Source organism: Ceratotherium simum, chromosome 9 (assembly GCF_057802395.1).
Source record: "Ceratotherium simum simum isolate JZ-2026a chromosome 9, ASM5780239v1, whole genome shotgun sequence".
Taxonomy (NCBI): Eukaryota; Metazoa; Chordata; class Mammalia; order Perissodactyla; family Rhinocerotidae; genus Ceratotherium; species Ceratotherium simum.
In genome coordinates, this window is record NC_141908.1 from 40,925,976 (window position 1) to 41,035,741 (window position 109,766).

Genomic DNA, 109,766 nt, shown 5'->3' on the forward strand with positions numbered 1-109,766 from the left:
CAGCTGACCTATTAAAAGAGACTGTGATGGCCGGCTCCGTGGCTTAGCGGTTAAGTGCGCGCACTCTGATGCTGGCGGCCCGGGTTCGGATCCCGGGAGCGCTCCGAGGCACCACTTCTCTCTGTCCAACGCGAGGCCGAGTCCCACGTACAGCAACTAGAAGGATGTGAACCTATGACATACAACTATCTACTGGGGCTTTGGGGGGAAAAACTGAATAAATAATAAAAAAAATCTTTAAAAAAAAAAAAAAAAAAAAGAGACTGTGAAGCCCTGACCACTTAAGTTTCCTTGCATTTTCGCTGTGTCGACTTGAGTCTGTTACAGTATAATAAAATTTAACAAAAAAAGAAAATTTCTATTTATCACATTTCATTCAATCCCTGTTTCTCATTCTTTCTGAATAAGGAATTTTTTTCCGTTTAGATTCTCATAAAATGAGGATGATATAAAATCATTATGAATCAACAATATTTAAATAACTTTACTCTTTCGAGAGGTCAACTTTCTCCTGTAGTTAAAGAATAGTATTGGGGCCGGCGCCGTGGCTTAGCGGTTACTTGCGTGCGCTCTGCTACTGGCGGCCTGGTTCGGATCCCGGGCGTGCCCCGACGCACCACTTCTCCGGCCATGCTGAGGCCGCGTCCCACATCCAGCAACTAGAAGGATGTGCAACTATGACATACAACTATCTACTGGGGCTTTGGGGAGAAAAAGGGGGGAAAAAAAGGAGGAGGATTGGCAATAGATGTTAGCTCAGGGCTGATCTTCCTCACAAAAAAAAAAAAAAAAAAGAATATTATGAAGGAATTGATTCTCTAGTCCCTTCAAAAAATACCGGAAGGAATGGGTGTGGAGAGGTGAAGGAGAGAGCAAATCAGAGGACTCTGGGTTGCTTTGGGAGGATTGGGGTGCTGCCATTTGGGTGATTCACAGGAGTATTTCAGGGCATGACTGTTTCTGGTGTTGAGGCATCTTAAAGGGAAACTTGAACTAGATAAAATACACCATGTGGTCTCTCAGCTGAAACCACCATGGAGCTGGGCCTTCTCGCTCTCGCCTTGAACACCAGAGGCTGCCTTAGTCAGGGGAACAGCAGGCTCAAAAGGATGAGTGCGTTTAAAATGAACAGCCTACCACCCTCACCCCCATATATCTCATTCTCAATATCGCCCCTACGTAGTTGCTGCCCCCAAGACTTTTTCTTCCCTCTTCCCAAACCCTTTCCTGGCTCTCCCCTAAGACCAGCCGGGTGAGCTCTGTGTTTCTTTTCCCTTCCCTCATTGGCTTAGTGCCATACTGTTCAGATCAACTTAGCCTTGCCTTCTTATTTGAAAATTTCTGTTTTCTTTATTATTCAGATCCAGCTGCCACTCTGGACTTGGGCACAAGACTTGCTGTGGTCTCCAACCCCTGGGGGATTAGGTGGAAGCTGGGACTTTACTACCAAGGGGACCATGTGAATTCGTGTTGGGGTGACTCCTAGCTTAGATCTGGGGGACAGATGGGGCCCAGTGGACCTGGGTTGTGCATAAATGGATCCATTACCCTGATACTATATATTTATTTGTTTATGATCTTCTCCCCTACTTGTAAGCACAGGAACTTCTTATTTTGCTCATTGCCATATCCATAATCATAAGAACAGTGTCTAGCATATACTGGATACTCCAAAATACTGATTGAATGAATTTACTTAGCCCTTACTGTGTGTCAGGGATTGTAATAGGTGCTAGAAGAGAAACCATCGTCTTACAGGTGGAAAAATTAAGGAGAAAAGTGACTTTCTCAGTGCTATTCAAAATGGGAGCAGTTTCTGGATTTCCAGATATCTGGCTTTTAGTCTACGAGAAACAGTTTGTTTTAGAACATAAGTGCTCTTGACTTGATTTTTCCTGTCCTTTTGTAAGGAAAGAGCCTTTCTAAGAAAAGGACTTTTTCTAAGCTGACTCCTTTTGTGAGCCTTTAGTCTCTCTCTGCTTAATTTTCCTGATTTGGAAAATGAGCATAGCACCATGGAATCTACCAAATGGACGCTCAGAAAACGAGCACCACCTGACTGTATTAATTTGCTAAGTCTGCCATAATAAAGTGCCATGGACTGGGGCTTAAACAACAGAAATTTATTTTCTCACAGTTCTGTAGGCTAGGAGTCCCACATGAAGGTATTGCAGGGTTGGTTTCTTCGGAGGCCTCTCTCTTTGGTTTGTCTTCTCCAAAGACAAAGACAGTTTGGCTGTCTTGTCCCTGTGTCTTCACATGGTCTTCCCTTTGTGCATGTCTGCGTCCTAATCTCCTCTTCTTATAAGGATATTAGTCATATTGGATTAGAGCTCAACCTAATGACCTCATTTTAACTTAATTACCCCTTTAAATTCCTTATCTCCAAATGCAGTCACGTACTGAGGTACTGGGGATTACGACTTCAGAACATGAATTTTAGGATGGGGACCACTATTCAGCCCATAAAAGTAACCCTGAAGAACTTAATTTTACAAAATATGGAGGAATGCCCAGGCCTATTTTAAAACGCCTTGTGATATGGGTATCTTAACCATGCAGCAAATTTGAGCCCATTCTCTGCTGTCTCCTGCCTGCTGGGGCTGCCTCTTTCTGCTCTTCTCCGTGGCCCCAGACTGAGATCAGTAAGGTGGTCAGAGTAGATCACACAGAGATCCAGAAATCCAAGAAGAGGGTTTTGTACTAAGGGAATAAAAGGAATTATCATCCATCTAAGGTTCATTGTTTAAATTACCATGTTTATTTATGTCAGCACAAAATACAATAAAACAACTTACAAAAACCCATTTTATCTTCATGTAACATAACTCTTCAGTGAACAGAAGTACTACTGTTAATGTTTTGGCCTTTTCAAGGTCCAGCCTTGGGTCAAAACAGTATTCAGAGAAATAGCAGATTCTTCTCTACCTTCCCCAATATACACACAAAGGAAACTTATATTTTCTAAAATCCCGTTCCAGTAATAATACAAAAATATCACACATAGAGGTGAACACCACTGTTGTGTCATCAGTATTGCAACTTGCTTGTTGCTCCAGATTTTCCCCAGACCCTGGGCTTCAGGAACAGAGGGTACATCAGCCCTTCAGGATTCCAAGGTGATGGTTCAGTAATTCTTTTAGTATAGTGTGTACCCCCCAGGTGTCTGATTTACCTGAGTTACTTAGAAACCAGAAAAAAACTGTCTCCAGGTGATCAAATGTGTATAGACCTAACTGGTAGAATTGAAGGAACTTGATAAGTAGATGACTCTGTGCCAATTCAATGGATAAACATGAAGCCTCCATTACATAATGAATTATTCACCTAGTAAAAGGTTTCCCACTACAATTTACTCAAAAGTGATAAACATTGCACAAAAGTACAAGACTTCACCTGTATTCCAGTAGTTTAAGTGCTATTTGTTTAGTCTTAGTACATTTTCAAACAAATGATAGTTATCGCTTAACTAACAAAATTCTTTCTATCGTTTCACTGACAAAAGAGTCAGTCTTGTACCGTAGAAAGAGGAAATGGCTTGGAGCTAGAAGATCTATTCTGAACCTGTTCTTCGACTCCCTCTCCGAGGCTTAGTTTCCTTATGAGGATCAAATGAGATGAAAGTGCTTTGTAAAGCAGTATTAACTATAAGAAATAATGTTCCACAGATTCCATCTCTACAATCAACCTGTGGATCCCTAATTATCCACATGTATTTTGCAAATAAAATCTTACTTTTTGAAGTAAATATGTGATGCATATTCACCATATGCAACTGAAATGTATAAGTTTGGAAAAGAATATAAAGAAGCCTATTACTCACGAGAGACTTGTGTACTCTCAATGTGTTTGATTTAAAACCATTTAAAAGTTTATTCAATTTAACCCATGTTTCTTTTGTACTATCGGAGCTCTTTTTGAATAAACTATCTAACCATTTAAAGTAATTTTTAACATGAAATCAAAAATTTCATATGACATTTACAGGGTTTAGATGACTGAAACTGAATAAAATGGATTGAGAAATATGGGAGAAGTAATAGTTTGAAAACTCAGGGTCAAGAGGGAAATTGAGTGTAGAAGTTTATTTTTCAGATAATTAAAAATAATCTAAATGATAGGCTTATTATTTTTGTTTATTACTGGTGACTTCCTAATTTATAAATTACTTCATCTGTAAAACAAACAAAATACTTATGTACTTGATTTTTAGGTACATACAAATCCACAGAAATTATTAACACTTAATTTTCATTCTTACATTTGGGATATCTTTAGAAGAATTGCATCCTCTTAGCTGAAATAAAAGTCAGCATCTCATTTTTCATATTTAAAAAAAAATCCTCCTTTAGGAAAGGGCAGATTTACTGCAAGGTTAGAATTAATTGTCAAGTGTGAGTATATAATGTGAGCATATGGACTTTGTGACTTTGCTGAGACAAAGACTTCAGGTAGCTGTAATCCTGTAACAAATGAGATTCTAATTTCAAACATTTTTCAAACACAAATCAGGCCCCCGTGAATCATTTTGATGATTTTTTGAGGCATTAATGCAACAGAGTTAGTATTCCTCAAATGATCCCCAAAGTCACCCCTTCGCTAAGGATATTTCTCTTCTTGATTATTTTGAACCTGCCAACATAGTCTCTAACCTTCAAGCGGAGAATGACTGATCTCCAAATGACCCATTATTATTTTAAACCAACCTCATTTTGAAGCAACAAAGAAAGAAAAATTAAATAGTGCATTAACATTTCATATCAGTGAAACAGACTTTTTCCGTGCATAAAGTAGTTCTATCCATCAGTAGAAATGTCCACCTTTTGTTTCTCCCTGTGTTTATAGGTTACATTTTTAAAGGTACTGGTAGAGCCTCTGTACAGTGGATTGGTTCCCTAAAAAAAAAAAAAAAAAACAAGGTTCAAATGAAAGTATGTACATTTTGTTATTACACAGTTTTAATATATCTATATAATTTCATTGTACATTGCAAATTGAAAGAAGAGATTCAGGCTCAATCTTGGAAGCCATTTGAATAATTTTGATTAATTTGATATGTCATACTTTTTAGCATTTTAAAATTTATGCTTCTTCATTTTACTTTTTTAATATGCAGAACCAGTCCCATATGTCTATTCTAAAAATCTTACCCTTTTTGGAAATGTGCTAATTCATGGATAGAAAACAAGACTTTGGCTGCTTTGTTCACTGCTGTTTTACCAGAGCTGAAAATGGTGCCTAGTCCATAGTAGGCACTCAGTATTTGTTGAACGAGTAGAATGAACCAATAGGTGACCCAAAAGTGAAATATAAAGTAAAAAAGCAAAAAAAGGGAAAAGTGAAATGATAGAAGCATACAAAAAGATGAATGACACAGTATCTGCCTTCAAGAAATGTGTTGCTGGGGAGAGGCAATGTCTTCACTGTGAGGAAGAATCACATCTGCAGCTGTTCTGTTGCCCAGAGCCAGTGGCCTGACCTCTGACTGAGTAACATGTTACCTTTGTTCATGTGCCTTTGGAGAGAGATGCTATCTCAGTAATAGGGCAAATAGAAAAGAGGTTCCTTGGTGGTGGATGATGAGTGAAGGCCAAGTCACCATATTGCTTCTACTCCCCAGGTCAGCCTGGATAATTCTGAGGGCCTTATTTAGTCTTGCTGCCATAAGAACTTTGGATTTGGAGGGTGAAGGGCAGACTGATGTGGTCTTAGAGGCAGGTAGAATCTCATTTGCAAACAAAAATCATGTATGGAATTCTATTAAGTTTAAGAGACTATAAGCTATTAAGTTTAAGTTGGTTACAGAAGAATAAGGGACTCATTTGAAGAGGAAAAATGGAAAAAATAAGAAGTGCGGGCTGAGGATGCAGGTGGGGCACTGTTCTGGAGGAAGAGGGAGCAGAAGGGAAGAGAAAGGTACCCCGAAAGAGTAAATGGGCTGTGAGTAGGGCCAGCTAAGATTTTCATAGGACTAGGAACTCTTTTGTGGGCCCCACCCCGTATCATGTGAAACATATTAAAATGTACCCACACCCCACACTAAATAAAATTTATATGCACTATAAAGAAGGTGACTTGAGTTGCAGTTGACTGAATACATAATATTATTTTGTAGACATTTAGTTGAATGTTTAATTTTGATTCTGCCATTTTCCTTCTGTATTTTGAAGCAACTTTATTCAGGTCTACAATATTCTGAGAGTCTCTTGCAAAGCTAGTTATAGGGCTGGGCATGCTAATGGGGGGTGATGGATGAAGCAGACCTCCTGTAGTAAGAGGTTTAGAGGTGGAGAAAGAGCAGGTACATATCGGTGGGGGGCAGTCATGTTTCCTGCCCTTGGCTGATGATCAGAGCTCAGGAGAATGAGCTCAAACAGGTTTCATTGGCAGGAGAAAGTGTGAAAATGTCCAGTCCTGTCTCCCCTAGGGCCAGCTGTGACACAGGCTTCGGTCTAGCTCCATTTTGAGTGGATCCGCACTCCTTCACCGTTTAAACAAGGCCAGTTTCCCCCAACCATCTGGGGTGACTAGGCTGATTCCCCCAGGAGTCTGGGGTGCTCATTAGGCTGTGGATTCTGCAAATGCAATGGCACATTTTTAGAGCTTGAACAAGTCGTAATAAGAAAGCTCTCTGTCATGACCCACAGTTCTCTCAATGATTACCTAGCTGCCAAACGCAGACCTGATTTGCTTCACACGGTACAAAATCAATCCATGACTGCACGAAATGTCAGACTGAACATTTTTTGCCTCTAGTTAATGACTTGTCATCCTAGAAAAAATGTCTAATCAAAGATGAATTTAAATATCTTCCCCTTGTGTTTTCATAAAGAATATGGGGGGGGGTATTTTTAAAAGTGTAATAAAAGGTAACCTTTCTTTATGGCTATGATGAAATGTTTCAGGAGGCAAGAAGGAAGCTCTTTCTCGTCCTGATCTCTGTCACCATTAGAGTCCAATGGGGACCAATGGGTCAAGAGACTCAACTACCTCTACGGTCCCTAGAGGTCCTCTGGCTTTTGAAGACCAGTCAAATTCAGTTATTCAAGAAAAAATAGGTTTCAGATAAAAACAGAATCAAATTGAGGATTCCAAAATGGATGCATTGAGCAATAGTTTTTTTTCCAATAGGATATATTAGTGAAATTTGAATTGAATTATTTGAATTAAACCTCTTGCATCCAAGTGCATAATTATTACCCAGTCATTATCTAGTCAGGAACATCAAACATTTGTTATTCAAAGAAACTCAATTTAACAAGGGAATAATATTTTCCATTTATGCTTCTATCTGTTTAATGCATATTTTTGTTTCATTTTAGATGAAGAAATAGCAAAAATTCAGCATTTGAATTTCAGTCATGTTCTACATCCTGAGGGAAAACAATTCATGTTTTGGGGAAATTAACTGTTAATTAAAATGCTATTTTAAAGATTTAATCATTTGTCAGTATGCATGCCTTTGTAGGAGAACATTAAAATGTGCTGGTTAGTAAATATACATCGCATAATTGCCCAAGTGATTGTTTGCAGAACACCTGCTTATTATTTCTAGGAGGGTCAAGGCTGTGCTTGAAAGAAGAGGCTGCAATTAGGATTTCAGCTCCACCATGGCCCAACAGTTTGGAAAGTCTCTTAACCTCTCTGAGCCTTGGTTTCCTTACATTCAAAATGGGGATATCAAGACTACTTCACAGGGCTGGTGGTTGTGCAACTAACTGCTGCTATTGTTTTCTGTGCCAACTTAACCACATTCTTTTGCCTGGCTGCCCTTCTGATCATTGCCAGGCATTTCCTTGACAGTTGGTGAGAGTTAAAAACAACATCTATTGGCCAGGGGATCAGGTGAAGTTAACTGCCTTGACGTTTTGGCCTCATAGTACTATGTTCTAATTCACCAAACTCACCTGTCAGGTTACATGTTACTTTGTTAGGAGTGGATACATTATATCCTCATTGCAAATCTACAATTTACTTTCCTAAAGAGTTTTGTTTAATTATGAAAAATCCATAAAACACAAAAGAAGAGGAAACGTGTATAACAAACCTCTGTAGACTCACCTATCCCTCTATCTCTTCTGCCTGAATTATTTCAAAGCAAATCCAGCCCTCATTTCCTTTCACTTCAAAATAGGGATATTTTCTAGCAAAGCCATCATACCATCATTATCAAATTAACCATAATTCCTTGCCATCATTCTAACACTTGGTCTATATTAACATTTTTCTAGTTGTCCACAATATGTATTTTTCCAGTTGGACTGTTCAAATCAGGATCAAAACAAGACCCACATGTTGCATTTGGTTGTTGTGTCTAAAGCCATTTTTTTTTTTTTTTTTTTTTGAGGGAGATCAGCCCTGAGCTAACATCCATGCTAATCCTCCTCTTTTTGCTGAGGAAGACAAGCTCTGAGCTAACATCTATGGCCAATCCTCCTCCTTTTTTCTTTTCTTCCCCCAAAGCCCCAGTAGATAGTTGTATGTCATAGCGGCACATCCTTCTAGTTGCTGCATGTGGGACTCAGCCTCAGCATGGCCGCAGAAGCGGTGCACTGGTGCGCGCCCAGGATCCGAACCCGGGGCTGCCAGCAGTGGAGGGTGTGCACTTAACTGCTAAGCCACGGGGCCGGCCCCTAAAGCCATTTTTTTTTTTAATAATTTTATTTATTTATTTATTTTTTCCCCCAAAGCCCCAGTAGATAGTTGTATGTCATAGCTGCACATCCTTCTAATTGCTGTATGTGGGAGACGGCCTCAGCAAGGCCGGAGAAGCCGTGCGTCGGTGTGCGCCTGGGATCCGAACCCGGGCCACCAGCAGCGAAGCGCGTGCACTTAACAGCTAAGCCACGGGGCCGGCCCTCTAAAGCCATTTTTAATGGGAAGATAAAGTAGATGAAAATTTTCATTGTCCATTGTCCTGCACCATATATTTTGGCTATTTCAAAATAACTGCATGAAATATAAGCATCTCTTATCAAGATAAATTTATCCAAAACAGAAAATTCTATTTGCTTTAGGAATTGAAGCTATCAATATAAATTTGGAGAAAAAGTGTTAACATCAATTTATTTGGGCAGATGAGCCCAAAGGAGCATTGTGTCTGCCTGTATTTTCTCCAGTGACATCACTGTTTTTAGAATCAGCAATGTAAGATAATTGCTATTAGATAGCTGGACACATCATTAGAGATAGAGAGATGAAATTAAAACCATGAAATTGTTTCTATGGGACTCTAGAAATGTAATTATCTCTCCTGTGGAAAAGAAACATAGAAAATTGGAATCCTGCTTTGTGTTTGCCTACTGTGAAGAGGAGACACATAAATTACATCTACTGAGTCCATATATTTAAAGGTTGATACTTTTGGGGTTTTTTCTCAGGTAGCTGCTTAAAATTTATGTTATTCATAAAAAATAACTGGATGGTATTTAAAAAGTATTCTCAACTTTGCTTTGTAACCTATTGTGAGTAACGAGTATTTCCATGGAAATTGGCATGAACTGTCAAACTACCCATGAATATCATTCCATTAGCTATCACATAACTGACTTATGGAAATGTTTAGATACAGCACCTATGCTTTATCAAATGGGGCCTGAGGGATCCTCCTGGTGGTAAGGAATAAAATGTATTTCCTTGATGTTCCTAAGCGGCTGTGGAAGGAGTTTCATGAGCCTCTTCAGAGTAGGGGAATTCCCCGCTGCACTGAGAGACAAATGTATGGAATGAAGGGTATCTGGGGCCCAGATAATGGACAGAGGTTCCTTTGCCCCCAAAGCAGAATAGAAATCAAAGCTGTTGGGGACACGGTGAGAAGAGTAGAGAAATAACATGACATTCTAATTCTCTTTTAGAGCCGAAGAAAGCTGACACCCCATCTCTTCCACAAGACACTTTCTCCTCTAGACAAGGAGGAGCCCCTAGGTGTTCGCATACCGTTTGCCACTTGGCCTTTGACCGTTCTGCTTCAAATTTGGCAACTTCTTTACGATCATGAAATGACACCAGCAGCTTCCAAATGCACAGTAGGACAACCCCAATGAGAAGAATAGCCAGCGAAACCCCCAACATGATCATGGGAATGTTCGGAGGTTTTGGACAGTCTGTGGAAACAAAGAAAATTATATTAAGAAGATGGTACAATTAATGTTTTGACAAAGAGAAAACATTTCTCGTTAAATTTTCCAACTGCACTTTCTCTCCAGTAGAGGGAAAATAGTAACACTTTTTGTTTTGCTGAATTAAAAAAAATGAGTTATTTGTTGAAGGATAGCTCTATTCATTTGAAGTAGAACAAAACATAAAGCAAGAGTTTCGTTATTCAAAGCAAATGGATATATACTTGAATGGCTGACTCAAGAAGAATTAGAATCCAAAAGAGTGACAATTAATGCATGTAGAATATTTAAAGGACCGTGAAAAAGACTATAGTTCAATCACTCAAGATGGTCTCTTCTGGGTATATGATAAAGTAGAAATGGAATGTGTGGAAACACACACCACAGATAGTTACTTTTTCGTGGATTTTCTTGAAACATAAACCGTCTAGGAGATTATAGTCAAAGTTATATAAAACCCACCCCCTGAAAAGTTTACTCTTTGCTGCTTCTTATTTTTTTTTTTAAATAGACAGAAGACAATCATGGCTTTCAGTTGTATTTTAATTCTAATGCAGTGCCCTGATGTCCTGGAAAGTCCCTGCACTGGGATAGGGAGAGGTGAGTTCAATTCCCATCTGATGTACTGTCTGAAATCTGTCAGTCCCTCCATCTCTCTGAGCCCCAGGACCCTCATCTGTAAAACAAAGGTGAGGGACTTCATTGCTACCTTAACATCCCTGATGATAAGATTAAGCCCAGGTGCTCATGCTTATTAAACCCACAGCTTCCTAGACCCTCACCCCCAGATTCTGATTCAGTGGGTCTTGGATGGAGCAATAGATTTTTTTATCATTAAAAGTATCCCAAATGATTCTTATCTTCAGGGAAGTTTGGGAAATTAGATGTTCTGTATAGTCCTTTCAACTCGAATATTCTATGAAATGTTATTTTGACTCTATTGATGATATTAATATAATTCTGCAATTATACAGTACCTTCCTTCATTGACAGCAGAATGACTAATAATCCTTGCAATATGCCTGGGAGATGATACATTTCTTAATGAAACATTATAATTAAGCTCTCCCCTTGCTTTCATGGGAAAAAAATCCCACATAAAAATTATCATTAAACATCTGCCTCCCTCTGCAAGAAGTGAGGCAAATCTGTGGTATCTGGGGAAGAAATGAATCATGCTTAGTTTATCCTAACTCTTACTGCTTTTAGATATTTAATAAGGAGAGTTATACACATAGGACTAGTCATGCTGCTTTCAAGGTAAGGATCTATAGCTGATGTGAATTTGAGCAGGACTAATGACTCCCTAACAGCACGATGCCTGGCCTCACACACTTTTGTTCTTTAGCCAAAAAACCATGTAAGGAGATTATGCAGAAATAAGTAAAGGAGCTAATGAAATAGCTACTACAGTATGAAGATCTAAAGACAGTTTCTAGCATAGCAAATGAACCATGGCTGCTTCTAATAGGTTAGCAACACTCCTGCAAAGAAAGCAGCAGGTGCATGTCAATGAGAATATATACTGGTTACATCTTTGACTACGAAATGGCTGGGGTAGGGCATAGCATGTTCTTGCTCAAAGCGAGAGGAAACTTGTTAATACCCTGCAGCCAGACCATGAATTAGGAGGGCTTTCCTGTAGGGAATAAATAAAGGAGGAGGAGGCATAGCCTGGCAGAGATAATTATTTTAAGAACTTAGAGTCATTGGGAATTACACATTTCTCAAGAAAAGATTTTGGCCCAAGTACCAGAGCAGGTATTACACAATAGAAATTTCCCCTTTTCTCTTTAGTATTTCTTGAGATGCTCAGACTGATTTCTAGAAAAGGACCACCTTCATCACTGAGTGCAGTCCTATCGAGTCCAGGTCAGTGCTGCACCTCCTTGTAAGGCCCTGAATTTCTGATGCTGCCAATCAGGTAGCTCTGCCTCATAGGGCTATGGAGCAATAGAAATATGACTTTTCTGAATTAGGGTGCGTGGTAAGTGTAAAATACACTTGAAGATTGGGTATGAAAAAAATGTAGAACATCTCATTAATAATTTTTATATAGACTACATGTTAAAATGACAATATTTTGGATATAATGGATTAAATAAAACATTAAAATTCATTTCACCTGTTTTTTACTGTTTAATGTGGTTATTAGAAAATTTCCAATTACATATATGGTTTGCATAACATTTCTATTGGACAGTGCTGATCTAACTAATATATTTTTGGTATTCAGATGTTTACTATGATTGTATGGCCAGTGGGAGGCAGTATAGCACAGTAGTTAAGAGCGTGGGCTCCAAGCCAAACTGCCAGAGTTCCCCAGCCAGCACTGGTGCTTAATTGCTGCAAAACCCAGCAACGTATTTACCTTCCCTATGCCTCAACTTCCTTACCTGCAAAATGGAAATAATAGCAATACCTGCTTTATATGGTTTTGAGGGTATTAAATGAATTAATACATGTAAAACATATAGAACAATACCTGGCATACAGTATTAGTAAGAGTTCAATAAATGAGAGCTGCTATTATATTATTATTATTATTACAATAAATGCACTTTTCCCTCTTTTCTATCCTCAAGACCTCAAGGACCTGGAACCTCCAATTTGGAACTTGTGGGTGTAACATCCACATCCATATCCCTGCCAGGAAGTCTCCCCAACTATCAGTCCTTGGCTGTGGCTCTTATCTTCTGAATGTTTCTCCAGATGTAAGAAAAGAGATGAGTGAAGCTCTCCCTATGTCCACACACGCCCTGATGGTGACTCTTCATCAGGTTTCTTTTTCAGTTTGTTTGGAGGACCCTGGGAATCCTTAACCTCCATCTCCTCTTTTCTCATTTTGCCTCTTTTCTATCCATTCCTCCAGCCAGCTGCCCTGGGATTCTCTGGTCTTAAAGCTATGAGAGGGGACTACAGACTCCTGGGAATGGGCTCTGCCCTCAGGACCTGTGGAAGCTCTGGTCCTAGAACATTTGCTAGGAAAGGAGCATCCTTGGAGCTGTCAGGTGATTTCTATTAAGCCTCAGGGAGGTAATTTTTCCCTCACTTTTCCCTACTACAAAGGCACAGGGAGAATAAAAAGGCTTAATAAAGAGGCATGGGGCTGGGCAGGTTGCCGGCCCCGTGGCTTAGTGGTTAAGTGCACACGTTCTGCTACTGGCGGCCCGGGTTCGGATCCCGAGCATGCACCAACCCACCGCTTCCCTGGCTATGCTGAGGCGGCGTCCCACATACAGCAACTAGAAGGATGTGCAACTATGACATACAACTATCTACTGGGGCTTTGGGTAGAAAAAGGGGGAAAAAAAAGGAGGAGGATTGGCAATAGATGTTAGCTCAGGGCTGGTCTTCCTCAGCAAAAAGAAGAAGATTGGCATGGATGTTAGCTCAGGGCTGATCTTCCTCACAAAAAAAAAAAAGAGGCCTTGGGGCATCTGAGTACTCTCGGAAGGAGGGCATGTTGATGTGCCACTCACATTCTGGGGAAGAATAAAAGGAAAAAAACCCCAACAGTTCAGCAATGAGAAGGCATTTATCAGCTAAAGGCATGTTTCACCAAAAAAAAGTCAAAGCAAACCAACTAGCTACAAAAGGCCCTGAATTAAAAACAGACTCTATTCTGGAATTTCATTTTTGTTGTTTGGAACTCGTTTTTCCAGTGGAATCAATATTACAAGGAATGGCTTTGATTTCAGGAGAACTTGCCAAAGCCACTGCCACAATCACAAACAGAGAGTTGGGGGTGAGGTTGAAGAATTTGACTTTATAAAACAGATAATGAGGAGGCAGATTTTTTGTACTATAAAGTAATTCTTCCTTGTACAGCAAGATTCACCTTAAATTTTCTTAACTAATGACCTCTACAATGCATTTTATATATGCATTTCAGAGAAGTGGATTTACATGAGATTTTTCAAGAGCAAGTCTCCAGGTGCACCCAGCCCACCTGAGCTTCAAGGTCATGGTCACAATCATACCCAAGTATCTTGCATCGTGCTGACCTCTACCTCTCCCTGACCCCTCAGCACTGCAATGCGGTATTTTTCTAATCATGTTCTCTTTCTTGGTTTATAATGTCTTGAATTCACTTTTTGGTTACTTTGGTATTGCTTTAGTTTTTACATTCTTAAGAAATGGCAGTTGGATGCTCTTGGTTTCAAATTCAGGAGTTAATATTTTGTTAGCACATTGATAAGCAAGCACACACAACAAAACACATCTGCCTTCACAACAAAACACACCTGCCTTCTAGCCTGCCGTTGCTGCTATTGTCTGGGGCAGAACTTCGGCTCCAGGCTTTTTGGAGGAGGAGGGGGAGGAGGAGGTTGCTGACAAGGTCTGGAGAGGTATGATTTAATGCAGCTGTCATTTCTGCCAGGAATGTGTTGTGTTTAGGGACACGTCATTTACTGAAGACAGAAGAGGTGAGGCACTGGTATCTAAGAATGCAGCCAGGACTGGTAGAGCAGAGTGGCTCATTCATAGGAGATCTCGAAGCCATCTGTATCAGAGTCACCTAAAGTAGTGTTAACGTGCAGAGTCCTGGGCACACATCAGGCCTGCTGACTCTGGATGCAGGCATTTTAACCAGCTCCCCAGGTGAGTCTGACACTCACTAAAATTTAAGAACTTCTCAACAAAAGTACCTTTTCCACTATTTTCTTTTCTACGTAATGTAACTTCTCTTTCCCCTTCACTGAAGATGAGATTTTTATTTGAGGGCTTCCTGAGGCTCAAGCCAACGCCATGAGTTGGTGTGGATGAAAACCCACAGAAGCGATGGACTCTTGGACTTCCTTTGTTGGTCACTTCCTTCCTCACTTGGTGCTTCATGTCTTTTCTGACTCAGCATTATCATTTAATGACCCATTACTATAGGTTATGAATGGGTACATATTTTACAGGCATTATTCCATTTAATCTTTGAGTCAACCCAAAGAAGAAAGTACTATTATTTTTCCCATTTTACAGATGAGGAAACAAAGACTGAGGAAGGCAAGTATCTTCTAGAATGTCAAGTAGCTGTTAAAAGGTGGAACAGGATTTGAGCCAAAGTTTGCCTGATTCAAAACTCATTCTCTTAGACCATTATGCTCTCCCTGTTAGCCTTTCCCAAAGATATACCTTTTGCTTACATTGCATTTAATCAGTGCACCTTTCTACACTTCATCACCCTGCTTTCAGGAAGATGGTGATTGGTACCAATACACCCATCATGTTATCTGGTCTTAATAAGAGACATTGGAACATATCAAACTCTTCAACAGGCATCTTTCAATCCTTGGGAAAGTAGAAGTGCTGTATCAAAAATTTGGAAGTATCTTTCCTGGCAAGCTACCTAAAGTGTCTTTCCGGTTGTTTTCTCCTCTCCCATGTAGCATCACTTGCCATTGACGTGGGAAGACAAGCCACCCACCTTTCTCGCTGATGCTGTGAATGATGGTTTTCCCTTCATTATCTGTAGTTATTAGGAATGTAATAAGACATTCATTTTCTCCTTGCAGAGAACAGGAAACAGAACCGTCCTTTGAGAAATCTGCAGATAAAGGAGTCATTCATTAGGTTAAATGAGATTCCAAAAGAGATTATTTTTAAAGCAAAGTAGTGTTGAGTTTTAATATGCAAATAGTAATTTTCAACATTGCAGAATAGGAATAGACAAGACTTAGGATTTTTCCCACCCACTGAGGTTTTAGTTTCTACTCATGTTCCAGAAGAACAGTTCCAGGTGTGGTCAATCAGGACTGACCATCAGATGCACCTATCAAACTGATGCGGGCAGAATTTCAACAGAACGACAGTACTTCAAGGCAGGTGCGCCTCGCTGTCTTGGGAGTAGAATGGCCCTGATTATGGTAATGAGGGTGCTGTATGTTTTTCTCGGCTGAGAGCATCTGGGAGGAAGCCTAGATTACATTTCAGAAAGAGACTACACAGTCCAAACTGATACTGATACTTCTAAAGGTGCCTTTCCCACAATGTCATAGTCAAGATTGCTGGCCATGTATTACCATGACAGTAAATACAAATTAATATCAGGAAATGGAGATTGAAGTGTTATGGACCAGCAGGGTAAGAGAAACCCCAGATTAAAAGGAACCAGGATGACAGTTGCCTACCATGCAGTATGGCCACTTTCCTAATTTTTTCTTAAAAAAGCATAATCCAGGGGCCGGCCTGGTGGCATGGTGGTTAAGTTGCAGGCTCCACTTTGGCAGCCCGGTGTTCACAGGTTTGGATCCCAGGCGTGGACCTATGCACCGCTTATCAAGCCATGCTGTGGCAGGCATCCCACGTATAAAGTAGAGGAAGATGGGCACGGATGTTAGCCCAGGGCCCATATTCCTCAGCAAAAAGAGGAGGATTGGCAACAGATGTTGCCAGGGCTAATCTTCCTCACCAAAAAAAAAGCATAATCCAGTTTCCCTCAAATCTTTTCCAAATAGAAACTTTTTCTTGTTGAGCTTATTCAAGAGGCAAAAAATAAATGTCATAACAGAAATTGAAAATATAGTAAAATGGTCAATCTGAGAAGTTAATACTATTTATCAGAAATTTTAGTGGTCTGGCACTTATGCCAAAATTATGTAGCATTTTCCTAATTAAAAAAAAACAAAACTTGCTCAAAGTTCTCCTATCTTCTAAGTTGGAGACTTTTTAATGATACTGTTACAAACACTTTTTTAAGAAACCTGTAAATAGAATGACTGTTTAATCTTAACCTAAAATTTTAAGACATGTGATCTAATATTAGTGTATTATGACACAACGGGTCAGAATATTAAAACTGGGACTGTCCCAGATAATCTTGACTCTTGCTAGATCTATAACTTTTCTCATTAGCTTAAAAATAAAAAAGTTTTAATACAACAGAATCTACATGTGTTCCTCTGATTCCAACAAAGAAAAATGAAATAATAGGATATTTTTGGTTCAACAACACCATAGCCATCAAAAGATAGAAATATTAAATTGTTTTTGCATTTAATTTATAAGATAAAAACCTCATGCCAGGGTCTGTGAGAAGTATGCCTGTATTATCTATGAAAACAGGGACTGGTAAAACATTTAGCATTATTAATAAGATTTCAGATGATAGACTTAAGCAAACAAACTGGTTTTTAACCCATTAGAAGCATCTATTTACACAGGAATAGTAAGAAATCTAACTCCAGATCATTCTCATCTGGTCATTCCCCACTGCTGACAATCATCTGAACCATCTGGGAGTTTTGAAAATACGGATTCCAGAGATGTACCCCTGGGTATTCTCATTCAACAGGTCAGTAGTATGCACAGAAGCTTATACTTTAGTGAGTTGTTTGATAAGTATTTTTAATACTGATTCTAATTAAGAGGTTCAGGAACCTCTGGGCAACACTTGATTAGTGAAATTTGTATTTCCCTTGTTTGATAGCAAGAGCACTGCATATATAATTCAGATTTTGGTCATTTTTAGATGGCCTTCACCACATCTCCACCTATCACACCACTCCAATTAACTGGGATTCATGAAGTCTTGGGGAACATGTTTTTTCTCGTTGGAGTGTTTTTTTTCCTTCCCTCCCCCTCTCCGCCATGACAGTGCCCGCCCACTCTGTTCCTCTCACACTTACGTAATGGAACATTTTATTCTGGGGTAGAAAATCTGTGGACGGCTTATAATACTCCTTTCAGTAATATTAATCCTGCTTTTTTATTTGCTCTTAAATAGCTACACTGAAGCACAGGGAGGCTTAATTTACTTGGCTAGGATTATTTAAGTTTTAATGGAACTGCTAATATGACCTTTGAGTCATGACTCTCTTCTTGCTTTAATTAGTTCACCACTCCTTTTCATGACTGTTCTGACTCTAGATTTAGTCTGTTTTGTGGTGTTTGGGTATTAAAATTGTATTATTGAATGTTCAATGAAAGGGTCTAGCTTTGGCCAGAGATTTGCATAATTAGCTGCTAAGGTTTTCTTTTGTTGTTCGTAAGAAACGGACCTTTCTTTTTTTACTCACCTTTATGAGTGCCAGCAGTGCTGTTCTAGAATAATATAATGAAAATAAGATCTCAGGCAGTCCATGAAATCATACTTAGAAAAGGAAGAAATGTGAGAATGGGGTTGAGGAGGCCAGGGACTAGGAAGGTCCAGGAAGGATGTGGAAAATATAAACCATCTGCACCACTGAATCAAGATAACTATGTGTTTAAGACCTCAGCACTGGAATCAAGTCATCAGTTCTCAGAGAACACAGTTTCCCAAGGAAAAAAAGGGTTCTGTGGTCAAGTAAGTTTGAGAATCTCTCCTTTTACACTAATTCATCCTTTTGCCTTTCCTGAAAACTGGCAATGCACTTTTAACTTAATGTGCATAACAACTCTCAGGAGTCCTGCAAAGAAAATGAAAAGCTTAGCTTCCCAATTCCAAAATTTATATGACTGTGAGTGCTTTTTCCCATTGAACACTCTCAGAACTAGTGTTCCAAGGAACACACTTTGAGTAACAATGTTCTGAGTACATAAATGTTGGGGTAAATTTAAAATGTCTCTTTCAGTAAAATGGAATGAATAAAGTTAAACCACATGTCCTTACACATGCCCAAACAAGTCACCATAGCACAGTTGAGGAACAATTTATATGGATTATAAAGTTAGGCTTATTTTACTTTACTCTCCACGTCCTTGTTGGGGGAAGAGTGGGCTGCTAAAAGACTCTGTGGACGAGCAAATCTGTCATGATAATTTCAAGGTGGTATGACCAATAACATAGCTCACTGGGTGAGTAACTTAAAATAGGACTTATAAAAACGTTCATTAGAAAAGTGAGTTTTCTATAGTCCCTTATTTTGAAGATAGTCTCACAAAAAGAATAATGCAAATATTTTAAATGCCACTTGAGACCTAGTCTTTCTCTCAAATCCAAGCATGTCTGATAATCTATTCAGAAAACTATGTATTTAAGTGTAGTAACTCCCTGTTCATGATTTATGTGTTTCCAAAGTTTGCATGCTTCCTTTTTTTTTCCCTGACCACTTTAGATTTCTCCTGCTGCTAGTGAATTGAGTTCTAGTAATTTGCAGGGCATTTTCTGCAATTTTTAGTCATGTCTCAGAAACACCTGGTAAATATCCCAACTGTTTGCTGTGAAATGAAGCCAGAAGGAGATGCTGAGACTCTGTACTAGTTACTAATGTGGACAGTCCACAAAAGCCACTTTACTCAGTGCTTTTACCCCATCTTACCTTCAATATTAGTGTAAGTTACACACATCTTGTCCAATTTCCTGCTATCTGGCATATTTATCTTTAGTCCAGAAAAGTACAGACGAGGGGTTTTCTGAGCACTAAGTATGCACCTCCATATAGGGTTATTCAACTATGCACAGTCAGAAATCTCAGTTTTCAAACAATCGAGGTAATTTGCAAAGCAATATAAATGTTACTAACTTGTTCCATTTCGGAAATGGATTAATTCCTGTATTCTAATTCCATCCATTCAAGATACATATCCTAGAGTGTTGTAAATTATTGTCTTGATTATTTCACTTCGCCTGAGATACGTCTTGGTCGCGTGTCTAACGCATGCAGAGCAGCAGCTCTACCTGAGCAGCATGATAATGCACAGAGCCTGTGCTGATGGAAAAACAAATCTCCCCATGTTGTCCCTTCAGGAGGAGTCAGTCATCTTCTTTGTTTTAAAGTTTGCAAATTATTTTTTAAATGGCCTTCCCAGCTAAAATATAACCTATTTAAATATTTGAGATGACATTTTGTCGTTAGAAAGAATCTGATTTTAAGGAATTAAATTTAAAAATGACAGGTGAAAGCAAGAGCAGAGTTCACTTAGCAGTTAAAGGTAACAGGCCCTTCTCGTATTTTGGGGGTGAGGCAACAGGGAATTAAGGGTGGTCACGTAATTCCCACATTTGGAAAGTAGGGAGTAATGGCGTATGGAGAGGAGTTGGGGGGAAATGACCACTAACCAGAAACCGCCTGGTGTCTGAAGGCTGCTGCCAGGAAACTCATATTACACTTCCCTTTGTCCTATGTTGAAATTAGGCAATCAGATCATAGAAGAAGATTTCAGGTTTGGGGGTTAACATTTAGCTATTTCTTCAATTTTCTTCTTCTCTAATTCAAAAAATATAGCATTCTGGAATTCTCTACAATTGCATTTGTCAAGCAAAGATGAACTTGCCCACAGAGCTGAAGCCAAATAGAATAGCCATGACTTTAAATTACTTGTATCCCAAACCCTCAAGTTTTCAGCCTTACAGAATGCATTTACGCTTAAAAACTAATATCGATGAACTAATGCCCTGGTACAAATGAGAATGAGCTACGCAAAAGCCCTTCACAGAGTTTTTGCCTCTCAAGAACTATGTAAAAGAAACAAAAGCAATTTAAGACAAGCAGAACCTTCTTCTTCATTGATGGTCGCACCAGCTAGTTTGCATTTGTCAACACATTCTTCTCGGGACTGGCCGTCTGCAGACAGGTGGCATTCAACGCAGCTCCTGTGAACATCAGTCAACAGAATCTATCAGTTCATGTTGGTGGAAAATAGATATGTAGCTGGGATATTGCTTTAATGCCGTTGCCGTGGTTCACACTAGAAGAGTGTCTCATAGATGACACTGCTTTCTGTTACTTTCAGAAAGATAGCTGGGTGATGTCCAAGAGGAAACTGCTTTATTCTGAATTCCACTCGGTCATCAATGTTCCCTGAGCCAACCTTGATAATAGCTACCATCCTCATTTATCTGTAAAGATCACTTCTGATTGGTTAAATAAAACAACAACAACAGCAACAAACAAACAATTATTTTGGTATTTGATTTGGCTATCTTTTCATTTTCCTGGGAAGGGTTTTTGCGGCTAAATTATGATTAGAGATTAGACAAAGTTTGAATTTCTTAACAGAAATCGTCTGTATTTTAATCAGAATTCCAAGAATTCGTATATGTCATGAATGACTATTTTAAAGATTCACTTTTCTGTAACTCTTTTGAGTGAGTCCTGGCCTTGATAGGGGTATTTTCAAAAGCTAAGGGTTACAGCCTGGATCCTCATTAATGCAGGCTTTTTAATAAAAGATCGCTACTTACAGAAAAGTGTATTTCCAAGAACATAGATGAGGAATGAAGCTACTCTAATAATGTCTATGCAACAAAGTAAAACTTAGACCCTGAATTAATCTTGTGCTGCTAATCACTTTACAAACAGATTGTGTTTGGAGTAACCCAAAACAGCAAAGGTTTTCTTACTGTGGGCACACATCATGCTGCCTCTCGCATTCTCTGGCCATGAGAATTTACACTCTTCTAAGTGCCGGAAACATTCCCCACCCCCACCCATGCCTCATCAAATCTCAGCTGAAACAGCACTTCTTCAGGCAAGCCTTCCCTAACACTTACCAGTTAGTTCTCTTGCAGTAGAAGCCTCTAAATTCCTCTGTAGGAAGGGATTAGGAGCAACAATCTGTGTGGGAGTGGGGACAGAAGTCTTGTCTGGAAGTCGGCTTTGCATTGCAAGCATATTGCATTTATCTAGGTTATATATTTACTTGGAGTGGCTTTGCGAGGAGCTGCTGGAGATTGTGGAAGCCCTTAAGACCCCTGCCCCTTTGTGCATCTCATTGATAGCTGCCCAAGCTAGTCTAGCGGCCCTGTCTCCTGCCATATAGCTCCACAGCACCCTCTATATCTCCTGTCGTAACTGTCAGCCCAGATATCATCATAATTACTTTTAAAAATGTCTATCTTTCCCACTAGATTCTCAGCACCTGTGATGGCAGGAACTATAACTGTTTCAGTCACCACTGCATGCCCACAGCCTAACATGATTCCTGGAATACAGTAGGTACTTAATACCTGTTTGATAAATGAATGCATGAATGAGTAAGCGGAAGAATGGACTTTTCTCAAAACTAACATAAACACCAAGCAGATCACTCTACCTGATTCCTCAAATTCAAACTACTTTGATTGCTAATTTCATGTTTTACCAACCAGATTTAAGATTGAATCATGTTTACAGAGAAAATGAAATAGAAAAGTAACAGAAGAAACATCTTGAAAGGACACGTGACATTACATTTTATTCAAGTAAGTCTAACCACGTCCCCATGCTTCTCTTGGCGTATGTCCAGGCACAGTGACAGAGAAGTTTTGACACCTGAATGGTGACTAACCGCTGAGTGAATATTAATTTTCTTACTTTGTTTACATCAGAAATGCAAATGTCACCATTTTGAGTACCAGAGTTAATGAAAATATGACCTGCTTAGGCATATTTGCTGCATAATACTTTACACACTACAGTGTCATAAGACTGCCCATTTGGAGACTTGCTTCACTTGACCTACAAATGTTGCCCCACTTCCATTAAGAAGTTAGCTGCCAACCAAAGAAATAGTTTTTTTATTGGAAAATAAGAAAAATTTTTGTTGTTGTTGTTGTTGTTCATACGGTATAAAAGAAAATACAATACACAATAGCTGCAGAGAATGACAGCCAAAGAAAGATGCCAAACAGTATGCTGGTAGAGAAGAGGGGAGAAATTGAAAGCTAAGATTGTCTTTCTGCGTCTTTGCCTCCATGAGTCTATAGATAGGAACGAAGCAGTAAGGTCAGGCTATAAACTTCTAGATAAGAAAGAAACTTGTCTGTTGCCCCTGAAAAGTACTGAATGTGGGTGTTGTCAGTCTATCTCCAGGGCATTCCTCATGTGTGGCTGGTATTGTACCCGAGAGGCGATCTGATGTTATCAGTGTGAGACATCAGCTCAGCTTTCCCATGCTAGTCTCTAGCAGAAATGTCACATTGTGGTCCTGGATAATCGGGACTGAGAAAGAGGCAGGTGAGAGACTGACATGCCAGGCTGACAGGGACCTTCGGGGTTTGTGTGTTCTGATGGATGCTTGGAGACCAAACCCAGCAAAAACTATCTGAGGTCTGAGTTGATAACATGTCACTATAACTTTGATCATCATGAAACTACGGACAAAAGGGACGGAAGAAAGTAGAGACACTACCGTTTAGAGTGACAGGGATCGCCACAGGTAGGACAACGTTCACAGGCCGGTCCTGAGGCTCCAGGGTTCGTGCAAACACACTTGCCACAGACGCAGTCCCCTCGGCCACTGCAGAGCACCCCATCCTCAGAGATGCATGAGTCGGTACTGGTCGTGCAGTTACAGTACTCGCCGGTCCAGCCGCTCCTGCACACGCACTCGCCACAGTCACAGTCGCCGTTATCTGTAAAACAAAACCCTCTACGTTTCTAGGGCCAAAACCACTTCCAGATTTTGGGGGCCGTCTTTTCTCTTTGCCTTTATACACCATCAAAAAGACTGAAGAAAAAATATGAGAAAAAAGTGAATGTGTGTGTGGATGGGTGGAGGGTAAGTGTAGATGTATTTTACGTAATTTTAGTATTTTGCTAACTGTGTATATTTATTGATCTGGTCTCTTAACTGAAGACCAATTTGATTTTCTGATGTTATATCAAACAGAATTTATAGCCAGATGAAATGAGAAAATCCAGAAGCCTATAAGAGCTACTTGGGGTGTTTGTGTGTGTGTGTGTGTGTGTATGTGTGTGTGTGTATGTTTGTGTGTGTGATTATGTGTGTACATATATATACATATATTTTTTTCTTTTAACTGTTTTTACAATTTTTTGCTTTTAATTAAGGTGCCATAGGATAGAGATGCAAGACAGATCTGGGTAGTACCCCACCTCTACATCACTCAAGCTGTCTTTCTGCCTCATCTGTAAAATAGAATAAAATCTCCTTCCCATGGTTGTGGTCAGATGAGATAATGTGTAAATCTCCTAGCTTTGCATTCCCCAATTAGATGTCCTACAGGCATATAGTGAGTGCTCAACAAATTCATTTATTTAACAAACTTTAATTGAGCATATACCATATGCCAAAGATTGTATTAGGCATGAGGATACCGAATTAAATAAGACAATGTCGCTGAACTTATAGTCTAGTATAGGAGACAAGCAAATAAACACTACTACTAATAAATACAGTAAAATGTGGTAAGTGCTATACACATAGGGGGAGAGTTTCCAAATTAGACTAGAGTTTTGGGGAAGTTTCCTGAGGAAGTGATAATTGAGCTGAACGTGGAAGATAAAGGTAGAAGATAGAAGAAGAGAGTTACGGGTATTTTAGCAGAGAAAAAAGCATAGCGTTGGAATCCTTCCCGGGTGACCAGACTGGGCTGCTAGGTGGGTGGTGCAGCTGTTCACTGACCTGGAGTGGAAGCTAGCTCATGCTCTGCCTTATCGCCAGTGCCTGGCACAGGATAGTGCTTAATTATTGAATGAGTAAATTGTCCTGAAGCAGAGGAGGAAGAGCAGCTTTGAGCGGGGAAGACGATGAGTTCACTTTTGGCTCCATTGCGTTTGAGGGGCCTATGAGACATCCTAGTAAGAGACTGAATATATCCGATGTTTGGGGTCCATCGGGGAGAGGTGGCGGTTGAAGCTGCTGTAGATCAGATCATCAGAGAAAGCAGGTGGAGTGAGAAAAGCCCTGCAGAGCATCAGCATTTAAAATGTGATCAGAGAAAAGAATCCTTACAGAAGAGACTGAGAGGCGGGGTAGGGATGAGTGATGTTGCAGAAACCTAGGGCGGAGACAGCTTGAAGAAGGAGGCGGGTGGAGACTTGTTGCAGACAAGTATCTCATCTAATCCTGAAGAGTCTCTTTGGGATCTCGCCACATAAAGGTGTATGAAATACTATAAAGTATTTAAGATAACGGACTAGTGTTCTTTCCATAATACTTTTTTGGTGCCTACCACACCTAAGATACTAAAATAGGCATTTGATGTTCCAAATAAATAACATTTATTTACAAAATTTCATAACTGATACTTTTCTTCAGAAAAAGAAATGTGCACCAGGCATGGACTCATGAGTTTTACTCTTCTAGCAACATTCCGGAGGTACAGAGGAGTGGTGGTGGTGGGTGAATGCTCAGATCTAGAGCCAGATAGCACAAGTTCAAATCCTGGCTCCAGTACTCCCTGGCTGGGTGAAGTTGGGGAAGTTACCTGACCTTTCTATGCCTCAGTTTTCTCGTCTGTAAGGAGGGATTATTAGTAGCTGCTTCATAGGATTGTTATGAAGATTACCTAAGATAACATAGACCAATGTTTAGAACAGTGCCTGGCCCGTAAATAAGCAGTGTATAAGTGTAGGTTAATATCATTATTCCTAAAAACTATCCAGTAGGAAGAATTTGAAAGCAAAATTATCCATCAGTATTAAAAAGCCTGTGATTGTACTGAAAACCAAAAAGAAGTAAAAGAAATCACAATTTCTACTTGTAGGAGACACTGCCGTGTTCACTATAGAAAGAAGGATTCTGGGTTTTCTCTTGTAAGTTTTGGTCTAGTAGGTGGTTACTTTTCTGTCTTCATGACCTGTCCTTAAGAGACATGGAGTAGGAAGTCACAGAACAAAGGAGATAACTGCAAAGATTTTGAAGTTGGATTCTGATTGCTCTTGGCATAATATATATTTATAGTAATTGAGTATGTAGTAATATATATACTAAAAAGACATGTACTCTCTAGTGAGAGATGAATTGAAATTTATCTGGATTCATAACATTAAGACATATTCCAACTGCATTTTATAACCTATTTAATTCATAATTGAACTAATTAACTCAAAGCTAAGAATAGTTAGGTGATTTAGGCCAAAACTATTAATTTAATTTTTATATGTAAGTTACCCTCTAGACTACTATTGCTTTTTTTTTTTTCTTTTTTTTTTTTTTCTGTGAGGAAGATCAGCCCTGAGCTAACATCCGTGCCAATCCTCCTCTTTTTGCTGAGGATGACTGGCCCTGAGCTAACATCCGTGCCCATCTTCCTCCACGTTTTATGGGACGCCGCCACAGCATGGCTTGACAAGCAGCGCCTCAGTGCTCGCCGGGGATCCGAACCCAGGCTGCCAGCAGCAGAGCGCGTGCGCTTAACCGCTACTCCACGGGGCCGGCCCCCAACTACTATTGATTTTTGTTTCTTCCTCAGCAAAAGGGGAAACTTACTTTCGTGATAGGCAGGGATTTCTATATTGAAGTTTATTCTGAAAAATTAATACAACATAATATTGTAAAATGAAATGTGCATTTCCAAATGCTTTGAGAATGCCCAAGGGTATCACTGCACGTAAGAATTACTTGGCAGAAATTTAGAAAACCTCCTTTCTGCAGGCCTTCCAGAACCATCAACCTGGTCACAAAAGTTGCTAATTGATATCCACAAGCAACCAATTATCTAAAGTTCCTGTTCATACAACAACAATAACAAAAGCTTCATAATGGTTTCATGTAGAGGCAAGATGATAACCAAAGATCAAGAAAAAATCATCAGACTCCTTTCAGAGGGATAGATATTTCTGGAATGCCATTGACTGATAACTGTAAGTGCATAATGGCAGGAAGTTTTTTCTGTAATGCCATTTGCCTGTTAGAGTTTCCAGTCTCTTAGAATCAAAATATAAAAGACTAATGGAATTTGGGCAAGGGAAAAAATCAATGGAGCCCTATATCTGTGAGTGCTTGCAGATGGATGAAAGAAAGCACATGAAAAAGGACACTGTGATAATAGCCCTTCAGAGAAGCAGCACATTGCTGAGTACAGTAGTTGTAAAATAAGTCAGATCTACACAAGAAGTGAAGCTGTGGCATATTCAGGCCTCTGTTGCAAACAGCAGCAATGACAGAGTGTCTGTTCACAAGGCCAGGCACAATTTTTATACTAAGAACAATGCCAAGCACACCGTAGGTACTTCATAGCTATTTGTTGAATTTGAATAATTGTACTTAATTTTATTATACCTTTTTAAAGAGAAAGTTACTAGTAATAGAGTAACATTGTTTGCAATGTAACTAACAAACAAAATAGCTTTTGAGAAATGGTAATGGTTGAGGATTGTAAGTACCCCAAAGTATGATGGAAATTGGCATTGGTGATGTTTTCTGAGTCCAATTGAAGAAATAATTGTATTTTCTAAATAGATTTTCTTTAGCAATCACTGTATCCAATACAAAGAGTGGCACTATTGTCAGGCCTTCTGAAATACAAAGCACAGACCAAGTCAACTCTTTTTGAGTTTATGTCTGTTCACACGAATGATACAAAATAAAATGAAAGACTGTTGAGAAACCAGAAGAACTGTGTTGTTGCTGAACACAGTTAAGCAATTTACACTGCCCTCGATCTGTTTGATCTAAGATTTAAAGGGTGAAATATAAGTGGGGTCAATATTGCTAATATTGGGGCTGGCCCCGTGGCTTAGCGGTTAAGTGCTTGTGCTCCGCTGCTGGTGGCCCGGGTTCGGATCCCGGGCGTGCACCGACACACCGCTTCTCTGTCCATGCTGAGGCCACGTCCCACATGCAGCAACTGGGGGGATGTGCAGCTATGACATACAGCTATCTACTAGGACTTTGGGGGGAAAAATAAATAAATAAATAAAATTGTTAAATATTGCTAATATTGTATTAGATTACACTTAAAATTTTTTTAAGGTAATTTCAAATGTTTTGAGCACATATTTTATTAAAAGATTGCTATTAGAAATGCAATCTGGGCTCAGCTTAATATATTCTTTCCAAGATGTGGAGATGGCCTCTGGCTTCAGACTATGTCCTGTCTGCATGTTGGGAAAAGAGGACCGATGTGGGTTTGGAAACACACCTGTTATGTAAGGAAATACACCTTTGAAAGAAAGGGGAGAGAAATGTGTCTCAATCTGGACAGACCCTAAATTTTTCACTCTCTGGGGGAAAGAAAGAAGGCAGCCTCAGAGGAACCTATTGGTAGCAACAGCAGCAGCAAAGAAATGAAATGTAGGTACTTCTAAGGGTATCAAATGGTTTTCAAAGAGCTTGGAATTCTTTGAGCTGTCTTTGCTCAGGCCTTTTTTTCCTGAAAATCAGTCTCTTTTATATGTTCCTGACACTGTGGTTTGAAAACATAACTTGCTTAGTTTTCTCTCAAGATAATGGCTTTCTGTTTTGAAAAGCTGCCTGCTCACACACTGTGAAAAAGCACACGTGAGAGCTTAAACTCAGCAGTCAGTTAACATTTCAATTGTAACACACATTTATATCATTTGAAAGTATATTAACATATTTGTAATTCTTGTCTGAATAGATTATACTTAAATATATGTGTGTATAACAGAATGATTTTATAATAGTCATGTTATATGTAATATATTCTTAAACTACAGTGATTTTACATCTACAAAGGATATTAAAATGTAAATATTTCTGCTATTTAAAAACTTTTCTCGATCTCAAAAAATCCCAAGAAATTTTTCCTTTTTACCCTTTCCATGGCCTTCCTTACATATGTCCTTACTCATCTTATTATACCCTGTGTCTAACCTAGTATCTGTCACATAATGGGTGTTTAATAAATATTTATGGAATGAATGAAGGCTCTGAAAGTCCATTTAGTATTTTTGTGTCCCTTGTCCTTGGCAGTATGCTCCGTAAGCAGCCTAGCTTTTTATTTTTTCAAAGTAATAGGCGTTTAAGAGTTGGGTCAGATACCCAGCAGCCTGATCCAGAAAAGTCTGGAAGATAATGAACTTCAAATTACACACAGTTTTGCAGAGTCTGGGTAATAATCAAAGAGAAAGCTTTTCCATCTCTTCCTACTTACTCTTAGGGAAATGATGATAGAGATGTAAATTCGGTTGGCAGAGATCTTACCCCAAGAGAATGCAAGAGCCAGAAAAAATACAAGAGAAGCATCAGTTACCTTAGGTCTAAAGAGTAACCCAGTCAGTTGAGCAACAAATATTTATTGAGCATCTACTATGCCCAGGCAGCTGTGGAAGGTGCAAAGAACACAAAGCCCCTTCATGCTACTTGCACAGGTGCCGTGTAAGGTGGATTTAGACATGGCCTACCTCCACAGAGCAGTCCTTTGTGTCTCACGCAGGAGAAATTGTCACACTGGCAGAAAGGCCCATAAATATTTCCATAGGGAGACAGGTGACAGATGCACTGCCCACAGTAGCAATCGCCTCTCCCACTGCACGAGGGGAGATCTAGGGCCTCCTTGCAGGAATCTGTGCTCAGCATGTCCTCCCCGCACTCGCAGCGGGGACCCATGTGGCCGGGGTTGCAGGCACACACCCCACACTGGAAGGAGCCGTTCCCATTGTGGCATTTGGAGCTGTTCACTTCCACTTCTTTCTGACAGTCACAGTCACATTCTGGACTGACAAGTATTTCTAGGGCATCTCCCAGCCCCACAGGCTTTATGATAATGTGCCTGCCTCTTCTCTCACAGTTTGGTATACTCACAGTCACGTTGAATGAAGCCTGGAAAAGAAAATACTAATTATCTTCTTCTTCTATCCACCAAAATGCATGGTGATCAGCATCGAAAACAAAGCTGCACGGGGACCAGCTTTGCCAAAAGCACTTATTGGGAAATCTTTGAAAATCACTTTTGAAATTTTTGAAAGGAAAAGTCCACCTTCAGTGAACTAAGGTAACTTGTGACTTATTTTTTTCAGATGATCTACGGCCGTCTACTTACTGTGTCTCCCACCTTCATGTGGGAGCATTTCTTTTGGTGTGGGACGGGGGTTCTGTTGTCGCAGAGAGCTGTGAAGGACAGGTTGAGTCCTTCTGTGTCTCCTAATACTTCCAGTTCCACCTCAGACCGTAGCTCCTTCAGTTAAGACATGAGAAGTTAAAACGAAGTCACAACCAAAAAATACAGCCAGAAGAAGAATCCGTGAATTATGTTCATTAAACTACAAATGAATAAAATTAACTTGGGTCTGAAAGAAATTCATCATATTCTCAATCAAGAAAGCAAGCAAGCAAGATATACACACACACATACGCTTATCATATTTTATCGAATCTAAGACACCGTGAATTATAAGATACACCAATATTTTGTGACAAAATACCTCAAGATCATTCTGCACAACATATGAATCAATCCTGTCAGCCTATGATTGCTTCGAAAATTATTTTATCCATTGTGAGGGATTTGGCAAATTCTCCAGCCCTAAGTTGCATTGCTTGGCATATAAAAGGCAATACTTTTGCTCATAGCTCAGTGACAAAATATGACAACAGCTTCCTTTACTTGTAAGTGTCATCATTTCTTAGGACCTATAAAGCAGCTGGTTGTTGCTTTGCAAGGAATACAGAATTGCAGTCATTACTCCAACAATGAATATTTGCTTCGCTGATATCAAATTTATACCCTGCTGCTCTGTTTTAGTACACTTCTGCATGTACAATAACTTTTCATTTCAATATCGAATTATAGTGCAAACTTTTTGAAGATATTTTAAAACGGTAATTGTACTCAACAATTATAGTACCAAGAGTGCATTTAACGAATTGAAGTACAACAACATACACAGTAACAGCCAAGTTCACACATATGTAGGCAATGAAAACCACATTGTGACTTTTGCCTGGCTGACAGCATTTGTAAGACACTGTTAATTATAAACGTATCCCAATTTTAAAGATGTTAAAATGTGGGAGGAGCTGTGCCTTGAAATCAATATTGGAATTTATCGAGTACCTATTGTACATTTAGTGTGGAGTCAAATCTGGGGCAATGAGGATAAGACTGGATTTCTGCCCTCAAGATAATTATCATCTTGCTGAAAAAAACAAGACGGAACCAAGTGTAGAAATTAACACAGATGGCACTCAATGTACTATTAAGCTAAAAAACATTTGTATAATACAGATTAGAGTTTGGGACAGTTCAGAAAAGAGGGTGGTTGGTGAAGGCAGAAGTATTACAAGTCTGGTCTTCAATGACTGTGTGGGATTTAGATGTGTGGAGGGGATGACAACAGTATTTCAGGCAAGGAGACCAGAAGAGAGAAAGCTCAATGCCAGCAGTGGTATAGAACAGAGACACGTGGGGCTCAGACCAAGCCTGCACTCCTACAGTCCTGGGAGACACCAGACAACAAAGAGCACTGAGGTTTGGAGAGACGAGTTAAGACCTGAAGAAACATTACCTGAAGATTTTAAGCAGCGGCCGAGTCTACTGAAAATACAGCTGCAGGGAAGTTGTCTGGAAGTTGTATGCAGGACACACTGATAGAGGGGCCCGGAAGACTTGAGTCAAGAAAACTAGGATGTTATTGCATTCACCCTGGCCCGAGGCATGAGGATCAGGAACTGGAGGTGGTTGGTAAATGTGAACACGTAGAGTGAATGGAGGAAGACTAGATATGAGGCATATAGGTTACGGCAGAGGAGGAGACAAAGGCAATGTTTTCCAGGAGGAAGAATGTCAAGGAAGGAGGAAGGGAGAGCTGTTTGTTTGGGGAGAAAGCTAGTGTTATTATTCAGACTTTCTCTATTCCTGTTTCTTTTACAAAATCTAAGTCTGTATTTGAAGGACAAAAAAATTATTAGAAATAAAACAAAAGAAAAACAAATTGTAAAATATTATGAATTAAGTTATTCTTCAGTTCATCTAAAAGGATTTGTATCCCTTACCCATTTCATTGCTTGAATTTTAAAAGCATACTCAGCTTCAAACTTTCCTTAAGTATAATTTTGCCAACTGCACGGTAAGATAACCGTGCCCTGCTCCAAACTCTAAGTTGCTGACTGTAAATACTATGGCATTCCTCTTCCCTGCTTATTTGCCCCGTATTTTCACTCTTCAGTAGATGGACACAGGCTGACTTTTTGGAATATGGTCATCAGAGATTGAAGTGTCATTTCTCAATGTTAAAGACTATTTCCATCATGTCTTAAAATTTCAAATTCTGCCAATTTAGCATTAAGATTTACTCTTTAAATCTGTTTCATTCCAACTAGTTACATTATGAGTTTATTTATTTAGAAAATATTTATTGAATATGCACTCTGTACCAGACACTGTTTTAGGTGCTTGGGAAACAAAACCCAGTAAAACAGCTGACCTCTCATAGTTTATATTTCACTGTGGGAAGACAGAAAGGAAACAACATAAAAAATAAGAAAATTATGAACACACTAGAAGGTGATAAATGCTATGGAAAAAAGTTAGGATGGGATGCTGAAGATTAAGAGTGTGTGTGCAGGGGGTATAGGTGGCAATTTTTAAAAAGTAGTCAGGGGTCTGGCCCGGTGGTGCAGCGAGTAAGTGCACACGCTCCACTTCAGCGGCCTGGAGTTCCCAGGTTCGGATTCCGGCCGCGCACTGACGCACCACTTGTCAAGCCCTGCTGTGGTGGCTTCCCCTATAAAGTAGAGGAAGATGGGCATGAATGTTAGTCCAGGGCCAATCTTCCTCAGCAAAAAATGAGGAGGATTGGCATCAGATGTTGGCTCGGGGCTAGTCTTCCTCACACACACAAAAAATAATAATAAGTAGTCAGAGTAGGATTCATTAAGAAGGTGATATTGCAAGGAAGTTAGGAGAAATCAGCCATGCAGATATGTGGAAAGAGCGTTCCAAGAAGAAGATACAGTCAATGCAAAGGTCCTAAGGCAGGAGCATGCCCGGCTTGCTCTGGGAAGAGAACAGCAAGGAGGCCAGGGTTGGAGCAGAGACAGAGAAGAATAATAGGAGGTGAAATCAAAGAAGTAATGGGGTGGAGGGGAACAGATCTGGTGGGGTCCTAGCAGACTGTTGTAAAGAATTTGGCTTTTCCTCCATGTAAAAGGAGAAGACAATTAGGGTTATCTACAGAAAAGTTATACAAGCTGACAATATTTTTAAAGGAAAATTCTAGCTGTTTTGTTGAAAACAGAACATAGGAAACCAAAGGTAAATATAGGAAACAGCAGTTAGGAGGCTTTTGCAATAATTCAAATTGAATCAAGATGGTGGCTCTAACCAGGATGGGGACAGTGGAGGCAGTGACCGGATCAAATTCTAAATAATTTTGAAGATAGAGCCAACGAAATTTTCTGATGCAGTGGAGGGGAGTTGAGAGTGTGTTGAAGGACTGATCATAGTGATTGAATTTAAGCTGGGGGCCCACGCAGGAGAGAACATCAAGGGAATGAGGAACTGTAAAGAGAGGGTAGGGTCAATTAATTGGAGATCCTCAGGGATTGGAAGAAATATTAGGGGAACTAGCCAGAGTGAACTGAAAAGATAGGAAGTGATGAGCAGCGAATGGGTTGCAAGCAGTTGAGATTATAGAGGAGTTTATTGGCAATGACAAGGTTTAAGGTAGGACAAGAAAAGGAAAGTATGAGAAGGTACTTATGGGAAGGGGACAAGATCATTTTATAAGCAGAGTTCAAGAAACCGAGAGGCCAGGTTATGGGAGGGATTATATATATACATTTATGCTGAAATTGTCAAGAATTAAGACAGGAGTAGTGTTGGAGACAGTGGCACAATGACTCAGGAGCTAAATGAGAAATGAGGGATATGACATGAAAGTCTGTATATGACAGCAATTAGGAGTAGTGGGTGACATAATCTGACCAAAATCAAGGAAATCTCAGCATTGATATAATTTGAATATCATACTGCAAATTTCAACAGGAATATTTTAATGTGAATTTCCTCCAAAAAGGACATAAATGTTTAGTTGTATATTTCATCATGTCATTCATTCATTTATTGAGCATCTACTATGAACCAGGCAAAGCAAAATAAACCAAGTCACTTCCTTCTGGAGCTTAAATGCCAGTAGAGGAGCTTACCCCTGGGAGCATTGTTATTTCAGTAGCTTTTATTATGTGGTTAGGGAAGGAAGGAAATTAGCGAATGATGGTCAGATGAATACACATCTGGTATTTAAGGTTTTTTTATGTCAATATGGCACTGAGCTGAAGTTCACAGTCACTTAGTATAAACACAACTTGTCTGCCTCTGCCCCACTAGGAGTCAGTCAGAAGTGTTTTATGTTTTCTTTCAGTATATTCGCTTTCCTTCTCTCTCTTTTTATAGCTTGGAAAGAAATCCAGTCTATGGATCCTCATATTTTAAAGTCCTTTTAGAATAGATTTTAAATTAACAGAATAGAAAAATAATTTGAACTAGTGCCAAGATCTGTTGCATACTTCACCCAGCGAATCATAAAGTTTCAATAACTCCAGAGCAAGATTGTTGGGCATAAGACCAATAGACACTTCCTTGTATTTTTGAGACAGTAAAATAAGGACACGAGATTCACTTCAAATGTTCGATGCCTTGATTTCAACTACCCTGTAAGTTCTGTGAGTGATGTGGGACCATAACATGAGACATAATCTCTGACAGAGCAAGCAGGGGCATTGCTCTGTCAGACTGGGCTGGTCAGAGAGGAGGGGAAAAAGTTTTTGACAATTCACTGTTTTCTAATTTGCTTCATTCCTTTGAAGATGTTAGTGGCTAACACTTTTGAGAGTGCTGGGTTACAGAAAATTGAGTATGCTCTAATTTAGCGAAGAATTGCTATGTGACTTTATTTGATTCTACACATTAAAACGTTAATTACTGCATACGAGGGAGGAAGGTCTTTATAGTATTTTGTTGACAAGCTTTCCTGTCTGGAAGAATTTCAAACACGAGCTAATGTGGTGATTAACTTTTGATGTGAGCTAGGAAAACTAAAGTTTCTGAAGATCTGAGTGAAAAAAACCTCATCCTATAATTTTAATGGACACATCTGTATTTTATTCTCTGAGGAAATGTGTTTGAGAAGGAATATCTTGCTTTTCCCCCTTGAGGTGAGTTTCAAAATTGGTGGGGTGATGTCAAAATCAGTGGGGAGTTTTTTTTCAAAATATGTAGCTCTTCCTCCTCTTAAAACTTTCCTAAGATGTCTGTGAAAGGAATCTGGATGCACCTATTTTTAAAAATCTTCCCAAATGATTCTGAAATGTCATTTACTTAAGGGACACTGGTTCAGCATATGCTAAGTATTGGCATATAGTGCATATGGGTCATTTATTTATAATTTAAAAACATCAAAAATAGAATTTTATCCACTCATTATGTAACTGCTGTTTAGAGCAAATGTTAAAGCTCTACTGCTTCATAAAAATTTACTTTTTTCATTCCTGTCCTAATTTAGAGCTTCATCTTCATCTTTGTGTGTGTATTTTTCTTTGTAAGTAAAGAAGGATGATATTTAGAAACCAAAATAAAAAAGAGTTGACAATGGCCATCTACCGTTGATTAATTGAGTTATGAAATGGGGACGAAAAAAAAGAACATAGCAATCCTGGAGGTATTTAACTTATTTTAAGGGAGGAATTCTGTCCTAAGGTACTAATTTACAAAGTCAAGGCAAAAAATTATGTATATATCAAACCATAAAATCAGTGGAGAATCTCCTTTGTTCCCAAAAGTAGAGAATCTAAAAAGTGGTGTTCCTGGTGTGCTTTGCTGTTTTTTCCCTGAGTTATGACGTAGTCTCATTAAGCCTGTGGAGTTAGTTCTCCACATAGCTCTGTTACTCACTGGCAATTGAAACTTAATTTTTTTTCAAGCAGAGAAGAATTGTGTGACTCGTGGAGCCTTTTCTGTAGAATTAAAATTTTGCAGGTGACAGTGCTATTGTTGGTTATTATTATAAAAACCACCTCAACTTGATGATCAGGTTTGTGATTTTTCTACATTCTTTCCCACCTTTCAGGAAGACTATCTGCAAATAAAGTGAACAAAATTTATATTTTGGCTGCATTAATGCAGGGAGATTTTCTTTGGATAAGCACTGTCTCTAGCAACGAGTGAAAGTGCATTTAACTGCCTAAAACACATCTTAGTTTCTGAATACCAAAGAAGTGCAAAAAAAAAGAAGCCGCTTGTAAAATGCCATACTTCATAAGCCGAGATGATCAGCTGGAGAATGTTTCCCGAGTCCTTCTGAAGCAGTCCTACTGTAGCTCCAGGGATGAGTTTTGCATAATTCTGTAAACAAAAAAGAATAAGTCAATCTTTGCTCACTGTAATTGAGGAGCGTTAAGTGCCAAGTTCAGGCTGCTGGTTGAGATAAACAGGCTCCTGATACTATCAGGAGTGTCTCCTGAAATTGTAGCCCTGCCTCGTGCTGCTTCCTGGGCTCAATCGGGAATGGACTGGCCAGAGTTGCCACTGGAGATATCTAGTAGTGTCTGTGGTTGCCTTAGTCTAGGGCTGTGATTTATATCACAACAGGAGTCAAATCTCAAATAATAACACTTATATAACGTCTTCCATTTGTGGAGCACCCTTTGTCCAAAACATTCTGAGCATACTACCAGGAACTATCTTCTCTCTTTTGTGACGTTGCGGGAACAAAGGTTTGGTGCACTTGGGCCCCTCACCGCCCTCAGGTCTCTCTGCAAGACATTCAGTCCAGGAGTCTTAATTGTCAATGGCTTGGTGGAGAAAAGGAGTGAATTATTTGGATGCTTGCTGTTAACTCCCCCTTTGCTGGCAGTAATGAGCACTCTTTTAGGGATGTCAGCATGATGCTGGGCTTGGTTGGAATCGTTCCCCACTCATCACGATGGAGCGAGTCAGAACCTAGCTCTAATGCTCTAGGTGAGCATTCTCCACCTACACTGCTTCTCCTGAGATGTCCTTTCCACCTGAGAAGAACTCACAATATTAGTTTGAGTATGGCCAGGGAATGAGGCATTGCAAAGAAGAGAATTTTCCAGGGAGCTGAAAATTACCACTCCGTCATGTATTAAAACTTTATTTTCATACAGAAATTTTTCTAGTGTATGGTACACATCCCTATCTTCTTAAATAAAGATTCCCAAGTATGCTTTGACTTTTTTCTTCAAGAGTGTCATACTTGTCAATATTAACTATAGCTCTGTAATCATTAAAGGCTTCTAAAATCCACGGGTAGATAACACCCATCCCAAGTGGACCCCAATTGCTATGCTTTTGCTTCTTTTATTTCTTTTTGAATAGTTTCCATCTTCTCCTTGTTAAGCTACAGGGTATTGCTCGTCGACCTATTTGCTCATTTGTTCATTTACTGTGGTGTTCAACGACATCGAGGAAGTAGGCTGAATATGCTGTGCTACATCAGGAAGAAACAATCACTCTTTTTGTCGGCTGTGGTCTTCTGAGTTGCCGTGTGTTGTGAAATCAGGTGACTGAATTTATTAAAATTGTATGTAGAAAAGAGGAAACTAGCTTTGAGTGAAAGATTTAGGGCACCTCCTCTAATTCAAACATAATATTCTATCTTCTTCCAAAGAAGACTTAAGTAGCTTAGAAAATGCACAAAACCAAGTTAGAATTAATAATTATCCTTAATTATACTCATGATAGGAAATAAATCAGGACGGGGGGACCAAGGAGAGGAACAAATGAAGCCAGGGTGGCGTTAGAACCCCACCATGCTCTAGGAGGCCCCGGCCACGTGCTACAGGTGGGCACCTGGATGAGGACCAAGCCTTCTACAACTCTTGTATGGAAAAATGGGCTTTGGTTTTAATTTTGGGGTTCTGTAATGTTCCACTTATTTCAGTATTCATGATTGAGTTTAGGTTTGAAGTTGAGGGAAATCTGAACTCTTAAAAGTGTCTGTCATCACTCTGCCTGGACACTGTTTTATTATTGAAGGGGCTGTGGGCAGTAACCCAGGTAACATTTCTCCCTCGCTTCGTGCCCCACATCACTGCCTGTTGAAGGCGGGCCCCACTGAGTTAGGTAGAACTTGTCAATTACGAGGAAGGCACCGGCTCATCAACTCACCTTTTCAAATAAACACACGTCAAGAGGGCTGTGAAGCATGAGACCTGTGGTTAACAGTGAACACCTAAACAGGAACTTGAATTTCACTCAAATGTAGCTGGAATGTGTGTAAATTTGACTGGTCCCAGAAGAGAAGGCAGAGGGAACCTTTAGAGCTTGACAAAGAAAGGTTTAGATCCTTTTGAAAAAGAATTTCAAGGATCTTAGCTTTACATGAAACTACTCTCCCTGAAAAATGTCCTGGAATCCCCAAGGCTGAGGTGGAATGGATATTTTCCACAAGCACTAATTCAAGTGGCCTCCAGATTTTGGGTTAATTCTTGGTTAACAAAGCCAAATCCATCTACTTCCTAAAGCTTAATTATGATCCTGCATGTGGTATGACATTTGGCTTTTGGCTATTAGGACAAGTGGTTTAACATTAATCGCATTTGCTGATTGCCACTAGAGCGAGGGTCTAAGGGAGCTGGCAGCCAGTGGCAATACCCGGTGATGACACTGACAATTGTGTAAAGGCAAACTGTTAATTAATTTCTGGATGCTGATTCCTCCCCAAAGCATTGCAAATAACTAACTAAAAACACAGACAATTTGGCTTCCTGATCTAACACTGTAAAAAATTATACTTTAAATCTTGTCGTATTATGATTACTGTAAATATCATGTATCAAATGCCTTTCTTTCATTAAAGCCCTAAAGTGCTCTTATAAATTGTCCTGATTAAAGATGTTTAATGTTAGCAAAAGGATGGTTTTGCATGCCTGGATGTGATAAATTATAGGACTATGACTGTAAAAGATAACTCTTGGATATTAGAAATGGGTGAACTCTGAAAACACAATGCTGCATGAGCTGATTAGAAATGCAAACTCCTGCACTTGGGCTTGAATTTCTAGGGCTTGAATTCCTGTTATCTGTCCATGGATCATCCTAATTATGGATTTCTCCCCTCCTTCCCCCCATGCCACCCAGGAGTTCCTGAGGTTGCTTTTCTCACTCATATTTGCAAGGTTGACTTTTTCTGATTGTCTTAGTCTTCTTAAGTTCCTTCATCAAGCTCTATTTATCGGTTCACTCTGTACCATTTCAGAAGGATTTATTTGTCCAACAGTCTGCATTTGCTCCCTGGAAATCTCCTGCTTGTCAATGACAGAGGATAAGAAATGGACAGGTGGTCATTTAACAGGCAGGCATCAAAGGTATCAGAAGAAAGTGCCTGAATTCACACCTGCACATTGCAGACTCCTCTTGGAGAGTGTCTCCAAGTTCGAGATCTAGCTGCCAGAACCAGCCATCAGGTGTGCACTCCTACTTGGCTAAGGGCAGAAGAGCATGCAGACACACACCTGCCGCCCCGGCTAGCCGAGGATGGGCTGTTGGTTGGCTTTCTCTTCAAAGAGACTCAGGATGAGGACCCTGGCAGACCCTCCGCTGCTTTTGGTGCTATCTTGGCGTTTTCACCCATAGAAGGGACAGCTCCTGACGTGACCTTCATTCTTGCTTTGGCTGCATTTCCTGTTGGGTTGACTCTCATCTTCAGGTTCAGAGCCTGGCTGCGTTTTGGGATATGGTTTAGTATTAACTGTACCCCTGCTGGGCATCTTGATTGGATTTCTGGCTTGGATGGTGACTCTACTGGACCCTTAGGTTCTATTCTTGTGACATTTCTGCTGTAGTCCCAAAGACTCCTCACTACCTCAGACTCATTAGCCACCATTTTATACAGACCATACTACTCATGCTCTTCATCAGAGGGTGGGAAGTCAGAAGTTGACTTACCATGTCTCAGCTAGAGCATTTTGATAAAGAATTTGTGAAACCAAATATTTGGAGCAACCTGCTGCTTCTCTTTAAGCTCCGTGCTTGCTTAACTCTTTCAGTCAGGCCTTACTAATATTGAGGGATTTTATGCTCAAAATCAAACTGTTTATTTTCAATGTTGTATTATTAACCAACATCAGTGTTTCTGGTCTTAAACTATACTTACTAAATGTATTTTGCTAAAATACATTTACTGAAAGGTTGGCTCCTGTAGATTGAGAACCTATGATGTTATATAATCTGTAATATTTCCTCTAATCTCTCACAGTACTTTTTTCTGTTATTACGTTGTATCTCTTCAGTTAGTGGCTCTTGTTTGTGCGTTTTCTCTCTCTCTGTCTCAAACTTTAATGGTGGTATAACACACATGCACAGTGTACAAGTAACGAGTATACAGTTCAATGAATATTTAGAAAGTAAACAAGCAAGTATAATTATGACCAAGATCAAGAAATAGAACATAATCAGCCCCCTGGACTCTTTCTTGTACTGCCTCCTAGTCATTACCCCTCCCTAAAAGCCTAACCACTATTTTGACTTTTATCACTATAGAAGTCAGGGGAGACATCTTCGTTGCCTTAAGGGTAACAAAAATGTCTTATGTCGGACACTGAAAGTACTACCTATAAAGGAAAAGATTGATAAATAGGACTTAAAATGAAGAATTTCTGTTCTGAAAAGATGCCTTTAAGAGAGTGAGACGAGCCATTGAGTGAGAGAAAAATATCTGTAATATATGCATCTCATTTGGCACCAGAATACCTTAACTACATATCAACAAGGAAAGGACATCGTGATAAAGATGGATATGCAAGTGGCAAAAGAGTATGTGAAAAGTATTCAACATCATTGGTCATTGGAGAAATATAAATTAAAACCACAATGAAATGTCATTATGCACCCACTAGAATGGCTAAAATTTAAAAGAGTGACAACGCTCTCACACACTATCAGTAGGAGTGTAAGTTGGTACAACTACTTTGGAAAACTGGCAGTAGCTACCAATGCTGAACATGAGCACACCCTATGACCTAGCGCTTCCACTCTTAGGTATATCCACACAACAGAAATAAACCCAAACAAACTCATGGAGAGGCAGTCATTCTTGTTGCTGTCAAGATAATGCTTTTGGGTAATCAAGATGTCACCTAACTCACGGGAAAGTGCAGGTAATTCTTAGAGGGTCTCAGATCTTTCTGAGACATCTTTCTGGGGCATTTGGCTACAAGGAGTAATCAGTTCCTACCTGGATTCCTTCTAGCTGGGGATGGACCCAAGGGAGGTGTATACTGGGCAAACTCCTCGGCCATAGCATAGCCTGCCTCCTTCTGAATCTCTTTCCTTCCTCAAGAGCTGGTCCCAGGACCAATTCTTTATGAGCTGCAATTACCAATTCAAGGGGCCTCAGAACAGGATGGAGAGGTCCTCACCAGCTTCCTGACATCCCCAAGCATCTCCTGCCTTTTGACACCTGCATCCTCACAAACCCAAGGGTCCTAGAACATCTGTTGTGGAGACTCTGGGACAGCCTCGGGGAAGTGGCAGGAATGCATGGGGAGGGGACCACATTGCTCTTTATCTCTTCGATTCCACATAGCTCACTGTTCTGGTATGAAGAGACCATGCTCTTGACAAGGTTAAAAAGTGCCCAGAACTCGCCTCCTACCATCATCTGGGAAAGAATAACTAAAGCAGACATTTGTACCTGACAATGTCATCTCTTTCATGCTTCATGGAAGCTCTATTATTTAGGTACCATTATAATCCTTGTTTTACTGCCAAGATACCGAGGCCCAGAGAAGTCATTTAACCTGCTCAAGGTCATCCAGCCGGGAAGTAATAGAGCTGGACACAGCCACTATGCTCTGCCTTAGAGCCAGATCTCTTAACCGGGCCACTGACAGTAGGTGCCCAGCAATGGCTGTCTTGGTCTGATGATGCCATTGGTAAGCCTGAGAGAGGTTAATGAGTAAGCCTAAGTTAACTGGATGTATTTATTTCCTAGGGCTGCTGTAACTAAGTACAGTAGTCCTCTCTTATTTGTGAGGAATACGTTCCAAGACCCCTAGTGGATGCCGGAAACCGTGGATAGTATTGAATCATATATAGTCAGGCAGCACATAAAGACATTTTGGTCAATGACAGACTGCATGTATGAGGGTGGTCCCATAAGATTAGTACTATAGAGCCTAGGTGTGTAGTAGGCTATACCATCTAGGTTTGTGTAAGCACACTCTGTGATGTTCACACGACGACGAAATCACCTAACCACGCATTTCTCGGAACATATCCCTGTGAAGTGTCACATGACTGTATACACTATGTTTTTTCCTATATATACATACCTATGATAAAGTTTAATTTATAAATTAGGCACAATAAGAGATTAACAACAATAACTAATAATAAAATAGAACAACTATAACAATACACCGTAATAAAAGTTATTGTAGATCTTCGCAACCCCAGTATATGATTTTTTTCTTTCCTTATTAAGTTGAGAACTTTCACCTTTTCACTTAAAGGAAGCACTTTACGACTTCTCTTTGGCATTCTCTTTCTCTTCTCTGACTTGTTGGCATCACTATTCTTGCGCTTTGGGCCCATTAGTAAAATAAGAGTTACTTGAACACAAACACTGTGATACTGCGACACTCAATCGATAATGGAGATGGCTGCTAAGTGACTAAAGGGTGGTAGTGTATACAGTGTGGATCCACTGGACAAAGAGAAAATTCACGTCCCCAGCTGGATGGAGCAGGATGGCACAAGATTTCATCACGCTACTCAGAACAGTGCTCAATTTAAGACTTATGAATTGCTTATTTCTGGAATTTTCCCCTCAATATTTTTGGACTGTGGTTCACCTCTGGCAACTGAAACCATGGAAAGTGAAACTGAGGATTAGGGGGGATTACTGTACCACAAAATGGGTGGCTTAAAGCAACAGAAATTTATTGTCTCACCGTTCTGGAGGCCAGAACTCTGAGATCAAGGTGTCAGCAGTCCCATGCTCTCTCTGAAATCTGTAGGGGAGAATCTGCCCTTGCCTCTTCCTGACTTCTAGTGGTTGCTGGCAATCCTTGGCATTCCTTGGCTTGTAGATGTATCACTCCAGTCTCTGCCTCCATTGTCACATGGTATTTTCCTTCCTGTGTCTCTGTCTCTATGTCTCTTCTCTTCTTATAAGGACACCAGTTGTATTGGATTTAAAGTTACCCTGCTCAAGTATGACCTCAGCTAATTACATCCGCAAGGCACTATTTCCAAATAAGGTCACATTCTTAGGTAGTACGTGTTAGGACTTTAACATATCTTTTGGGGGAACACAATCCAACCTGTAACATTCTGCTAGGGTTCTTTTGATTTCTTTAACCTTTAAACCCTTAGTTCTAGCTGCAGAAGTGAGTGCTTTGCTGGGTCACAGAGCTAATAAGCGGTAGAAACAGATCTTGACTCCAAAGCCAGTGCTCACTCTGCTCCACCAGGCTCCTGCTGGGCTGTGCCAGCAACTGGAGCAAACGCCAACAGCCATCGAGGGTGAGTCTCATTAGAAAGTTAAGATATTAATGCCTTGTATTTATATACAGGGGCTTAGAGATTATAAAACACTTTCCTACTCAAAGCTAAAAGAAAGGAAAAGAAAGGGTTGTGGCTGTAATCACTTTCAAACTGAAAGGCTACGTCTTGAAAGAAATGTTACAAGTAGTGAAAGCAGAGAGGCAAAAAAAAAATTTTCCTGGGGGACTGTATTGTGCTATTTATCTGGTCAAAGGAAAACAGCTCTTGGCTGGTGATGCCTCGCTTTTGTGGAGCAGCTTCCTTCTTCCAGGGCTAGGGGCGGGCTGGGTTTGCTGAAATAAGTCCTTCTGAAGACAGTCAGAAAGGCTTTCTTCCCGTGAGGTCTTTCATTCTTGTGGGGTTTTATTCCGCTGGTTCTCATGTTCATTATCGGTAAATGCAGGGCTCCCAGTATTATGCAAAAGTTTACCCCTAGGCTCAACTGCGTTACTAGGACACCCAAGATTCCAAAAAGAATATGTAATTGTTTCTGGCACACAAGGTAGCGTGAAGGTCTGTCTCTGGGTTGCATGATATCTGCTTTGCCTTCAGGCTTTCAATTGTCAGCATTCCACAGGCGGGCAGGCAGTGATGGGAGTGTGCTAATTAGATCAGGTGCTTGATCTTGAAGTCTGCACCAGCAATCACTGGGTAGTCAGCTTTGGAACTTTTGAGAACTCCCTGTCTTTCTCCCAGTCTGCCCTGGAATGTAATTATCTTGTCAGCCGAGAAGCTGAAGTGCACAGCTGAACGAGTGCTCGGCAGCAGAAACAGAGTGATAAGGGAAGACGAATGGACCCACTGTGCATGACTGTTCTGAGACAAACAAACCCACAGAGGGGCAATGGAGAATGGAGACTTAGGGAACAAAGAGGCTACACTGAGTATTCGTTACTGAGGATCCTTCAGATCTTCTCTTAATAAGATTACCCCGCCTTTTGAGAGAGATTGCAGACCTTTGCTGGCGAATGCAAGTCCCAAAGCTTTAGAAAGCTCTTTTAAAACGGGAAGTGATGTTGGGTTCAGGAGCAGCCTGTGTGCTTTGCAGACCAAAAGGCAGGTAATAAACTTGGAAAGATGACTGGTAGGAAGACGATGAAGGAGACCAGAAAATAGAAAGCAGGTGTATGTGTGTACGAGGACTGCTAAAGAGGTATGGTCGCTCACTACTCAAAGTGTGGTGGGCGAGCAGTAGCACCAGCATCATCTGGAAGCTTGTGAGAAATGCAGAGTCTCAGGTCCCAGCCCAGACCTCCTGAATCAGAGTCTGCATTTTAACAAGCTCCCTGGGCAATGAGCGACAAGGGGCGCTTTAAAAAAAACACTGATGCCTGGGTGTAGCCCCAGAAATACCAATTTAATTGGATCAGGGTGTGGCCTGGGCACTGGGTTTTTTAGAAAGCTCCCTAGGCGATTCCAGTGAGCTGATATAGAATGGTCTGTTCATGAAGGGCTGTGGCAATTTGGAAAGTAAAAGAGTTATGTTTTTAAGCCTGTACACCCGTAATTCATAAGGGCTCCTCAACCTGTCATACACCTGTGATGTCTATTCTCTACCCAACAACAAAAGTGATGTTTTCGAATGCCTGCTGCCCCTGGAGTAGCACCATGTTTACCTCCCTTGGCCTTCAAGACTGAGAGGTCTGGTTTTAGCCTACCTTTCCCACTCCATCCCCTTCTACCCTGGCTTATGTCAGGCTGACTAGCCTTCTTTCAGTTTCTCAAACACACGGAGTCCTTTGCTGCCTCAGGGCCTTTATACGTGCCTTCTCCTCTTGTAAACCCCTCAACCTTCAGGTTGCTGCTTCATAATCATTTCTTGAAAGGGATCTTTCCTGAAGATCCTATAGAAGTAAAGTATCACACTCTCCTCTTCCATTATTCTCCATTGCTGCACACTATTCTTTTCCATTTTTTACCAATTATTCCAAAGTTTCTAATATAAGTGTGTCCCAAATATTGCATGGAACACACTAACACTAAAAAATTATTTGCCGTTTATCTGAAATTCAAATTTAATCAGATGCCCTGTATTTTTATGTGTTAAATCTGGCAACCCTATAGCAAAATTGTGCCAACCCCTGAATTAATGCATAAAATGTGCCCAAACTGTACAAGCGCAACACAATTTTCTCTTTCAAAAAGTTTTTGTTTACCTTTTGAAGATTCAACAGAGGAAGAGCAATAAAATATTGAAATATGTTACAATTAATAGTAGCTCCTTTGTAGCATATTTTGGGCTCTTTGAGATAATTAGGCATACAATTAGAATATATCATACTCCTAAACTTCTCTTATGTCCGGGAGCTGTCAGTTTAACTTGTCCCTTGTGCTTTGACACCCTGTGTAACCGGGTGAAAGGCTATGCCGTGTGGAAAATGCTCGGTCCTTTAAGCATAGCTGTAATTCAGGCCAGCCTCACAGACACCGAGAGTGGCTGACTGCAACCACAGGAAAGGCTTCAGGGGATGGATGGGTAACTGAGTTAAACAGGAGTTCCCACGTTCTGTGGGGCTCGGAGAAAGCACAGAGAATGGTAATGACACAGCCTTGAGCCCTTTGTTGTACTGAGAGGAGACTTGGAAGAAACCGAGTTTGTTCGTAGATGTTCAAGTCCTCACCAATAGGGCACTTTCAGGGATAAGAAAACAGATTCTAGAAATAATTTTGTTGGTCCTATTAAAGTTATCATACGAATGTGTAAAAAAGTAACCAAGTATCATGTGACTCTGTAAAAAAAGTAACCTGGTAGGTTAAAATGTAGTAATTATGGATGTTCTGGGGCTGCTGTTGGGAGAGGAGCAAGTTTGCTGTTATTTTAAAGCAGACACCCTATAAGTATGGCCACCACAGATTCAGAATTTTGTAGAATGACCTTGATTTTATCTAATGTTATTTTTGTCAGTAAAAGAAATTGTTCAACATATAACTAACTGCGATTTCATTTTTATGCCTTTATAAGACTGTAAATATATAAACTCATTCAAAAAATTTGAACAAACTTAATACATACAGTATGATGCCAATTATGTTAAAATATGTAAATACATGCAAAGAAAAAAGAGAAGACATTTTAAAATGTCAAGAATGGTTAGTTCTGTCTGAGTCATGAGTTTATGCGTGATTTTTATTTTCTTCTTTGTGCTTTTCTGTATCTCTGCCTCTTTTTAATTTTTTTGCAAATAACATGTATTTTATCATCAGAAAAAGAGTAATTTAAAGTATGTGGGGTGTTTTGTTTTTTGTTAGCCATACTTTTATATTGTTGGTGGGAGAGTAACCGATGCAACCATTTTGGAAAGCAACTTGGACACGCCCAGGAGAGTTGAGAATGCCATTCTCCTGTGACCCAGGGACTCCACTTCTAGACATGGATCCTCAATAAAGAACATGTATGCAAGGAAGCGCATGGCTTCGACATTTGTAATGCTGCACAATTGAAAGTGATCCAACGCCCTCAGTTGCAGAACAAACACATTGCAGTAAATACACTTAAGGGAACACGCATAGCAGCGGAACAGAGTAAACTAGAGCTGTATGTATCTCCATGGATAAGCCTCAAAAACATAACATTGAATGCAACAATGTGTATGTACGTCATGCCACAGAACTGAATACTTAAACATGGTTAAATTGGTAAATTTTATGTTATTTGTATTTTACCATAATTTAAAAAAACCCAAAATATAACATTGAGTCAAAAAGCAAATTGTAGAAATAATGTGTACAGCACAAAATTAAACTTGTAAGCCAAAATTATGTAATTATTTATGGATATACATATATTGTTAATAATAAACATGGGAATGATAAACACTGAGTTCAGGACACTGGTTACTTCTAAGCAAGGAAAGAAGGAGGTGGGGTCAGAGTTGGGCAGTTACACAGCAGGCAACTGTATCTGGAATGTTTTATTTCTTTAAAAAGTTTGAAGCAAATATGGTGTCAAAATGTTAAGATTTGAGAAAACTGAGCAGTACATATGTGGGTGTTCATTATATTACTCTATTTTTCTGTATGTTTGAACTGAATCATCATAAGAAAGCTACAGCCTTTGTCAGACCATGTGTCTTCTTTTTCCCCTTTGGTTGGAACCATAGACAGTGATTACCATAGACAGGAGCTGTTCTAGATGCCTTGGCAATGGCATAATGCTCCCTAGCTGTGTGGCCTGTTCTTACCACTCAGAACTTAACCCACAAGGCAGAATCCAAATGTCTCTCTTTTTTTCAAGTCCACACGTTTTAAAATTGCTCTATTCGTCTCAATTAACAGCTACAGTAAAGGACCCTAGATCAAGTGTTTACTGGCCTCGAAGGACTCTGCCATTTATAAAATTTCACCTGTTGGTTCATCTGTTAGACAGTGCTACTCTATCATTAGGCTCTGTGCTTTTACAGCTCAGTGACTTTCAAAGTCTGTTACTTTATTTAAAAGGCTGCTTCTCGGGTGGTCTGGTGGTTAGGAATTGGCATGCTATTTCGCTACAGCAGCCCAGGTCCAATTGCAACTGAACTCAGTGGTTGAAGCTGTAGACTCAAACTTCCTGGGTTCAAATCCTAGCTCTCACATGCCACTTGCTATGTTATTTTGGGTTCTATAGCCATAAAATGGAGATTAAATGATAAAATGAGTTAAAATACTTAAGCCCAGGCTGCCACCTAATAAGCCATCAGCTAACCTTCCCTATTAGTCCCATAGTCATAGTTGTGTATCATCTCCAGCCCTCAGTTTCCACTGCTATAAAGTGAAGGGTTTGGTCCAACACTATTACTGTTACTGTTAGCATCAAAGGTAGTTTTATGATTGGCAATTAATTTACTGCTCTTTCTAACAAAGATGATGAACAGAAAAGATTAAAAACATTGACAGATATGAAAACCCTGGCCCCTCAGCAAAACTCTGCCATGGGGTCTCTTTCCAGAACACAACCTCTAAAATGCTCTCATCCTGTTCTTTAGGCAAATTATTGGTTCACAAGTCTGTTAATGCTCTATGACACTTCTTGAGGCAGGCACTGTGTCTTATTCTCTCTATAGTCACAAACCCTGGTTCATGGGAGGTGCTCATGAAATGTTTGATGGATGAATGAATGAATGAGTGAATGCAATCAATAGCATCTTGGTTCTAATGATATGCTAGACATTCTGGGTGTCGTGTAAATCTTGAAATACTTAGGCCTTGTATCGAGGAAATCCCATTTTATATTTCTACTTGTGTTGGCCTAATAGGGCATCTCATTAAGGCCCTACTTTAAATCTGTATCTTTTTTTCCCCTGAGTGTTTATTTTCTGGATTATGAGGTTTTGAGTTCTTTAGTAGAAAAGTACCGTGTGTATTCTAAGGGGTAACTGCTGATGACTTTTCGTGGTTGAGATTTTTTAATTAGTCTGGAAAATACTCCCAACAACTCTGCCCTGATAATATGAGGACATGAGTTTTATTTCCAAATCCTCCCTCTCTGAAGGGCGTTTTCATTAATGAGGAAAGTGTAGGCAGCTCGATATCCTCAGTCTTTGTTCCCAGATACCATGAATTAAGGAGAAATCAAAATGCTTTTCCATTACACTTGAATTAAGAACTATTTATTAACTCCATGGAGACTTGTCATAATACAGAAGTTCTTTTTTTATTCCTAGATGATCTTATTTTCACTGAAAGCATAAATTTGAAATACCCCATTATAGGATGGGGTTGACAGGATAAAGAACAACTTTTTAGACCATGTCCTAAAATTAGCTATATTACAGCTAACTATACTTCATCTGTGTGGAGATCATTGGAATTCATGGTGATTTCCCCCCTCCCGGTTCACAGTCATTGATTACTAAAGCTAGAGGTCATAGGTCCAGTTCTTTTATTTTGTCAAAACTGAGGCCAGAGATAAAGGGATTTTCAGCAGAGCAAAATCGTTTTGATCTTTTCCAACAGTGAACATTATAAAACAAAACAATAATAGAACAGGCTAACAAATAGCAAAAGGGTCCCATTTTTGTTTTATCTCCCTCTGTAATTTCTTTGCCTCATTTCAACTCTCTTGCTGCAGTGAAAAGCTCAAAAGATGAGCAAAAAGAGGAAAGAAGGGGTGAAATAAAAACTGGGTTATTGATTCCTGAAAAATTGAAACTTGTATACAGTAGATAACTTTCACAAGCCCCACGAGAACATCAGGTTCGTGGCATATTGTGACTACTCGTTATGCTTGTTTTTAGATATAACGTCCGTCGAGTGGGTAATTGCTCAGGGGTTTGCCTTTCATAGACTAGTAAGAAGGCTCTGGAGCTTACCCAACAAGTTGGCAGAGTGTTCCTTTCCTCTCTGGTGCCATCTGGGTCTAAAGTGGAAGGGGTGGAGAAGGGACAGCCAAGGCTGCCGGCGATCATGGCAATGGGTCAGGGTCCCGCACCTGCTCTTCTGCATGGGCTCCCTCAACCTTAACAGGTGTTTGTCACCCAAAACTCCAAGTCTCTATTTAGAAACTTTCACCCAACTTGAGAAAAGACGAGCTGCTTGCAGCAGTTTTTTTTTTTTTTCTTAATTCATTCAACAAATATTTACTGAGAATCTACTGTGTATAGAGATTGGGCCTACACAGAAAGATGAGCAAGACCCACCATTCTTCTCAAGGAGCTGCTAATCAAGGGCTTTTACCTCCTGAGGGAAGGGCCCTTTGATGGTATAAAACCTGCTTGCGCCCCCTGTCGCCATGCTTTAGACCCATCACTCTGTCCTAGTAAAGGACAACAATTAGTGGTCACAGATGTTAATGAGTAAACTGGAAGTGTCAACTACCCACATATCTTGTTTACTTTCTAAGTGCTGTGTTTTAACATTACCTCATAAATACCGGGTCGTATAATAATAATGTATTATTAACTTCACAAAACTCATCTTTTCCAGCCAGATGTAGACATTTTGAAAAACACAGGCTATTTTAAAGTCCTGCAAATAATCCCAGGTGATTAATAATATGATTTGACAATGTAGCAAAGAACACTGATTTAATTGCTTTTTATCTCAATATCTCACTAGGAAGGAAAAACTTGTCAAATTAGACTGTTGTAGCCTGATACTATCTTAATGTAAATTAACAGTAAACATTTGAAAACAACAGAAGAGATAAAAAAAATTTTTTAAGCTTGGGTAATTGAATCCTGATTCAAAATGGTATTTAGCCCTAGAATGTAATATACTACCTACTGCTCAGTCTATTATCTATCATTATCTTTTAAAACCTGTAATTGGACAAACAGGAAGCTATTCATAATAATAAGTTTGTTCAAGATCGTCTGTTTGCTGGAGTCTGGGGTGCACACTGCAGTCATATTGAACTGAAGGAAACTGCTTACTTTATCCTTTCCATTGTTTGTTCGTCTCTGTTTCCACAGAGTACAGCAACACTACACACCTGGGCAGTCCAAAACATCTTACCGAAATTCCTGAAAAAACAGTCATTTTTCCTGCAATCCATGGATGGGCAACACGAATCTTATTTGCTGCAAGACGGGGCCGCCACTGAACCTGACCCATCCCCTGCCTGCTGTGCATGCACATAACTGCTTAACACAGAACCAGGCAGACAGTTTGCCTCCTGGAATTTCCATTAGACCCAACCACTTAGTTGCTTTATTTATCCTATCACTGGTTTTATTTTTCAGTGATTCTTTGGCAGTTATGTTCCTTCTATCAGAGCTATTCAAACCTCAGGTTGCATAGGGCTTCTTCTAAGAGATTTAAACGGAAAGACAACACGAGCCATTATTGGTCTATTTTCAGTTTTCATTATCAATAAAACAAGAGATCAGCATTTTCACGCTGTGTGAAGCCTTCAGGGAAGTGCAATGTTGCTGTCATTATCTTTAGATCAAGCTGCTGCCTGCCCCCACTAATGCAGACAGAATGATGAGTCCATCGAAATGAAAATAAAGTAATGAAAGGATCAGAGTCCTAGAGTGGGCTGCTGACCTGGTCTGCTCCGTGGCTCCTGAAAACGTCCCTTTGAATTTAGCGGAGCCTGGATGGTAAAGACCACAGATCATGACAGAACATAAATTCACCTCATAATGAGATTAGTAGGCAGGCAAAATAAATGTCCTGCTGTTACATTAGAGGCAGGCTCTAATCTGGTGTTTTCCTTGGAAATAATCATTTCCTTTGCAACAGGGGAAGTGTGGATGCAACTAGCTTAAATCTGACAGATTTTGTTTTGCCATGTTGTTATTTTTCGTCTTCCTCCGTCTTTTTAATAGCAGTTTTGTGGAGGGGTATAAATGAGTTGTGAGTCTTAAAGACTATTACCACAGTGAGTTATGGGCGTCTAAGTTCATGATCATCAATTGTGTTTCCCAGACTCCCCTTTTAAGAAAAGTTCTGTACAACTCCCTCCCCCTTCCAAACAGGAGCCCTGCTGTGGAGGAGGTGTTGTGACCTCCAGGGTCCTCTCACTTCAGCCTTAAGGATCAAAGGCAGAATAGACTCACTATTGTATTTGGGTATTTTTTTTTTCAATCTTTACTGCAACTCTACTACTTAAAACCACTGGAAGCAAGTATCACATACTAAAGAGCCTTAAGAAAATGCCCAGATCAGGTGAACCCACATGGTATCTGAGTAGAACAAAGGTCTTGAGTATGTCGCTTGATTGCAAGGGACTTCCTTGGTTTTCAGCAGCAGGCAATCTCACCTGCAGTACAATGCCCTCCTCTCATTAAAAATGCAAGATAGGATCTCCTCCTGGATCCTTTCTACAGAACCTGATGCAAGTTCATGGGCTGCACCGTCCTTAGCAGTGAGTGGCATTTAATCAAAGCCTTCTGTGAAATAATCTCAGAGTTTCCCCAGTCGTGTAAAGTCACCAAGCGAGTTAAGAGGTCCTTTCAAAAGGAATGGGAGATTAGACTCTGAATTTAAGAGTATTTGAAGCTTCTGCATAGAAAGCACAGACAATTCAATGTACACCTATTTACTCTACATTTTCTAGGGCCCAGGCTAGAGACTCCTCACTTCTCTGTGCAACTGCCCATTAGGAATAGATCATTCGATAGTACCCCAATTCATGGGATTTTGATGTATTGTTTTTCTTAGGCTGGGAAGAAACCACAGAAGTCTTTTGTATTTGCATATGCATTTTACAGTCTATGCAGTGGTTTATGAACATTATTTCATCTAATGAAAGAGTTCCCTTTCTGCCATTGGTGCTTCTACAAAAAACTTGAACTGCAAATCCAGTTACTTTAGGGAGAAATTATTTTTGAGCCCAATTTAACAAGTTTTCTCTTTCAACTTTCCCCTTCTCGATAACCTGAGTTGTGTCTCTACTTGTGTAGTTTCTACGTATTTAATTTGCAAATGTCAAAGAATTTAAAGTGAGTTCTCCTCCCACTCTCATAATTTTCTCTACTCTCTGTTAACTCGATCCTCATCAGATGAAATAGTTCAAGGGACGATAGACTAATTTTCCATGAAGTAGGTGGTCCTATGTTTATTGGTATTCTCCACCAACTTATCTTTTTCCTTTCCGTAACTCTTTCTTCCTGGTCCCACCATATCTGTCCCCCACTCCCCACTACACCTCCGTGTTTATAATTTAAATTGCAGATAGTAACTGAATCCACTTTGCCAAGTGCCCACTATATTTCGTATGCATTAATGATTATCTAATGGCATCTCATGTGTTAAACTCGCAGAGTTAATGTTAAAGATTCATATTGAATAATCTCCCTGAAGGAATTTCCCAAATTATGTTTGCTTACCTCATATAAATGAACTTGTTCTTGGGTTACAGCAAAGATCAATAACACGTTATTTTGCACCAGTTTATCAATGAGTTGTCCAATTGTTGGATATTCCTAAAATTAACATATAGATTAAGTATCATCTTAACAAAAGTATGTAAAATAAAGAAAGGAATATTTCTTTCAAAGAGATCTTACTAAGTTTGGCATTTCAATGCTCATAGGCATTATTTTGTCTATCACTCTAAGTAAACAAATACACAATTAGCATTATTCACTTAATTGGTTTAATAATTGTTTCCTAAATCCTGTAAATCCAATTAATTCTTAAGAGTCAGTGCCTGTCAGTGTGGTATATTATGCTCTGTCATGTCTAAGGAGATCATTTGAAATTTATTTAAAGACTTATAGTGTGTCATATTTTCGAGGGTAGAGACACAGTTCTTCTTCTAAGTACTTGCCAACAGGCTTGAGTTAGAGGGAATGTTAGAGTCGAAGGAGGAGCAGTTAGACTATAACAGAGGTGACTGGGCTGACTCTTGTGGCTCTGAAACTCTTACTGGAATTGGAGGAGGCAGAATGAGGGCTGAGGAAGGGACAGCCTGCTGAGGAATGACACACTACAATTCCCACATCCATCTGATTTGATTCATTTCTATACCAGTTCTTGGGTTTGGTCTTATTGCTTTTTTGATGTCACTAATCAGTTTTATGGGATCCTGCAATATTTTTACAGAACAATTGAAAGCACGTGCGCTTCTGTTCCATTGACATTCATTCTCAACTGATTTGAGTACTTTAAAAAATAAAGAAGTCATTAATTATCAAATTTGAAGATGGCCTTTACTCACCAAGCCTGAAAAACGTGTTATATAAATCCAAATGTGGGTGATATACAAAGATGAAATTCAAAAGAAAGAGTTGTTTTTGAACAATTAAATTATGAATATGTCAGTTACGTCTCAAGTCAGCCACTGTGGAGGAACACTGATCAATAAGCCCTCCTGTAGACTAATGTCGTGTGTTCACATACTCTCAGCATTTTGGGAGTATTTTTGTCTAATATCTTCTTTAGGCACAAGATTCAAGTTAAGGGAAAAGTATAGTTTTGCCTAAAATGTTTAGGGAAATGACCCAGCCGCAGATCTAGCTGTGTAATACATGCTTTCCACTCCATTTGGATTTTTATTCGTAGAGAGTAGTAGAATCCAGATAGTATAAATCTTCCTGAGTCTGCTGTTTTCAGTCTCCTCTGCTTTTCAGCTGCCCAAACACTAAGCATCTTCACTCTTAAGCCTGAATTCCTCCAGTGCTGGCCCCTCCTTATCACCACGTGTTCTCGCACCTTTCAACTGCTGTGCGTGTGTAGTCAGGATCACACCACATAGCCCTTCATAGGTGGGCAAGTATGGTTTTCTATCTGATGCAGATTGGTTGGTTTAATTCTCACGGTTATATTGTAAGTTCCTCAAGGCCAGGGACCATGTCCTATTGTTTTGCGGCCCCAGGAGCCTGGCCCAGTGTTGAGTGCTTAGGAAGAGCTCAGAGGACCCAGGGGTCACATAGACATGGAAATAGTCCATGGCTTCTGTGCGTTTGTAGCAGCTTACTCAGCAAGAATGAATTGAACATTTATTAGATGAGAAGGTCATATTAGGCAACAGGTAGTGTTTGCTTCTATGGTCCTGCTTTTTCCAAGATGTTGATAATGGGGCATTTGAATAGTTGCAAGAAAAAGGTAATGAAAAAGGGATCCATTTCTCACAGCCCTCGCTGGCTAAAAGACAAAATGTAGCTACCCTCATTGATCTTATAAAGGCAGTTTATATGATTAAAGAATATATAAGTTTGGGGAATACTATTGGTCAAAAGTCAGGAGGAAACATTCATATTGAAGTTTAGAAATTTAGGTCAAGGAGTGGTAGCAGGTCATTTATGAACCATTAGATTTTTTTAAACTAATTGCCAGCATAATATTAATCATTTATATATAAATTATATATATATATATGTGTGTATATATATATATATATATACCGAATTCTTTTTTAAGAGAATAGTTTTTCCAATCTGATATTAGAACTCTGGGTTCTCTCTCTCTTACAAATACTTCTATAGCATTGTCATTTTAAGAAGTCACTTAAATTCTCTGTACCATGTTTTTTTTTTTTTTTTTAATTTTTTGTTTATTGCAGTAACATTGGTTTATAACATTGTAAAAATTTCAGGTGTACATCATTGTACTTCCCAAGTGTTTAGTGGGGATAATATGACCCTCCCAGGTTATTGCTTCATAGTTCAATTCTATTTCATACATTAGTCAGCACTCCCTGTGTTATAGGCACTGTGCTGTCAGGAAATAGAGATAATAAACTAGTCTTGGCCCTGAGGAGTGCACGTTAGAGAGACAGACACATGAGCAAACACGTTTCCATACAGCGATGGGAAAGAAGATATCACGTATGAGAGTGAGGGGAGAGACAAGCGCTTCGGGGCCCAGGGGAGGTCAAAGAGAGCCCCCTGGGAGTAGTCATGATTGAGCTGGGTTGTAAAATCATTAAGAGTTTCTCAGCAGCCTAGAAGGGAAGAGCGTTCCACACAGAGGGAATAACACGTGCACAAGCATGGCAGCCTCATGGTCTGTTCAAGGAAAGCAGTTAGACACCTATGGTCTGGTGAGGGCTGAATGAGATCATGTACTCAAAAGAATCTGAAAATTTTACCCTTTGTAAAACCAAAAGTCAAGTGTATTTTTCTTTGAATGTCATCAGCATTTTTTAAATGACAAAAAATAAGCCAAATGTTAATAAGCACCAGCCTAGCAGTACCTGAATATTGTTTCCCATGAAGCCCCATGGTCCACGAAAGCATGGCATTATTTAGGGGGTGTGACTCTGGGACCATCATTCACAGCAACTACCAGGTGACTACTGTTCTGGCCTGAGCCTCCCTTTCCAGGGCTATGGTTGAGAACAGAATGAGCTGACTGTATTGCTTTTTGCTGGCCTTGGGCTCTTTGAAAAATTGGGAAGGTTCTGGGATCATTTGTGCTATAGCAGATCCAGATTTCTCACAGATCCCCTCCACCCACCGGTGCTCTTGTGGGAAACTCTAAGGGTGGTGGGCACTGACAGAGGGCAATTTGTTAATCTAAAATCAGAAAATGAGCACTGTTTTCACCGAGTGTGGGTTACTCTGCTATGCATTACAGCATTTGTTGCCTCACTCGCCTACTTGTAGCCCTGAAAACAGGATAGAGTGCAGGTTACACACCAAGACAGTTGACATGGAGTATTCGTTCTTGCTGTCCAAGTGGCAGAGCCCGTCATTAGGAACAACGATGCCTGCCAGTTTGCTGTCCATTCCAAAATGAGAGTCAGCATCACTCACAAAGACCAGGAGATGGAGGGAGTCGTTCCGCCAGCCAATCTTTTCCTACAGTGAGAAAGAAACATTTGGGTTGTATTGGCTAGAGAGGGGCATTTACTGAGAGTGGATCAATTATGATTGGACACATTCAAATTATAAAAAATATATTGCTGGTCTATTTTAGCCTTTTTCATCTATTTTGAGTTGATAATATTAATGTATTAAAAACATGAAATTCTATGGCATTTGCTTTTTACCGGATAACACTTTCAGATGATTTATGCTTCAGAAAAAACAGTTCCACTACAATCAGTATCCAGTTGATCTTGACTTTTACATAGTTAATTATTTTTACCTCCCAGCTTTCAATTTGCCAGAAAAATGAGGACAGAGAGTGAGCGAGGTCCTAGATTACCCAAAATCCAAGCTGAAGCAAAACTAGTAAACAGGCAATGCAAAATAAACTCAAAGTAAGCCTGTTTCATTAAAACGTCACCCAATATTTAGGCACATATCTCTCTTTCTACTGATATTATCCAAAAATTATAAACGTAATACAAGGATAAGAACTGCTTATCAAAGTATAACCCCAAGGTACTGCTAATTAAAATGGTCTGTTGTCTGTTTCTTAGCAGAGCTCTCCCCTTTAATTAAGATTAGTCCAGGAACTAGTTGGACAAAAGCTCATCCTGGCTGTACCATCCCACCTTATCCTTTTCCTTCCTCCCCTAATTCCTTGGCCCTCCCACCTTCTAGGATCTTCAAGCCTGCCCATTTCCTGATATCTTCCATGAAGAGCTGTCATCTGAAGCCCAGGGAATCATTTCTGTGGATACATGTCCGATTGTCAAGGAGGTGCAGTGTTCCTGCATTGTTGTAGAGACATTGTGGATTCTGATCCTTACTTTGTTGGTTCAAAACAATAGATATCTAATCATATGTAGAGGTTTATACTGATTCAGGCCATTTTTACTTTTTTCATTAATTTCTGCCTCTGATTTTTTTTAATCATGGTTAATTCAAAAACTAATCTGATCTTGCTCTTTGGAAATTAATCATATGTGACTATTGTTTTAACTAATTTTTCTCAATACAACTAAAATTTTATTAGATTACTTGAATATTAGGCATAAAAAACAGTCCCCATTTCAACATGATTAAAAATTTAACAGAAATTTTGTGTTTTAAGAAAGGTATCAAATGTAGAAGTATGGTGATTAAAGGAAAGATAAAATTAGCTAAGCTTTTCAAAGTAGATTTGTTAATAAGAGATGAAACTTGTGTTAAGAGAGTGAAACATTACTCCCTCAGCCTACCTTACACACAGCAGCTTGCATAATTGCATCAAATCCACCTTCGGGTGTGTCAATATTAGCAGAAATTTTCTGATTCTTCACAATTTCATTAAATCTTTCAGCATCATTTGTCAACGGCAAAATGTGCTTGAATCCAAATGTAGGTAAGCAGAAATATGGAATACTACTGCAAAAGTAAGATGTGAAAATATTCTTGATGAAATATGATACAACACACTACATTTCCTTAACCGAAGATGAATTTTTCTAAAGTGCCTGACTCTGTAACTTGGCTATGAGTCTCACTGTTAAGGTTGTTTCATCATCTCCCACCCCACCCCCCTTCCAAATTGACCATATTAGCTATCACTTAGAGCTTATCGTGTGTTTTGCATTGGCTCAAACTCAGATAACAGATAATCAGGTAATCAGACTCCACACTTCTCTGTGTGTGTATGCGTGTGTGTGTGTGTACTCACTACCTTCTATTGTCTCTCAACCAAAATCCACCATTAAGTTTACATGACGACAACAATTTCTTTGTATTCTGATAGCCTAAGCTGTCATCAAGTGTGAGTCACCCTGTAGCAAACCTGAGAGACAAACCTGTCTTCTTCCTCCTCTGCTCCCTCCTGTACTCCCAGCCCAGCCTGGAAAGGGCCCACAAATCAGAGCAAGGCTCTTGGTTCTACAGCCCAACTCTACTGTGACTGAACAGACTATTGTGGACCAGCCTGGGAATAAAACCATCACTTTAACGTTTTACATGTGGTGAAAACGCCATGTTAGGATGAGATGTTCCTCAAAGATATTGCAGAGGAACAGAAAGAGCTGATCATGAATTCAGCCACATCTTATTCTGAAAGCCAGGTAGTAGCTGTGCATGAGACTCTGGTCAAATTACCAACCCTTCTGAGTTTTGGGTTTTCATTTGTAAAATAGAGATAACAGTATAGAGCAGAGGCTCTCAAAGTGTGGTCCCTGGACCAGGAGCATTGCATGGGAACTTGTTATAAACGTAAAATCTAGAATACTACCCAAGACCTACTGAGTTAGAAATGTTCGGGGTGGGCTCAGTGATCCGTGTTGTACCAAATCTTCCTCATGGATGCTAAAGTTTGAGAACAACTGGTGTAGAAATACAGAGGCAAAAAGGAGTAGTGTCCAGTGAGGTTGTGGTGTGCTGCCTGGGGAGAGCCGGTTGACTCCTGTAAGAGCAGCTTTGCAGGCTCAGCAGCTTGTCTTGTCAGCACATGAAGAGCTGGTGCATCTTTTAGGGTCAGCCTCCTGTTCACCAAATTCACCTGCCTGCGGTATATAGTCAATCCTCATTATTCACGGATTCCATATCTATGAATTCACCTACTCACTAAAATTTATTGGTAACCCTAAAATCAATGCTCTCAGTACTTTGATGGTCATTCATGTTCATGTGCAGAGTGGCAAAAAATTTGAGTCACCTGATATGCACGTTCTCACCTGAGGTCAAACAGGGTCTGCCTTTCTGCTTCAACTCTCACACTGTAAATGAGTGTTCTTTACATGGTCTGTTTAGTGTCATGTTTTTTTGCATTTTTGTGCTTTTTGTTGGTGATTTCACTGTTTAGCATAATGCTGAAGTGCTGTCTAGCGTTCCTAAGTGCAAGAAGGCTGTGACATGCCTTATGGAGAAAATATGTGTGTTAGATAAGCTTTGTTCTGGCGTGAGTTATAGTGCTGTTGGCTGCGAGTTCAATGTTAATTAATCAATAATATATATTAATTAAGGTGTCTTAAAACAGAAAACAAAGTTATGTATTGATTAGTTGAGGAAAAAAGTGACCAGAGTCTCACGGGAGCCTAGCCCTGTGTTCCTCGAGGAGCAATGGTTCAGCATTTGCTAATTCAGTGTTAGAGGAAACTTACAGAACAAGACTCCCATGAAGGACAAGAATTAATGATACACACAAATCAGAATGACTGTGGATTCGTTCACACTGAGAAATGGAGCTCTCCTGGGACCAGAGTCCCGGTGTCTGTGAGGGTAGTCATTTTCTTCCTGTCAGTAGACTTTCATGGAAAGGAGGTCATGATCTGATGTGTCCTCAGGCTTCAGAACAAGGGGAATTGGAGGACCCCAGTACTGAATGGTACAGTCTGAGATGTTTCCAGAATGGATGCTGTTGGTCACACCTGTCTCCTCCCCCATCTGTGGTCGGATTCTTCAGACAACAAAAGTTTGGGAAGCTCTGGCAGCCAACGGAAAACTCCAGCAGTGCCTTGGCTAAGGCTCTGGGACGGAGGTGGCCCATACTTGCGTCTATGACCCTGTCTCTCCTCACTCCCCTAATCTACCAGGCCTGCTCATCCTTTCGGCTGTGACGAGACACCTGGCTGCTGGGCCCAGGAGCCAGTCTGTCGCTTCCAGGGAACTTTTCATATTTCCTTTCTGATTCATTATGTTTAACTTTAACTCTCAGAAAGCAATGCTATGTTTTTATCTTTAATATCTCGCATCAGCTTTCATTGAAACTCTGAAGTACTGACCACAGATAGTATCTACCTAGTAGGAGTGTTGTGAGGCTTGAATGAGAGAAAATATGCAAATCATACAGCACAATGAGCTTTTCAGAGTAAGTGTTTACTAAACATTAGTGTCATTTCTTACATAAATCACTTCACTCAGAGTCTAACACAAACCTGCGGACAGATTATAAATTTGGCTAATGATATCTCTAGAATCATATGGGTTTTTTCCTGATTAAAATAATAATGCATGTTCATTGAAGAAAATTTGGAATTTATATAAAGAAAATGAAAATATAAATTTTAGTGATTATTAGATATATCATAGTTTATTTGATCATCTCTCTACTACTGAAAATTTATTTCATAAATCTTTCTGTAATTAAATAATGCAGTGATCCTTCTACAGACATCTTTGCAAGCTATGCTGTATCTTTGCTTAGAATAAATTCTTTGAAGGGGAAATGTTGGGTTACCTTTTGATCCATATTACCAGACTTTTTCCCAAAAAGTTTGCATCATTAAAAAAAAACAACAAAAATTGTACCTGCTGATTAGTTAAAATGGCATCAATTTAATTTTTAATCTCCATTTTGTTACCACTAAGACTGAGCACTTGTCCATATTGATTGACAGTTGTATTTCTTCTTTTGTCAATTGCCAGCTTATATTCTTTGCTCATTTTCTTATTGGGATATTTTTTATTTTCTAACTTAATTCTAAGAGTTCTGTCTTATAATATTAAACTTTTGTCTTTTAGTTTGTCTTTTAATTTTGTTTATGATACTTTTGGATATATACTTTACAACTTTTTATATAGTTAAATTTTTTCCCGCTTTCAAATATGAGATGTATTTAAAGAGTTATACGAGGAAGAGATCTATTTTTTTAACAGTTAACCCATTAAATGACAATAATGTAGCATTTGTTCTAATTGCTCCCATAGTATTTAAAGTAGCTATGGGGTGAAAGAAAATGTATTAGATTTAGAATAAAAAACATTGAATAGTTATCTATCCTTGGGCAAGTTACTCAACACCACTGCGCCTCAGTGTCCTCATCTGTAAAATGAGTGATAATACCTAGTTCACAAGGTTCCTGTGAAGATTGATGAGATAAAAAGTATATAACTGTGAGGCATACCACTATCCCTGGAACCTAACTATTCTTGGAAGTTCTTAGTTTATTCTTTTATTTGGGGCTATTGGTTCACACTGTACCAAAATGGCATTTGAGCATCTTTTGAATCCAGAGAACTAGCATTCCTATCTTTTTGTAAGAAACTTGCATCTTTGTTGGTTAGAATTATTCGCTGTATAGATCTTACTAGATCTCTATGCTTTTGGAAAGTGGAATGAAATTTTAACTTAGTTCACTAAAGAAATTCATGTGCTAGGAGACTAATCGAGCTAATGCAAAGTAGAGTGTCAGGGCTGGGTCACACCAGGAAATGTTGAGTGGAGACCATCCCTGTTTTGGCTAGAGTTCTTCCTCTAACAGATGCTCATATTTGGTCGTCACTTTCTTAGCATAGCAATTGAAAGAAGTAGGTACTCGTCACCAAGTAACTTGATTTTGAGTCCTTAGACAACAATAGATTTGCATTTAAAATGCAGGATAATTATGAAACACAATATAAAAAAGCATTAATTATATTTTTTGTTAAAATTTTAAATAAACATTCATAAAATAAGACTATAATGATATATATGAAAAGGTTAACACTATCTTTTTTGATTGGGATTAGAAATACTTTCCATTTTCTTCTTTTTGTCTGTATTCTCACATGAGCCTGTAATTACCTTTGTAATAAGAAACTATATTCATATATGTTTATGTGAGCATACCTGTAGAAAATCTAAGCATTTCATGGTTCAGTTTCCTCTTTTGCAAAATTACAATGAATTCCTCACCATTGGTGCCAAACTCAAAAACAAAACAAAATACCATAGAATATATGGAATGATGTTTAAAAAAATCCATCAAAATGTCTGATATAGGCAGAAAATTTAATCTTTGTGCTGTTAAGTATTTTTAAATGCACGTTACAACTCATCTATAAATATGAGAATGGAGAAAATATTTTTTGTTGCTATATCTTAGACACCAGCATAAGGGAAACTTCTTTCAAAAATGTAAACCACTTCAGCAACCTGTCATGGTGAAATAAATTTTTAGTTACCCTCCACGCAACGAAGATAAAGAAAGAAAGCTGCTCCAAAAAAATTAGAGATTAGATTAAAACAGAAGTTTTAAAAGTGTGGTGCGCAGACCCCCAGAGGTCCCCAAGACCTTTTCAGAGAGTCCTCAAGGTCAAGTATTTTCACCATAATAAAAGATGTTATTTGTCTTTTGCACTGTGTTGACATTTGCACTGATCACGCAAAAGCAAGGGTGAGTAAAACTGCTGGTGCCTTAGCACCAATCAAGGCAGTGGCACCAAACTGTCTGGTAGTCCTTATATTGTTTTACCAGCAAGCATTCACCACTAAAAAAAATAAATAAATAAAAATCCTAGTTTCACTTGATTGTCCTTGATAAGTAGTAAGAGTTATTAATTTTATTGTCTACACCCTTGAATACATGTTTTTAAAAATATATTTTCCTGTGACCACCTGGGAAATCTGCATACAGCATTTCTGCTGCACGCCCAAGTACAACCTTTCTAGTGGAAAAGCACTTTTGCCGCTGTTTGAACTGAACTGGCCCTTCTTTATGGAACAACCATTTTACCTGAAAGAATGCTTGACCGACAAACTATTATTCTAACTTGGGTATTTCGCAGACATGTTCCTAAAAATGAAGAAAGTGAGCTTGTCACTTCAAGGAAAACAGCTGTTGGTATTTCTTGCCAATGATAAAATTCGAGGTAACTAGAAAATTAGAATTTCAGAAAATTTTCATCTGCCACCCGTGAGACACACAGCTTCCTGATACTTCAAGGCTTATCTGATTAGATTGATGGTGATATTAACAAATGTGATTTTTTAAAATATTGTATAATGTTGGAAGATCTGCATAACTCACTGAAACAATATTTTCCAAATGGCCAAAGCATCATCTTACAAAATCGTGCACATTGGTAAAAGAGCCATTCAAAGTGCAAGACAGACCGATGGCTTTTAAGGTAACAGAATATGAAAAGTTTATTGATATTGCTTCAGATTCCACATTGAAGCTAACTTTTACCTCTTGTCTAGTTTGAACGCAATATCAAAGCAGAATGTCCACAGTCATTAGAAAATCTATTAAACACTTCTCCCTTTTCCAACTATATATCTATGTGAGATTTGACTTCACGAAATTCAACCAAAATAAAATATCACAACAGATTAAATGCCGAAGCAGGTATGAGAATCCAGTTGTCTTCTATTAAACCAGATGTTAAGAGATTTGTAAAAATGCAAAACAGTGCCACTCTTCTTGCTCATTTTTGTTTTGAAAAATATAATTATTTTTCATAAAGATGTATTATTATAGTAATATGCAATGTGTTTCTTATTGTAATTATTAAATGAAATAAATAATTATTTTTAAATTTTCTCAGTTTACTTTCTAATATGCTGAATATTGATAGACATAACCCACATAAACTAAAGCTCTTTGGGGTCTTAATTTTTAAGAGTGTTGGAAAGTCCTGAGATCTGAAAGTTTGGGGACCACTAGACTAAAATAACTAGAGATACAAAGTGTTGATGAGAGGAAGAAAATTAATACTTGTTTTGAATGTTTATGTTCTGAGCTCATTCCATTCTCACGATTACCCTAGAAGGTGAATTTTTATCCCCATTTATAGGTGAAGAGACTAAGCTCAAAGAGAGTAAGTTGTTTGTCCAAGGTTATGATTTAAACCCAGGTCTGAAAAACTCCATGCTCTTTCCTCTTACCTCTCACTGCCTTCCTACTAAAGAACATTTTATTCCATAATTATAAGGTTTGGATTGATCAAAGGATTGACTTTTGCATTTGGTGTTTGAGTTCTTGGTGTGTATATGTGTGGGGGGTGGTATCTGGACAGAGAAACTGGGAGAATTAAAGATGTGACGGGAAAGGAAAAAACATAACAGTGCAGCAAAAAAGAACTTGTTATTTATAACTTTAACTAAGTGGTAAATTTTGAAAATAGAATAAAAGAAACACTTTTGGAAAAGAAGAAAATATAGACCTTTCAAGAGATCAAATATGTGATCCTCCTTGGGGTCCCCATTCCCTGCACCTTGTGCAGTGCTCTCGCCTCTAACCACACTCTATTGTTGTTGATAGTAGCTACCATTTATTAAGAGTTTCATGGTCGAGCCCAGTACCAAATGCTTCCATTTATTATCTCACCTAATCCTTACAACCTTTCTGTGTGATTGGTATTCTTATTCCAAGGTGAGACTTTGAAAGGTGAAATGATTCACCTAAAATGACATGAGGGAGTAGATGAATCAGGACTTAATCCAGGGCTGACTCCAAAGCCTACGCTCTTAACCACCATGCTATGACTGCTCCCCAAAGAATTTCAGCTCCTTGAGGACTGGGCCCAGATCTTCTTCTTCCAGATATTCCCCATACCCAGCACAATGCTTGGTACGTAGTTGGAGCTCAGTAAGTTTTTGTTGAACGAATGAATAGATGAATGCATGAATGAAATGCAGTCAGAGCTATAGAAAGCCAAACTGCTTTCCTTTTCTAGAAACCTGATTAAAGATGGGGTTGTATTGTTAGTTCAAGATGCTGGGCTGCTGAGTTTAGCTGAGCCATCCAAGGTTGCTAACTTTAATTGTTTTCTCTGATAACATTCCATAGCTATTGTTTCCCATGGTCATTATCGTACTTCATGTTACTACAGCTTATCTGGCCTGTGACAGAAAGAATGATTTTAAACAAACCCCCTGGGGCAGAGGTAACAGTTTGTAATCCTAGGTAGAATTGCTCTACTAGACTCTACAGAAGCTTGTTGCGGGAGAAAGATACATAACATACCAAAGACCTAAATATAAATTTTAGACAGGTACAACATTCTCTGATTTAAAAAGAAAAGCCAGAAGCATTGGAAATGCTTTTATATTAAATAGTTAAGAGGCTGTTAGCACCACATTTACCTTTACAAGTGAATCAAACAGTTGATAATGATAATCATAACTTACTATTTATTATATAGCATTTTTAAGGGTACAAATCATTACATCTTTATAGAAATCTGTTTGTTCAGTGTTGTAGGAACTGCTAGATGCCACTCAGTATCCATTCTTTCTTTCTTCCCTACTCATAGCATTCTGATTTTATTTGGGGTAGCAAGGTGCTTCCTTTGCAGCTAACTGTAGCCATGTAACTAAGTCCTGACCAATGAAATGCAAGTATAAGGAGTTGAGTAAAATTTCTGGCAAAAATTTAAATTGAGGGAATAAAATTCAACATCCATTTATAATTTTAAAAAAAATCTTACCAAACAAGTGATAGAAGGGAACTTCCTCGATCTGATAAAAGGAACCCAATAAACCACTAGCTAACAACATACTTATTGGTGAAACATTGAAGATTTCCTTCTAAGATCACAAGCAAGATAAAGTGCCCTCTCTGTCCACCTCTATTTAAAATTGTACTAGAGTTCCTAGCCAGCATGATAAGGCAAGAAAAAGAAAGAAGATGCATAAATATTGGAAAGAAGGAAGTTGTGATGAATCTAGACTTTTCCCCTTATTCCAAATACAAAAATTAATTTGAGATCATAGACCTAAATGCAAGAGCTTCAACCATAAAGCTTCCAGAAGAAAACATAGGGGGAATCGTTGTGACATTAGGCAGGCAAAGGTTTCTTAGGACAAAAAAATATGCTAACCATAAAATGAAAATTGATAAATTGGACTTCATCAAAACTGAAAACTTTTGACCAAAGACATTGCTAGAAAAGTAAAAATACAAACCACAGACTGGGTGAAAATATTTGCAAAACATATATTTGACAAAGAACTTTTATCCTGAATATATAAGGAACTCATACAATACAATTTCAAAAAGAATGTAATTTTTAAAAGTGGGCAAAATTTTGAGACGATACCTTACAAAATAAGATATGAGAATGACCAATAAACACATGAAAAGATACTCAACATCATTTGTCATTAGGAAAATGCAAATTAAAGCTACAATGAAACATACACTTATTAGAATGGCTAAAATTAAAAAGACTGACAATGCCAAGTGTTAGCAAGGATTTGGAATAACTAGAACCCTCACACATTGGTGATGACAATGCAAAATGGTGCATCCACTTTGAAAAACGATTTGATAGTCTCTTAAAAAAATTAAAACTACACTTATACAATTCAGCAATTCCAATTCTAAGTATCCATCCAAGAGAAATAAAAACATACATCCACACAAAGACATATGCAGAAGATAATAATAGTATTTTTCATGATAGCTAGAAATGGGAAACAACCCAAATGTCTGTCCACAGGGGAATGAATAAACAAAGTGCAGTAAATCCATACAATGGACTATTACTTGAAACAAAAAGGCACAAACTGCTCATAAACACAAAATCATGGATGAATCTCTAAAACATATTGAGCAAAAGAAGGCAGATACAGAAGTTATACTACATTATTCCATTATGAAACCCAAGAAAAGGCAAAACCAACCTAAACTATAGAAATCAGAAAGTGTTTGCCTCTGGGGAAGTAGAATTGACTGTAACGGGGCATAAGGGATCTTTCTGAGGTGATGGATATGTTCTACATCATGTTTTAGGTGGTGATTACGTAGGTATATTCAATTGTCAAAACTCATTAAAGTGAACATTTCTGATGTGTGCATTTTAGTACATGTCAATTATAGCACAAAAAAGGGGGTGAGGGACAGACACTATCTCTGATACTTGTAACCAAACACAATTCCTAAGAGTTAAAATCAGTGATAAATTCCTTTCACGGGCAAATTATTTTTGGCTATGTCAGATTCTAGTTGGGAACCACATTGAAATCTCTTAAAATGATATTATAAAAGCTGTTTGTCTTTTATAGAGATTGATGCCTTGGGTATATACAAGTATTCAAAGTCAATATACATTTGGAAAGTCATTTCATATACACTAGATTCATAGTAGTAAAAGCCTTGGTTTTGGATCAACCCAGATCTTGGTATAGATCACTTGGTACAGTCATCTGGCCTTGAGCAAATTGCTAACCTCTCAGAGCCTCCATTACTTCCTCTGAGTATAGGGATGATGAAACCTTCTTTGACCTGCTGTTATTATGAAGACCGAATGAGGTCCTATATGTAAAATCTTCAGCATAGTGTCTGGCACGGACCAAATGGTAGCTCTTGTTCAACACAAGGATATTAAATAATTTTATTTTGAACACATCATTGACTGTACAGGTAAGCCATCACAAAGCAACTTGCCCTCAACCATCACCTGGATAACACATGGTTTTAGTAGCTGGTCATAGCGTATTATAATGGAGTCACTGCCTAATTTCTACAGAATTCGATAGCAGAGAAGGCTGCAAAGGCCTTCTCCAAGTAATAAGAAAAATCTACATTTCCCAAAGTACGTCAGAGAAAGCTGCAAAAAATGTTATTTTGGCAGAAGTCATTGTAGTGGAGAAAGATACTCTGAGAAAGTGTAGGTTGCTGTCAAGTGGCCTCAGAAAGTGGTGGATAGAAGGTCTCCGAGGGGCCGGATACGGGCACAGGCCATTAGAACCTATAGTAAAAAACTCAGTCCCGTTGTCTGCAGAACATAAAGCCAAATTTGCCACATCCTGACCTATACAGGGAGACAGATGCTGCAAGGACCCAAGGCTGGAACCATGTATTAAGACGGCTTTACCTGGGTTTCTAAGAACTGGGCAACTGAGGGAGCTGCTGAGATCCAACCAGTTAGGAAGGAAATGCCAGGGAGTTAGCAAGCTCTTGCCAAGTGCAGCTCATAGTGGGGCTATCTCTACAAATAATCATTTTTTAAAGATTCCAGAGAATCATTTACTTACCTGCAAGGGTTGGCAATTTCTTCTGGCGATGTTTTCATAAAAGGGGAGACGGGCTTTTCCACAAAAGAGCCGAAGCCCAGTCTAAAGTTGCTGGTTAATTTAGACATCTCCTTGGAAAGCAGGGAGCCCAGCTCTTTGATTGTGTTGAGGTCGTCATCCATGGAAGCCGAGAGGTCCATGAGGTAATACAAGTCCACCGGGTAATCCTCGGTCTGGCGGACTTGCACTTGCAGAGTCTGTTCACCGCCTGCAAAGCCCCCACAAGAAAAGCAAATCCATAAAAACACATCGAGACTTATCTGTGACCAGCCAATCTGGGCCAGCTGGCTATTTCATTTCAATAAGGACTTACTGAAGATACTTACAATTTCATAAACAGTATGGTCAAGTTTATAAATGAGCAAGCCCATGAAAATCTCTCAGCAGTGAGTTGAGAGCTACCGAAGGAGGTGAAAGTTAGGATATTTTATATCTCCTTGGGAGAACTAGCATCCATTTAGATGGAAGATAAGCTGAATTTTTTCTTTGTGGTTTTAGAAAAGGAGAACAAAATAAAGAGGAGTTTAAAGCTACATTACAACGCTTAAAGAAATGTGAGGTAAGTCTTAACAACATTTAAGTAATTCAAATGGTTACTATTAGATAAGGCTTTCTTTCTTTTTTTTTTTTTTGTGAGGAAGATCAGCACTGAGCTAACATCCATGCTAATCCTCCTCTTTTTGCTGAGGAAGACCGGCTCTGAGCTAACATCTATTGCCTATCCTCCTCCTTCCCCCAACCCCCAAAGCCCCAGTAGATAGTTGTATGTCATAGTTGCACATCCTTCTAGTTGCTGTACATGGGACGCGGCCTCAGCATGGCCAGAGAAGCAGTGCGGCGGTGTGCGCTGGGGATGCGAACCCAGGCCGCCGGTAGCAGAGCGCGCACACTTAACCGCTAAGCCACGGGGCCAGCCCAAGATAAGGCTTTCTTAATAACACATTTGGAGTGCAATTGATCAATGTGAATAAAGAAAATGTTAGCCTAGAAATTCTCTATTTCCTTAAGAATGGGAAATCTGAGTCATAATAATTAATGATATGTAATATGGTACAAGACCTATGTATTAGCGGAATAGTGGTATTACCATACGTGACATTAGATTTATTTACATGAGCCAGTGCTTACATAAATCATAACATACCTGGTCTCAATTTAAGAGTCAAGCTTTGAGGCGAAATCTGAACAATGTTGGAACTATTCTTCTGTCTGCCTACACTGAGAGGCTTATTTGTAAGTATTTCTACTTGAGAGACAGGGTTTTCAATGAAGGTCAGTTGACATCCTTTAGCAAAGAGATTTGCTGGGGTATCACACCTTTCACCAACTCCAGATGGATGGGTAAAATTCTAAAAAAGAAAAAAACAATAAAGAGAAAAAGACAAATCTACATTTCTATAAAGATTAGAAAATTTTTTTTTTTGCTTTCTTTGCTAGTTAGGCATCTTGCCATACTCAGTATATCATCTCCCATGTGCCTGACATTGATTGTGGGTCTAAAGTTAAGTTATAGCAGAATAACCAGAGAAATCTGCCAGTAAAATTCTGAGTAAAATTAGATTCTCCTTTTAATTATACTAAATTGATTTCACCTAACAGTTTCTTTTTTGTTTTTTTTTTAATGCTTGCTTCTTTAAAGTTTCTCCTGTTCCGTGATCAGATCCTTGAAACAGTTGGGTCGTAGAGTCGACATCATCCTGTGAATTTATCTGTTTAGGATGACCTCTAGGTTCATGGAATCCTAGAACCGTTAAAACTCTCAGGTGTGTCTATTATCAAATCCAGTGACAAAGAGCCTTTTCTGTGGATTCCTAAAGGGCAAGGATTGTGATAGCTCCTCACCTAACTCTCTGTCCTGGTTTAATTCATGGATGTATCACCCATATGTTATAGCATTACTTCACTAAAGTTAACCTCTTGGGGACTTTAACTCAATGTCTTAAAGTATTCTAGTTTAAGGCCTTTTAGAACTTTCTACAAGATTTGGAGGTGGGGAAGGGAAATGAAAGAGAATACGGTGTAGAAAACTGCTTTTCTGTGTAGGCCTCAGAAGTTTCCCAGTCCTGTCTGATCCACCTGGGTAGCAGAAAGCTGTGAGATGAAGTGTTTCCAGGCAAAGATGTGGTCATTGCAACCCTGCAATGCCCAGAACAGAGAGATGGAGTCGAGAGATAAATACCTATCTTACCCGATAGCCAAGGCTGCTCTAGAGCTGGTGAAGCTCAAGGCAAAGTGGAACTTGAGGGCCATTGACTAGCATGCTTGGAGAGAAACAAACCAATGCTAATGTTGTTTTTCCTCATCCCTTAGAATTCTAAGCCACTCTTGCTGTTTCACCAATTAGGAAAGTTACATTTTTTCTGAAATTTATTTTTGAGAATGTAATTTGTTACCTCGCAGTCAGGTCTGTGCGTATTTGATTCCCTAGGCCAGGTATAGCAAACTCTCAACTTCCCATGATGTATTTAAGGCAAATGATGGCTGGACAAGGCCTCAGAATCCTTCTCAACACAGTGTCACTGCTACCACCTGTAATCAACATCTTTGCCAAAAGATCAGAGGCGAAGGTAACCATAGAACCTATTTCCTATCTGCTCTAAGCAGAAGCCTGATTTACTTTTTGCTCCAACTGCCTCAACTGATATAACTACTTCTATTAGGGTGAACTTTTTTTTTTTTTGTGAGGAGGATCAGCCCTGAGCTAACATCTGCCAATCCTCCTCTTTTTGCTGAGGAAGACTGGCCCTGGGCTAACATCCATGCCCATCTTCCTCCACTTTATATGGGATGCTGCCAGAGCATGGTTTGACAAGCGGTGCGTCAGTGCGCGCCCGGGATCCTAACCGGCGAACCCCGGGCTGCCGCAGTTGAGCGCGCGCACTTAACCACTTGCGCCACTGGGTTGGCCCCTATTAGGGTGCCCTTTTAGAATAATCCAGCCTTAAAATTTGACAATAACTTGGCTACCAAGTATCATCCACAAGTCAAGCTATCACTACTAACCTAAGAAGCCCTCTTAAATGAGTGCTAAAATATGTATTTAAAAAAGAATTCTAGAGGTGGGCATTTTGGTACACAGATCTGTTATCTTATGTCTCAAGAATGAAACTAATACTGTCTTCTTCAGGGAGTCAATGTTAAAAAAATGTGGGTTTTTCCCTCTTTGTCTATTCTCAAACCTGCTTTTGATACTTGAGCTCAAAAAAGGATAATTCCTTCACACTTTTATTTGTACCCCATCAGTCAACACAATAGTGGGGGAGTGAGTGGGGTGTGTGTTCTGTTGTCTGTGAGGCCTTCCTCCATAGATGCACATTCCACTTGGAATTTGAGTTTTAATAGTTATAGCCTGGTCCTGCATCAAGCGTCCAGGTTTGTTCCTCTTTGAGCATCCTACTCAGTTCTTGCTGAACCTGGCATTTGTATGCTTTGGTTTGTGTTTAGATTCTCTTCATGAGATTCAGCAGAGAACTGTTTTAAATCCAGAGAGAGCTAAGGCAGCTCTTTTTTGCCAAGAATCATTTACAGATTGCACTATAGTGTCACAGGAGGCAGTGACTCAGGATGGCTTGTTATATAGTCCCCAACCCCCTTATACTACTTTCACATAGTTTTGGGTTTAATCAGATAAGGAATGTCTGTTTCAGGCTTTGTCGTTGTTGTTGAACAGAGTCATCAAGCTCATGAAAAAGTAATTTTTAAAAGAATTGGATAATGTCTGAACGGTAAAGTTTACCCCAAACCCAGAACACTTTTCTTGGAACCTAGCAGTGGTTCAGAATGGATCCTGGTGCCCAAGTGGACTATAACTATGATACTGAAGACAAACGTATGTTTAACTTTAGAAAATATCATCTCCATGATCTCTGATTACTCAGAGCCTCAGCATTTTACATGTAACCAGTTAGAAACGGCTTTAAAATAAGAGGAGGAATCAGGTTAAACAAAGGATCTTGAGTTAAGTATTTTTCAGAATAATTTGACATTCCCTCCCTCCACAAATTGCTTTTGAAAGTAATCACATGAATAATGCTTTGATCTACTAATGCTTACATTTTCCCCTCCTGATTTGTTTCACTCCTATAACCCCACAGAAAGCAGGACAAATCAGAACCATCACTGATGGAATTAACAGACGTGTAACTGCAGTTTTTATAAACATGTTGAGGTCATTGGTTTTACCTCCTGAGAACACCAGGCACACTGAGGTCCAATGAGTAAGCAGTCTTCACAGGTTTCTGCACCTCCCACAGCACAGCCACCTATGTTTAAATCCAGCAAGACACAAGGGATTCAGCACACTCTCTGTCACTCCATTTACGAGCCTTATGGCTTTTAAAGTACTTGAACAAAAAAATATCAAAATTTATTTTAGTCTTCAATGATTAGTCCTCAAAATGTTAGCAATTCGTAAGAAAGTTCATATTTTACATTCATCACATTGAAAATATGTATGTCTTATTAGCAAAAAATGATCATTCTCTTTTTTCTCAAAATATGAAAAGATCTTAATGTTCACAAATATAGCATAATCCTATTTATTATCCTCGTTCAACATCATCCACTTTAATTTTTTAAAATCATTTGCATGCATTAAAAAATGCTTCTCTCTTAATTGTACTCTATTTTTATTTTTAAAATAAATCCTTTTTCTCTCTCAAGATTATTGCTCTTAAGTGGAAGACCTTGTTGTACAATAAAATAGCTAGAAAAGTTACCAAAATGGTAGTCGTAAAAACATTAAGAAGTCTCATTGTACAGTAATGCTGTTTAATTCTCCTCATTAAAATGCCCATGCAACCTTTGTGTTTATTTACCTTAAGCCCAGAGCGTTCTCTGTGGGAACAGCCCTGAGTCTGCCTGTAATTCGTTAGTGTTCGCTCAGTGGCAAAAGAGCAATTGAACAGATCAAAGAAAAAACGACTTCAGATTTAGTTCTGAACCAAATGACAGGTTTGTCAAACATACCATGAAAGCAATATATCGGAGAATTTAGTTCTTACCTTGAACGTGATCATTCCTTCCTAGAAATAGAAAGAACAGGCAAAGCAGTTCAATCCCCATTCGTTTCAGTTCTCGCTGTGCAGACAGATTAAAAAATGAATTACCTTCAACATTACCAGGTCAAAGCTGAACATCGTTAAAAGTCTTTCTTTCTTGAAGTGTAAATTTTAAATACTACTTACACTGCTTTGAAAAGAAACTTGAGATGTAAATAAAAACGTTTTCATTAAGACTGAAATGAAAACAGAGGCTACCTGGACAGGTAAAGAAGAAAAGCTGTGTTTAAAAGCAACTTCAACATGATTTACTTCCTTGTTCTCCTTATAAGGAAGGCAGGTGTACGATCACCAAGAAGGTGGGGAAATTCATTCAGTAGAAATTTTTGTGTAAATTCTATTAGTGTCTCTGCATCCTAGAGAAAGTTAATAGCTTTAGTGAAATATTGATCAGTAAAATGTCAGAAGAGCAATTGAAATATGATCTAAAGTTGTTTCTAAAATAATTTTAATTTAATGAAAACAGTAAAGATGATAAATAAAACACAAGTATATAATATAGTTATATATAACAAGGGTTTTAAAAAATGAGCTAAAGGAAAATACCTGAGATTTTTGTATTCCATTGTTAAATCCTTTGCAGAGAATTGAAATGAACTCTGAAAAATAAAAATCATTATTTTACAGTCAAATTAGAAGGCACGTTAGGGAAAGTAAAACACTGTGTTTCCTGGTTTTTCAAATTGGATGAAAGATATTTTTCCATAAGTATAGAATTCTTAGTTAAAAAGTGATATTGGAAATAAACATATGAAAATTAAATTAGCAAAAATTAGATAGTCTCAAAACAACCACAATGGCAGCAGAAACAGTAGTGCCCAGGATTCTGAATCCCTCTGGCAAGGGAACAAGTGCTTTTTCTCCTATGCTGTCCCAGCTTCTAGCTCACCTCTTGGCACATAGGACGTATTTATTTGTTGAATGAAAGACTGACAAATTTAAAATATATACACTTTATGGCTAAACTCATAAGGTTGATTATATATTTTTCTCCAATGTATTGAGGAAGGTGTTTTGGGATTTGTAGAAACTGTGAACAGGTAAGAATGAAATATACAGTTCTCTAAACCCTATAAACTATCTGACCTTAAACAGGCTTCTTTGTGGCTGGGCTTACGTCCCGGGAGATTATCTTTTAAAGGTGTATTTCAAGACAAGCATGTGAAACCTGTGAAGAGAGGAAAACTAATTATAGACTGCTCAGGTTCTTCTCAGAAGGCTATGTTCAATTTTGAACTCCATCATACACAAGAACCTGAAAGAACATGGCAAGAATCCTGTAGAGAGAAATCAGAATTATTAAAGAGTTGGAAGATATGCCTTTTTGGAGAAAAATACAGTTATATGAAATCAGTTGATTTAGCTTGAAGAAGAAAGATTGAGGCACAAATTATTTATGTCCCTGATAGTGCCTCCATTTTTGTATCCAGTGTTAGCTGTCATTCATTCATTCATCCATTCATTCAACAAATATTAATTGAGAATCTACTGTGTGCCAAGTATTGTTCTAGAAGCAAAATACATGTCAGTGAATGAAGGCAAGTTTTTGACTCATGAAGCATAAGTTCTAAGCTGGAGGGCAGTGAGGGGAGACTGATTCTTAAAATCAGGCAGTGATAAGGGCTATGAAAAATGATAAAGCTGGGTGAAAGCAAAGAGGAGTAGGGAGGGGGTCTTATTTTATTTAGGATATTCAGGGAGGATTTCTCTGGTCAGTTGACATCTGACAGAGCCCTCAGTGACTTGCGCAACAAAGTGCAAACGCCCTGAGATAGCCTCATGCTAGGCATTTTCAAGGCCAGTGGAGTACAAGAAGGGAGAGGGAGGATAGCAAATGAGGTCAGACTTAGAGACAGAGGTCATATCATATGTAGTCTTAACCTTGAGTTTTATTCTAAATGTGTTTGGAATATCATTGGAAGGTTGAAAGCAGGGGAATGATATTTAATTTACATTTTAAAAGAATCACTCTGGCTGCCATGGAGAATAGAAAGCATGGGGCAAGATTGGAAGGTGGGAGACCAATTAGAAATATATGGCTGTTGTCTAGGACAGAGATAAGTGGTTGGGATTAGGATACTGGTGACATAGGAGGATAGAGGTTGTCAGATACAGGGTACAATTTGAAAACAGAATGTGCTTATGGATTGGATGTTGATATGGAAGAAAGAGAGATTTTTGGTCTGAGCAACTGAATGTATGATACTCTTTCCTGAGAGGGGTTACCCTGGGGAAGGATCAGGTTTCATGTGGAGGGTGGGATTCAAGAACATGTTAAGTTTGAGATGTCTAGAAGGTAACCAAGTGTAGGTGCCACATAGGCAGTTTGGTATCTGAGTCTGGAAGTGGGGTTGGTGTTGAAGTGTAAACTGTAATTTTGAGATCATAAGCATGGATTTAAAGATATGAGGCTGGGGCCAGCCCAGTGGTGTAGTGGTTAAGTTCATGTGCTCCGCTTCAGTGGCCCAACGTTTGCAGGTTCGGATCCCGGGAGCGGACCTACACACAGCTTATCAAGCCACGCTGTGGCAGGCGTCCCTCATATAAAGTAGAGGAAGATGGGCACGGACGTTAGCCCAGGGCCAATCTTCCTCAGCAAAAAGAGGAGGATTGGCAACAGATGTTAGCTCAGGGCTAATCTTTCTTGCCAAAAAAAGATATGAGGCTGAATGGGATCCCAAAGGAAGGGAGTATAAGGAAGAGCTCTGAGGACTGAGTCCTGGGGCCTGCCAATATTTAGAGTTCAGGAGGAGAAGGATCCAGTAAAGGAAGCTGCTATCTAAAGAACACTCCATCTTGCTAAAAAGGTACCTATCTTTGTTGGAAGACAATTCTTCAAGTATCTTTCACATTTCTGCACATCTTGCAAGCAGAGGCACTAACTGCCTTTTTTCTGGATTATCTTTTCAAGGATGTTTGTAAAGTGAATGGCCTTTGAGGACAGAGATAGTGTCTATCTGTTGGGTAAAGGGCAAATTGCTTACAGCTTTGGAAGATAGAGATAGTGTCATCCTCCAGAACCAGGAGCAGGCATACTTACTGCCCACTATAAAAGATTCTGGTTCCCTAAACTCAAGGTTCCTCTCTTGTAACACAGCCTGCCACATGTGCTGGTGCTACCTCTTCCCCTGTGTCACCCTGTGGGAATTGGCCTTGGGCAACTGGTAAAAGAAAGTGCTGACCCTCTGGCCACTGCTATTGCAGTCCTTTATCTCTGAACCAGGCACCTCATGTCTCTCAGCATCGGTGAATCTGTGATGAGCTAACTTGCCAGCTTGCAAGTAAAAGCTCAGGCCCTTCACGGTTCTTGACAATCTCTTGCTTGAAATCCACCTTCTTCTACAGACTTAGCATGCAATTTTCAAATCTTATTTTGGAAGATAAGATATTGCATCCCACAAGGCTGCCTGAAGTGCCTTGGACTGACCAGTGCTGCTCTGGTCACTGAGTTGTCTGTCTGCCCACTGACCTTGCCGGCAACCACTGTCAGGCACTTTGGATGAGCTGGGATCAAGGATGCCTGTACAACTCTAGATCTGCCCACTCTCTAGAAACTTTTCTCTGAGGTTCTAGCTGCCACCAAAAATCTGTTCTTCCTAAAAACACAGTTAAACTACCTCTCTTAGCCTGTCTTGCAGTTAAGAGAACCCCAATGACTAGCTCTTGCCAATGGAATATGAGCGGGAGTGGTATATACCACTTCCAGACCATCTCCATGCCCCTCTGCCAACTGGATGCAGGCAGAGGCACCAAGATCCTAGGGGAACTCCAGACACTCAATTTCACCCTGTATTTAAATCGAGGAGCTGATACTATCCCACGTACAGACTTCCATCCCAGTCCTAAAATTATAATTGCACTACTTCATTTACTCTGTCCCCAATTGCAGTCCCTCCGATGTTCATTCCCTCCCCCACTTCCAAGCCTTTGCACACGCTGTCTGTGCTGCCCAGAGGCCCTTGCCTCCATCTCACTCCTCTCACTAGCTCACTCATCTCACTGCCTATGTCTCAGCATAGAGCTCAGAGCCAGCAGGGGGAAATTTTGGGTCTTTCCAGGCCTCTTCCTGCAGACTTTCTCCAGGATAGCTCTTTTCAATCTGCTTATAATCTCCTAAATACCTGCCTCTCTCCCCCTCTAGGCTGTGAGGTCCTTTAAGGCATTTATTCATTCAACAAGTATTTATTGAATTCATACTACATATCAGGCAGGGACTGTGTCTTAGTTACCTTTATATTCCCAGCACCTAACATAATGCCTAGCACTTTGTAAGTAGTCAGCTAATATTTATCAAGTAAATGGATGAATTTTCTGTCTTCATTGTCTAGTATTTTACCTGTTACAAAGCAGGTACTCCATGAATATTGAGTAAATAGATGAATAAATGGTTTGGGAGGGTACATCACGTAATTAGGAGAGAGAAAAGGTGTCCCCTGCTTGGGTTGTGATGAAAGCTGAGAAAAGACTTAAAATGCAGGGTGGAGAAAAGGGGCAGAGTTTGAGAGAGAATATAAAGTAGAATAATGCTACAAGAAAACATCCATCCACTGTGTTTTCACCTTGGCACCTCTCTGGATATTTGTCGCAGCCTATAAGGCACAGGGAAAACATTTTTGCTTCCTAAAGATGTGGTGCCTGGTGCCCTCTCCTAGAAAGTATCCATCACACCCCTGTGGAGGGAGGTGGCCCTCGTTGTTCCATGAGCTGGCCTGTACACCATAAAGTGTCCCAAATGAAAACTGTGTCCCCTTAGACAAGCCAACCAGATCAATCACCTCTGTTTCTTTATATATGAAATTTGAGCCAGGAAATACAGACTAAAAATAAGGGGTATGGTAATGGGAGCTGAAGCTAGTAGAGAGAGGACATCTGGTTGGAGGGAACATGATGCTTCAGGAATGAGTCAATGTTAGGAGGAATTGGCAGCTGCCAGGAGAAAGAAGCCCAAGGCAGTGGAAAGCTACAATGAGGAGAAGATGAGGTGGTGGGTTGAGAGTATGAATAGTAAAAGCAGCGGAGAAGAGACTGTGAGCCACACGGACTAAAGAACCCCGGAGTCAGATCCACAAACTCACTCTGTCGAGGGGAAGATGTGTGGCCCAGGCCGAGAGCTGCTCCGGATCCCAAATGCCCTTCCAGACTGGATCTCTCTGAGGCCCAGCTCTTCCTGGGTTTCCCCAGGATCCTGTCTCTTTTAGGGCAATGTGTATTCTTACAACAAATTCCCATTACTCATGGGTAGTTGAGGGAGTCTCTATATTCCTTAAAATCAAGAGATCCTAAATCACACCATCTACATTTTCAGACAGGCTTGTCAGGCCATAGGATAGATTCCTACCATCCCAATTGCTGAGAGCCCCAGCCTGGGGGCTCTGACTCCATCTGGGGGTCTGACCTTCTTCAAAGAGTCTGAGCTGGGAGGCAGGTGGAGGAACAGAACACCACACAGCTCAGGAAACAGCACCTACTCTACTCTGCCCTTCAACTGGTCTTTGTTTCTGAGATTAAGGAATGGGGTCTTCAGCAGAGCCCTGACTTCAGGAAGCCTTGTGAACCCATCTGACTCACTGTATTTTGCTTGGGTCTCCCCCAGACCCAGCCACTCATCCATGTCAGAGAATGAGACACAAGACCCCAGCTGGGCCAGCCCCAGGGCACCTCAAAACACTCCTGGGAGAGTAAGCACTGAGTAAACCTGGCTGGGAGCCAGTTCAAACCCTGGAGACCTTAGTAATGACTGCCAGCTCTTGGGATGGCCTTGCTGTGTTACCTGCTTTATTTCAAGTACCAGTGACAAGTCTACCTTCAGTTGTCTTTCTATAAAAACGTTTCATAGTGAGTAACTAAAAGAAGACAGAGGCAATGGATGCTTCATCTTGGGGTCTGGCCTTAACGTAACTGTGTGTGTGATACACTGCACGGCAGGTTGTTTGCAGAATGTTAGGCTGACTCACGAATGTATGTAACTTGGGAATCGCAGAATCTGGAAGCAGAACCTTTGTTTCACATTTTCAAGACCTTCCGAAAAATTCTTTTAAGGAAGGACATGTAACAGTTTCCTGTCATCTTAGTGTATAATGCTCGCAAGGTGCTAAATGTTAGAGAAATTTGGGGGGGCCTAGGCCTTACATTTTAGTCTGGAGTTTACATTACTTACTGTGGTAAAATATACATAACATAAAATTTATCATTGTAACCATTTTTACATGTGTAGTTCATTGGCATTAAGTACATACACATGTTGTGCGACTTGTACGACTATCCCTCTCTAGAACTTTTTCCTCATCCCAAACCAAAACTTCGTACACATTAAACACTAACTTCCCATTTCCCTGGCCCTTGGCAACCACCATTCATTCTGCTTTCTGTCTCTATGAATTTGACTATCCTAGGTAACTCATAGAAGTAGAATTATACAATAAAGCCTATTTCACTTAGCATAATGTTTTCAAGGTTTGTCCGTGTTGTAGTATATATCAGAACTTCATTCCTTTTCAAGGCTGAATAATATTCAATTGTGTGGATATACCACATTTTGTTTATCTATTCATCCGTCAATGGACATTTGGGTTGTTCTCACCTTTTGGCTATTGTGAATAACGCTACTAAGAACATGAGTGTACAAATATCTGTTCGAGTCTGGAGCTTGCTTTTTAGCCTTCATGATGCCCATGATGGGAGAAAGTTGGGTGTAGTGGGAAGAATTTAGGTTTTTTATGTACAGAGACCTGGTTCAAATTGCAGCCGTGTCGGGTCCTACTGTACAACCTTGGGGGTAGCATTTATCTCTCACACTTTAGTTTCCAGACTGTGAAATAGTGATAATATCCACTCTTCAGGATTATGGTGAAGATTTAATTATACCATTCTGGGAGAAATCTAGATTTTGTCGGGCCTAAAGATTACATGATTGGAGGGGGCCCTTTTTAAGAAAAGGAAGCAAAATTAGAAATAAATTAGGTATGATAGTGTATATTTATTTAAAATGAGAGAGAAAGAAAGAAAAAAAAAAACTATGCCAACAAATTACTGAAGGCTTGGAGATTCCGGGTCCTTTCCTGATATCTCCTTAGGCAAATCACCAGAAATGCTTACCTAGAAATGCTTCCTGATGGTAATCTGGTTTCCCATCCCCACCTGGGGCCGCCTGCAGCTCCCAGCCTCTCCCAGGCACCTGTGCAAGCTAGGTGTTTATTGTAGTTAGCTTTAGTGAGCATTTCCCATGTACCAGGCACTGTTAAACATTTTATTAATATTGCCCTATTACATTCTCACAATACCCCTATGAAGTAGGGACTATTTTACTGCCATTTACCGGATGAGGAAACTGAGTCATGAGAAGCTACATAACCTGCCCAGAGTCACATTGCTGCTCAGAGAGCAGAGCCCTCCAACCCAAGCTCAGCATCACCGTGCAAACTGCCTCCTGGTAGATAAGAGATGTTCATAGATTCATCGAGCAGCTGTCAGCAAGAAATGAAATTCTCCAAGGAGCCTTTAAATATGTTTGTCTCTCAATCTCTAGACCCTTTGTTCCAGCCCTGGCTCTGTATCTAGGAGTCTCCTTTTTGGTTTGTTTGTTGTTTATTCTGCGGATCGTTCATCACCAACAATGAGAAAGAAATGTGGTCCTGGACTATACAATCCTTTTTTATTCCATCTCTGATTTAAACCTGGTACAAATCACTTAACAACAAACGAAACAAAATATGTTGCCCAGCCCTTTGGGGGAAGGTGACACCGCGGGCGGGGGAGCCAGGCCTGGCATTGCGTCCAGGAGAGGGTGGTCATGGGCATTTCCTGTGGCGGGGGATGACTCAGGATTAACTCCTTGTCCTCCAGACACAGTCACCCTCCACCCCACTTTGGAAGTCAGTAGCCAGTCACACTACTAGTTAAAGGAAGGCAATTCTCACTTGGCAAGTCTGATGCAAATCTTATCCACTAGGCCTGCTTGAGAAACTCACTCACCTCGGGTTTGAGAAATTATTTTAAAGTCTAAAAGAACTGGGCTCCTTCTGTCCTTCAGTTTGTGGCATAAATCCAAAGACGAGATTTTCCATAAAATTTCAGCAAATACGAGTTTATTCTGACTTAACTCTGATAACTAGACTCTCTCTTTATGCCACTCTTTTCCTATATATAAAGCAAATGCTGTGCCATGGCAAGGAGTCCATGTGAACAGACATTGATTACAAGGTGATTCACTCATTCACAGCTAGCAAGACTGCTAAGCACTCTTTTCTTTTTAAAAGATAATTCAAGCAGTCTAACCAGGGGTTAGGATTCCTCGGTTTTAAGCAAGTGTTTTTTTTTGATGAGCACTCTCTCTTAGTTCTGGGGCTACATTGGGCAGTGGCATTACTAGTGAAAATTGACTCTCATTCATTCTCATTCATTCACTCACTCACACATTCATTCAGCAAGTATCTATTGAGAACCTACTATGTGCCAGGCAGTGTTCTGGGAACATAGTGTTTATTAAAACCAGCAAGGTCTCTGCCTTATGGAGCTTCATTCCTCTGGGAGAGACAGACAATAAACACCCAAACAAATAAAGATATCAGGTGAGGAAAAGTGCCAAGAAAAATAAAGAATGGTAAGAGGTCAGAGAGTGGTTGAGGTGGGGTGGCCAGGGAAGCCTCTGATAAGATGGCATTAGGCAGTGCCCTAGGGAAGTGAGGGAGGGAGTCACGTGGCTAACTGGAGGAAAAGCAAGGAAAAGATCTCAGGTGGGGGTGACTGGGGACTGGTGCGATGGATGGGGAGACTGGAGTGGAGCAAGTGGATGAGCACACGGAGGTAACTGGGGACAGGCCAGAGAGTCAAGGGGAGTGGTGAAGAGCTCGTCAGGAGAGACTCGTGGGCCGTGGTCAGGACTCTGGATTTGTATTCTGAGTAAGAAGGGAAGCTTCTATGGGGTTTTGTTGGGACATGATGTAGTTTATGTTTTGAAAGGATCACTCTGGCAGACCGTAGAAGCAGGAAGGATGAAGCAAGGAGACCTATCAGAGGCTATTTCAGCAGTTGAGGCCAGAGACGATGAAGGCTTGGACAAGAAGGTAGGGAGAAGTGGTTGGATTCTGGATACACCTCCAAGATAGACAGGATTTACAAATGGATGGCTTGTAGGGTAGGAAAGAAATTGAGGGCTCAAGGATGACTCCAAGAGTAATGAAAACCCCTACTTGCTGACTACACCATCGCCAACAGGTTTCTCGAGACATGTCAGAGAGACACCGTATGATATCTGCCCATTATAAGAAGCACAGTGAGCTCTAGTCAACTCTAATAACCTGTGGAGTCACGTGCAGTCACAACTGTGCAAAAGGAACAGGAAAGGTCAGAACTATTTGGGCGAGTGCTCTACACTGAGACTGTCTACATGCTTGTGTTGTTAACATTCCTTCAGTCCAGTGAAAGTCCGATTAGCTGGCATATTCTGTTCTGGAATTCTCCATGAGTTGGCATTTGGGGAGCAAAAGAAAACCTGGAAAATTCTCATGGTCCTACGGTCCTCTCTAGCTGCACTGGTAGACTATCGGGGTCAGTTTCAGTAGCAAAAGAGTCTGCCCTAACAGATTTTTAAAAAATATATTCCTCCTTAGGCCACTGTTAGAAGGCAGGTGAGATGGGCTTATTTTACTTAAAAAAAAAATCCTTGTGAAGTAGAAGGATTTCAGATTTCCTTTGACCTTAAAGATGCAATTTATGCAACTGCAACATTTGGGAAAGTGTTAATCTTTAAAAAACTGGGAGAAATGGTGGCAAATGATTATGTTTGAGGAATATCCTTGAGGAGGGCCATGGAGGATTTATTACCCTCAATTGCCATTTTATCGACTTTCCTGATTGTTGCTGATGCATACTCACTGAATCTTGCCAGTAACTTTACACAAAATCAAGCAGGAAAACGGACTGAGTGTGAGGCAAACCTCCTAATCGTTAAAAAGGCTAAACAATAAATTATTCTAACAAGGTATTCAAAATGTCGTTAACGGGGTCACATCTCAAGAATTTGGAAGAGGAGAAAGAAGAAAAGCCTTTAAAAGTAAATTCAGCTGGCATCTGATTAAAGATGGTATGTTGGGTTGCTATACAACAGAAGAAATGAATCTATAAATTGTTGGGGATAATTCCTTTCAGACAAAAATCATCTCCAATGAGCTGTCAGATGTGAGAGACTTGTTTGAGGGACTATGAAAACCACCTTACTGTTCTGCAACCTGTTGCCTCAAAATCACTGTGGGTGAAGGTGTGCTTGCAGATGGTCCCTTCCCAACGCCAGGTAGCTGAGGAGAGTGTAACAGGGTTTCAACTGATGCATAGCGCAGCTAACGGCTCAACAGTTGTGCAACATTGGCTAAAGTAGTGAATAAGTTTCTTCATTTTAAGGAGTTCCAAGTTTTAAAATTCCAAGCAAAACACATATAAGGAAAGTCTTTTGTTAGAAAAAAATTGCTGTTAGTTGCAAATAATTGGGGAGGATTATTTTTTTGGCAAATATTCCTTATACATTGATGAGATTATGATTATCTCAAACATTGGTAGAGTAATGCCCAAAAGCATGGACCAAGCACTTGTCAGCCCAGCTCTGGTCTCAGTCCAGACCTTGGTAGATTATTGGGCGTTTGTTGCACTTTGTAAATTAATCTTGAAATGGTTCAGGGCCTAAACTTTTGGCGATCAAGGATTAAGACAGGATTTAAATATTAACCAATGGAATGATTTATTTTTATGTATGCCGCTGGAGGAAGAGCGCTAATAATTTAGATGATAATAACGTATCAATATTATTTCCCTAACTGTGTTCTGAAGAGAGCTGTTAATCCTTGCCCTGATAATGAAATGTTCCTATAGTTTAGTTAATACGGACTATTAAATCTCCCCTATCAGAAATTCATGATGCACATTGACTTATTAAACACTTCAAGAAGCCCCACAGAGAAGAAAATTGCTTACCTTTGTTTAACAATTAAACAAAAAAGTATTTGCTGAACCAGCCCTGATGGTCTAGTGGTTAAAGTTCAGCATGCTCTGCTTTGGCAGCCCGGGTTCGGTTCCTGGGGTGGAACGACACCACTCATCTGTCAGTAGCCATGCTGTGGCAGTGGCTCACATAGAAGAACGAGAAGAACTTACAACTACACACAACTATGTACTGGGGTTTTGGGAGGCGGAAAGGAGGAAGATTGGCAACAGATGTTAGCTTAGGGTGAATCTTCCCCTGCAAAAAAAAAAAAAAAACCTCAATAGAGAACAAGGGAGAAAAAAATTCTCTATTTAAAAAAGCATATTTGCTTAGGGAAAGCCTTTTTTCTTCATGTACTTATTAGCATGTCTGGATCCATTTCCACCTAATATTGTTTCAGAAGTGCTAGAAGAGAGTATAGATGTACTGAAAGTTTTATAAAATTTTGCCCAGCCTGCTGTCAAAGAGACCCAGAATCAAACTTAAAAATTGTAGCCAAATTTCTTAAGAAAATCCGTGTGTGAATTCATTTGTTTCCTGCTGCATTTTGAATGCGTTATTCAATTCAAAGTCCTCTCAAGATGGATTTTCCTGGAGAAAATTCTCTTTCTAAAGGAAGTCCAGAGGGCAGGTCTATTTAGACTATAGTTCAGATAAAGCAGCTTGGAGCATTGATGACTCATTATAAATCTCCATACTTAGACCCAGGCCTTGACCCTGCTCACTTAAAAAGCCCAGATATTACAGTGTTATTACTGAATGACCTAGGCCAGTTTTCCTCGTGAAGTGGATTCTGAGCACGCTGTATATTGCTTTCCTATGACACACTCCCCTGGGCAGAGGACCCCCATTGCTGCTTGCATCTGCCCTTTGCCTGTTCCTTTTTAGTGCAAAAGACCATCCCCAAGCTCTCGTCTGTCTGTCAATCAACCTGCCTTGCTTGCAGAAGATTTAGAAGAGTAGTCCCCTTATGACAGCAGCATTCTGTTCTTTGAATAGGAAGTATCTCTTCAGATGAGAAAGTGTGAGACATTTTCTTCCAAACTTGTCTCCTTTCCTGCTTTCTCTGGCCCTTAGGATGTACGTAAGGCTTCAGGCAAGGTGGGAACAATCTGCTTGAATCCAGATCTCCTCTCTTGACACCACCATTCTCATGAAAAACCTCACTTCTTAAAATGGTCAGTTTTATGTCATTCTTTAACAATAAAAGTGTTATTCTGTCATTGAGAGGGGAATCTACGTGAATACATGAGAAACAGGTAACTTGTCTACCTTGTGGGTTGTCAAAATAGCAAAGAAAAAGTCACTGTAATCATTCTGCTTGATTTTCCAAGAAAAGGGTAAAATATGATGTGTGTTTTTAAAAAATTGAACCCAGTAGCAGATTTCGGACAAACTTACTGTAAAAATATAGCATCAAAATATAGCATCTAAAAACTATACAACCGTCTTACTTTTTAAGAAAAGTATTTAGCCTGTTTCACAGAACATTGCAAATGCATATTCCTCAGTCTTGATACTGGCCCTAAAACAATGATAGCTAACAATGGCTCTTACAAGGTGCCAGGCACTGTTCTAAATCTTTATCACACTGTGAGGTGAGGTACTGGTATTTCCCCCTTTTTAAAAATAATATTGAATTTAACTCAGTATTTTAGAACAGTTTTAGATTAGTACAGAGAGTTTCCATATACCCCACACCGAGTCTTCCCTATTATTCCCTATTGTAACATTTTACATTAGTAGGGTACATTTGTTACGGTTGATAAACCAGTATTGATACATTATTATTATCTAAAATCTGTACTTTCTTCCTTATTCCTTTATTCCTTAGTTTTTATTTAATGTCCTTTTTCTATTCAAGAATCCCATCCAGGAAATCATGTTATATCTGTTGTCAAGTCTCTTCAGGCTTTTCTTGAATTCTCCCCGTTATACAAAAGAAAAAAATGCGGCATAGAGAGAGGTTAGATAACTTGCCCATGGTCTCATAGTTACCAAGTGGAAAAGTTGGCCTCAGATCCAGGCAGTCTGATTCCAGGCATGTGCTTAGCCTTTGTCCTACATTATTGTTACCCTAATACTATTATTTCAACTTGAATTACTTATTGTCAGTTCAGACAACAGAGTGCTGAGCATACCTGACCCAGGTTTCCCCAGTCAGTGACTGGCCATCGACACATGGGCAGTTTCAATAATAGAACAATAGTTTCCTGATTCTCAGAGCCTTGAGTAGATCCTGGAGGAAACCATGTGGCTTAAAACAACAGAAATTTATTCTCTCACAGTTCAGGAGGCCAGAAGTCCGGAAGGAAGGTGTTGGCAGGGTTGGTTCCTTTTGGAGGATCTGTGGGAGAATCTGTTCCAAACCTCTCTCCTAGCCTCTGGTAGCTGCCAGCAATCCTCGGCGCTCCTTGACTTGTGGACACATGACTCCATTGCCTTGTCTTCACGTGGCCTTCTCCTCTGTGTGTTCTCCTTCTCTGTCTCTGTCGTTTCCTCTTCTTATGAGGACACTTGTCATTGGATTTAGGGCCCACTCAAATAACCCAGAGTGATCTCATCTCAAGATCCTTAATTTAGTTACATCTGCAAAGACCCTTTTCCAAATAAGATCACATTCACAGGTTCCAGGTGGACATATCTTTTGATGTGACCACCATTCAACCCACTACAGGGTTGTGAGGATTAAATGAGATAAAATTACATTAGACACCTGATGCCTGGTAGGCATGTTGAAAAAATGGCAGCCATTTTTATTATTATTCTTTTGTACAATATGAGGTCCCGATACAAAAGTCTTAACTTGGGTAAATGTCTCAATTGAAATACATGCATTCACCTCTGTCTAGTTTATATGACTATTATTAACCTTAACAATTGCTTTACATCATGGTCTTCTTAGTTTCTAACACTTAGTCCTGCCAGCAGCTTTACAAGGCTGTGGGAACTCAGCCTTTCTTCTTTCCTCTCCAGGTGGTACAGGTGGGTGGCACCCTCAGTCAATACTTTCAGCTAGTGACACTTGTCAGAGACACAAAAAGACTTTAAGCTTACAAATAATCTCCTCATCAAGAGAATTATGAGCGAGGGTCTAGAAGAACGAATTTCCTGTCCGTTGCCACTGCTGACAGACATGCAGCAGAAAAAACAGCTGGGCAGCCTCAGCTGTTCCTCTGCCCTTTGGTTACCCTCTGTGGTCACTGGATGCGGCAGCCCCATTTTCTGATCTGGGTCTTTATCTCAGGGGCAGAGTTACAACTCACTGCTGAGCTTTCAACCCCCACCCCAATCCACCCCCACTGCACTGCGTTGCTGGTCCATTCCCTGCCTGCATTGTCTCCTGCGGTCACTTCCTGGCGGCCACAGGCCTCTGAGCAGGCTTCAGTTAATTCCTTCTGCATTTGTCAGAGAGCCATAGAGTCTTAGAATGTTAGGGCAGAAAGGACCTCTAGAGAGCCAAATCCAACCTCACTCCATTGTCTCTCCAATCCTGTCTTCATACAGTCGATCAACAGATGCGCACTGAGCATCTACTCCAGGTAAGGCATGATGCCAAGTACTAGTTACGGCCGTGAGCAAGCTCAATGGACGGCTTCCCAGAACGACAGTGGGTTGATTCCACGCTGCCTGAGTAGGCGTTTCTCTGATCTCTGATGAGCACTGAGAGCTTATGTTTTACTTAGAAACAATCTTTTAATACACATGTTCTTAACCTGAGGTCTAGCTACTAACAAAACTTCAGGTGGAGGATGCGTGACCTTGGAAGGGGAAAAAAATTTGCATCTTCATTTGCACTAATCCTAGACTGGAATTAAACATTTCCTTCCATTGTAAATGTAGACAACAAACCACTGTTGTATTAGCAGTATCTGTAACTCTCACCAAGAGAAATCACACACATTTTTCATATCACTTTATAGTTGTAGCAGATATCTCAAAACATTGTCAACACTTATCATTGTGTCAAAATCATAGTAGTCATCAGACCTGCCCCTGGGCCTTGTTGTTTAAAGTATTAATAAAGAGGTACATGTGTTAATATAACAAAAATTTGTTTTTCAATATTTTGATAACCATGTTTCAATCTAATTGGCTTTCTTTCTAATTGTACATATAGTCATGCATTGCTTAACAACGAGGATATGTTCTGAGAAATGCATTAGGTGATTTCATCATTGTGGGAACATCATAGAACGTACTTATACAAAACTAGATGGTATAGCCTACTACACACCTAGGCTGTATAGTACTAATCACATGGAACCACTGTTGTATATGTGGTCCATCGTTGACCAAAATGTCATCATGTGGCACCTAACTGTATTTTATTTTAGGAATTTTAAAACATTTGATCTGAAAAAGGATGCATAGGCTTCATTAGACTGCCAAAGGGATCCATGCCACACAAAAAAAGTTCAGAGCCCTTAAGCAAGGAAAGGACACTAGTCATGCAGGCTGAAAATCCTTTTTATAGACCTTTCAAAACCCACTAAAATCTTCACCTTTTTATCCCTGAAGTGAGATTGAGCCATCAGACATACAGATGCACGCCACATAATTGTTTCTGGGTTACCCAGTTAAATGTACAAGTTGGCCCTGTGGATGGTAAAACAAGCATGATCTGGGGTTTCCAGAATAAGGTATAGTAGGCCCTCCATATCTGCAGCTACGGAACCTGCGGATACAGAGGGCTGGCTAAGGGACTTGAGCATCCTCAGATTTTGGTTTCCTCGGGAAGCCCTGGAACAAATCCCCCACAGATACCAGCGACAACTGTATAGTATTTGGGAGTTACGTGGTCAAATTTTACCACCACTGAGGTTAGTTAGGCCAATACTTCCAGATCTTTCTGATCCCCAAAGTTAAAAGACACCTTGAGTTTTGAGAAGGGCCAGAGAGGAGTCCAACAATGATTCCAGGATTGAAAACAAAAATTCTTAAAGAAAGATTTAAAGAATTTTATGAATAGGATTAATGCATTGATTTATGTCATAAATCCAACTTCTAGTCAATCTATACTTTTTTACCCTCATTGTAGGTTTAACATCACTAAACTACCTGTGGTGATTCATATTTGAATTTCCGTGTACCAGTTGTTGAATTAACATTTTAAATTTCAGCTATTGTATACAGTTCTGTTTGGGTGGCCCACACTTCCATTTGGGGAGTAGTGCCATCTTTGTTTATCAAAGTTCAGACAACAAATTGAATATTTTTTAATTAAATAAATTTGGTAAATTTTATTTTTTCAAATAATTGAATAGAAAAAATAAAGGTGTTGATATATTTATGAGAAGAGATATCATACATGTGGAAGCCATTGGGTTGAAAGCAGCACACATTTAGCCTCATGTGGATGCTCACTGAACTGTGGATTTACTTATGAAAGAAAAGAGCAAAATCAAAAAACATGTATTAGAAGCATATCCTAGGGGCGAGGCCTGCCCCGTGGTGCAAGCCGTTAACTGCGCTCGCTCCGCTGAGGCGGCCCGGGGTTCGCTGATTCGGATCCCAGGTGTGCACCGATGCACCGCTTGTCAAGCCATGCTGTGGCGGCATCCCATATAAAGTAGAGGAAGATGGGCAGGGAGGTTAGCCCAGGGCCAGTCTTCCTCAGCAAAAAAAGAAGAGGATTGGCAGATGTTAGCTCAGGGCCGATCTTCCACAAAAAAAAAAAAAAAGAAGAAGAAGCATATCATGGGGCCGGCCCTGTGGCATAGCAGTTAAGTGCGCACACTCCACTGCTGGTGGCCCAGGTTCGGATCCCGGGTGCACACCGAGGCACCCCTTGTCAGGCCATGCTGTGGCGGTGTCCCATATAAAGTGGACGAAGATGGGCACGGTTGTTAGCTCAGGGCCAGTCTTCCTCAGCAAAAAGAGGAGGATTGGCATGAATGTTAGCTCAGGGCTGATCTTCCTCACAAAAAAAAAAAAAAAGAAGAAGAAGCATATCACTGAAGACCACGTAAAGGGTAGGATGGGCTTAGGGGTATAAAGCTTTTTAACTCTCTGGGAACAGAATCTCCCTCCCCCATCTCAAGGGCATATTTTGATTAGCTTTTCTACCCTTAACTTCCATACATGTTTTCAGAAAGACAGAACTGTCTGCTTTTGGACAAGCAACTTAAAAATTTTACATTTCACTTTTCCAATTCCCCCCTCCACAAACAACAGTAACAATTCTTGTGCCAACAGAGGGATTTCCATCACCCTCAAAACCTGCCCACCCCCATGCTAAGCTTCTCAGTACAAGAGGAGGTGATTACCTAGCCTTTAATCCACTTTACATGGTCTTTAAGTGGTCCCTCATCTCCCAGTCCTTTTTCCTCCACTTACCTATTACACAACTGGCTAAAACACTACTTTTATAGGTCAACCATCTTTGATGATTCCCCATAACCTACAGAATAGGCCCCAAACACCTTAACCTGGCATTCAAAGTCTTCCATAACTTTGCCTCAATCTATTGTTATAGCTTATTATACATGACTCTCCTACGTAAACTATGACTCCTGCAAAACAAATTTTTCTGCATTTCGCAACAACCCATTTTTACCAGTTTCTGCCTACATCCTTATCCTTGTTGGAAATGCCTACGTCCACCCACTGTGTCTGGTTAGATTATACATATCCTGTGCATCCTTAATTGCCGAGTTCAAGTCTAATTTCTTTCCCAGTTCTTTGGCCATAATGCCTGTCCTACATGAATTTCCATAGCCCTAAATATATTACTCATTTGAGATCTATGATGAACTATGTTGAAGTTGTGGCATTTATTTTTCAAGTAAATTGTATTTTAATTTCTTTGAAGTGAAAACTAGCACAATTTCAAGCACACAGTAGGCATTCAATAAACCTTGGCTTTGTTTTACTGATTATTTGATTTTGGGCCCATAACTTGACTTATCTAACCCTTAGTCTTCTCAATGGTAGCATAAGAATAATTGCTACTTTACAAGTTTGTTACTAGAACTAGAGGTAATATATGTTAAGGGTCTTGTATAACAGATAATATAGTGAGGCATCCTCACCTTAAAGTAGATTATCATCGAGTTGGAGAAATAGATATAAATTAAAAGAGGCAATTGATATAGGAGAAGAATAATAACAAGGAACTAGAAGACTTAATTGTATTCCCAACTTTGCCTCTCCATAAATGAGTAATTTTTCTGCTCATTCTTTTCCTGGGTTTCAATTACCTCATACCTAAATTCAGGGGAGGTTGTGTGTGTGGAATAGGAAATTCCCAAGGTCTTTTCCCACAGTAATACACAATGATTCTAGAAGCAGAAAATAAAAACAAGAGTATAGATCTGTAATTCTGAATTTGGAGGATTGTAAAGAGTGGAAGACAGTTATTCAAGGACATTTTTTGAAGATGAGATTTGAGACAACTCAAAGAAATTGAAGGACACAAACTTTTTGGAAAAGCAGGGGGAGGGAACAAGATGAAGCACAAGCAAAGATTAACACCACAAGCAAAATCTTGGAGTACTTGCGAGGAACACCATCAGACTCTTGGCTGGATCTGAGGAGTTGGAGCTAGGATGCAGTTGAACATGAAAGAACATGAAAGAGAGGAAAAGTTGATGGAAGCCTTGAACACTAGCCTGCAGAATTTAGATTTGAACTGATCAGCAATACGAGGCTGCTGAAGGTTTTGAGCAAGGGAATGACAAGATGATAATAGCATTTAGGAAATAACAACATGGCCACTACTCCACTGTTGATATAATACAGAGACACTAGAGGCAGAGAGACCCAAAATGATCTGTGGGAACACTTCCATTGGGGTCAGACTAGATTAGAATTCATCATCTCCTGGGATTTGATAATCCAGGTGTAAGGTGATAGGACTCTTGACTAGGATGGTGTGGTAGGTTGTTTTATTGGTCAAAACATTCACTTTATGCCTTCATGACCACTCATGTCGAGCTTGGCCATATGACTTGCCATTCCTCTAATCTAATAATATCATACATCTCTTCCTAATGAACTCAGAAGAAGCCATGTGGCTTTCTTTGGCCAATGAAATATGAATGGAAGCGATACATGCTACTTCCAAGCAGAAGCCTTAAGAGCCACTGTGAGGTCCTGCTATCTTCTCTTTTCCCTCTGCCATGAAACTAGTAATGCTCCTCAGAAGAGCTGCTCTGTAAGCCCAGATACTGGAGTGAAAAGGAAATGGAGTAGAGTTGCCATTGATCCAGAGCTGACACACAACATGTGTAAAAAATAAACATTGCCATTGTAACCCACTGAGATTTTGGAGTCATTTGTTAAGGCAGCTTATTTTAGCCTTAGCTGACTGATACAGATAACTATAAAAGAAGACTCTATTAAAGAGAACAAAGAGGGAGAAGGGAGTTGCTAATTTAATGAAGAAGAGGAGAGCAGCACTTCATGAACTCAGGGCATTAGGACGTTACCTCAGCAGTGATGAGGAAACTTAAAGGTTTGGAGGTAGGTGGGAGGCAAAGGGATCATTAATCTTGTTCTGTCGTTTTGAATTAGAACTGACATTAGGGCAACCAAAGGGAAATTCCTTAGGTGTCAGGCTCAACCTGACTTCCTTCTTACTCTTCACTTTTCTAATTTGACCCTGGTATGGGAGGCTGGTGCTAGATCCAACGGAAGTAGCATTTCTGGGGAATATTTCTGGGAAGATTCTGGAAAGTAGCATCTCAGATCACTGAGCATGTTGAATGTTAGTCACAGGAATTTGGCTTTTAATCTGTAGGTGATGGGAGTCTGATGAGATGACAGCAGTGCGGTAGGAATGACTATTGGACTTGTAGCTGTGATTTAGATGGACTGGAGGTGGGAGAAGGGCATTAATGACTCTGGGCAAGAGGTGAGGGGATCTGATCTAGTGCAGCGCCATGGGAATGAAGAGGGATGGACGTTTTAGAGATCAAATTCATGTGACTAACTTACAGACTTCCTACTACTTGATATTACTTTTGTCTTTTATGTTACACCTGAAATCAGTGAACCTTCCTAAAGGAATCCAGAAATTATCTCCACTCTCACAATTAACCCATCACAGAGCTTGCTTTATCCTCCATCTAATTGCCAAGCCCATTTACCTATCATAATAATGATGATAATGATGATAATAGTTATTTAGCATCTACTATGTGCCTGGCCCTGTGCTAAGCCTTTTGTATACATTTTTTCATTTAACCCTAACTGTGAATGGGCCATTTGTTAAGTCAATGTCTTGGAGCTCCAGACCCAGCCCTCTATACCCTGCTTTGTGATGCTAAAACCGGGACTCTCCAAACTACATTTCTGCTTTGCCAGCTGCTTCATGTTCAGCTCTGCCAACAGGGGCAACAGAGGGAGGCTGCGAGGCTGGGGGAGGGAGAAGGGACTTGCTGCTTCTTGTCTGCTTCCTGTTCCAGTGTCTCCCCAACAACTGGACCTGGCAGTGGGGTTCGTTCCAGTAGCAATAGTTGAATCCAGTTTGGTGTTTTTTCAACACTCCCCAAACCAACATCATCACGCCCACTCAGAGACCCCAGTGGCCAGCCCAGCAGTGTCCCTCCTCAGAGGCCTGAGTCTCAGCCCTGCAAGAACCCTCCTTAAGTTTCCAAGTTTTAATAATTCCAGATCCTTCCCTTTTTTTCTCCCAGTCCTAAGGTGGTAGCTACTTCCCGCATTTGCTACCTCAGTGATAACTTAGATGCATCTTTTCATCCTTTCAGTTGCCTAGTTAGCAACTTTGTATGCACTGAACAATTTCTTACATTTGATTCTTTCTGTTGAAATAACTGGTGTTTCTGTCTCCTGCTGGGACCCTGACTGCTACAGTGAGGTAAATATTATTCTTTCCTTTTCGTAAGTGACATAACTGATGTTTTGTATTAAGAGACATTAAGTAACTTGCCCAACGCCATGCTCATAATAAGTGAATTCAAGGCGGGACTCAGACCGCCTTTTGACTCCAGAGCCCTGGTCATAACTCCTCTCATCTCTGCTTCATTTTGAGTCTCGTCATCTTGCTTACTTTCACGGTCTTCTCTCCTTTGTGTCTCGGTACATGCCATCTCTTGGCAGACTGCTGCCTTCCTCCACCATCTGGGTGCAGGGTGGGAGGCCCAGGGATTAGGTGGTGTAGATGGCATCAGAGCAGCCTGGCCTGGGACTGGAGAAATGGTCCAACCAGCTGCTGCTGCCGCCCACATCTGCCACGTCGTGAGTTCAGGACTTGGCATCCCAGGAACCACTTTGCAGCCCTTGCTGAGAGTTCTCTCTACTTCAGGTGAGGAGAAATGGAGCTCCAGGATGTGCACTAGGGACAGCTGGGTGGCCTGAGGAGGGAACAAGCCCGGCTGGAGTGAGAAGCCAGTGGGATCTGCTCCAAGTCCCCCAGTGTTTGGCCTGTTTGTTTGGGAAGGAAGCAGAGGCTTTAAACCTGGAATGCCCTTCTTCAAACAAAACAAACAGAACAATGCAAACAGTCCATCCTCTCAGCAGCCAGTTTCCAGCCCTGGGAGTCTCTTGCAGCTCTGAAGTGGTGACCTGTGCTACAGATGAGGCTGGGCCTAGTGAATGGGGGAGGAGGTGAGCCAGCCAGGCTGCTCCCTCCCAGGCTTCCAGGCTGCGTGACTAAACCCTCCTTGCTGGCTCCTCAGCAGAGCCTGGAGGAGAGGGAAAATGTGAGTCTTAGCACTAGACCTAACTTGGCCTGCCCTCTCTGCTTCATACCCCTCCCTTCTACTCCATCTGGCCTGGTGAGATGATCAGGCTGACACCTGGAAGGTGGCTGGGGGTGGTCTGGTTGGCAGGCAGGACCCTCATGCTACTCACACTGGCCTTGCTCCAATTTCATAGATTAGGAGAGAGAGGCTGAGAGGATCAGACATCTGCAAACGACTAAGGATTGTGTGAAGGGCCACTGTGCTCCTGATGTTGATGGATAATATTAATTGAACAAGCCAAAACTTGCCTACAGTGTGCTAGGCCCTGGGATGAAGGTGCTAACTTAGTTCAGATACCATGCATAGTGGGGCACTTGGGTAAACATAATTCACGTTGTTGACATTATAGATTTGTCTATTCGTTATGACAATTTTCTAGCAGACAGAGGTAAAGTGTCTTGAGGATGGGGTGCCTTCTTTCCTAATTTGCACAAAGGCACCAAATGGGTTCTATTAATCTACTTGAGTCACCCCCTTTTCTCACACGTATACCCCCACTATTGAATTCTGTTTGCACCTGTTGGTATCTATATGCAGTCGATGCACAAGAGCTTTTTTTCTTTCCTTTTGGGGAGGGAAATTGGGGAAGAAGCTGGTGGAGGAGGGACTAAGAGGGGAAGATGGAGGGGCTGGTGTGTTCTTTTCTCTTTCTTCGTCCTGCTTGGAGGACTCTGAACTTTGGTCACAGGGTGGATGGCCAAAGTAGATAAAAACTGCTCATTAAGCTTCGGTGAGGTAAGGTGTGGTCAGTGAACTGCCTCAGGGCCCAGGGACAAGACGCTGGGAAAGGAACTCTTCTGCTCTCTGCATGGCACCCAGGACTCCTTCATCCCCCACGAACTGCAGTCCTTGGGAATGGGCAGCGGCTGCACCCTTGGCAGGATCCCTGCCCACCCCAGGATGGGTGGTGGCAGAGAGGCTCCCCGCAGCTTTGTGAGTGAGGAACATGGACCAGTGGGCACGCAGGATGACAGAGGCTAACTGTCTTTGTGGGAATAGCACAAACCTCACAGACTTTGGAGACACCACCTAGCAATAGCTGGGCGACATTTGGGGGAAGCTGAGATCCTGCTGTTTTTCATTCACCAGATATTTAGGGAGCGTCGGGGGAAGTGTAGTTATCCAGTGTGGTCAAGATGGTCCTCTCTAAGGAGGCGACATTGTCTCTCAAATGACTCTAAAGAAGGAGCCCCGGGGCTGGCCCCGTGGCTTAGCGGTTAAGTGCGTGCGCTCTGCTACTGGCGGCCTGGGTTCAGATCCCGGGCGCGCACCAACGCACCGCTTCTCCGGCCATGCTGAGGATGCATCCCACATACAGCAACTAGAAGGATGTGCAACTATGACATACAACTATCTACTGGGGCTTTTGGGGAGGGGGAAGGAGGAGGATTGGCAATAGATGTTAGCTCAGAGCCGGTCTTCCTCAGCAAAAAGTGGAGGATTAGCACGGATGCTAGCTCAGGGCTGATCTTCCTCACACACACACACACAAAAAACAGGAGCCCGACATGGGATGAGGGGGCATTTCAGGAGGAGGGGACAGTTTGAAGGCCTTGACATGGGAGCATGTCAGGCTGCTCGGTGTGCCAGGAACTGCATGATGTCCAGTGGGGCTGGAGCCGTGCATGCAGGGAGGGTGGTGGAGGTGAGGGCAGAGAGCCAGCAGGGAACTAGACTTCAAGAGACCTTGGGTTTTCCTCTCCATGAGATGGGAAGCCATTAGAGGGTTTTGAGCAGAGGAGTACTGTGGTTTGATGTATGCAGATAAGGCTCTTAAATCAGCAGCCATGTGAGTTTTGCTTATAACAAGCTTTGATGAAGATATTATTATTAACCCCATTATAAAAGCAGGGAAGCTTCCCTTAGAGAATTTGAGTGACCTATCTAAGGTTAGCCGATGTGGAACAGGACCTGGGATTTGAACCCAAGCGGAATGAGCCATGCTTTTTATCACTGATGAATACTGCCTCTCCCTTGCTGAAAGACAACTCATCATGCTGCAAGAACCTTTCTCTCCCAGCCTCGTAGTAGATGTGACAGCTCCCTCCACACCTGGAAGTCCTTTCTGACCTCCCAGGGATTTACTTCACTCTGCAATCTTCCTTCCCACTCGCTGGAACACCCACCTGTCGGTGTTTGCTAGGGGATGCAAACGCCTTTGGGTTAAGGATCTTATCTCACTTTATTGGGAGTCTCTCCAGGGTCCCAGAGATCTAGTCCCATTAAAGCTGGCACATTTATTTAATTAAAAACAAGTTCAAATGCCAAGGCTTGGGAGATTGCCTGCCTGATAATGTGAATCTATAATTCCCACTTCCTGCTGCTTCCAGGCTGACCATAAATACCCTGAAAATTCAGCTTCACTGGAAATGTTTTGACCATTCTGCATCTGGCTCAATGGGTAGTAATAAATAAAAATGAAAAGTGGTGGGAGAACAACTGGATTAAGTTTATTTAAAGGTTAACATGGCTCAGCTCAGGGAGGATGGTTAAGGACATCTGGCTTGTTCCTTTTGTGTCTGACTCGGTCCTTTCATTCCTAAACCCCAGGCCCTCGGAGTCTGGACAGCCCTCTCTTCCCTCCGTGATGACTCACCCTCAGCTCTGAAGGAGGAGGAGACAGATGAGTCACCATCAATTCAGAAGCAACAGTTGACGGAAAGAACCTCAGTTTTGCTATCTATCTAGGGCAGTTATCTATTCCCAACCCAGAGCAAGCACCAAGCCCTGACAAGGGCCATCCATGAAGTACTCATGGGACAAGGGCACAGGATATCTGAGATTGGGGATATTCTAGGAAACCTGGATGTATGGCTGCCATATGTCATGGGAATTTGCAGTCAGGGTCTTTGGGCAGCCTGAATTCTCTAAGAGAGCGGGCTGCCGTATAAGGATTGATGCATTTCCTGAAGGATGTATCCTTCAGGAAATGGTTTTTCTGGTAACAGCAGCTGTAGTGATGCAATAGTGCGTGATGCAATGATTACCGTGTGCCAAATAGCCCCGAGATGCTGCAACCCCAAGGCCTGCTGAGCTCGCCTGACAATCCCTAGGAGATCCATTTGTGAAGTCAACTCAGATAGGCAGACTTCCCAGGGCTGGTGGTGAGTCTGCCTGGATTCCACGTGGGACGAGTGTGAGCAGCTGGTCTACTGAGCAGCCCCAGGGAGGCCCAAGTAAGGAGGGGTAAATGCGGTGTGGCTGCGAGCTCTGTGCTCTGCCTCAGCAGACATCTGCCTACCCTGTGAACATCATCATCCTCTTCAGTCACAAAACCACCCTTCCCCACAACCCCACCAGGGCTTTCTATGGTGACCATTCAGAGGTCCCTGGGCTACTCGATGATGGCAATAGCCCATTGCTTTTAGGTCAGCTTTTAAGTCTCTGTCCTGCCCGTTGATGAACTTTTATTCTAGTTGCTTAGTAGTGGCATTCTCAGTGCTCACCACTGTGGCCACAGACTGTGATGATCTTTACATCCTGTTAACACAGCACACAAACACATGGGCGTACACCCCCCAACAGACCATATCCACACATACGCACACAGAACTTTCCAGTCAATAGGACGAAACCTGATGCATGAGCCTTTTCTAGAGTGGGGGTGGTGAGACCACCACAAAGGGTAGAATTGTTTCATTAACTTATTTTACCTAGAATTCAGCTCTATTTAAGTAGAATTGTTTTATTTTTCATGGGAGCCTTAATGGGAAAGGACCTGATTCTCTCCGTGTCTCAGGAATGTGCATCCTTCACACCACACTCCAGGGTTTTACCTCTGGAGAGGAGCTCCCAAGTCAGAAAGAATACTCATTTCTTGTTGGAATTTCATTCTCTCATGCAACAGATGTTAAGTACCCACTATGTGCAAGAGCCCAGCAAGGCTTTTGTAGATGTAAGAATGCATAAGTTACAGTCTCTGCCCCCCAATAAACAAAGCTACATTTCTTTGCTAGTGATATGGAAGACAATTACATACGTTTAGATTTAACTCCTGAATAGATAACTTCATAGACCCAATCTGAATGGAATCCTTTTGCCATAGATCTTTTGACAATCTGGGGCTCCTGTATGTGGGGGTTCCATCTTGGGGCAGGAAACTCTTTTCTTTTTTTTTTTTTTTTTTTTTTTTAAAGATTTTATTTATTTATTTTTTCCCCCCAAAGCCCCAGTAGATAGTTGCGTGTCATAGCTGCACATCCTTCTAGTTGCTGTATGTGGGACGCGGCCTCAGCATGGCTGGAGAAGCAGCGCGTCGGTGCGAGCCCGGGATCCGAAACCGGGTCGCCAGCAGTGGAGCGCGCTCACTTAACCACCAAGCCACAGGGCCGGCCCAACTCTTTTCTATATTTTGTAAACTTATGCAGAATGTGGCCCTAGGGCAGAAGCAATGAAAATTAGCTCCTGTTAATTAATTATGCCTATTTAAGTGCACAAGTGGAGCGGCCTGCGGGCTTGGAGCGCCATCCCAACAGCCCACTGAGGGCTGGATGCTACAACAGGGCTGTTGTTCTGTCCATCGTTGCCTTTGGCTCCCCCTTGGCATTGGAACTTAACTGCCTCCCAACTGAGTAGGTCTGAACCTGTTTACTGGGCCTCCTTGGTAGGGATGTAACCAAATGTCCCCAGGTCTCACCAGCCTGTGGGGGCCAATTAGATCACATTTTCACTCAAATTCTGCTAGCTGATGGCTCCACCTGCATCATAGCTAGCCTTCCAGGCCTCCCCTTCCTCAAAGTCTCTCTGCTTGTTTGGGGTGAGTCCACAGGGTGTATCAAGTATGCTCAGAAACAGTTTGGAGCTCTTAGAGGTTCACGGCTTGTTGGTCATTTGAAACTGTCACTCTGCTGGGACCCTTTGTGCAAACACCTCTGCATTGGGGCCCTGCTCTCCCTAGCGGCTCCAGCCCTGTGGGCCTCCCTCCATCATCTGGCACAGCACCCCCACCCCCCATTTGTCCCTTAGAGTCCATCCCCCACTCATTAAACTCTTCCTTGCTCCTTCAGCTGAAAAACAAGATGGTGCAGATCCCATGCAAATAAATGCTTGGAAACTGTGGTGGGTCCTGGTCTCGTGTGTCTGGTCTCTGCTTGGGCTCTGCTGGCCCTGCTACAAGAAAAGCTTTGCGCCTCTAACACGAGTATTCCTTCTTCTGGCATTAGACAGAAAGCAGCCTATAGTTTATTGGCAGCAAGATCCTTGATTCCTTTTCCTTAATTTCCCACAAGGATCAAATGACATAATGTGGTGAAAGTTATACCTATATTGCAACTAGCCATGTCAGCATAAGGTCAAAACCTGGTATACTGTAGGTGCTCAATAGATACCATTACTGAATGCCTATTGGCCATGACATTTATCATTTACCTAGTCATCCATTCAAAAAATATTTATTAAGCACCTACTATGTGACAGGTTCTGTTCTAAACACTGGAGATATAGGGATGAGGAAGAGAGAGATATCCTAATGGGAAAGGTGAATGTTAAGTAAACTAATTAAAAATAATAAATAAGAAAATATCAGATTGTGACAAGTGATCTGCAGAGAATTGATTTAGGGTATGTGCCAGAGGGTGACTAGGTGCTTCCCTTACAGTGGGACACAAGGGAAGGCTTCTCTAAAGAGGTGGGTGTAAGTTGAGATTAAAATGAAGAAGGAACCATCAACTCGAAGGTCAGAGGAAAGAGGATTCCAGGCAGAGGAACAGCAAAGGCAAGGGGTGGGGCTGCTCTGTGAGCTCCAATGGTGGAAAGAATATGGGACCTCTAGGGAAGGGAGGGTGGTGCCAGAAAAGGTCGGTCAGTCAGCACAAGAGGACCCGGATGACAGAGGGCTCTGCAAGGCAGGAAAGACATGCGTTTTTTGCTTTAACCATGATGGGAAGCAATTACAGATTGAAACAGGGGAGCCACGTAGTAATCTGATTTATGTTCTAAAAAGATCACTTAGGCTGCTGAGGGAGGAATGGGGTTTAGTGGAGTGAGAGAGGCAGCGGGCAGACCAGGCAGGCGTCTGATATGGTGGGACAGACGGGAGAGGATGGTAATCAGGTAAACGTATCGGACCCGGAGAGCGCAGGTAGTTTGGGGTTTTGGAGGCAGAGCTGACACGACTTGCTGATTGATGAGATGTGGAGAGTCAGGAAATGAGGGACTCCAGATTGTCAAAGTACCTGGAGGGTGACTTATCCTACAAGAGGGGAAGAGGGCACCAGCACCTCTCCCTCTCTCTCTCTCTCTCTCTGACATGTACAGGTTCTGGAAAGATAGAGAGAGAATCTGCTAGAGGAGTCAATTGGTTTCAGATGTTTTTTAAAAGCAGCTTTCGAAAGCAAACCATAGCCAATTCCACAGGCTAGAAAGTCAAATAACTTTGAAATAGCCCAAGGCAGGTAGAGTGCAGTAAAGTGGCCAGCAGTTCTGTTTACCCGCTGAAATATCCACGGTAGCAGGAGGGTGAGTTCAGAAGCTGGGCTGGGCTCGGGGATTTCTGATAACAGTCTTCGCTTTGGAATTTCATTTGTTTTACTTAAAGGTAAACCTGATCGCCTGTTCTCATGAAGACTGCCAGCCCAGTCTATTCTCCAAGGACTTGAAAACCCAGACCCCAAAGGAACATTCTGCTTTGCCAACATTCGCTGTGTCCCTGTGTTTGCTGACTTCACAAACACATCTTGATGAAAATATGAAAAGCCTCGTAAAAGGGTAAATGTGTGAAGTAAAGACCCTCTGGGAGCTCAAGGAATTTACAGATCCCTGAATTTTATCACTGTACCTATTTTTTAATTAAAGACAATAACTGCTCCTTGCAGGTACTTATTGACAAATAAAAACAACACTGATGTCACTCAGGCCTGTGATGTGAAAGTCTTTCCCAGAACTGGGAGTATCCAGAGCTAGCCAGTCAAGTTCCCAAGGTCTGAAACTTTCTCCTAATTCTGTCTTAGTCACACCCAGTTACTCATTACCCGGAAGGGCACTAAGAGTTTACCAATGGCCACTGTACATTTTGTGCTGCCTTGTTAAACCAGGAAAAATGCAGACGGCTGAGTCATAGTTTTCAATTAGTTTTTCAATTTCACCTGGAGCAAAGTTTTTCTATATCCACACCAATTTTATTGCTTTCCATGTTACTCTGATCATATACTTTGCAAGATAATCAGTCTTTTGCTTGAGGATATCGATAATCCATACTGCAAGTGGGGAGTAGTGTTATCAGAGTATTCAAACAGATGTAAAAATGGAAAGTCAGCAAGATTCAGTAACTCACATTCAAGATCTATAGAGATATGGCAGAGAGGAAAGGAAAAGGAGAACCTTAGAATCATGGCAGAGCTTTGTGATCTCTAGAAGAACTACTCTCTATGATTTTTAAATCTAAAGGTTATTTAATTCCACAGATATTACAAATCTGTTATAAACCCAGCCCCTTTATACAGAATAAGTGCATTCAAGCAGTTAGTAAATAAAATATTTTAGTACTGATAAAGTGTCATACACTGTAGATATAAGGGCCCTGTCTTCAAGGAAGCTTTATCTAATTGAGTAAAAACACACATATGAGCTAGTTCAATACCAAAGAAGGTGGAGTGTGAGATGGGCTAAAATGAGAGAAAATATGTGCTTGGAAGTCAAAAGACGTAGAAAAGACACAACCTAAAATCGTCAGATTCCTGACCTCAGGTGATCCTTGAAGGACGAACCTGATTTGGATCAGAGAGACTAGGGGACGAGGCAGTCCAGGCCGTGGGAAGAGCATGCACAAAGGTACTGCACTGGGAGGCATGAGGGTGTGCATGCTGGAGAGTGGGCCCACCTGGCGAGGAGGTTTGGCGGAGGCACATTAAAAAAACATAGACCAACACAAATCACGTCACTTGCTGTGATAGAAACAACATCCTTTCGCAGACAATAATGCCTCAGCTCATACTGAGTCTATGCAATTGTGGAGGACCTTAGTCACAAACAACCTTTCTTATCTATGTTTGCATGAGTCAGGTTGGAGCTAGAAGAGTTGACGATAAATCATCATTAAAGTGGTAACTCACTTCAAAGAAAGTGGAAAGAATTGGGATGGACTGATACTTATTGAAGTTATTTGAGCACAGTAGGGGCAGAATACCAAATGGTAACAAACTTACCTACCAGTCCCAAGCATTCATTCCCTCTATTGAAGAGGTTTGCCCTCAAAGGGATTAGGTCTTCATTTTTGGAATTAAAAAATAATCTCAATAATCAGGAGATGTCTTTGGTTCAGAGGTTCAGTAGACTTAACACCAGAATGACAACTCTAGAGACTGCCCAATTCTAAATTGACCAGGGCCATTAATTTGCCATGTGTGTGATCTGGACATAATTATAAAGCCCCAGTTGCTTCATCTTTAAGCCACTTACCAAAGTGTCTCAGAAAGCGAAAGGCAAGATTCATTCTCTCTCTCACCTGCTTGCTCTCTCACTAGAGTAATACCACAAGGATAATCCAAGCTATTTTCAAAGCCATGGTTGGCTCTGCCACCACTACATGTGTGACTTTGCACAGATATTTAATTTCTATAAACCTCAGTTTCTTCCTTTTAAAATCTGCATAATAATACCATGTGATAGAGGTTTTATAAAGATTAAGACATGTGCAAAGTGCCTGGCACAGATGCCAGCATTCAATAAAATACATCTATTTCTCTTTTTGTTAAATCTTTGTAGTTATTTATAGTTTGTAAAGCATGTTCACGAATTTTACAATAACCTTTTAAGGTAAATATAATTGTCCCAGCTTTAGAGATGAGAAAACCGAAGCTAAAAGATACTAAGTCCAGGGACATGCAATAGTAGGAGATACAGTTGGGGTACCAGTTGAAATACCATTTCCCTGGTATTTACCCTCTGCTCTAGCTGTCTTTTTAGTGAGACACACAAACCAAAAGAAAACAAATTATATTTGTATTCTATACGGTGCATAGCGAACCCTCAATACACGTGGTTCCCTTCTGCATCCCGTTAGGTAGCTAGAAAGAGATCCAAGCCACACTTGTAACTGGTTCTCTGCCTCTGTGCTGTCCCCTATGGCAGCCACCACCACATGTGGCTACTGAGCACTTGGAACGGGGCTATTCTGAATGGAGAAGTGCAGCAGGTACAAAGTACACTGGATTTCAGAGACTTAGTGTGAAAAATATATCAAATATTTCATTAATAATTTTTAAATTGGTTACATGATACAATGAAAATATTTTGGTTATGTCCAGTTAAATATTTCACCTATTTTGTTTTACTTCTTTCTAATGTGGCTACTAGAAAATTTTCAGTTGCAAAGGTGGCTCACATTCACGGCTTGCATGATTTTTCTATTGTACAGAGCTGTTCTGCCTAACCCTTTGCCCTTCTACAGGTGTTCCTCGCCTCTCGGCCCTCTTCCCTCCTCACCAGGACTCTGAGATCCTCCTGTCTAGAGAGTAGTGACCTGCTCATCTACTTCATGCCAGGGAGTTAAGGATCTCTCTCTCTCTGCAGAAAATCTACTTTTAGAAAAGGTACTGAAAGTGAAAATTAATACATTTGTGGTGGGGAGAGATATTAGGGCAAGGGTCACAATATTAAATGCCCATAGGGGTCAGGAGGGTGCCATAAAGTAGACCAAGTGTAGGTGGCAATAGGGAGCAGCGGGGACTGTGGCAAAATGAGGAGCACATGGCTGATCCAAGGGAACAGCCACGACTCAGCACTAGCTAATTGTTGCCATATTAGAATTTAGGCCCAATGTGGCCAGATTGTTTGATTTTTCAAGAGCAGCCAGAAACCTAGATTCTTACGTGATGTGTCCTGATTTTCAAAGGTTTGCAACAAAATGAAAACTTTTAACAAGCATTATAAAGGGCCTATAAAATCTGCCTGAGGGCTCTATTTGACTCGGCTTCAGTTTTCTACCTCTTTATCTGCCTCTATATAAGGCCCTCCTGGTGAGATGCATGGTAAACTGGAGAGGTAGTGCTTATAACGTTGGCTTTATCTCTTGACCTTTGTCAAGCTGGAAGAGCCGTCTCCCTTTATAGATGAGATACTGAGGCCCAGAGAGGACAAATGGCTCACGCACAGTCACGCTGTCACTCGCTCGGGACAAGAACATCAGGATCCCGATTCTCTGCCCACCGATCTTTTAAAACAACAGTGTTTTCTGTCTGCCCCAAGGTTTGCCTCTGAGGAAGGATCTTGATGAGCTGAAACACTCTGCCAGGTGTGTAAGTGAGTCTTGATACAAAAGATGCTGGCTGGCTGGGGGAACGGTGCAAATGGTTCATGTCCTCTGTGAATCTCCCTCACACATCACAGCATTTATTCTACAAGGACGCACACTAATCATTTACCCAGAGTGAATTGAAATCCCCAAACAACCCAGGTGGAGAAAAATAATCACAATGCGGAACACTCCTGTTATTTATGAACAAGTATACATTCTAGACACCTGAGTCAGGCCCCAGGGGGAGAAAGGTTCCTTATTCTGCAGTTGACATAGAAAGATTTCCATCTGGGTCATAATCAAAATGCGTGTGCCCTCTTCTCAACTCTCAAGTGTGAATGGCCTAACCTAGTCAGTGGAAAAAAACGCAGGTGTGAAATTTAGCATTCACTCAACCAGCATTTATTCTTTCTGGTCTCTCCTTTGGCAACCACATTTTACAGCACTTAAGACTTAAATTGCCTGCTTTTGTTATTCATAATGGTTTCAAAACAAATACCGGATTCTGAGTAATTTCAATGCCTCTTGCCTCAAACCCGGGACTTTCCTGGGTGAGGATTGAGCTTTTCCAAATTATCCAGGTTATGATAACATTGCAGAGATGGCCAGAGTTAACTTTTTGATAATTTATAGTACCACGGCTTCTAAGTTTTTAAGTCTGAAGAGCAATTTCATTTCTACTATGGTATTCGTTCCTGTCAACAGTCTAATGAGATAGGAAGCACGGGATTACTGTCCGTATGTTAAAGATGGGGAAATGGAGTCCTGGGAGACCGACTCTGTGACTCACCTCAATAATGACAGGGCCAGGTGTCTCCTGGTCCCTATATAGGGTTCTTTCTATTATATGTGAAGCAATGAGGATGAGATCTTTAACCCACATTCCCAAGAAGAGTTGAACCCCATTATAATACAGTACGTGATTATACCACCTTAGATATTCTGTGGGCAAAAATAGATATAAACCTTCATACTTGCATTGATCCTATCCCCTGACTTAAGTCATAAAGGTTATTTATAACATGGCTTAAAAAAAACAAGTCAAACAAGCAAAATCATAAAAAGAAGAGTATTGCCTTTGCCACAATTCCTGATATCCTGGAATGACATGGGAAAGTTTTCACTCTATGGGAGAAAATTTTGCAAAGGCCATAGCGCTCAAGAAAGAGGTGGGAGAGGCATCAACTGTCAGAGAGAGAAGGCCTGGGCAGACAAAGAAGTACACAGCCAGCAAAAGGGAACGGAAATGGCAAAGGAAAGACCAAAGAAAAGTTGAGAGAGGGGAGCAGGGGATGAGGGACCTGGACCAGGATGGGACACCAAATGTGAGAGCACAAAACTAAAATCCAGACTTCCAGCTTCCCTTGAGGAATCCAAAGGTCCTTTTCAACATCTTCAAATGCTTTTCTCAAGCATGGTCACCCAAGATACAGAGCAACACATTTTCTAACTCAATTTATTTAGTTGTCTGATACTCGTAATCCAACAGTATTCTTTTCTACAGTTTTTCATCTTGAATCTATGGCATGTTGATTGCATTATTCTTAAACGCACTTTTGTGGCCCAGCCTGAGAACCTCTCCCCCATTTATCATTTGGTTTCTGTAAGACAACGTGTTCCAAGATCCATTGGTTGAATTAAAAATAAGTCTTGAGAATGTGACCTGCCAGTGGGGGGCTGTCTGTGAGAACAGTGACACTGCAGATGTGGGAGTGACTTGCAGATGTAGATTATGCATCTTCAAGTGGCTTCAAGAAATTGCAAAAGACAACTAGAATTCAATGTTTTACCAGATTTACTCATCACTGCACCCCAGTCCGTGGCATAGTACTGGCCACTGGGAGTTTCTGGGGAAACGTTTGTCGAGAGAAGTCTCACGTTCTCATGTGGACTGACATACACCTTGTTTAGCATATGCTTTTGTATTTTTCACAAATCAAGGAATAAAAGTATTTTAATATACACCTGAAATTTTTACAATGTTATAAACCAATGTTACTGCAATAAACAAAAAATTTAAAAAAAAAAAGTATTTTAATAGATCACCACATGGCCCACAATAAATGTGCTTTGCTGCTTTAAAAAATATGTATAACAAATCCTCTGTACTATAATTATTTAACTGGTTCTACACTTTGTGAGGATTGCTGATGCCAGAAAAAAGTCCTTCATTCCCTCCATTCATCTCTATGGAACCCCCATTATGCCGAACAGTGTTGCAGGCCTTGGGGATACGAAACAGGCAGAAGTCTCTTCTCTCACAGAGCTCATATCCTGAAGAGGAGGAGAGAAACAATAAACGATATTTTAAAAGTAAAATAGATAGTACAGTAGATGGTAAAAAGGGCTAAGGAGTAAAGAAAACAAAGCAGGGAAGGGAGGTAGGCAATGTTAAGGACGGTAGAGCGGCTATGGAAGCCCTTATTGAGAGGTGGCATCTGAGCGAAGACCTGAAGGCGGTGCAGAATCAGCCGTATGGATATCTGAAGTGGAGCATTCAAGGAGAAGGAGCAGCAAGTGCAAAGGGCCTGAGGCAGGAGCATCTCTCCAATGTAGTCAAGGAAGATGGAGGAGGCCAGTGAAGCTGGCAGAGTGAGGGGAAGATGGTGGTTAACGGAGCCCGAGAGGTGATATATAATATGTGCCCTATGTGGAGAGAGGGAAGAATGGAGTCCATTCCAGCCACCTGCTATTATTCTCCCATCAAGTAGAAATTGCTCTTCCGCTTTCCTCATCTCCATGTAGATCACCCATCCAGAAAAATCTACTCCCCCCCAAATCCCAAAGATGGTCATCTCTTTGGCATGGAGTTTGCTTATTTCTTACTGGTTGTGCACAACACAGGCCTACACTAGCTGGGAGGGATAAGTAGAACAGACCAGATTTGTTTCAACTCTGCTCCATTTCCACTCCCCTTACCCCAGCCTAAGGCCCCAGTGTCTCTCCTCTGGTTTACAGCAGAGGCTTTGACCTCTTGTCCTGCCTCCAGCATCTGTAGCTCGTAGCCATCCTACACACCTGGCCCAGGCACCTCCCTAATACCAGGAGTTCTGAGGGTCCCATGGGGTCCCTGGGGAAGGCAAGAGAAGGAGGTGATGGTTGAGGCTCTGAACTCCCATCCACACATCAGCCAGAGCATCCCTTGTTTATAGAGTTAAGTATGATGCCTCTATATAAGATTTCTTCGTGCTCCCCAAATTGGAAAACCACTGACCTAAAATAACGGCCCACATCATTCGTCTCTGCAATTCTTTTGCTCCCAAACCTTCGACAACGCTTTGCCAGTGAAATAAAGCCCCAGCTCCCATTACAGCTAGCCTGAAATCCCAAGTTTGTACGGTGGGCCACAAGGCATGGCGCGGTCTGGCCCTCCATGGCCTCTCTGGCTTCTTTCCCTCCTCTGTGCCCCTCGCACAGCCCACTCCAGCCACTCCTGGGCCCTGCTCCAGGACCCGCCAAGTACACCACCACCTCAGGCTTTGTGCTGACTGTTCCCTCTGCTGGGAACATAATTCTTCTGCATATTTGCTTGGCTGACCCCTTCATTTCATTCAGGAACTCAGCCAGGTTCCTGCTCATGGGTCATCTTTTAGCCACCCTGGCCACCCCATCTGAAACAGCATCCCATTCACTCTCTATTTTTCAACTCTCTGTATAGCACCTGTTGTTACCTGAGGTCATGTTATGTGTTTACTCGTTTACTGTTTCTCTCTACCCCAGGATTGTAGCTCTTTGAGAACAGGAGCTTCGTGTCGTCACCGGTCTATCCCCAGGCATTTAGTGTAGTGCCCGGCGCAGAGTAGATGCTCACTAAATATTTATTGAATAAATGAAAGAATGAAGCATGCAGGCACGGCCTTCAAGGCTCTCTCTGCCCCATCCACACAGATCGTGATGAACGCACTGTTCCCCTCTCCAGCCAGTATTATCTCACTTTTGCCCAAGGGCCCCCTTCTGCCCGGAATGCCCTTCCTTTCATCTCCCCCTGCCATAATATCTCCCTCCTGGGCCCCTAGATATCTCCATCCTCTGGTCTTTCCACAGAGCCCGTCTCCCTGCCTGCCTGGCTCATCTGTTAGCATGACACTTCTGGGCATGTAGGCCATTCCGTGTCCAGGACGGAGTGTGGGGTATAGTATGTGCTCAATAAAAAGCTGATTCCAGAGCCAGGAGAAAGAGAGTATTGAGTGGGAACCAACATGGCCTTCCTGCCCCTCCTTCCTTTGATTGTTTTACTCGTACTGAACTACAGTCTGATTTATCTTTAGGTGTTGCTAACTCACAGCAACATAACTTTTGTCCTTCCCAGGCAACTTCTGCTGAGTTCCTCCCAGCATGGCCCTTCCTGGCGCTTCTCCTCTCCGAGACTCCCAACAGCACATTTCTCATGTCCCTGCCTTCAGTGCTCACGTGCTGCCATGACCAGCCAGAGAGGTTCCTTGTATCTGAATTATCTTTTACCTGATCCTAGGCTGGCGCGTCTCAAAGGGTGTCCTGGTGACACCAGTCCTGGGAGGGGCTCTGTGGGGAAAAAGACTTCTGCCTGGAGTGTGGTCAGTGTGTTAAATGTTCTGTGAAGTCCTGCAGTAAAAATACCTGTTTAGCATCATTAAGCCAAAGAATCGCATATTTCTTTGACTACTGAGCTATTTTCTTCCACAAACACTTATTAATGTCCTAAAATATTGTAA

The 109,766-nt window shown here is 40.6% G+C and overlaps 1 protein-coding gene across 1 annotated transcript; it reads right to left on the minus strand.

Moving 5' to 3' along the window:
- Window positions 1–3,994: 3,994 nt before the first annotated feature.
- Window positions 3,995–73,340, minus strand: ITGB6 (integrin subunit beta 6). The gene is made up of 16 exons (XM_004428277.3): window positions 73,290–73,340; window positions 73,107–73,182; window positions 72,286–72,365; window positions 69,248–69,452; window positions 68,065–68,311; window positions 57,599–57,764; window positions 56,187–56,348; window positions 52,932–53,027; window positions 35,920–36,009; window positions 29,710–29,844; window positions 29,072–29,489; window positions 23,148–23,370; window positions 20,531–20,628; window positions 15,541–15,660; window positions 9,937–10,103; window positions 3,995–4,895 (listed from the first exon to the last, which is right to left on the minus strand). The coding sequence occupies exons 1-16, from the start codon at window positions 73,332–73,334 to the stop codon at window positions 4,797–4,799; spliced, it is 2,427 nt and encodes an 808-aa protein (XP_004428334.1). The 5' UTR covers window positions 73,335–73,340; the 3' UTR covers window positions 3,995–4,796.
- Between the last annotated feature and the right edge of the window lie 36,426 nt (window positions 73,341–109,766).

Bases quoted from the DNA above. Each gene is read 5' to 3' on its own strand.
- ITGB6 (XM_004428277.3), bottom strand. From the start codon at position 73,334: ATGAAAACGTTTTTATTTACATCTCAAGTTTCTTTTCAAAGCAGT. The intron at 29,490-29,709 runs GTAAGTAGACGG...TTTCTTTTCCAG, and splicing joins ACATGAAGGTGGGAGACACA to GCTTCATTCAACGTGACTGT. The intron at 4,896-9,936 runs GTATGCGAACAC...TTTTTTTTTTAG, and splicing joins CAAAGGCCAAGTGGCAAACG to GGAACCAATCCACTGTACAG.